Source organism: Saccostrea echinata, unplaced genomic scaffold (assembly GCF_033153115.1).
Source record: "Saccostrea echinata isolate AGI-Se365-2 ecotype Australia unplaced genomic scaffold, CSIRO_AGI_Sech_v1 ptg000010l, whole genome shotgun sequence".
Taxonomy (NCBI): Eukaryota; Metazoa; Mollusca; class Bivalvia; order Ostreida; family Ostreidae; genus Saccostrea; species Saccostrea echinata.
The window spans coordinates 8,711,213-8,855,391 of NW_026889759.1; the positions used below are offsets into that span (position 1 = coordinate 8,711,213).

Below are 144,179 nucleotides of genomic sequence, written 5' to 3' on the forward strand. Positions count from 1 at the left end.
CTCATTGAGAAGCACCAATCAAATCAGGGCTTTCATAAGTTGACATAAAATGTAAACAGAAAGTTAGCAGTTGACATCTCAATGCAAGTATTACAGGTTGTTCGTCGCCGAAAGGTTTAATGTGATTTGTCGAGAGTTAAATCAAGATTTGTATTTTTTCCCGAAAGACGCCGCTGCAAGTCAGTCCGTTAAATATCGAGTGAAATTTGTCAGGAGTCCAATGGCCACGAGTAGACGCAGGACCCCTTACGTTGGGAGGATGATTCGGGCCATAAATTCACGAGTAACACCTTTTAAACTATATGCGATACATTTCTCTTTTATTACTTCACAATAAGCCTCTCTGCGTATATGCACATTTCACTTTAATCAAATCAAAAAAAAATTCCATAATTTTAATATTTTTAATTTGTTTTACAGAATTATATATCAAGATTTTTTCTTGACTGATTTCAATATGTTTGTTTTCATTAAGGGTCTAGATTACTATTCGTTTCGCGGAATTACTGCTGCATCTTTAGTATGTCGTCAACATCCACTTTTTCAAGTTTAATTAAATATGTCCTAATAACTATCATTAACACAAACACACACACACACACACACACACACACACACATACACACACACACAAAGTTGGAATTTGGAGGGCTTTAACCGGAGACTCTAAACACAAAAAAAGTTGTTTACTATAAGGCTACGCACACTGCTAAGAAATCTTGCGTCTTTTGTATATTTATAGTCCCGTGTTAGTCTTTTGGAAAATAGGATAGCTGACGTGTATAATAGGTTTTTAATTTGAAGACCTAGTTAAACCAAAAAGATTTAAATATAGCAGAATACTATGATATCAAAAGAACATAACACATGCAAGATTTCTATGGTTTTAAGTTGGTTCAAATACACAAATGTGTCTTTTTTCAATGCTCACTCAATAGATCTGCATATATCAAGCATGCAAAATCTGTAAATTTCATTGATATTGTTTCAGATGATTATGGCATTATCTTTGCCAGTACTGGTATAATTTTGTATTTGTTTACAGCTAGATTTACTAAATATCGTAAAATATTGAAATACATTATGTTGGATGTTTATAAATGCTCTATATCGCAGGCCATGTCATATACTAAGTGCGCTATACCCCTGGTTTATGAAGCCTTATATCAACTTGTTAAAGCTGATGTGAACTCTTAAATATGCGTTATTTTCATTCTTGTACTATTTATTTCATTCCTGTACGCTATTTTCTGCCATTGTTCTTTCAGATACTCTGCCTTATTCTACCTGCAATATAAATCCTGATGCATTTATTACATTTGCATGATTTTCTGGCCTGACTGTCGACATGTACACATCCCCGATAGCAAAGTTTTTAACCCTCCATGAATAGACCAGAAACATGTTTTAAACGTAAAAATCCAACCAACAGGACCAGTAAGAAGTAAATAAATTTTGAATACTTGCTATGTAGAACACTCAAAACGGCACATGCATGTTTAATGCACATAAATATTTGAACATCACCATAAAATGGTGGCCATGCATTTTTCCCAGTTACACCGTATGCACTGTTACAATTAGAGCTCTATGCTTACTAAACGGTATACGCCCATTTTATGCATTCATGTAATATAAATTCAGAGAAAGTGCATGCCGAGAAAACGCGTCGAACGCTGTAACGCATGTCTACCTGACATACTACTATCGGCCCAAGGATATGCACATGTCGAATTACATCATTTTTCCTTTTATTGAAATATGCATCACAGAAGAAAGAACTCCGTTAAGGGGGCTCTCTACAACGTCACAACATGGCGTACTTCCTTTTGAAACGCCATTTTGGTCCGAAATGAACTGATTCTGTCCTAAACAAATTCACAGAACACCGATAAATCACCGGGTATAACACAACTTGCGAGCTGTATACTAGCTCTATTTTGAATGGAATCTAAGACTATCCCATCGAGGCGACGAGAGTGGCCAATGTACCTTTCATTAAACATGAATTGTTTGTCAATATATTCAGTTTCAACTTTTTTATTCATAAACAATATAATTTATTAAAATAAAATATGATTAGAAGTAATAAAAAGTTAATATGATAAACCAAAGCCTTGTCACCATGATATTTGATCACTGCGTGTCAAACCCACTCATATGTTTCCATAAAGTCCTAAATTGATGCTTCTCTCCAAAAGCATATGTTTCCAGCGAAATATATCCAAAAATGAAAATTTAAACAGATAAAGCATATGTATCACCTTCCCATCGCCTGGAGGAGACACCCTGTTCCCAACAAGTATACACCCCGCATGTGTGGTTATACCCGGTGAAATTGAAACTTTTCGTGAAATCACCAAAACGCTTCGATAATAAGTGGAATTATATTAACTCAAACGTTTGATCAACATCGATTATCAGCTGTTTTGTATCGAAAACGTGCACTCGGTGCAGATTTGAAACAAAGTATAAAGGAATTTCGTTATACGAATTTCTTTAACACGCTTTTGACCATTTACGTGTCATGTCATCCGTAGCACTGGATAATACATGTACATACAAGTTGGATGAAAACGGTAAGTAAATCTATCTTTCTCAATACTATGAATTCCCTTTACATGTTTTGATAGAAATTACGTGTGGGTCTTCGCTTAAATTCATTCAAAAACAATACGAACTTCTTTCGATGTCCTAGTTCGGCATGTACCTGTTAATTCTTTTTTTTTCAATACCTGTGCAAGTTTTAGAAGAATTAGATTAATATATTTGAGCTCACTCTCTAAACGGATCTTGACACCTAATTTTTTGTGATGGTTAAAATTTTCGTCAACTTTTGAATTTCATTCAATTTCTTTTTTCATCCTTTGATATTATATCTATTGTCAGATTTTGCAGGAAATCCAACCAGTTCTTCTCATGAAAATGCTGTTTTAGTTTTTCTTTTGTCTATTATTGTAAATTCAAATAAAAATTATGTAGATTTCATTTATAACTTTGTTGGTTTTCATTTCAAGATTTTATAAAATTAAACTTTGAATAGAAAATTAAAGCATAAGGCTTTTAAAAATAAAGAATCAAGGGGTTTCTACAAAATAAATTAAATATTTTAAATATTTCCAAAAAATAAAGTTGAAAACTTTGTAGCTTTATTTTATTGGATATTGAATCTATTATTAGAAACAAATGCATGAAACAAAAATCATTTACACTTCATAGGTGTAGAGATCCTCCTTAAAAATATGTCATTAGCACTTGGACACACGTGGTCCCTGCCGATCAGCTTTTTTGGTCAGGGAAAATATAAAAGAGGGAAATGACACTGGTATTTCCTGATTGGACAAACTACGCAAATAAAACGATTAACAAATTTAAATATAGGTATTGTTGGTAATGTAATAAATTATATTTATGAATGTGGCTTCATTATTTATTACATAAACTTGCACCATTGTTAGAGATCTTCGTTACAACTTTTAAAGAAAATGAAGGGGATGGCAAATGGAATGTGTAAAACATTTTCCTTTATTTCAAAGAACGTCGGAAAAAGGTCGCACTTTTCCTCGATCATATATATTTAAATACGTTCAATAAACTGTTTTGCTTCAACTGTTTATATATAAACTAATATCACAAATAAAAGTAATTTATGCACACTAAATGATTTTGATTCTTTGGTATATGTACATGAATGATAAAGATATGACTGCTTAAGTATTGTGTCTTGAAATACATGTATTATAATTAATCGTTAAGACAATTAACAAGAAGGGAAAGCGACGTGTTTCTGACAACTAAGTGTCCGTTTCCTACCCCAGAAATAGTTTGTATTCTATTCAACTGTTTTCACGTCATGTTCTAAATCATTTTCGTACACCACATTACTCATGCAGTTTAGTTTTAGATAATTACAAAAATCACCAATTAAAAATTGCCTTGATAAATGAATCCTGAAATGCATTATACACAAAGAATGTATACATGTTTAAGAACTTAGATAATTTTCTGTTATACTTCGTGAACACCAATCATCAGAATTTATTAGTGATTTCTTATTATTTTTTTTAATTCGTTTTTTTCCAGTTGCACAAATGCTAATTCTATTTCTCTTTTGATATTTTCCCTGACCAAAATCTGATCAGCACGGACTAAGTGTATCCAAGTGCTAGACTGTATGGTAAAGTGCCAATGTGTTTATTGTTGAGTTTTATGGAGTTCGTTGTTGTTTTTTTTTTCAATCTGTGATACAAACCGGTACAAGGTATGGATTTTACAGCGTTTGACGCGGTTTCTCGATAAGCATTAACTGTATATTTGAATGCATATGGACAAACATAGCAAAGAGGCTGGTTGTTTGTTCCATTCCTACGGTAGGTACATGTAATTGGAAATTGTTTTTACAAGTTTTACAGTGCATTACTTCAGGTTTATTGTGCATATATTGGTGTGCTTTAAAAAATACACGCGCAGCTGGGTTTTTTCTCCTTCCAAAGAGATGGGCGAACAAGGCTTGCAAAATACCTTTAGCTTCCAACACTGTCAAATTTATAAAATTATTCATATTCAGTTTGTGAATTTTTACCAAGTTCTTATCATTGAAAGGTATGAAATTATGACGAGCAAAACTTCTCTGCGGAAATTCTTTCGGCAAAAATCATTCTTTGACTTTAAAAAAAGTGGTATTCTTGGTGTTTGAACCCAAGCAATAAAAATCCTCAGTATCAATTTTCTCTTCGGACTAACATGCTAGCCACTACACTATACCGCTCATAATAAATAGCCACATTTAAATCGTGTTTGTGAAATGACCCTTGATTAAATGGACATTATATACATGTATAATCTTTCAATTTCAGCCTTAAAAAGTAAAAAAAATGTACAGTTTTGCTTGATCAAGTAATTATCACCCTAACAAAAATTTACTATAGTTTACTATAGGAAATACTTTGGTACTTTGATTAACTATATGGTTTTGCTCGAGAATTTTTTTTTGAGAGTTAAAGCCTTCAGTATTTCTAAAATTTTATAGAAAAATTATAGGTGTGAAGGAAAAACCTAGATGCATTTTGTTGACAAACGCCCAAAGCATATCCTGTCTTTGGGTGCATTTGTGCATCAACATTTATGCATTCATGCATGTCGAAAATAATATCTCGTACTTATATTTTTCTTTGATCCAGATATCATTAAATAAAGCATTGTGCAATTTTTAGTATTGTATTTAATGTACATGCAAACGTCAAGGTGTTTAGGTGGTATTTGGAGCAACTATTAATCATCTAAAACAATTTCAATATTTAATGTGAGGATGGAACAATATCTCTGGTATATAATCTTTCAGTTTCAGCCTTATAAAGTAAAAAAGAAGATGTACAGTTTTTCGTGACCAAGTAATTATTACCCTAACAAAAATTTACTATGGTTAACTATATTTTACCATAGTAAATACTTTAGTACATGTACTTTGATTATCTATAGAACTTTACTCGAGAACTTTTTTTTGAGAGTTAAATTCATTATTTTTTAAAAATTTCAATCCAACAAGTAATATTTTCTGTTAATATCAAAGAATCCAATTTTAGAGTAAGATACATGTAACAAACTATAACAATTCGTAATTCATAGACACTTTAATTTACTATAGTAAAAACTTTGATACTATCGTAAAAACTTTGATACTATAGTAAACCATAGTTAACTATAGTAATTTTTTGTTAGGGTATGGATTAAACCGTCCAAAACCATGTCGCTATATGGAATCGTAAACACGTAGTAGACCGTATTGTTTGCGATTCATTCAATTGATTGGAGAATGAGTTTGACGAAAACATTGTCACGTGATGAAAAATGCCTTCCTTAAAGGAAGTTTACTCAACCTGTTCAAGTAATGTCACCTAGATCTAAAATTGTGTTCATTGGCAGATCAAATTTATATCGGCTACTCGGTACGCTACTGAAAACTATACCTTTTTTTATTATTTATTTATTTTTTTATTTATTTTGGTAATTCGATGTAGTGTTTAAAATTCCAAGCATTTATATCTTCTATCAGAAAAATGAACAGCATTTGTTTGTGAACAAAAAAAATAATAATAATAAAATAAAAAAAATGCCTGTGATGTTAGAACCTCAAGCATATTCTGAGGTGAAATATTTATATTGCTTATAACCAAACAACTCTTGATAAATCACAGAATTTTTACCATAGTTTGGCTTGAACCTACAAAATTCAGATTTTAAATCCTAAACTAGAGTTAACCCACCAGTAGTAAAGCTAACAGAAGCGTGGCTTTACTATATACAACATAAGACTACTTCAAAATATAATACATATTAAGTAATTAAAGTGTGAATTTGATGCTCTGAAAAAAAACTTTACTTATTACTTTATTTATTTACACATTTAAACAGACGTATTCTTTTTTTTAAAAAAAAAAAGGGGGGGGGTCTAGACACTGTTAAGATTGCTATATAGTTTAACTTTACCGTTATTTAAACCCACTAGCGAATCTGTGTCACTCTTAAAATACCTTTCACATGCATAAACAATAGTATAAAAAATCACAAAAAATATTTTTCCTCCTTTTGAGTAATTCTTATCCTAGGATTTTCAGAATCGATGAAATGTCTGGAAAAGGACTTCTCGCTATTCTATTGAGAATACTTTTCATGGTGTGTACAAATGCGCTTATTATGCCTCCGTAATCAAAGATTCGGGGGGGCATATAGTTTTTGCCTTGTCCGCCCGTCTGTCTGTATGTCTGTTTGTCCGCAAAAACTTTAACCTTGCCCATAACTTTTGATTGGTTGAAGCTATGGCTTTCATATTTCACATGTGTATTCCCTTTGACAAGACCTTTATTTGGGTACCATCATATTTGACCTTGGAGTTTGACCCAGTTTTGCAAAATTTTACCCAACCTTATCCTTGGCCATAACTTCTGAACAGATGGTGCTTGGGCTTTCATACTTCACATATGTAATCCTTGTGACAAGACCTTTCTTTGGATACCAAAAACTTTTACCCTTTGACCTTGACCTTGGAGTTTGACCTACTTTTGAAAAACTTTAACCTTGGCCATAACTTTTGAACAGTTGGTGCTAGGGCTTTTATACTTCACATAAGTCATCTTTGTGAAGACCTTCCTTTGGATCCCAAGAACTTTTACTCTTTGACCTTGACCTTGGAGTTTGACCTACTTCTGGAAAACTTTAACCTTGGCCGTTACTTTTGAACAGTTGGTTCTAGGGCTTTCATACTTCACATATGTATTTCTTGTGACAAGACCTTACTTTGGATACCAACAACTTTGACCTTTTGATCTTAACCTTTGAGGTTGACCTACTTTTGAAAAAACTTTAACTTTGGCTATTACTTTTGAACAGTTGGTACCAGGGCTTTTACATTTCACGTATGTAAACCTTGTGACAAGACCTTACTTTGCATTCCAACAACTTTGAACTTTTGACCTTGGAGTTTGACCTACTTTTGAAAAACTTGAACCTTGACCATAACTTTTGAATGGTTGGTGCTACGGCTTTCATATTTCACATGTGTATTTCTTGTGAGAATGTCTTTCCTTGAGCACCATTAATTTTGACCATTTGACCATGACCTTAATGTTTGACTCACTTTTGAAAAACTTTAACTGTTTCCATATCTCTTCAATGGTTGCTGCTAGAGCTTTCATATTTCACAGGTTGGGTACCTACATATTTGATTTGCAATTGAGAAAGTTCAACCTTCGCTATAAGTTGCCATACGGGGGCATCAGTGTTTCAGAAACGCATTTTGTTTTTTGTTTGTTTGTTTGTTTTTTTTTTGTCTGGTTGATATCGTAATCAAATCTTTAAACGTCAAATATTTCAAACTGATTGTTCAATTGTAACTCTTGCAACATTTTTTTTTTTTGCTTCAGTGTATTTTTTTTTAAGGATTGAGACCCTTATGGAGAGAGAAATGAGGTACTTGATATAGATATTTTTTTCTATTCTTTATTTTCTTTAGCTGCAGTGATCAATTTAATATGGTTATAAATGTCTTCAGTAATATATTATGGACGTTTGCTTTAATTTACTGACGCGCAAAATACACAGAAATCAACACATATTTAGCAATGCTGCACTTGAGTTATGTCATGGCTCGGGCAGATTCCGAATGTGATCCTTAGCACCACCAAACTGTACATCCTAAGTGAGCTTTCCAGTAAGTAGCTGGAATCGCGGTAACAGGGGTGCATTTTGGGAATATATTTTAGCTTACTCAAACTGAGCTATAAACCAGATATAAATGTCACCGAAAAAACTAATACCGCGAACAAGTTTTGAGAACTCACAAAAATAAACTATTCAATTATTGTGATCATCTGATAACTCAGTCCTTACTTTAATTCTACACCTTGCTCTCATGCATATGTAAATTTCCACTGGCCATTGTTATGATTGTTCGTTTAACTTTAACCTTAAACCTACTAGCAAAAACTGAACATTCCCTGTTGAAACATATTTCACATCATAAATACTCACAAAAAGCCTATTTCTCCTCCTTATTGCATTGGTAATTCGTATCTTGCAATATTCAGAATAAGTGAAATATCTGGAAGAGGACGGCCAGCCATATTACTGAGAATACTAAATACTGCTCACGGTAATTCCGGAAGTGCGTAAAAATGTGCTTTTTATAATTTGAAAAAATTCAGTATTTTAAACTGACTAGCCAAACGTAACTAAACATAATAAAAATTCATAATTTTGTCTTTTCTTAAATGTTTTACTTTTAAAATTGATGATTCGGAGAGAGAGAGAGAGAGAGAATTGTTTTTATTGTCTATCTACCGTGTATATACATGTCATTTTTTTCTGGACTATGGTGGCATATTTCTGCCCCCTGTATGCAAGTTATTTTTCTAAAGATTATGTCAACATGCAAGATAATTATGTTAACATGCAATATAAATATGTCAACATGCAACATAACTATGTCAACATGCAAGAAAAATATAATCAATTAAGGATTTAAAAATTTTCCAAAATTAACAAATATCGCCCACATGTGACTTCCAACATGCTAGATGCAACTAATTTATGTTGACATGCGAGATAAATATGTTGACATGCAACATATTTATGTCAACATGCAACATATTTATGTCAACATGCAACTTATTTATGTTGACATGCAACTTATTTATGTTAGCATACGAGATAAATATGTTGACATGCAACTTATTTATGTTGACATGCAACTTATTTATGTCGACATGCAATTTACTTATGTTGACATGCAAGATAATCATTAACATATAACACAAACTCTAGTATATACCACTACATAAAATGTACTATATGTTTGCATGAGAGTTACTATATTAACCGCCTTTGAATATAAATTTTGTGCCAAAACATCTTACATGTTTGTTCGGGCACTAAAATTGTTTACGACAGTCATTTAAAATTCAATCCTAGAAACTTCGTTTGTTATGTATATTTTTTAATATTCTTTACAGAGAAGATCAAGTTTTTCTTTAATTGTTACTCTTTCGTAATGCTCCTGGTGCTGTAAGATATTTAATTTGAACTTATGTTATTGTTTAAGTATTTCCAATAAATCCATGAATTAATATTAACCCGGTTTAATCTCTTTGCGACAGGTAAATTGCGGAACGAAGTCCTTAAGGACATTTTGGCAATTTTTGAAAAAAAATAATCATTTTTACTTTTCTGCAAAAAGTTTTATTGCCTTTCTGCCAAAATATATAGATACGCGAACATACTTATCTTGCATGTCAACATAAATAAGTTGCATGTCAACATAAATAAGTTGCATGTCAAAATACAACAAGTTGCATGTCAACATAAATAAATTGCATGTTGACATATATATATTGCATGTTGATATATTTATCTCGCATGTCAACATAAATAATTTGCATGTCAACATAAATAAGTTGCATCTAGCATGTTGGAAGTCACATTGTGGCGATATTTGATAATTTTGGGAAAAAAAATTTAAATCCTTAATTGATTATATTTTTCTTGCATGTTGACAGAGTTATGTTGCATGTTGACATATTTATGTTGCATGTTGACATAATTATCTTGCATGTCAACATAATCTATAGAAAAATAACTTGCATAGATGGGGCAGAAATATGCCACCATACTGGACACATAGCAAACGTATCTCACAATTTGAATAAGAATAATTACGTACATCCTCACAATGTCAAGGTTTTGTGATTTCGTAACTCCACACAAACCCTAGGTTTGACATTGTGAGGATGAATTACGTAATGTTTGTTAAATTTTCATTAAAACAGACAGAACAAGCATTAATTACTATCCAGTATGTATGTGGAGATGCAAGCAATTTTAACCTAAACTGCAAGTAAAACTTCCCAGAAACCGCAAATGAATGGAATCCAAAAAAAAAAACTTGATCAGATAATTATTCATATCTCGTCCCAAATGTGCATTGTAAATGTTCCATCTTTGATTTTTTTTTTTTTTATTAAGAGGAATGATAAATCTAGTCCAAATAAGAAACATCAAATTTGTTCAAATATGCAATTCGTTATGCTGTGCAAGCAAACATTTAGGTCGTCCAAAAAATTCAGAACAAACACATTTTAATCTACTTTCTTCCAAGTTTAAGAGTATCTTTAATTCATCAAAGGAAGAACTAATATTTTTTAACTTGACTCTACACCACCTGAGAATGCTTCCATATAAATATGACCAATCATGGCTTTGCTGTTCTTGAGAAGAACAATTTTGAAGATTTTTCCTATATACTCCTATGTAAAACTTTGATCATCAATTGTGGCTTCACCCTACCCCTGGAGGTCATGATTTGAAAAAAATTGAATCTACACCACCTGAGGATGCTTTCACATAAATATGTCCAATCATTGCTTTGCTGTTTTTTAAAGATTTTTCCAAAATAGTCATATGTAAAATTCTGATGGTTCACTGTGGGTCCATCCTACCCCTGGAGGTCATGATTTGAACAAAATTGAATCTACACCACCTGAGGATGCTTTCACATAAATATGACCAATCATTGCTTTGCTGTTCTTGAGAAGAAGATTTTTAAAGATTTCTCCTATATAGTCTTATGTAAAACTCTGATCGTTCACTGTGGCCCCACCCTACCCCTACTAGGGTCAAGATTTGAATCTACACTACTTGACAATGATTCCATATGAGTTTCATCTTTCCTAGTCCATTGGTTCTTGAGAAGAAGATTTTTCAATGATGCCTTTAATTTTTCGCTATTTCGAAATTGTGTCCCCTTGGAGGAGGGGATGGCCCTTCATTTGAACAAATTTGAATCCCTTTTACCCAAGAATACTTTGTGCCAAGTTTGGTTGAAATTGGCCCAGTAGTTCTGGAGAAAAAGATGAAATTGTGAAAAGTTTACAACGCCAACAACGACAATGGACAAATTTTGATCAGAAAAGCTCACTAGAGCCTTCGGCTCAGGTGGGCAAAAAATGAAAAAATAAATTTATTTGCCATCAATCTGTGCAGAAATTTTCAAAATGCTTTGTTTGAGACTGTTGAAAGCCCCGTGACATCAACTTCTTTCTCAGTATCATGCCTGTTTAAAAGTTGACCATACTCAGAGTCTGCTCTAGCGTATCCTCAGCTAGTGCAGACTCTTGTGCATTCTAGTTATTGCTTAGGGGTAAGGTGGGCCAAAATAGGGAATCAAACTTTTACCTCGTTGCAAAAGCAGCAATGCAACAATGACTCATGTTTTAAAATATGCATCTCAATGTAGTGCAGATTCATATTTGTTCGAATTATATCCCTGGAGTCAATTAGAAATCAGATTTTACATAATACATCCACATAGAAAAAAAAATCTTCTCGAGAACAAGTTCACTTTTGTAATATTGATATTCAGCATCCCCATGTACATGTACTATGAATTTAAGTTTGGTTAAGTCATGAACCATTAGGGCTAAAGTGGGGCCACAATTTGGGGGTCAAAATTTTGCATGAGAATATATATAAAGAAAAAAAAAATCAGGTGACCCTGGTGAATGTTGTGGCCCTTTGCCCTCCTGTTTTGTTTATTCTATTGGGGTTTAAGAAAAATAAAGAAAAGGATATCTTGGAATTATATGAAGGCTGAATTCTTAAATGTTCTGGGGGTGTTTTGTGATTTTTTTTTTTTTTTGGCACTTGTTGCTTTTTAAAAGCAGTGTTTTTTGCATGTTTGACCACAATCAACTAATATGGATGCAAAACAAAATCAACTCTAGCTATTATTGTGTTCATTCACACACATTATTTATCTAGAAATATCACAGTATTTGAGGTAATTATTTATATAACAAATTTATAAAGAAACAATAACAAATAATATACAATATTGATTGGTCAATTTGAACATTCAGAACTTTCTACATTAAATGTGATGTACATCTGATCAGCAATTTTGCAAATGTTAATACAAGTACATGTACTAGGTAGGCATACTAATTTTTTTTTTTACTCAAAGGTTATGATGATTCTAAAAATTGCAAAACAAACAAAATTCAAGCAGATTTTCTGTGAATAAAAATTAAGTAAATAAAAATTAGTTTGTCAGTCCCCCATATCTGCAAAAAAAAAAAAAAAAAAAGAAAAGAAAAAAAAATTCCTGAAAATAGCAGAGCATTTACAGCTAGATTTGGGATCTATGAGGAAAATTTTGATATAAAGCAATGCAAAGGCATGCTCCAGCAAGTTTTATCTCTCTTACAGAATGTTGTCATATGTTGTTACTCAACGTCTTTCAAAAATAAATATTTTTTTATAATAGTGAACTAATATGTTTGCATCATGCATGCAACATCAACATAACGATACATTTTGAAACTGATGAGAATTTTCTCCCTAGTCATTTTTTTTTTTAAAATATGAACCATTTCTTTGACTTGAGTGACATCAAAAAGATATACAAAATTGCAGACCATAACACTGTAAGTACATAATCTGATAAGTACATAGGCTTGAATTTATAACAAGTTTGTTAACAACAATTGATTTTGTTCAATGAAACCAATTAATTCAAAATATCATCACCCTTGATCAAATCAACTACATGTATGTACTTTGATCTACAAACACATCAAAAACACAAAACAGACAGCTAAGACAAATACCTGCCCGTATTTATCACAAAACAAAAAGCCATTTAGGTTACAAGACAGCACTATTTATAACACACCTTCCTTATATAACAGCTAGTAAAATCTACACAGTAATTGGTGAACACATCCCTGAGTTTCATTCTTTTAAAATGGTAGAAATGAAAGAAAATGGGTTATGAAAGATATGTATGATAGATTCCATCAAAATTATAATATTTAAGAAATAAGGTATCATTTTAAAATTTTTATCTGGATGTAAATTTTGGTTGGTCATGTGATTAAATCCCATAAAGCCCCAAGGGATTTATGGTACCGGTATTGGGGCATTATGGTAGGTTTGATCATGTACCAATACGTCTTTACATTCTGATAAATGTTTAAAAATGATACCTTATTACTTATATTTACATTTGAGACTGATTTAAATACACCTTGTTCAAATAATGTTATATAAGGAAAAACGTGCAAATGTAAAAAATTTAGATTATATCATATAGATTGTCTTAATAATTTTCTTTCTTTTTTTTTTAACTTTAGCTTGTCAGTTTAAATAATGCATAGAAAAAAATTAAATTTGCTGAGTTTTCATTGAGAAATATTAAGATTAATGAAATGATATTTATGAATGCTATGATATCAAGAACACATTTTCATACATAATGATTTGATTAAAAAATGGAACTTAAATATAAATACATGTAATGTCATGCCCTTACTGTGGCAAGCAGTGTGCACAATAGAAATATATAGTGAATGGCAAGGCTTCAATATCATTATGGTAACCCATCTGGATACATATATCAATTAATTGAAAAAAATATTGAAGTACACAAGAGGTCTTATATATGATTACAGATTTCTTAATATATAGTTATGATAATCTACCATCTTCCAGTAAAATGAATACTACCATTTTGGTAAATTTAAGTAAGTTGAACTTCAGTATCTCAAATACTGATATGTTGATAATGGATATGTTGATGTGATTTTATGGTTCCAACCAGTTTATGAATTTCTGAACTTCAATATTTTGAACATTTGGAAATTTTTTTTGTTGGTCGATCTAGTCGACCTCAGGAAAACAAGGTTTAACTTTTCCTGATAATGGAAAGGGCAGTCATAGCATATGTACAGTTGTGTGGGTTTTTCTTTAAATGAATCCATATACATGTACAATTTTATAAAAATCAAACAATATTACATTACATTCAGGATTAATTCTAAGTATGAATGAAAATGAAAAAGCAATCATTAAAATCAAATGGATGAATCAACAACATCTGCACAACAAACAACTGAAATACATCTACATAAATAAGTTAGTAACAAATATTTGCTGAACCATAATATTAAACTGTTTATGTTAAAATTGCACTGTTTTTCTGGAGTTTTTGATTGTCATATGTCCATTGCTGGTAGTTCTGGAACAGTCTGCAAAAATAATAAATAATGTACACTTTGTAGATTTACCCCTTTATTTGAATATCTCAAAGAGATAAAAAGAAATTAATGAATTACCAGTACGAGGTTTTATAGGGAATATCAGATTTTGCATCAACTCGGATACTGTCAAATTTCCTATATTTCTGAAACCTTACCTGGAGGTCCAGTAAATGATATGGTACATCCATCACAATGTCTTTGTTTTTCACAATCAGGTGACCTCGTTTTGAGGATGGACCGACAACATCCACCTCCTCCCCCCGAGAAAGCACTGCTCCATTCACAGGTCCCTCTGACGGAAAAAGAAATAAAAAAACATGAATAAACTTTTTCCAAGAGGAATTTCCTATATACCTGCAGTTACAATTAAAGTCATGACTTCTTTGCACAAGACCCTTAGTATATTGTTTGAAACAGATTCTCAAGGTAAAAATCTTGTAATAACAGAGAGCCTACAGTTTTTGAATATTCAAAATATAAATTCTTTTTCAATACTGAGTCAGAATTTAAAATTACATGTTGTAATGATCCAAACTCTTATGTCATAAAATAAGGTATATGTCAGTGAATAATGTTTGAATTTATCCAAAATTGATTTGTTTAAAAACAAATATATAATTATAGTTTATATAAAACTCAACAATGTTATAGTGACAAAGTTTAATTATTATGTACAAAAACACATATTGGATCATGGGGACTGACAACTGACTTGCAGTGCATTAATTAAAACTGATCTATCTCCAGGACATGGGAGATAAGCAAAGTATACATGGTAACACATAAGAAGCAAAAAAATTAATAACAAATGCACGACTGATAATTAAAATATATCCAGTTGAACTTCGGTATCTCGAACACAGATATCTCGAATACCATGGATATGTCGAAGTTACTGGGAAGTCCTAACCATGCACGTATTTCTTAAGTATTTTACCCTCGATATCTCAAACCTTTGGAAGTTTTTTCTCGGTCACATTGAGTTTGAGATAACGAGGTTTGACTGTACAATACATGTGGTAAACAAACGTACAAGTAATAAATAAACATTAACCTCCTGGAGAAAATTTGGGAGTTATTGGTTAGATAATTTCAGAATGCATGCAAGTCTTTGTAAAAATATTTTGCTGCATGTTCACAATTTTCCTTTATCAAATATCAACAGTGCAAATTGATATAGGTATCAGGCTTCATTACACCCTGAGTAATTTTATATGCAATATTCTAAAACTTTTCATTTTCTATGTGACTGTACATGAAACGCAGAAAATTTGACTATGTCATCTTAAATGAAGGAAGAATAAAACCACAACTAAAAATAAATTACTGTAAACCAACTATTATTTGCGATAATTTTTATTTGTGATTTGTCAGTTTGAAATCTATCCATGGCAACTTATTTTCACGACTGAGGATATATTCTGCATAAATACACAATGAAATAAATAGTTTGAGGCAAGAAATATTCATGAGTAAAACAAGGTAATGAAACTTGCAGATATTTCTCACACACAAAGAAAAGTTGTAAAAGATCACCTTAATTATAAAAAAAAAAAATTGACAACTTACTTGGAAAATCATCCTTCATGATCCTATGATGAGGATATCCTAACCTGACATTTTTCCCGGCTACACAGTAGGATCTGTTTGGGGGAACTGAGGGAGCAGTCTCCTGTAAATTCAATATATTGATTCAAACTTTCATATAATGTGACATCCTAACCATAAAAATTCCTGTACTGATATCATCAAAACATCTCAGTCTGCATGACTTCAATTACAAACACACCTACCAAACATATATTGTAATACTTCGATGCTTGCTGTAGAAGATTCTCATCTTTTCTAATGATGCCAATTTTCTTTGATTTGTTTGATTTCCTAAAAAATGAAAATATACAAACTGTCAAATTTATTTTCTCGTAATACTTACAAATACAAAAAATGCAAGTACAGTTGAATTTTGTTATCTCGAACACCAAGTTCTCGAAAACCAGGATACATTAAAGTGAGTTTGCCATCCCAACCCCTTATTCTTTATGTTCTTTTACGCTGGTTTTCTCAAATCATCGGATATCTCAAAATATAATCTTGGTCCTGTCGAGTTCTAGATAACAAGGTTTGACTCTATGTAACTTTCTCTTCTAAAACTGCTGCATTATGAATATCTTTCTAATGACATTTACCGTGTGGAGCTGGTTTGAGAGGATTTAACTGACTCCCTATCTGACAGAAGCTGCTTTCTCCTCTTTGTCCAGTTTTTCCGGCATTGTAGACCTTTCCAGTAGGCCTGTATAATGGACGCTGCCTTGTTGATTTTCTCTGCTCTCATTGCCTCTAATTGCTGCCGTGTTCCCTCACTACAAATTAACAACATTTTTACCTCAACAAAGTACTGGTTACTATAGGATCATGACTGGTATATTTTGTCAGGGTTCATTTTTCATACATTTACAACAGAGATAAATATTAATGTACAAACTTTATCTGAAATTGTAAATTTTGAGCAATCCATGAAAACTGATATATTATGATTTATAAATTAATATAAATTGTGTATTACCAATGTCATTCATGTGAGATGAAATGTCATACATAAATACCTGAAGAAGAGGTGTTTTTTCCCAAACATCCATTGTGTGCTGACGTAGGGAAGCTTGCTTTCATCCATAGCTTTTAGAAAACTGTTGAGTATGGCCTTAAGTTAAAAAATATAAAAATTCTACAGTTCATCAGTGGCAACAATATAAGCATTTGGTTTGATTTTGAATACTTTTCAAGTATATGGAGTACATCAGAAATCATAAACATTTATCTTGTCATCTAGTCATATTATAATTTATCTTGCTTTTTCTTTTGGGTGTTTTATAGAAAATAGGGATTCATACCAAGTTATCTCCCTTTAAAACACAATAACCCAGAGATTTGATCTTTACCTTGCACTGGTCCTGCTGAGTTTCCAGTTGATAAGGCTTCATATGACCAAAGAATATCTTATATCTGTTGTTGAATGACTTGTATCTCATTCTATGGGGAATTCCTTTGAATAAATAAAAGACATTAATGCACACATCCATTGGATCAATCTTGATAAAGCAATACATGAGTCACGATTGCAAAAAGTGTACGTTTGAAGGGGGAATGATCACCGAGTTACCTCCAGCCATCAAATGGACAGTCTCTAGAACCTGTAATGACCTGAGCTGTCGGATGATGACGTCCCCATCAAACATGTCCATCTCCCCTCGGTCATTGGACTGAAATAAACACACAAAAAATTACTTCATCTTGTCATGAATCAAACAATCTCAATATCTCACTTTTCTTTCAAGGTATGTTCCAAAGAATCATGTTCGAGTTTTAATATACACATGATACCATAAAATTAACCCATACCTTTAAGCAGAGGACAAAGTGTGGTTTGGCATGCACCAGAGTCCTCAACAGATTGTCTAGCTTGGTTTGGAAATCAGAAGTGAGAGTGCCTCTTGTTCCATTCAACCTAAAATTTAGAATAAAGATAATTCAAATAAAAAAATTTGTTATATACATGTACCCTTATCTATTCATCAAAATTTTGAAGAGATGGTAAAAAAAAATGCTTAATTAATATCTTACTTGAAGTCAGAAGAATTTGGCAAGATTCTATACTTCAATCCTTGAGGCCCTGAGCTTAAATCTGTAACCATTTAGTGTTCATGTTTATGCTTAAATCATGTGACAATTTTAACAAAGAAAAATCAAGGATAATGACACCCTTACTTACCACCAGTGTTTGGTTTGTTTTCCTGAGCAAAAAGATGAGACACAAATCCAAAATTACAGTTCTGTTTAGAGAATACGGCCACCACATCATCTGGTAGAGTGTCACGATTGTTCTCCAGAAAAGTACTGGTATCATACACCACTCTGCCAGCAAAATGGCGGATACCAAAGACACCATCTGCCTTTGGTAAAGGCTCAAAGAAACTGAAATCAAGAGAGTATTCATTAATTTTTTTTTTAATTTTCTCATTATTTCTCAAACACCAAGGAACTTACTCAGTCTTTAGACTGTTTTCATTACATACACAGTTTAACCTCTATCTCTGTAGGACTTACCAAAAAATCTGGAGATATCTGAATTTGTGAGAAAATGAAGATCAACAAACTTAACCTGGTGTTAAACTGTAAAGTTGCTTTTTTTATTCCACATCTTGGCTCTTCAGATACCAAAGTTCAAGTGTAAATCTCCAATTACTTAAAAATAAAAAAAAATATTAATGCTGATGAATACTTACTAATTATTGACTCTATGGTGAGCTTTTACTTTTGTTGTAAATATCTCCACGCTACTTCTAGGTTGAGCACACTCAATATCCAGAATGCTAAGAATTCCATTCCTCTGATAAAAAAAGGAGAAAATTAACAATACTTCATCAAAGAAAAGTTTTAAAAATTATAATAAAGAGAAGAAACTAAGGATTGTACCTGTGAGGTTAAAAGCTCTAAGATTGGTTCATTGTCAAGGTAACGAACTTCAACCTCAGTCTGAATATCTTCATCCCTCAGGGCCTGCATGGTGCTCTTAAATATGTGTGTATTGTAAAAATGCTGAATGGTCTCAGCACACAAATTAACACAAAACTGCTCTAGCTGATTTTTCTGCAAGAAAAATAGTTTATTCACTCTTTGGCATGTTCATAAATCTATTCCAAGCTCTGTAAAAATATTTATCAATGAAGTAAATCATCTATAAAGATTACCTGTGCTGTTTCAAATCCAAACATATCTATGATGCTAATAAAGCCATCATATTTAGTTTTCTCATAACCAGACCTAATGGATGAACTTCTTGAAAACATCTGCTCTGAGAAAGACATCCCTCCTGGATCAACTGAAAATCAAATACAGAAATGGTATTGTAAAACATCTTCTCTTCTCCTTCTGTTGCTTCACCATTTCCATTCACAAAATAATAAGAAAAGCCTACCATGATGAAGATTTGACTCTGTGCTGCCAGATAGCGAGGAGTTGATATTAGGTCGTCTTAAACTATTAGCCCTTTTTAATATGGCTGCAAAAGTTCGACTGTACAGCGCTTTTGCAAGGGCATTTCTTGTGGCATTTGCCTGTAATGTTAAAACATTCATATTTACACTCTATCATATTTCAATAAAAGATTTTCTGAATTGTTTTAAAAATAAAGCTGTTTACTTATTTTTTGGTGACACAGTGAAAATCAAAACTAATATTCAGAATACTGAGTACTTACTGTATTGGCATCTGCCAGTGATTTACACAGCTGACCTCGTGTGTTTCGAGTCCGTGTTGTGAATCCTCTGTAAAGAGCTACCCCAGACACTCCGAGTAATGCTGCCACTGCCTTGATTTCTATTAAATATTACACATTCTCAGTGTTCAGAATGTGCTGTTATTTTTTTTAACTTTTTGGAATCTTTGGAGCAAATATAAATTTAGAAAGTCAAAAGGTTCTCTATATTGTATTTTCAAGATTTTTATGGAAATAGGGATGGAGAAACTTCACATACATGGTAAACACTTTATCCCCTTGCATTTTTTTTCCAAGTGATAATAAAGAGAATTCAAGCTTTGCTAATTGATTTATAAACTAAGAAGGTAACACTTTGTTCTTTAAAAGTACAAGATCTATATAGACTTTATAAATTTACTAACCATTGTTCCCAATAATATCTAGTTCCATTCCAGTGCCTTCCATAAATTCTATGTTACCCAGCAACAAGATGGCGGAGAAAATCCTCATGACATCAGAGAAAGGAATCCCAAGTACACCCAAAGAACTCTACAAATGTCAAGAAAACGAAAACCAATCATCATTAGTCTTAACATATGCTTTTTTTTAATATAGACATTCTTCATTATTTTTTTCCCAATACTGACCTTCCATGCATCAAATCGAGACTTTTCCTCCATTTCGTTCCAGATATGAGTGTTGCCGAGACTGAGGTAGCTAAGGTTATGCATGGAGTACCCTGTCAGGTGAAGTTTGGCTGTAAAAGATATTTACTTAATATAATGTGTGGTTTTTAGTGGGAATTCAGTAATAAACACACACAGTAATCAGTAATGGTTAGAAACAACCATTCTTTATATTATTCATATATAAATTCTTTGCACCTTTTTCTTCAGATCCTAGACCTGCTAACATCTGATAGAAAATGTGGTAGTTTCTCTCATTTTGCTGAACTGAACACACCCTGTCCTGAAAAAATAAACTTACATCTAATGCAAATAAAAATTATCTAAAAATGAAGTTTTTATTACTTCTAAAATGCTTTGAAGTATATACATGTACATGTGTGTACAAACCAAGATACAGATGGTATATATTTATGCAGGTAACTTCAACATACCCTGTCCAGCAGGTAGGAATGGATCTTTGTTCTGTAAATGGCTGAATCTGTGATGAAGTTCTCTATGAAGAAGCCCTTATTGAATGTGCATTAAAATAAAAATTATTGTCATTAAAATAATTAAAAACAAATTCTGTAGAAAAACATTCAAGGAAAAAATAAACCACATAATGGATCATTTATTCATGTATATGGAAAAATAATTATTTTTTTCAATCAAATATGACATCTTACCACTCGGCTTGACTCCGAGTTCGTGACTGTGGCAGCTGAACATAGAGATCTGAGAACTGTCAGTGTGGCAGACAGGTGCTTGAAGGCATCCGTCTCGGAGCCGCCACCAGCCAGGTCAAACAGCTGGCGTAACATATGCATGGCGCAAAATGTCTTACCACTGCCACTCTCACCACTGAAAAGATAGAGAGGTACATGGTAACCTTGGAGTTCCTTTGGAATGAGAACTTAAAACATTAACTTTTAAATAGACTTTCTTCTTGGTAGTCGGTCAAACCTTGTTATTTTTATCATGACTGGTGGAAAAGAAGTTTTCAGTTATCCAAGAATTCAATATATCAAAGTTGAGGAAAAAAGTCAGTATTAAATCATTTTGACATACCAAGATATTTGACATCTAAGTTCAATATACTGCAATTTTCAAAAGCACAAATAATGCATGAACAATTTGTGTCATGTCAGAATGGAAAAATGATGGCTACATAAGAAATGGATGATTACAACTCTCATCTTCAACTTATGTACAAAGTTCATACAAGGCCAGCATCTTAAAGGTATAGTGTCAATTTGTCTACAATTGTGAATTCACAAATTTTTTGAGGGGGTTCTTCCATTGTTTTCGTGGTGTGAAGACACCCACAAATTCATATCCATGACAAACTGTAAAATTTTTAATGTGTAACAATGCTGCACTTCTTCAATCATGAAATCAAATATCTTTGAACCAATAATTTTTCCATAAACCTTGAAATTTTCACCCCTCAAAAATATGTTATTTTACAGTATGTCAATAGAAAAAGATATTGTAGTCATCTGGTATACATGTAATAAGAAGGAATGTATGTGATCCTACATTCAAGTGGGTACCGAGTATATCCTTTAATGATGGAGAATTTGATTGTGGTAATTTGATTTTTCTAATTGTGCAGAAAAATGTTAATATATGCATATTGGATGTAATAAAACCTTAACTTGTTTGAACCCTTTCTCTTTCATAAAAAAAAACCCAATTTTTTTACCATTAATTTGACAACATCACATTCCTTAAGGCATCATTGATATCTAAAAATGACATCTCTTTTGGGTTTTTTTTTCTCATGCTGTTATTCAAGGTGTAATAACTTACATCAAAAAGGAACCTTCACACCATATCCTCTCTGTCAAATCTTCAATTTCTTTTTATCAGATTAAGATTTTTCACACTATTTATCATAAAATATTGACATCTTCCTAGTTCTACCTTTAATAAAATCTTGATGTAGTTATGGCTGTTAAATGAATTGTCTTGTAAAGTACTTATGTTTAATTTATGGTTCTTTATTGGTGTTAATGGAGCAAAACAGCCGACAGACGTTCGGAGTAAAAAATCATTTATTATTCCGCCATCATAAAAAACAGACTTGAATTCATGGGAGAAAAGCAGGTGAAAAAATGCTAAAGAATTTCTGACAAAGGCTAGCAACCTAAAAAATATAATTTTTATAAGGAACTCATCATCCATATATTGACATACATATATAAAACATATTGTCCTTATTTGTCATAGACCTTGAGAATGAAAAAATTGTTGAGTAAACGAATTACATATACATGAATATATATAACCATCTGTAAGAATGTCTATAAATATACCTGCATATGATGGCCTGAGAGTGACCAGTGTCCGTGTGCTGAGTGACCGCCTCTCTCACGAGACTGTCCAGTAATGAGGTAGGTCTACTTGACTCCACCAGACAGCGGGCTGTGGGGCGGTACCGGTAGTTGTTGAGAGAGACATTCACTGGCCCTAGCTTACACTGCAGAAAGGCAAATATTTTAATTAGTCTTAACTAAGGGTGTGACTATGGGATTACTTTGAAACTTATAGAATATGGATAAAAATTAAACTGTGAACTTTAAAGACTTTCATTGTGAATGATCTACCAAGTTTTAGTTATATTAAGCCTGATACTCCTATAAAAAATACAAAACACAAAATGTACCCAAAATGTGATGAAAACTTTGAGATACCTTTATACAGAAATATAAATGTCTTTTTTTCAATGCAATCTTTTAAGGAGAAAAGATAAATTATCTTAAGACATATTCTTTTCCACTCTTAAGGTAGAACCTATGTCTGAAAAGTCTTTGTCACAGGATTTTCAAACTTTCCAAAATCATTAATTAGCACTTGCTTATTAATTCAAATTAAAAGGAATGTTTCCTTGTTAATGAATGTACTGCAGTCTGTGCAACTTGAAACAATCACTAAACACTGCAACTACGGATTTTCATCTGTTTTAAAGGTACATTGTCAAAAGGACTGGACAGAAAATAATAAAAAAAACTTTTTCAAATATCATTGTTTACTGATTTTATTTACTGAAAATTTGTCAGCAATTTTACTCAAGTATAAATTCCTTTTTTTTAAAATAACATAAAAGTTTAAGCCCACATAACATGAAATATTTAAGCAAATGCACTCTAGCTCAATACATATTTTCCAGAGATTTTGAGTCAATCTAAGCCACAATTTTTAAATATTTTCCAAAAGTTTTTGTCACAGGGTTTCCAATCTGTAATATGTTGAAGATTATACCATAATGATTGTGAAAAGTGGGTAAAATATATACCTTTCCTTGCAAAATAATAAAAGATATAATTTTCTTAATTAGGCCATTCCAAGTTTTTTCTATGTTCAGCGTTCACTTTGCGCCTTGGTTTATGACACCCCATATCAGATAAAACAAACAAAATCAGGAGTCCTGAAATTGAATATTATGGTAGAAATCTTTGAATTCTGTCAGTTTCTCTAAGTATTTGTCTACAAGATGTCATATTAGGAATATTTTAAGCATTTGATACCTTGATTTTGCTCTAGAATATATTTTTCTTTGAGAAAAATAGATAAATAAAATAAAATCCTTTGAATGACGTCATTTTTATGACTATGATGTCTGTGTTTTATTTTTTATCTGGTGTGTTTTATGCAAATAGGTAAGTAGGTTTTTGAAAGATGAGTGGACGCTAAACAGAGAAAAAACTTGGAATGGCCTTATTACTACTTCTCTTGACCTTTTTGCATTAACTATATAGATTCAATTACATACATATTACCGGTATATGACTGTTATGGAGTTACTCTCAGATTTACTATGCATATATTTATCAATTAATGTTAATTTTGATTTACAAAATAAATAATTCTGGAAATTTTTTTACACACCAACCACCAAAGATGTTTTAACAAATATTTTGAATATTAGGGATAGAATGTGAAAACACCTACCCCTGGTAGTTTCATTATAGATATTACAGTATATAAACACAGTTTGAAACAGACCTATGACTCATGATGGTACTTTTTTGTTGGAAAATGAATTAAGATTTCTTAACAAGTTTGCATTTTTTCAATATAATTGCACCCTGTTCAAATAATTGAACTTTTGTTAGCTCAGATGAGATACATGTACGGTAGTAGCGGTTTCCTTCAGACCTTGTGAAAACTTAATTGTGACATAATACGATGGGTTCTACATTAAAGAATCTATAACCTGCTTTACACAAACATAAAAATTAAATCTATCAAAAAATAATGAATTGTTAACATTTAAGCCTTATTTAATGGAATAAATTTCTTCAGGGTACAATTTTTTTTCAAATGAAAGAGAATTATCTAATGGCATTTTTGATTCTCTTTAGATTCCCAAAAATGCTATACACAAACACGAAAATTCGGTCCATTGAAAAGAACTACATCAATATTCATTTATATACTGATACGCAAAGAAATATGCAAAAGTGAACATATATACCAGTTTTTAGTACCAGTTTTAACTTGCCTGGAACTTCTGTGAGTAGAACTTTGCCTGCAGACATCGTACCACTGTCTCTTCAGTGAGGGGTCCCACAAGGTGTGTCAGATCCTCAATCAGGGAATAGTCAGTCATTGCTGGGCACCATCCCTCCCCTGTAAAGAGATCTGAATTAGTCTAATCCCATTTATTTTCCTTTGGATTGAAATGTTGCACAGTTTAAATGTGACACATGACTGCCAGCTATATTTCTATGTCCGGCAGGTGAGAGTTAATATCTGGCAATATAGCAGATGTGTTACATTTATTTATTTATTTATTGCGGAAACCACCTTCCATCATGTTTTCTTTTTTAAATTAGAGATGCTGCCTTTTAAGAAATGATGTCAGATTTGTTGTGACTGCATCACAAGTGATAGTAGCATCAAGAATATTGCTCATACAAGAGAGGAAAAAATATATTAGAATCTAAACAAAAACAAATTACTTTAAGCAAATAAAGGTGCTTCAAAGATTTATCAAGATTTAATTGTTGGTAAAAGATAAGATTGATAATTTTGAAGAGTGTGACTGTGTGAAATTGGACAAAACATGACACTGCAGATGATAGAAAGTCAAGATGTCGAGTCACTTAAATTTTAAATTAAAATATGTTGTATTCAATCAACTTGATCACCACTTCTTGCAGGCCCATTGAACTATGGGGTTGAGGGGGGCTTCTACTGTTTTAAGAATAGTGGTTTGCAGGAGACTTTATTGTATATCATTCAAATGTCCTACCACCCTCACCTCCCAAACACACACACACACAAACCTTTTGTTAAAGTAGGGTGGAAAGTGTTCCACATTATTGCATTAAAAAATTCTCAACAATTTAGAAGAAGATTTTTAACCCTCCTAAGATTTAGCAGAGAATGATTTTTATTTCTTCTAGCTTGTCCAATTTTTTTGTCCCCCCCCCCCCCATTTTTTTGATAAATGTTGCTATGGGCCTCTCTTGTGTTTATGTCTCTCACACTATGATCCTGAAATAAATCACTTATTAAATTTGTTACCGACTTTCTACAGAAATATGCTGATCAAGCTCATAGACGGTGAGGCAGAAAAGTAATAATCAGGGAGTAGTCAGCCACTGACATCATCCCTCCCCAATTTGAATCATTCTAATCCCATATCAGCCTTTTACTCTCCTGTAACAAGATTGGAATCATTCTAATCCCATATCAGACCATTACTAGTTATCATGTTTTGTCTTTTTTTTTTTTTTGGCAAAACGACAATTATACATGTAATATGCCTTAAGAAGATCAAAGCTTGTGATGATTTGTTAGATGATGTGCCCTATTTGTTATATATAAGGAAGTTGCCTGTGGATGTCATGGAAGCAGTTTGAAAAGAAAAGCATCTACCACCAACACTTGCACTGGAAATGCAGCAAGTTGACCAAGTATTCTAATCAATAATTAGAAGAGATGTAAAGATTAATCTTTTAATTTTTAATGATGCAGTGTAATTATGTGTAGATTAGAACTATTTATCATGTGTTGATTCTTTTTGCAGTGATGTATTTAGACAAACATAAAGACTGGAAAATCTCACAACAAATTCATTCCAATTCTCACTTACTTGCACCGAGCTAGGGTTGATATTCACAAATAATCAGACCAAACTGGGTGCAGAATTAGCAATCCTTTCATAAAACCAAAATATCTTACCAATATATGACACCTAGTAGTAAGTATTCTAGCTATTGTTAATGTTACAACCAAAAAACATTTTTAGCATAATTATAATGTTACATTTTCTCTATATGAAATACAAGAATAAAGTACTTAAGTACATGATTGTAATGCAACACAACAATAAGCGTCACTTTTTTGCTCCCTACAGTGAACTTTTCATGTACAAAGTTCATATGACAAGATCACTCTTCAGATTAAGTCAAGGATTAAATAATGTAAGGATGCTGAAAGAGTTGATAAGACTTGTGTGACAACGGAAAATTTTTACTAAAAATATGGATGTCTCCAAAATTGCTCCGTTATATCTATCATAACTTATCAAATATTCCATTATTTTGTACTACATGGTAACCAAATATTAATGTGTAGGTATCCACTTATAAGTGTAATCAGCAGAAGCACATTTTCCTGTACTTTCTAGAATTCAACAATCTCACTTATAAAGCAGAAAAAAGTTTTTAAATTCAATTTTTTTATTTTATTTTTTGACAACATTTCAACGATTCTAAAAACTGCAGCAACATCCAAGATCCCTCCTTGTTTTTTCTCTGATCCTATCAACTATGAAATGACCACTTTTTTGTTACTTCTTACCTGCAAATTAATGTTAAGATCCATGCAGATTTCCTACTAAAGCTATCATTACTCCAACACTGTTAACCAAAAAACTATTATTTCATTAACAATGAAAAATTATTCATGGAATGCTCGGCGTCTCTAATTCCATCAGACATTTTACAGACTGCACTGTTGCAAGTCAAAAGCAGCAGAAAGACTTTGGTTAAATCATATACCTCACACGTAACTTAAGTCCCTGATACGTAAAGTAAACCACAGCAAAATCAGCTAATTACCACATAAGAGCCCAGGTTTATGATCTACTGTGTAAAGACTTTAGTCCTGGATTAGCTTACAATTACTACAGCTTACGCACTGACTGCAATCTACCTCAAGAGAACCTGCTAGACTTTTAAATCAGACTGTATGCAGCAAAATCAAATTATTGGCAGTCATACAGGTAGCTTTCAATTTTGAAAAAAAGAAAATATACTTTAGTGTCGAATAATATTGATATTGTACATTTCATTATTTTTGAAGAAGGGATGAACTCAATAAATTGCACATTAAAATATTAAAAACCACAATCCACAACACTTGACTCAATTAAATGATTTAGAAGAGCAGAAAGGTTAAAAGGGGGGAATTGAAAAATAATAATTAAAATGTCTTAATTTTTGTGCTTTGTAACCTTAATTGATATCCCTAATTTTTCTAAAGCCCTTTTAAGTGGATGTCAACACAATGTTAGTATCATCTAAAGAATAAAGTGACATATCTGATGAAAATTTGATCCTTTTACAAACCCAAAATATCTCTTATTCAATTCTTTAATAAATTTTGACACACCTCTATTTAATAAAAATTGGTAGCTTTAAACATCATTACTCGGGACAAAAGACACTGGCCTCTGACACAGTATCAGTCTATAGAACCTTACATAAATAACAAAACTCGAGAAAAACCCATCACAATCAACTTTCTATTTACCACTCACAAAAACACAAAGGGATCTGGCAGTCTTTGATCTCAAAAAGAAAATTTTAATTTCATTCTCACTTTTCTGAATATTGAATTCTTTTATTTGTTGCACTAGTTCTTTACATTGGTGATGTCATGTTTGGACGGTTTTTGTTGAGATCAGTGTCAATGAGGCAAGACATGGGAAACATTGGAGTGATCTGTAAAACTACACAGTCTTGTCACTTGTGGTAGGAAGTCTGACAGATTTGTCTCGTAAAAACCTCTGTTTACATGCCAGTACAGAGGAAAAAAACTTGACTGTTGACCCTAGACTTCACAAAGTATAGGGACAACCATATAAAAATGCACCTTTTCCAGTACAACAAACTATATGATCACCAAATTACCTGGAACATAAATTACATGTTTGGTTCCAGTAAATTAGACCTTAGAATTTTGATAAATATTTTGTGCAAACTAATTAAGGTAGATCTCCCCTCCAAAAATTTGCTTTATCCCAAACTTTTAAAATGTATTAGAGAGCAATTGAATCACTACAAATGCATTGAGTTCTGCCTAACAATTTGAAAATATTAACATCTACAAGTAAAGGTTCAATCTTTAAGCCCAAAACTTAAATTGATTAATCAATTGGTTTCAAGCTTGCAAATTTAATATTCAATATATATGAAGTATCAAAGCAAATTTAATATGGCATCTTTTGAGAAAAAAATTAAATATCTTCATTTTAAAACCAAATTATACGTATAAAGTATATTTGAAATTTTTTTTTTCAAGATCTTCATTTCTTATATGAATTAATTTTTTATTGGTCTTCACTAAATTAAGATTTTTCACATGTTTTTGTAAATGAAATATCTTAATATCCCAGGAAATTAAGGAATTTAGACAACAAGCTCTGATCATAAGCCTGAGATTTGTTGACATAAGAGTGTTCCACCTAATACAGAAGATTTGACAGATTATTCCAACATAAGCAACCAAATCCTGCCTAACTATGCCGTGACAGACTTGTCTCTGGGTCATCAGATCCTATCGCCAGGGGATTCAATACCCACTATATTTATAATCATCTTCTAGTGCAAGAATTTTACAAAATTATCCATGCTTAACTAGGACTAGCAGCTAGGGAACTTCAATACTTACCGTACTTTGAATTTAAACTTAAATTCTGATTGAGTTAAATCCTACAATTTTACAAAATACCCATATTCACAAAAAATCAGGATTAAATCAGAGGAATTCAGCTTTCGGAATAGCAGCAAATACATATTCATTAAAAAATGCAAAAGTTGGCCGAATTACATTTTACTTTTAAAAAAAAATACTAATCTCTGTAATCTTTATTCTTTCACAACTCTTTATTGTACATTACCGAAAAAAGGTCTTTTTTCCTAAAAATTCCAAACTTTTATGACACTGAATATTTTATCTTACCTTAATTTGGTAATGTTCCAGTAACAGTGTGAAGTATTTATATTACCCGTCACCCAGACTTACAATGACCCCCTGTCAACAGCTGTTTATTGGAGCTCTACTCCTTTAACTCTTTACATATGATAACATCTCTTTCCCTAAATTACTCACATTGTCATACCCACTCTACTTTCATCTTATATTTCATGTTAGCATCACCCTTGATTTGCTTTTTAGTATTCATATTTTTTTCACTACCCTCAATTTATCAGCCAATCATGTTTTCCATCATTTGAAAAAAAATTTTTTTTTTTTTTGGAAGTTTGTGTATATTATCTATATTCTTAAATAAAGAAACATTTCATTTCCTGTTTTGGTTTTTTTTTTACACAATTATTATTTTTATTGCAAACCTAACTCAGTTCATTCCATAGATTTTTAAAGATTGTTACACCCCATTAGTTTTTATATGTGGTTATTTGATTACTGTGAGATTCCATAAATATTTTAATACGTTTCTGATGTTTGTGCTAAGTATTAAATAGTTATTTCTTATTTGTTGAAAACACACCCATTTTAACACCATCATGGATTATGAATTTAAATACTTCTTCCAAATAACTTTTTCAAATTTGTATTGAGTAACAGAATAATGGAAAATTAAGTAAACTTTTCCTATTTCAACAACTCATTTATACATGTTTATCAAACAGTTGATATCCTTTTGGGGAGGGGGGGGGGAGGGAGTAAGAAAATCAAACATTGGTAGTGCATCAAACAAAAATTATCAATACCAATTTAATAATCTATATACACAAATTAATTCTCCAACACATTTTCTGCTGATCAGTTTTCTATCACCTATATATGTATTATAGAAATTCTCTGCTCAGTTTTCAAACTTTCAAACATGCAAAAAATTATAACAAAGATAAAATGCACTGCAAGCATACTTACAATATTAGCTAATCTTACATCCAGAAAATCCACCTGTTACAAATAAATTCCAGTTGTACTTTACAATTACATCACTATGAAATGTTTTAATCTTTTTAAAATCCACATTTATAGACAAGAGAAAAAGGCCAATCTGTCAATTTCCTAGACCCAACATTAATTGAATTTAGTTTATCTTCTACACGTAAAGCTAAGTCAAATATTTCATACAAATATTTCCTATAGTGTATCCTCGGAGGGTCTAAGAAGCAGATACTGAGTGAATAGCCACATAAGCCGGTATACGCAGGAATTGTCCTTGCTCATTTGATCGTGACCCAAGTTTATATTAAACAGGCAATCCTCCCAAACAATAGCTTATATCTGATGAATAGGTAATATATGTCACATAGACATTTACAGATTTTACCATTACTTTTCTTTTTTTATTTAATTTATGCAATATACTGATCTTTTTTAAAATAAAAAAGGTAATTTTTTTTAAAGGGGTTATAAGGCAGGAAGCAATGAATTGTATTTTTTTTTTTAACTCGATTTGCATCTTTTCCCATTTTTGCATTGTTAATTAAAATCTATACAGAAATCAGTCCATTGTATTCTTAGGCCAGTTCTGCTTTTATCAGTGCTCCATGAGGCCTGACTATCTTGATGCCGGGGATAAATAATCGTCATACACCCCAGACTCTAAATTTAATTTATCCCCTTCTTACACAAGACAAAACACAACCAGCCCTTTGACTTGCAGAGATTTTTATGAGTGAATATCAGGTACCAAGGGTCTGTTTATTTTGGCAGGTTCCAGGTGGTGACCGGTCAAGTGGTTCTGTTGGGAAACAAAGACAGTAAAACCGATTAACATGTAATATCAAGTGGAAAATAAATTCTGACCACTCAATACACAAAATAACAAGTTTTAAAGGGTATAATATAACCATGATCAGGTGGATTTCACACTTTCGCCAACAAACAAGGTTCACTTGTGAAAACTAAACCACAAATTAAGACTACACTTTCATTCAGTTTTGAGAACCCTTTCATAATTTACTGTCTAACTTTGGATCTGACTTTCACATCTCATGATATCATGCAATGAAGCCATTGTTTAGGTCAACTTCCCACAAGAAAATCAGGAAGACATACATGCATTGAAAATAACACCACTGTAATTTAGGACTTGGTCTATATTCCTGGACATAAATGCCTCATACAACAGAATTATGAATCATGTTTTGTGGTGGAAATGATAAAACAACACCTGCACTTTAATATATACAGATCAATTATTACAAATCCTAGCTGCATAAATGCATTTTTACCTGTTTTTCTATATACCTTTTCTTCAAATATCAATATTGAATTTGATCGTGCATGAATAAATTTCATTCATTCCATGTTTATAATAAAATAATCAAAATAAAGCTGAACATTGGTAAGTATTTAAGCATTCATTGAGAAGAAGGCAACAGCATGCAGCAATATCATTCTAGAGCATGGCTGCATGTGTACGTTCCCATGATAATGATCCCTGTTCTTATCAATCAGCTAACTACAGGTATATTATATGTATTGAGTACTACAATATTACTTATAGTCAGACTTAAGGTGTAATATTAGCTACACAGTCAGTTAGGGACCTAATACGGAGTCATACAGGGTGTGAAATCGCCGAGTCCCCGTACGGATTTCCATTTCACACCCTGTATGACTCTGTATTAGGTCCCTAACTGACTGTGTAACGAATTTATCCCACTGAAGACCTTTTTAAATATTTCAAAAAAATTCTATGAGCATATTATCAAAACATCAAGTTTTATGAGCATATTATCAAAATATCAAGTTTTAATCCAATAACAATCAACATAAAATATCATAACAAGTAACAAACCGTTTCTTAGCCTCCATTTTTATTTACAATAATGGCCCTTATAACAGAATTGCATACTGGATTTTAATATTACCCCCGGACGGAGACGTAATACAGAAATTTTAGGGCATCATGTGATTAGCTTTTATCCAATCATTAATCTACAAATTTGTCTGAAGCAGGATAACACTATTTATCTGTCTACTTATTTTATAATATTTAAAAATAAGTGCACCTGTATGTCACAGGCTCATTAGCTTTATTATAAATCAAAGTGATTTCTGTCTAATTACATACACATGTAATATGTTAAAATCATATTTATGCAGTGACTATGAAGTAGCTATTGCACATAATGTCTTAAAACAGAAATCTGCTAAGATAAGCACACATTCACACAGTCATATGATTATTTATACATTCTTTACACATTACATACCCTTTCTGAATGGCATATTTAGTGCTAATAATACACTCTAACATGATTTAAAATGTCAAGAGTAATCTCCCTTGAGCACAATCCAAATGCAAACAAAATATAAATTACCAGCTTTGTGATAGTTGCACTCTTGGGGGGAAATATGAAAGAAGTAGTCAATGAAACTCTTAAAGTTGATGACATAATTTATATTAATTTAAATTTGTAAGAGATAATGGCACAAAGATTATGATAATATTGTATTTTAAGGATAGAATCTCAAAAAAGAACAATTTACTGGTAAACTGACATGTATAAAATACAGTTCAGAGTCCTTGAAAAGTGTTAGTAATGTTGAATTATTTGACATATGTCATATAATGCATATGTCACAAGTTAGTTTATTGTCTATCTAAATGTCTGACAAAAACATTGGAATCTATAAGAAACATAATTGTTACTCTATATAAGGCCAAACAAAAAAATGTGTGGTTCCGGTTACACCTCCAAAAAAATTAGGGTAGGTAGGTAGGGATTTTTATTTTTTATTTCATTTTTTATTTTTTTTTTACAAAATAATTTTTCTAAATAATACCTATCACTACTTTGCAAGTGGCGTTTAGATGTGGCATGATAATATACAAGTCAACATTGGTAGGGACACCCTAGTTATGAATATGAAACAAATATTTTAAAATCAAAAATAATAAACACACTAATAATCTTATTAATTTCTTTTTTGTAAAAAAAAAAAAGTTTGAGGTGAACATCTTTTTTTTTAAATCCATGTTTATAAATGAAATTAATGACTTTTATCCAGAGTAATTTTTATTTTATTTAATAATAAATTTTGAATGATAAACTAGAAAACGGGCATAGAGTACTGATAAGAGCTGTCAGTGGAAATATATTTAATATTGTGAAAATGTTAAATTCTTACAATGAAATTTTTTTGCCTCATTGAAGACTTTATACTTACAAGCTCATTTCTCAAATATGAATTGTACGATGGCCGACAGCGGCCGCCACTTTCTGATTAAGAATATTGTCATTTTGTACAGCGTTTTTGTCAATTTTCGTTGACATATTACAACTAAACTGGTAATGCTATATGTACATGTACACTTTTTACACTGACAATTTACACCAGCGAAAAACATTAAAATTCCTTCGTGTGATATGAAATTAAGATACATAAAACAGGTGGCTTGAAAGAGATAAAGAGCATTTTAATGATTTTCACCCTAAATTAGTCTGAGATATCGTAACCCAGTTAATACTAGATTAGACGTAAATCGTCATTCTGTCATCTTGTATCATTAAAAAGATATTCTTGGGATTGTAATTAAAAAGGCGAATAAAAGTAATACGTTTGTTGTAATGGATATACATGAATATAACGGATATATCTCGATCCTCAAAGTGTATGAGACAACTCGATTCTACCTATTACGTAGAGGTAGAAAAACAGGATTTAGTAGCTCTATATGTGAGCATCCAATCAAAAGTTTATGGAATGTATCAATAACAAAACTTTAGATACGGAAATATACCCGTTTTTAAGCAAGAATAAAATGACAACCTTAAATGTGGGAGTCTGTATTTGCTCTCTAAATACATAAAATTAATAACTAAATGCTTGAAACACTTTTAAAGGCCAACGCAACCTCTCAAGACTTCCACCTGGTCGGTCAATTATTTTTCAATGTGGCACGGGAATGAAAATATAGGTACATGTAACTAATGTGATCATTTCCTCGTGCGCATTGTTTAAAAAACAAAATTCATACATCAAAGACACGTCCGATTATGAACAAAATCAAATTTCTGATAGACCTGGAAAATGTCATCCTGGTTACCTATGATGTGACCAGCAGGTACACCAACATGGAATTTTATGAATTAATTACTACAATCTGTCGAGAAAGCATATCTAGAAGACAATACTAATCTGTAATCACCCCGACCTTGCTGTTCTGCTAGAACCTTAAGCTTATCACCTTCAAGTAACCTGTTTTATGTATCTTCATTTCATATCACAAGAAAGAATTTTAATGATTTTCTCCAGTGTAAATTGTCAGTGTAAAAACTGTATATGGACATATAGCATTACCAGTTTAGTTGTAATTTGTCAACGAAAATTGACAAAAAAGCTGTACAAAATGACAATATTCAGAATCAAAAGTGGTGGCCGCTGTCGGCCATCGTAGAATTGGTACTATGTGAGTTGACTTTATACAGGTAAAATCAGCTGTCTTGTTTTTTACTTTTCCTCATTAACTGTTTTTTGTTCTACTTTTGGTTTAAAAGAAACGATCCTGATTTAAATTATTTCATAATTTACAAGTTAATCTGTCTTACACATTGGGCTATTTCTTGCGTAATCAATGCAATCAAATGATGTTTTCTCATGCCCTAACTCCCAAAGGCATATTACCTGGCCAGCTGTCTGTGAATGTATATTTATTTAATTTTGGCAAGCAAAAACAAAACGAAGCAAAAAAACATGGTGCTGGAAAAAAGGAATGCTTCTGCGCTATGCTAACTTGCTTTAGATTTAATACTATCAATTGAACACTTGCACTAAGTGTTGAACATGTTGAAACGATGTTTTGCATGGAGGCCGCCATTGCTGAAACTAAAATTAATACTGGAGCCGATGACGGAAAGCTGGGAAAATTCCGGAAATAAATGAAAATTGCCGGAAAAAAGTTTAGGGTTGGGGGTATAAAATAGGGACGGTCAGGTAACCGGAACCACACATATTTTTTTATTTGGCCTAAGTACTCTTTCTCACGCTCATCAATTTAATTAAAAAGAGCACAAATATAGCAAATAAACTGAATCAATATCTTAGTATTTTCAATGCAAAATATATTTTATTTTGTAAATGTAGAAGTTTAGTTGAAATTAAAACCATAATTTGTCAGAATGATTGAGTCGATCTGTTCTGAGATTACAAGTTTGATATCAGGAGAAAAGATAAGGCATTTCAAGATGTATACTAAAATCATACGACAAAAAATATGTTTATGCAATTTAAATAAATTAAACTACCTTTGAGTGATAATTGATTAAGTACTAACAATCAGGAGAGAGCATTGGCCATACAGCAAAGGTATAGACAGAGACAGTGATATACAGTCAAGCCTTGTTAATCAAGACACTTAATATGTTCCGGAGATTGTGCGCTCTTTTGTGAAAAAGTCGGAAAATGTACAAATCTTTGATAGCATAAAAGTATTGAATTTACCTTGAAGCTTTTGAATATCAGATTTATTCAGTAAGGTGTACTCTTCCATTTATATCTTAGGTAGTCCTTTCAAGTCAAAAAGACTCTTTCCTACTGTAGTCACCACCTTGATAATTTCTAACTCCAAACCTACTGTAAATCTAAAAAAAAAAAATTCAATTATAAGTCTGGTAATTATATCAAAGTCTTTTTTATTCTAAAGATTCTATTCTAAGTTAAATAAAATTATAAAAATTCAATATGAAAATACATGTATTTATTCATTCATGTATATAGATAAGATCATCTTGTATATTTATTGAGAAAAAGGCTCCAAAAAGATTAATAAAACACAAATAAGATAATAATTAAATATACAGTGCAAAAATACAAATACCTATCATGGATTGAAAAGTTCAACAATGAATTATATGGTATAGAACTACATGTAAGAACAATATAAATATCTACTGTTGGATACCCTGTAGTCAATATCTTAACAGAAGTAATGTAGGAAAATCTTAAATGCATTGTTTTTAAGCAGACTTTATGAGAAGCAGTTTACATCTTCTTAGTAAGCTTTATGTTCTCTGAACAGAATATTAGGTAATTACTTCTGAATATCCTACTCAGAATACTCAATACTTGAGGGCGAGTGATAGAATTGAAAGCGCTTGTTTTATGGTGTCGAGGTGACTATTTTCAGTGAGTGTGACTAAAATGGGTAGTAAAACCCGGGCCGGGCCGGGAATTTCGAAACTGAAAACCGGGTTTTTGACAATTACGGAATAAATACTTATTCTTTCTTAATGAAATTTACGGACATAATTCATAACAATAAAATTTGCCTTCGCTGAACATTTTAATTCAAAATATTGTGTTTTTCAATGACTATCAACGATCGTCCTTTTCTTGGTGACTAAAATGGTTAGCAAGGCCTGTTAACTCATTTTTGTGATTTAAAGCTTATTGCAATCAAAAAGTATGAGATATTTGCATTTGATCGTTGTATCTTAACTTGAAATACCTAAATATTACAATTATTATTAAATTAAACAGCAATTATTAGAATTCTGACCATATTTATAGACCCGGGACAGGTCAAAACCGGACGCGTTTGCCCGGGACAAACTGAAAAATTCCGAATTATTGCAAGAAACCCGGGTGCAGAGAAAAGAAGGTATATTTTTTATAGTCACTTACCTATATACATAAGAAAATAAAATAGGAAAATAAAAAAATTGAATAAAAATACGCAACAGTCAATTTACATTTTATAACATTGACAAGTTTTTCTGCACAATTACCTTGGTATTCAGGTATTAATTTGAAATTAATAAGCAGCTTAATGTCAGCACAGCTGGCTTGGAACACGGGTATTAATTAAGATTCATAAAGTTATTATCAGTAAATATGATAATATCTGCACAGCTGGCTTGGTATACATGTATTAACTGGGAATTGTAATTAAATTTAATATTCTGAGTTTGTGTTCATCGTTTAATTTCTATCAAGATGAAAGTGAATTCATTTAACAAATTATTTTTAATTGGATGAGTTATTTTAAGATTTCCTATATATAACATCAGTAGCAACTGATGTTTCAATACTTTAGTACCGGCCTTCGTGTGATGTACACACATTAGCGCACTTAGATTCTCACGAATCTCAAATGAATAGGTATGCAGGTTTATTTTTTGTTCAAATAAAATATGAAATATCAATTTATGTTGACTTTCAACTCATCGCACTGGACACATTGAATTAATATGCTGTGTACCAAACAAAACTACTAGCTGTTATTGATTAATTTTTTCAATAAAATTTAAAAAAAATAAATAAATAAATAAAAAAAAAACACACACACAGCATATTAATTTGATTCAGGTATAGTATAACATGTATGGATACCTAACGGTGACAACTAAGTACATGTCTACTTCATTTTTCAACACCACACATCTCCTTTCATATCTGTGTCTGAGTTCCTTCGGGAGCTTCTGGGAGGAGATAATGCTGGACATCGGGGATAACTGCAATACAGCTGTATATGCTATATGAAGTTTTCACCCATTGCACGTCCTAACTCCCAGCCAGGTATTACAAAGAAAGGAGATGCTATTTTTATTGAGAGGAATTACAGAAGGACAAAGTAGTTGACTACGTACAAGAGTATCAGTATATGAAAACGAATAATGTATAAGAGTGCAAAACTTGGATAAGGGGGTTATATCAAGAAAAAGGATTGCTTTTGAGATTCAGAGATTACAGACTGAATGAGGATTTGGAGTTACTCCAAATGCAACCCTACTACATTGCTGGAACCACATATATAGTGATGCCAAACACTGGATCAAACAGCATGGTGGCAATAGTGACGACCAACTTGTCTATATCAACAACTTGAAGGAATTGCTACAGACAGAAAATGAAGAAAACTACAACGAAAAGTTAGAGGAAGTATCGCAGTACTGGAGCAAACCTTTTCTGGATTATTACAATGGCAAACTACACGAGGACGTAATTCAGCATTCGTCAAAATGGGTTCTGGAAGAACACAAGGTTTATGACCCTTATTCCGGTGTGACCAACAACATGTCAGAAAGCATGAATGCAGTCATTAAGAGGATGATGCAATGGAAACAAGCTCCATTAGATGCTACAGTGTTAGCCTTTAATTATTTGCAAAAGTTTTATGTTTACGAGACAATGAGAGGACTTTGTGGTATAGGAAATTACAGACTAAAAAACATTCACTCAGGTGCTGCTGTTGATAAGTGCGATGTAGCCTTCCCAAATGATGTTTGTGCCCCAGAGAAAATTGTGGACCTTGTGAAAGGAAAGTTGGTTGAGAATGTTAAGGAAGTTGAAGAAGAGAAAGACCAAGAGAGAGATCTGCCAAATAATGCCACTATTATTGACGAGAAAGAGCAACAGAGTACGACCCAAAGGTCCTTGGCAATGGCTGCTGTGAAAGACAAAAGGGTATTCCATGTACCAGAAGCAGGATCTTTTGTGGTGAAAGGTTCTAATGGGTGAATTCAAAAAAAATGACCACCAAACTGAATTTTTTTGGCAAAATTCAACTACTTATAACATATTTTTCACTTATATCATCATATTGCAAATGCATTCTAGTTTAAAATCCTGAAGTGGCAATAGAATAGATAATTGGATTAAATAGTTTCAGAATTTTTAAGAGTAAAATTTCTTTTGAAAAAATAAAATATCATGACACCTTAAAAGACTTTCTAAAATACATAATCACAAGAAATTATAGTTTTTTATGCTTCAAAATGGTAAAAGGGGTATAAATGATTAAATCTAGACCTTGAATGAGTATCTTCTCTTGTACATGTGACAAAAAATTGGCTTTTTGATTGTTATTTTACATTATTTTTTCAATTCTGGTTTGAAAAGTTTTAATATGAAAAAAATATGAAGCAATAAAATTCCCCAAAATTCACTTTTTTGTCTGTTCAAGTCAATTCTTTAAAACTAAGCCAAAAAAGAATTGTTATATACGAGTTCTCTTACAAAAAATACTAGATTTTGAAGTGACCCTATGTTACATTATTGTGTTGCACTCCTGACATCTGATATGTATTTTATTTAACATTGTTTTAAAAATTATAACACACAATAACCCACTCTTACTTTGTAAATCAATTTGTTGTGTTGATATTTTTCATCGTTTACAGAAGGTTTTTCATATTTTGAAGACCTTAAAACATGATTATTTGCAAAGTGTAATATATATAAATTTTATTTAAAATATATGTGAAATGATGAAAACTATTCCCTGAATTGACTGTAAAATTTCTGTAATTTGTTGATAGACATAGTGTTTTGAACATCAAATAGTATCAAGCATTTTTTTTTCAACTTATTTTTTAGTAAAGATAGTTAAAAAGCATCGGTAATTATGAAGCAGTTTTGTTGCACTCCTGACTGCAGTAAAGTTTAAAATTAAAACCATAGAACACAAAAATTCATAAAGTGTTGGCAACATCAAGTGGTAATGAAATTGTGCAATACTTATAGTCCAATACTTCATAATTAAAACAGATGAAAGTATTTAAAATTCACATTTTATCTGGAATTATACCCTATTTTATGCCAAAAAACTAGCTTAAATGAATATTTAGAAGATAAAATATATTTTAAAGCATATTTTCCTTTAGAGGACAAACACAGTAACCCACCAGAAAAATTGTACTCATCATTTTTTCTTTATTTTTATTCTTGGTGGATGATTTATAATTCTAACATATTTGTTGCACTCCTGACCAAAAGCATTGGGGCCTTTAAAGTAGAATTGTGAAGTGAAAATTACATAAGAACTTATTCTGTTGTTTCAGTGAAGTTGAGGAGGAATTACTTGAATTTAATGACAATGTTTTAGTGTGTTTATTTTTAACGTTCATTAAAAAAATCACAAAAAAGAAAAAAACACATCTGAATTGATAAAATTGAAAAAGGATGGATTTTAATAATAAAACTATCAATAATTTAGCATTAAATTATACAAAAAGATCATTATTAATTAATGGATACCTCTAAGCATGAATAGAAGTCTTTTCGACACACAACTTGAATCTTTAAAAAAATGTGTTGCACTCCTGACCATAGAAATATAGATCTGAAGCACAGACAGATCCTGTAATTGATAAATCTATTTGGTAAAAATGCTCTTTGTGTCTTTATTTTCCAAAATAAAAATCAGAAAATCATATAATGATAATAGTTTTTTCATGCTTGGGAGCAAAACATCAAATGTTGCACTCCTGACATTTTTGGGTATGCACATATACTTGACTCTCATTAATGCTGCTTGTGATTTATATAACATTTTTACGTTTTAAAATGTATATCAGTTATTATTTTACACTTCCAAAATTCTTTTTTGTCTTAATTTTCTATCAGAATTTTACAATTGATGTTTTTTTGGCAACACTACATTTTTTCTGTTGCACTCCTGACATGGTATAACATTTTTTTAAACATCAGTCATGACCACAACTTGATTAAACAAAAGTTATGACAGTCCACATTTAAAGCTCAATACTTTGAATATTATCAGGAAAGTCTTTATTTTCAACATGAAGCATTGTTTTTTATTTCACAGATCTCCAAAAAATATTGAAATTTCAAAATGTCACAAAAAGGTGTTGCACTCCTGACAATTTTAGCATCATTTTTGGGCATAACTTTTTTGTTAATTGAGATATCAACGAGATATTTGGCAGGTATTTAGACACTATCTAAAGACATATGCTGAGACGTAGAAGTCTATTTTTATTGCCTGTATTTTTAGTTTGGGTTGATAAATATGCGTTTGGTCATTTTTTTTTAATTCACCCTAATGGGGATAATTATAGCGTTTCTTTGTTTCCAGAAAAATGCCAATGTCCATCCGTCGGCACTTGCTACCACATCATGGCAGTAAAAATGAGTATCGGAGAGGAAAATATCGAGGAAAAATGGATATACAATCTGACACAGCTGCGAAGGAACAACAGGAAAAGGGTAAACAAAAAAGCAGGCACCAAAAAACCAAGACCATGTGACAAAGATGTAACAATAAAATTTGAGGACGAGAATTTTTTAAACACAGAAAAGGAAGAGACAAGCACTGAAATAAGGGAAAATCCAGATGCGGAAAATTGGATAGAAAATGGCAAAAACATTCTTACCATCAAACACAAAAATGACATTCAGAATAATTCCATGCTGTGTAGTGATGTAATAAACTTTGCACAAACCATCCTGAAGCAACAGTTTCCTCAGATTAATGGATTCCAACACACTGGATATGCCCCAATTATAAAAGAAGGAAACTGGGAGTACAAATTACAGATGTCACCAGAGAAAGCTCCTGTAGCTCAAATTCACCACACTGGTTATCAGCACTGGATTGCTAGTTTGCAAATGAATGAAAGCGATAAAGTTATGATTTTGGACAGTTGCAATAAGAAGAGAGATTATATATCACAATCAACCCAGTTACAGCTTGGGAAGTTGTATGGAAGAGGAGAAAAAACTTTGAATGTGTCCATCTTGGATGTGCAACAACAAACAAATGGTATTGACTGTGGCGTCTTTGCAATTGCCAATATAACAGATTTTTGCATTGCAAAAGACATCAAGGACCAACCGATACAGTATGACATAGGGAAAATGAGGGATCATTTAATAAAATGCTTGGAAGAGAAAAAATTTGAGGAATTCCCTAAAAAGCAAAAACAGAAGAAACGCCTGAGTTTGACAAAGAAGCGAGAAAATATTCAGAAGATCAGTATGGACTGTGCAGCACGGTGTAGCCTTCCAAATGTGTATGATGACATGATTGTCTGTGAAAATCCATCTTGTGGACAATGGTATCATCTACGCTGTGTTGGAATCCAGGATCCAAAAGAGAGTCTCATCTTCATTTGCCCATCGTGTGCTAACTGAATTAATAAAAATATGAGGAATGAATTGTTTGTGTTTTTTTGTGTGTTTTTAATGGGAATATCACAAAACAGTATTCACTAGTGCTTCTTAAATTTACTTGTAAACCGAGTCTGTGCCTTGGTAGGGCGTTGTAGTAATACAATAAGAACGGTTTGCTAGTAACTATGTGAATATAGTGCTTAGAAACATGAAATGAAATAAAAATATTAAAAACCTGTCTTTGTTTTTACTCTTATTTTTTAATTAGTATAGCATAAAACATTAGTGCTTTATTTAAAGTCGGATGAAATGTAAACCGAGTCTGGACCCTGGTAGGGTGTTGTATTTATACAATAAGAACGGTTTATGTATTCTTTTTTAATGTTTGATGCATGTAGATGTTATATATATTTCAAAAGGAGGGGGGTGGGTATACATTAGGCTCAAATGAGGATACCTCCGCGTGGTTTGGGCTGGGCAATGTCACGTAAGTGATAGCTAACATCCTCTCGTCAGCATTCCGGAAATTAAAGGTTCGTCCCGGGTAAACGTGTCCGGTTTTGGCCAGTCCCAGGTATTCAAAAAATGCGTATATTTTTAATAATCAGGATATATTAATACAATAGTTAGATGTTTTTAGTAGTTTAAGTTCAATTTCAACGATCCAACAGACATAATTGCAAATAAGTTATCGAAATTAAGTATGAAACATCAAAAAGTGTAAACCGGGCTTGCTACCCATTTTAGTCACCAGGAAAAGGACGATCGGTGATTATCATTGAAAAACACAATATTTTGAATTAAAATTTTCAGCGAAGGCAAATTTTATTGTTATGAATTATGTCCTTAAATTTCATTAAGAAAGAATAAGTATTCATTCCGTAATTGTCAAAAACCCGGTTTTCAGTTTCGAAATTCCCGGCCCGGCCCGGGTTTTACTACCCATTTTAGTCACACTCATTTTCAGTATTCTGAAAACAACCTTTCAGTTCTTGACAGTTTATGTGTTAGTGTTTATCTTAAAGTCTTTTTCGTTGAAAAACAAAATAATAATTCACACTTAAAATACGATTATTCTCTTCCTGTGGCTGTGAGTTGTGTATTGCTGTATGATGTATCCATCCATGTTCCATCGCCTAAAGTAAAAGTGAAAGTAGAGATGGACCAAAACTAGCTTCAGGAATTGAAGAGCATTTTCATAATGTCAACACGAAGGCTTCTTTCTATTTTATCAAAGCCACTTTTCCAACGTAAATCACCACTATTAAGGACAGTAAGATGCTCCTCTTACTTCCCTGTCAACGATTCCCTGTTTGGATTAACATCAGAACAGAAACAGGTGAACCATTTTAAAATATTCAATCCAAGGTCAAAGTCTTCAACTGTTTTTTATTCACTTTTTCAACAACATTTTTTTTTTATTTAAGTAAAGTGATAATAAATCTAAGTTTTCTTAAAATTTCTGACTGATTTTAATTAAAAGAAAGATTCCTACCTTGGTAAACTTATCTTTTCCAAAACATTTTAAAAATTTTGAATTATAGTAACAATGTTTTGTAAAACAACAATCGCCTCTAATACAGTTTGAACGATCAGTGCCTATTTTTTTTTTTTTTTTAAAAATGGCTATGTTGTTGGGTATCTCCAGATGGGCTTATTATGGGGTGTTGATTATTGCCTTATTTACCTATTTTCTGTGTCCATTTGTCTGGTGATTTGTCTTTTTGATATGTCGATCCTAGGGCCACTGGAATTAGTAAAATTAAACACTTTAGTACATCTGTAACATTCTTACAAGAACCTATTTTCTGCTATGATACACTTAAATATTTTATTCATTAATTGATAAATTTTTCTGATATTGAGGAAAGTATATCTCCATGTGTTTTTTTCTGATAAAGATGAGCATTATAATAACATGTGAAAGTGTCCTGGTAGTTTTGAAAGAAGTTACAGAGAATTCTTTTTGCACAAAAAAAAAAAATGGATTTGAAGGCATGCATTAGGTAGCACAAATATCAAAAGAATTTTTAAAGTTGATAATATGGAAGTTGGGAATATTTATTTGAAAGTGCGCTATATGAGCAAAAGGTAGATCTACATTGCAATGTAAATAGAATTCAGAGGTCAATTGAAAAACATACAACCGTCATGTAAGGTTAATTTTAGAGGGAAAGCTTATTGGATTCACAGTATAAAAAATGTAACTTCACATCAGGTGAATGAATTAAGAAGGAAATGGCTAGGAGGTAAATGTATAAATTCCATATACAGTTGAGCTTCGATATCTCAAACAGTGATATCTCGAGCATGGATATGTCAAAGTGATTTGGAAGTCCAACTGCTTATTCTTTAAGTATTTTACTCTCGATATCTCGAATCCTCAGTTATCTCGAAGTTTTTTCTTGATCCCAACGAGTTCGAGATAAGGAGGTTTGACTGTATATACAAATTGATTGCTGAAGAAAATCTGTGCAAAGTAGTATTTTTCTATAAATTCTTGATAGTGCAGCAAAGCATTTACATCAAAGGACATTTTTTCACTAATTGAACCTCTTTTGATCACAAACACAGGTTTTCAAAAAAAAAAAAAAATGAAATATGCTGTTACAGAATTGTATTTGCCTAATCTCTTTGATAAAAAAATATATTAAATTGATTTTTTTCAGCTAAGACAGACCGTCTTCCAGTTCTGTGAAAAAGAACTCGCTCCCAAAGCTGATGAGATCGACAAAACCAATGAGTTCAAAGATATGAAAGTACGGTACTATTTACTTGATAATAAGTTTTCTTTTTTGTACACTTTATCATTATATTTTATTTAATATTCAGGTACTTAAGACAAGAAAGAATCTTTATTCCAGCACTGAAAATGTTAAGATTGCAATTTGAATAATATAATTCATAATACGTGTGCATGTATTTTGCAGGATTTTTGGCTGAAATGTGGGGAACTTGGTTTGATGGGAATCACAGCACCTTGTAAGTACCAGGCAAATGTCAAGGTCAATATGAACATGGAGTATAGTTCAGCTGGATGCACGTTTGTTACATTTAAGTCATTTTTATTTTGTAGCTGAGTATGGAGGAACAGAAGGGACGTATTTAGATCATTGTTTGGTGATGGAGGAGATGAGTCGATTTTCAGCTGCCGTAGCACTGAGTTATGGGGCTCACTCTAATTTGTGTGTGAACCAGCTGGTCAGAAATGGCAGTGAGGCACAAAAAGAAAAATATTTACCCCAGGTAAAAGACTCTTTAGTCAGTGACGAATACATGTATAAATAGGAATTTTTTTTTATACCAGCTACATGTAAATTGGTGAATCAGAGAATATTTTATGATCATCTTATTCACATACTGTAAGTGGCTTTAATTCCAGATTGCTAAACTTTCACTGTTTATTGCAAGAGTACCAATTTTAATTTCACAATATAAGAGTGTGCCTTGTGACAGATACTTTTTTGTGTGAACTAATAACCTAATTCATGATGGGTTTAATTTCATGGAAAAATGATAAATCATGAACATTGTGAAATTGAAACCATTGTGTTAATTTCCCAATCTATGGTATATAAAAGTGATCTGACTCTGAATCCCATGAGCATCTAAATGTTTTGTAAGGGTATAATATCCACATGAATTTCTTAAGTATAAGTACACAATCTCCAAGAATTTCATTTGCATGTCTCCAGGAGATATGTTAAATCAAAAAGAACCCCTTGGTTTAATGCCATTAGTACTGAAAACATGACAAGGGGCAATGATTTGAGTGCAATCAGATAATTTTTGTGTTCAGTGACTATATTTCCTGTTAGCATTTCTGTTGATATTTTATTTCTATTACAGTTGATCTCAGGGGAAAAAGTGGGAGCTCTGGCTATGAGTGAACCTGGTGCTGGCTCCGATGTTGTATCAATGAAACTGAAAGCAGAGAAAAAGGGTAAAACATCACAAGAAAGGACATTTATATTTTATTGTAATGAGTACATGTTAGATAGTTATGAGATCCATTTATTGTTTACCAAAACTTCAGAAAATTATTTAAAAAATGAAAAATAAAAAAATGATAAAACACATGTACACAATGTTGATTTTTTCAGGAGATTATTATGTGTTAAATGGGAGTAAGTTTTGGATTACCAATGGTCCAGATGCAGATACTTTAATTGTGTATGCCAAAACAGACTCAACTGCAGCTCCTCAGCATGGAATTACAGCCTTTATTATTGAAAAGGTAGTCAGATGGAATCACTGAAATTGTTCTATTTTTTTCTATAACACTTTAAAGATTATGTGATTGTTGAACTCACTCTAATCGCTGATACAAAATGTACAAGTAAATATTATACAGATAAAATTGTTAGTTTTTCGGTACTTTTTGTATTGTAGGGCATGCCAGGCTTTAGTACAGGTCTTAAGTTAGACAAGTTAGGAATGAGAGGCTCCAATACTTCAGAGCTAATCTTTGAAGACTGTAAAGTACCAGGTCAGTGCTTTCTCCATTTACAGAATTTCCTCTCTAAAAAATAGTACTGATACAAGAATTACACTATTTGAAGTCCAAACATATTCACTTATACTTATCAATTTGTCATCTCAAAATAACAACATATTTTGTTCATGTCATTTGTTTTAACATTCATTCATACATTACTGATGCACGCATATGTAGTACATGTAATGGCATTTGTAATTTACAGTTTTTGCCCCATTTTCATATTTTGACTCCGATCAGTATGTTTGCTTTTTAGGTCACCTGGGTCACTCAGGTGACCTATTGCTATCTGTTTTCGTCTGTCGTCGTGCGACGTGCGTTAACATTTGAACATTTTTAGCTTCTTCTCTGAAACCACTTAACCAATTTCAACCAAATTTGGCATAAAGCATCTATGGGTGAAGGGGAACAAAAATTGTGAATTTCATGGTCCCTGCCCCCGTGGGGCCTGAGGGGTGGGGCTAAAACCACCAAAATTAATGCAATCTTTAAAAATCTTCTTCTTTACGCCTGGGTATTAAATAAACTAACCAAATATATAGTTATGATGAGCAAGAGTGTGTCTGCCAAAATTGTGAAATTGATGGCTCCAGGGTCAGGGGTTCTGGTGTTAGGGCCGGGCTCTATTGATTATATAGTGAAAATGCATTAATTCTGTTAAATAATCCTGTCTGCTCCTTAGTATTAATCAGATAAACAAAGTGATTACTTACATGTTTGATGAGCAAACTTCTGGTCCCAGGGTGAGAGGCTCTGGTGTTTCTTGGTGGGGACAGGGGGGGGGGGGGGGCTCTATTGATAATATAGTGAATCTGTAGTGAAAAATGCATTATTTCTTTGAAAATCTTCTCTGCACCTGGGCATATCAGAGGCAAAAAGAGTAAAAGTTTTAATATAGATTTTTGAACATCTGGACCATTTTGTCAAGTGTTCTGGTCCTGGCCAGGGCTCTATTAATTTGTATTCTACTGAGAGGAGTTATTCCCCTTTGCCATTTACTTTTGATAATTAGTCAATGTAAATAATGTACTTGAAAGGTTAATAGAATAAGAGAATTATGCAAGATTTTTTATCGTATAATACAAAAAGTACTTTCATAGTTTTTTTATGATCAGGTAGACTTGTAAGTAATAGATGAATAAAAATGAGACAAAACTAACTTGTCTTATTCAATGCCTATCAAAGACCAAGAGAGTCCAATGTAAGAGATTTCAACAAGGAATTAAAATAGTACAGAAGCAGTGATACTGGTAGTTTGTTAATATACTGCATGGTGTTAGTGATAAATGGGGAACAGATCAGAACCTAATTTATGAACTGTTAATGAACACTAGACTAATTATTTTGTTGATCCTGATCACCCTATTTTTCTTGCTTTTGGGCAACAAAGCTTCACCTTTCAGTTCATTTTATACTCAATGGATCCTCTAAATTGTTGTATTATACTCAGGTGACCGTTAAGGCCCTTGGGCCTCTTGTTTAAGATAATTTTCTGTAAAAGTAATCATGAGTTGACTAGAAAGAGTCACATGGAATGTTTTCAGTGGACAATATGTTGGGGAAGAAAGGTCATGGAGTATACATATTAATGTCGGGGTTGGACATTGAAAGGACTCTGGGTTCTGCAGGCCCTATAGGGTGAGCCTCATTTTCTCTTTGAGCCCATACATGTCCAGAAGGTAGGGTGTACATACTCGGATATTTGAATTTGTATTTTATTAGTCATTTCTGGTTTCAGTGGAGAATAAACTTGGTGCAGAAAATAAAGGTGTTTACGTTCTAATGTCTGGTTTGGATATAGAATGAGCTGTTGTGGCAACAGGGCCGATCGGGTGAGGATTCAGCAACTGGAGAATATTTATCTATACTGTCATATTATGCTAATTAAAAACCTGCATAAAGTTTAGTGAAGAACAAACCACAGGCATATAATGAGTGGAAAATACCAACAGTTACATTAATGATGTTAAATGGAGTTGTTGGTTATTGAGAGTTTAGAAAGTATCAATATTAATAAGAAAGATATTAAGGTTACATCTCTGCAAGTTACATACTAGTTTTCTTCCAACTCAAGTTTCAAATTTTTTAAACCATCTTAAGTAAAGAGGCTTGCAAATTTCTGAAATATGAAGAAACAAAATGGAGGAAAATTGGTAACTTTGAATCATGTGTAATAGAATCAGTTTTTCCTTTTGCAAAAAAGTTTCTTAATTTTATCTGTCACAAACATTTATATCTCATGGCCAAGTACATTGGCTACTTTTTATCAAAATTATTCCACCTGTCTGCCATCCTCAGATATCAAACCTAATAAAAAATAAAGTATCACATGAATTTTGGAAAGATTCCCTCTAGGTTTCTGTATTTAAGCATTTCAAAGAGCCTAGAAAAAAGAAACACTGTCTACCGTATATACTCGTCTATAAGTCGTTTTTTTGGGAGTTAAACTTTGGTCCAAAACTCTTTATCCAACTTATAGGCGAGTTATAAAAAGATTGGTATTTCAGTTGGTCAATCCCTTTAATTTAAGCTTAAAAAACACCAGCGACTTATAGGCGGACCGACTTATAGGCTAGTATATACGGTAAAAATGATGATATCAAGGGAGAAAAATAAAATTCTAGTGTTATAAATTATTTCTGACTTCATTTGTAAGATATGTAAGATTTAGGGAATTCCCTCACTTTGTCTAGAACCATCTCTGTTTCTTCCTGTGCCAAAAAACCCAGAAAAAACAAAAATTAGTTTACAAATTCAAGATATCTTTTTCTTAGAACTGCTTGTCACCTGACATGGAAAACACTGGTCATGCATCTCATCATGGGCAATTAATAGCTGACACTCCTTTCCCATATTTTGTGCACTGAAATCATTCCCTGATGTTGGCTCATAACCAATTCTTGGACAATTTTTACATCTGCCTTTGAGTATGATAGAAATTGCCAAAACACTTTGACAAATTTGCAAACATTTTTTTTTTGAAAGTTCATTTATTCTGCAATTTTTTAAAAGTTTTTTTTTATCTGATGTACATGAGGCAAGTGCTATTTCCACAATAATTTCCAAAAAAATTTTACATGTACAATACCAAATTTTTGACATTTGAAAAACGGAATTTTTTTCTGATTAATTTCTCAGTACATAACAATCATTTATATGTAATGAAAAGGATATACTGTAAACCAACTTTTTTTTCGCGTGCGAGAAATATCAGCGAGTTTTGCTACCTACTTTAACTCTCAAATATTAATCACCACCAACAATTTATTTTGCTCGGAATTTGTGAAGAATGTTTCCTCAGTCACGAAAATTAAATCATTGCGGATTGATTTCAAACTGACAAATCCCAAATAAAAAGATGAGACGAATAATAGTTGGTTCACAGTAAAGAAGGCAAATTATTTTTCCAAACATCGTAAAAGAAAAGGATGCATATTGGAAAAAAGCAAATCACTGTTTTTAGAGCTATTATAGCAAGACTATTGTAAATTTCTGCAGTGCTCTATATCTTTGTATAAACCTAGCAGAAAAAGTTTGTTTTTTTTTTTTACCAAATTATTCGTGCTGTCACAACCCATATCGAAAATGAATACAAAAATAATACAAGAAAAAAATACTAAAATAATACAAAAAAAGTATATTTTTAATGACCAAATTTGGAACCCTCTAAATCTTGGTTCCAATTTAGGTCAAAAATAATAGACTTTCTAAAAGCCAAACACAGAAAAATATATTTTTAATATACTTTATTTTTTCGAAATAATACAGAAATGATACACATGACCTGTAAAAATGTATTGTTTTTGTACTTTTGTATTATTTCTCTATTTTCCTCTCCAAAGTATAAAAATAATACAGTCCATAGAAAAGTATAGAAAAAATACAGAATGTATTAATTTTGTATTAGCATATATTATTTTTGTATTTTTTCACCTTTAAGAATTAAAATACAAAAAAAATATAAAATATATTAATTTTGTATCACATATATTATTTTTGTATTTTTTCATCTGGAACAATTAAAAATACAAAAAAGATATAAAATATGAAAATAATACAGTACACAAAAAAGTATGAAAAAAATATAGAATGTATTAATTTTGTATTAATATGTATTGTTTTTGTATTTTTCTCAGCATGAAGGATTGTATTTCAAAAATATCAAAAAAGTACAAGAATGATAGACAAAAAATACATTTAAATGCTTAAAATAATACAAAACAGTTTTAAAAACTACAAAAATTATCATGGGCAAAAAATTGTTATTTGAAGAAAAGGGGTTGGTCAGATCGAGGTTCTTAACAGCATCTATTGATTGTTATTCAAAAATCTTCTATTTATTTGAAATATTTTTTAAATAATAATTTGAGTAACTCAGTCAGATTACTTTTAATGTACAAATAGCTAATTAAAAAGTAATAAATGTGGCCAGGCTACTGATTCAGCTACCAATTGTAGTCTTTCTTTTTACATATAATCTGCTCTTCAATAGTCTTGATCTTTTTCACAAGTTAAACTAATCCTGTTTTCTTTGTACTTTTACCAAATGTTTCAATCTTCTCTCTGCTTTTGTATGGAAAAAGGTAGAGGAGTGTTTACTTTGTTGCAGAAGTCCATCTTCAAATCACACAACCTGTCATCTCATCTGACTTCATCACTGTGAAATATAGAACAGAATGATATAATAATAAAATCAATAATAAAATTTAATGAACCATTACCTCAACAAAACACACATTTTCACATCCAAAATAATTCTCTATAGAATTTGTTTAGCTCACACACCTGCAATACTTTCTTGAGAGGGATCTTCTTCCTCCATGACTAATCAGCTTTTCTTCAATGTTCTGCTGACTAAAATTAACAATAATTATAAATTGAAATTCCAAAAGATCCAGCAGAGTTCACCAAATTCCATACAATTGTACCATTGAAATTACTTTTCTTTAATCTGGGGTTTCTTAGGGGACAACCATTTGATTTGACAATCTGGATAAGAAAAGGGGGGGACTGATTTATAAAATATTTTTAAAAAAATATTTGTAATAAACAATCTGTCCTTGTCAATGTTGAAAAAGTAAACAAAATGTGTGCCCCAATGTTATTTAAATAAACTGCCCCCTCCCCGAACCCAACCTACCCCCCCCCCCCCCCCCCCCCGAAAAAAATTTGAGTTTATACAAATTACAGAATTGTTTTTGAAGGGAAAATAAATAATTCGTCTCTGGTAAACTTGAAAAAATTGGAATGAATTAGAACTAGGAAGCCGAAAGCTTGAAAATTACCCCTATCTTCCACCCCTACCTCCCCAATCAGAATTTATCACAAAAACCCTTGTTCCCCACATGGCCAATAACCGTACTATTTTATCTTTCTACAATACTACAAAATGGGTAAAAAAGGGCATTCTTTGATCCTCTATCTTTGTACTAAGATATTATTTAAAAAACTGAAACTTTAATGTGCTAAAATATACATAATCTTACCGCAACTGTCGTTGTTTACACCAGAAAAGTCCTGATACGATGCCTAAAAAACGTCAGTCTCCTTATGTATTCGCTTTCCTTGGTTCATATATATGATCCTGTTTACCATGATTATGCTGAACTTCTGTTTTTCGATCCATTTTACTCGCGAGCAAATGCTAGTTTATTCAAAATCACCTCCAGCTTTCTCAACACGTCCCGGGAAGAATTTTCAAAATGGCGTGGGTGAAATATTGTTGACCAATCAGAGAACAGTACGGAAGAGTTTTAAAATCTGACCAATCATATTGTGTCATATATACGAAAATTACCGATGTTGAGATCGGAACAGTTAGAGAAAACATATTTACATGGTTTTAAATATCTTGAATCAAGTGAACAAACCTAAAATTATGTTAGAAAAAAAACGATGTTCAATCTAATCATCAGAATCATTCTTTTATTCCATACGGAATTTACCGATTACGAAACATTGTTATTTCCGGTCATCATTTCCGCTGAGAGCAGCCATTTTTATATTCAAGTTGACCTGTGAAGTAGACCATAAAGTTCAAATATAATGATCAAAACGAGCGGGAGATACATAAGATATAGCCTTTTTGACGGACAACTTAACTCATACGTACGGTACCAGAGATTGAAATAATGTTGAACAACTATCCTGTACACCAATTTCACAACATTTTCTATATTATTTCATGAAATTCTTTCGTAATAATTTCTTATTTAATTTTTTTTTTTAAAGGCGGATAATTAAATAGTTCTATTCCATGTAATTGTAATACGTACTGAATTAAATATAACGTATACTAAATTGAGTTGTATAGTCAAGAAAACATCGTAGGTACTGTAATTAGTGGAACTCCCCATGTTGTTGTTGTTTTTTTTTTTTGTTGGGATGTGTTTTCACGGGTAAATCATATTATTTCTTTGAGTAGTATAACATGTACTCGTCTATTGTTAGCCTGCAGGTGGCCACCTGTGCTGTTGGCGATAGTTGTAAACACTTGGTTGTAAACACGCTGTAAAATTTTCAACACAAAAGAGTCTGAAACTCTGAAGCTTCAAAATTTACCGCGTGTTTACAAGTATCATGTACAGCACAGGTGTCCCCTTAGACGTATCTATCCCTTTCCAAATGACAATTTCACACCTAGTAAAGACATGTTTTAAAAATGAAATTGTTTAGTTAACAAATTTAAACTACTGAAGTTTTCTGTTCTAAATAGCCATTAAATTTAATGTGAATAGTATAAAAGCAACCTTTTACAGCAGTGGTCTTAATTAATAAAATCTGAGAAAAAAAATATTAATTCCAACAGACTTATTGCAAGGACATTCTGTAAATTTTACTAAGTTCAAAGAAATACAAATTTCAGTAAAAGAAAACACTAAGTCCAAAATAAATATAAAAAAAAATACATACTGACTGTATAGTATTTTTTGAAAAATTATTAAGTCCAAATTTAATACAAAAATAATACAGACTAACTGTATGTAATTTTCTGTAAAATTACTAAGTTCAATTTTAATACAAAAATAATACAGATTAACTGTATGTAATTTTCTGTAAAATTACTAAGTTCAATTTTAATACAGAAAAAATACACTTGAAAAAAACTAAGTCCACAAAAATACAAAAATGATATACTGAAAATAATCTAAGTCCCAAAAAATACAAAAATAATACCCTGTAAAAAATCAAAGTCAGATTTTAATACAAAAATAATCTACCTATTTTTTGGTGATACAAAAAAAATATATTTTTTCTGTATTAATTTTAAACAATACGAAAATGATTGTATTAAAAATATATTAAAAATATACTTTTATGTATTATTTTTTGATATGGGAAATTGTAGCATCCTGTTTGAGAATTGGTCATGAGCCATTAGAGCTAGTTATTTAGAAGTATATCCTTATCCTTTCCTTCTTAAGCTGAGAATATGTTGGGAGAAAAGAATAAAGGAGTGTATGTCCTGATGAGTGGCTTGGATATAGAGCGATTAGTTCTAGCTGCAGGACCAGTTGGGTAGGTAACAGTCTTACAAAATCCTCAGAGTGCAGAAAATTCAGGTAAGTTTGAATTGAATACTGTCATAATAAGTCAGGTCAGAGATGAAAATAGAGCCACTGAAGGAGTAAGCAAACACCACTGAAACAAAACAATGTACAAGCATGTATGCGAAATTGCAATTAAATTGAAAACAAAACAAATTGCTGAATTTTCAAAGGCTTTTTAAGGGCTGAGCATGAAAATGTGGGAGCCCTATAGGAATCACATTGTCCATCTGTCTGTACATCTGTCCTTCTGTCTATCAGTCTGTAAACTTTTCACATTTTTGACTTCTTCTCAAGAACCACGGCCAATTATAACAAGAGTAGGCACAAAGCATCCTTGGATAAAGAAGATTTTAAATTTTTCAAATGAAGGGCCAAGTCCCTTTCCAAAGGGAGATAATCAAGAAAAGGCAAAAATAGGGTGGGATCATTAAAAAATCCTCATCTCAAAAACCAATGGGCCAGAAAAGGTGAAACATACTGTCAGTGAATCAGAAAAAATCAAATTTAATACAAGTACCAGTTTCCAGAGGTAGTGTAGATTCTAAATTGTTCAAATCATGGCGTTCAGAGGTAGGGTGGGGCCATAATAGTGGATCAAAGTTTTTCATGGGAAAAAAAATAAAATTCTTCTCAAGATTCACAAAAGAACCATTCCTTTGCAAATATTCCCAAGTTGTGTGGATTATTTTTTTTCTTCAAATTATGAACCCTGGGTTAGAGATTTTTATATTTTGTAACTTTTATATAATGCATGTATATAGGAAAAGAATTTTCTTCTCCATATCTGCAAGGCCATATTATTCATATTGATATTGAAACATCACCATGTTGACCCTTTAGAGTTAGGGTGGGTCATAATATGGGGTCACAATTTTTCATGGGAATACAAAAATCTTCCAAATAACAGCAGGGCTAAAGTTCCTCAGGTGAGCATTAAGGCCCATGGGCCTCTTATTGTTGTTGTTGTTGTTTTGTTGTTGTTGTTACAAATCCAATAAAGATGTAACTGTACAAGAGTGTTTATCTAACTATACTGCACAAAACAAAGTTAATACAAGCTTGTGTACAAAATATACCATTATCCCATAAAGTTTGTATATAAATTGGAAGTGCTTTACTCTTGTATTAATTTTAAGTTAATTGCAGGATAATGCAAGCATGCTGTGATGTTGCTTTTGCATATGCTCACCAAAGAGAAGCTTTTGGGGAAAAGATTGGAAAATTTCAGGTACATCACAATTCATTACCTTAATGTTGATAATTCGTATACTGTAAAATAAACTTTTTTCCCATGGGGTCATAATTCAGCAGAATCACAAGTTCTGTTCAATCCGTGTGTAGAAAATTATGCAGATTTCTTAGATTCTCACTATATGCCTTAAAAGTACTTAAGTACCCCAGGACAAATTTCCGTGGAAAATTGTGACCATGTATTGTACATAGCATAAATTAAAACCACATGGAAGAAAAGTATTTCTTCAGAATGTGCATCATGTAATATTGAAAATTGATAATAATTAGTCTTACATATAAGGATAATTGAATCCATTTTACTACAGATGATACAGGCAAAAATGGCAGATATGTACACTACATTGAATGTCTCACGTTCATATGTTTACAATGTGGCTCGCTCCCTGGATCGAGGAGAAAGGCAGAACAATGTAAGTTTACTCTTTAATTTGTTGTATAAAAAATTACAAAAAATACGGTATTTACTAAACAAATGATATGATTTAAATCAGATACAAAATTTGTAACTAACCTTTAAATGATAATTAAAGATTAAAGATGAAAACCAATTTACTTAACATTTTGTGAGTATAAAATGTCTATACATGTATTACATACTCTTGGAGTTACTACCAGAATATTTCCCAAGTAAATATTGCATATAAGCATTTGTTATAATCTTTATCATCTTGAACCTATCATTTATAGGATTGTGCAGCGGTAATTCTATATACAGCTGAGGCAGCTACACAAATGGCCTTGGATGCCATCCAAATACTGGGTAGGTTATAAGTGTTGCCATGGACAAGCAGAATTTCTAAATACTTCAAACAAAGGAGGTGTGTTAGTGCTAGTTTCTGTAGAAAATATCTCTTTATAAACATATAAAAACATGTTATTTCAGGTGGAAATGGCTACATTAATGACTATCCTACTGGGCGATTCCTTAGAGATGCCAAGCTTTATGAGATCGGGGCCGGAACCAGTGAAGTCCGAAGGTTAATCATTGGACGAGCTATTAATGCCTTCTACAAATAATCAGGCATGTCCTAGCAAAACAAAAGCTTAAGTCTGTGATCCTGATGATATTTTACTTGTGTGAAAACAGGCATTGTCATCAAATTCTGCATTCATAAGTATGGAGAGTTGTCTCCTCTTGTGTACAGCTATTGGAATATGAAGCATGTACTGTATACAGGGAAATTTTCACCCCCATTTTATCTTCGCCCCTTTCACCCTACTCACAAGTGGGTGAATTTAAAATGGGGCTAATTCAAAGGACATAGTATTATTTCTTAAACGGAACCATAACTGAGTGAATTTAAAACAGGGCAAAATTATTTGCAAGTGTAAAAGGGCGAAAATAACCCTGTATACAGTATTCAGTGCCTAATTAGATCAGTACAAATATTTAGGTACTGATTGATGTCTCTAACATCCATTGTAAATTATTTTCATAGCTGCATATTTGTGCACAGATATCCCAGATTGGTACAACACTGCATTTCTTATCATTTTATACATATCTCAGGTTAATGATGCTGCAATCATGTCTATAATTTTGATGTAATTGATTAAATATAATTTCACAGATTGTTGTGTGTGTCTCAGAAAAATTTGTTGATAAAATAAAAAAATCTAAAGTTAATTTTTTTATGTCTTGTGAGTCAATCATCGATTTAATGGAAGAAAAATAATTTTTTGGTACATGTACCAGCCTCTGGGGTCTCAGGACAGGGGCCAACACCATCAAATTTAATGCAGTCTTAAAATCTTTCAACTGTTGAATATATAGCTGGCAAAATTCTATTATAATGATCCCTCTTCCAAAATTTTGAAATTCACAACCCTGGATGAAGGGTTCAGGCCTAAGGATGAGGCTAAGTTAGTCATATGAAGGAAAAGCACCTAGCAGGCAAAGTAAATGAACAACGAGTCCTCTACACATCATTTTAAATTTCAGAACCTTGGTTGCAGGGTTCAGGATGGGGATAAATCAGTCATTTATTTGAAATCTTTTTAATGCCCTGCCATGAATACAGAATTTGTCCTTCATCTTCTGTCTGTCTATCCATCCATTAAACTGTTTAGCTCCATTTTCAAAGATTTTTTTATGCCCCCATAATAGAAGATTCAGGGGCATACAGTTTTTATTCTGTCCATCCCTCTGTCTGTTACTCTCTTTGTCCACAAAAACTTTAACCTTGCTCATAACTTTTGCTTGGTTGGAGCTATGGCTTTCATATTCCACATGTGTATTCCTTAAGACAAGACTTTCCCTTGGGTACCAACATATTTGACTTCTTGACCTTGACCTTGGAGTTTGACTCACTTTTGCAAAATTTTACCAAACTTAAACCTTGACCATAACTTTTGAATGGTTGGTGCTAGGGCTTTCATACGCCACATGTGTATTCCTTGTGATAAGACTTTTCCTTGAGTTTAAGTATTTTTGACCTTGGCCTTGGAGTTTGACCTACTTTTGAAAAACCTTAACCTTGGTCATAACTTTCGAATGGTTGGAGCTAGGGTTTTTATATTAAACATGTATATTCCTTGTATCAAGCACTTTTATTGGGCACCATTAATTTTGACTCTTTGACCTTTGGCTTGAAATTTGGCCTACTTTAGAAAAACTGTAACCTTGGCAATAACTTTTGGACAGTTGGTGCTAGAGCATTCAATATTTCACAGGTATATTTCTTGGGACACAGCCTTTCTTTGGGTACCAACATTTTTGATCTCTTGACCTTAATCTTGGAGTTTGACATGCATTTTAGAAACTTTAGCCTTTGCTATGAGCTGCCGTATGGGGGCATCAGTGTTTCACAAATACTCTTTGTTATATAAATTAATACACTGAGCACTACATTTTAGTGAAAGCATATTTTTCTAACCTTGACCTTCCCTATAACCTTGACCTCACTATTTTTCATTTTACTTAAGCTCAGTGTCAAAGAAATTATTCAAGATATATTTTTATTAAAACTTGTCCTTCTTTCAAATTTGTTTTAAAGATTAATACAAACTAAAGCAAGGTACATTCTTTTCAAGTTGCATGATTATAATGAGTAGTGTGCCTGGGTGCAGGGCCTAGGATTGGGCTAAATTACTCTTACATTGGAAAAGCATTACCATGTAAATCTGTTCATTTTTTTTTTATTCTGTACACCTGGTATACAAACTAAGTGAACAATGAGCCCTCTATCAAGATTGGCTCAATTCCAAAAGCATTTGTTAAAATGCTTGTGGTATTCAGATGAATCTCAAAACTCACTGGACTCTTGTTCTTCTCTGATTCTGGTATATCTCATTGAGGAGAAACAAATAGTCTAATGAAATGCAGCTTGGCTGCATCAACAATCCTCACTTTATTGAGAATCAAAATCATGTCAGCATTGACAGAACATAATGTAGAAATACAGAATATCTAGTCATTCAGCAACTTTCATCCATTTATTGGAAGGTGTTATGTATGGTCATTTGAGATCTTTCAATAATAAAGATTCATAAAATCTTTGTTTATACCAACATGCTTATACGAAAAACAACTTAGCTTGATGACACTGTCAATAATCATGAGAATTTTCATTTTCAATATATATCAACTGCAATGTTTATATTTTTATTCAATCACCAGCAATTCAAGAAGGAGGATATGGCATCCTTTCATCAGTCACCATAGAAATAACCCCAAGGTCCCATTATTTTGCAGCTCATCTCTTATTGGCTCTGATGATAAACATGTGGATTGTATGGTTCCCTGGTAGACTGGATCCACATAATGAAGGGCTGTCTGCATCAAAAGAATCCAAGCTAACTGATTCACACTCAAGTCCCCATTTCAATAGCAGTACATCTATTGTCCTGTTTGAACTACACGAAAAATTGAAAATGATTCAAATACATTTATTGATTAGATAATTACAACCATACCATGTATAGATTTCACTTTTTTTCTTTTTACTTACCTTCTCTCTTGATATGTGCACCAAAATTCTGCATTAATGTTCTTTTTGATCAAGTAACTCACGGTTACGATTATGTTTTCAAAGTCTGTAGAAAAATAAAAACAGATCAGTTTACTCCCTAACTTCGCATAGTCTTTGATAATTTCTCATATATAATATTGAATATACATGTATGAGCTTGATAAATCTGAGAGAGGAGCTAGGTATTCTCTTACCTTTGGAGTCATAAAAGCAGTCAGATCCTAGAATTATGTCAACAGGTGACAAATCAAGTAGAGCATTGTTGAATTTGCCCCAGGTTAATCCTATAACTGGAATATTCTGCAGTCCGTTGGCCTGACATGATTTTCTGCAGTTCTCCAAGCAATGTGGAATGTCTTCACTATCACTCAGTGTGACATGACCTCCACATTTTGCTGCTAAGATCCCGGGTAGTGATGTTCCTGACCCAAGCTTAACATAAAGGACAAAATAAAATGTATTAAGAGATGAATGTAAAATGTCTGAGTAATTAAAGTTTAGATATACATTTTGTATATATAACTCTACATATCCAGTATAGGTAGGCTCAAAATTTCCAATGAAAAGACAAAACTGTAAAAGCAACACTATATATAAATATCATTTGTATAATGGGTCCTAAATACAAATATACAAATTTATTATTATTGAACCTAATTACATGTACTACGCAGTAATAATAATTGAAATACCCTAAGAGATATATTTGGATCTTATATTACTTAATTACCTCTAGAATATTCCTCCCTTTGATCCTATTTCTATTGAACCATATGTACTGAGCAAGGACTGGAGCAGAGGGCCAGACATATAAACCATAGCTTGGTTGAAGCACCTGTGGTACGTAATTAACAGAAAAAGACCTGATTAAGTCACTCGGACATGTACATGTGTGATATTTCTACCTTTTTTACAGAATGACAAACATGAATGCTCCAGACCATAATACCGTTGTAAACAGAATTTTTAATTCATATAAAATCCTGGCAGGAATTTTCATAATGACCCCGCCCAAATGACCCTGAATCAGTTTCATAAAACGTGACCATCCACTCCTTTTGTGCCAAGAATGGGTTTCAATGTTTATTACATCTATGTCCTGAACAAGAATTACAACATCCTTGTGTCCTGAACATTTTTAATGACCCTGATTGATGGCCATGATATGTCCTTCATTATGTATACTGAACTTATAGTAAAAATGACTTCTAAGTTCAATAGTATAAAGAGCCAAGCAAAACATTTTCACTTTCAATCCATGTGGCCCTGACCTTGTCTAAATGATTTTGGTTCAAGGTCAAGTCATATTCTTCTACTATAAGTATGAATTAAGTACATGTATCTGTTATTTACTTCATTAAGGTATTCAATGTACAATGAAGGGATATTGAACAATTTTTAATCATTTTAAACAAGTTACATATATATGTTTTGCTAGATAATGATGATGAACTTATTAGTGAAATCAACCAAATTCACATGAGATAGGTGACCATTTTTTTAAAGAGTTATCTGCCCTTGATGAAAAGAAGAAAATTTTCATTTTGTCAAAATATCTGTAGAAAATGATTCATTTTATTTCATATTTTAATAAAGAGAGAGTTTAATATGCATATTTTCACCAAGAGATTTGTATGAAGTTCAAATTACGTTTAACAATATCTTGATAACATACAATGCACTGTCCATAGACTTCACTTCAATGTAAAATTCAAGGTGCAACTAATTGGACAACCTTCAAAATGCTACCATAATTAAAAAATATTGGACCATTCATTTATGAGTACAAATTATGGTCATTGTACATTGAATACCTTAGAATTATGACTGATTAGCCACACTGTGCCTCAAACCTACAACCCTCAGATTAAAAATCCAACGCTCTACCAACTGAGCTAAAGGGTTAACCCACTAGCTAGTGATAGTAGGAGTGTGGCCTCACTATATACAACGCATAGCCACTTTCAACTGTTACACTTCCCCCTTCTTTTTCTTGAGATTTCTTACCGGTAACCCCTGAGAAATCTCGCACACGAGACTCTATAAACACCACTCACCATGTGGGTTTTGTAGTTGGGCTCCAATATGACCGATTAGCTAGGGGTGTCCACACTGTGGCTCAAACCTACAACCCTCAGATTTAAAATCCAACCCTCTACCAACTGAGCTAAAGGGTTAACCCACTAGCTAGTGCTAGTAGGAGCTGGCCTCACTATATACAATGCATAGCCACTTTCAACTGTTACAGAATCAAGGCTATACACATGCAGTTGCAGAAAAATTTAAAGATAACTTCTGAGCTTAGGGGACAGAATTGTACTGCCTCACTAGTGAGCTAGCTTTCCTGGTGATGCGGTATAGTCTCCCTTGATTTCAGGCAAGTTAAGCAACGGTGACCGCTTGGATAGTTACAATTGCAATCACAGGCCTTATAATTCATATCCTTTAATCTGACTGACAAGCTTAGGGTAATTTTTAATGGGCATTTCAGTATACCCATAGTATGTCATGTTGGGTTAAAGCGAGACTGAAGGGAAGACTTCTGGATTTAATACACATGTAATTTCAAAAGTCTTCAACATAATTTATTGGCTTCTCAAATGAAGAAAAACACGTACTGCAGACAGCTATAATCAATTAAAAAAGGTATCCAATACTTTAAATTGGATCTGATCACATGTTTTCTAACTCTGGATGGTGTAATTCCTTGAGGAGTTGAAATTTGCCAGTAAAGTACTTTGTGTAACCAGGGACCTATATACTAAGTATAGTATATAGGTTCCTGGTGTAACATAAAAATGATTGATGCATCTGTATGTACAATAACCATGCTATCGACTACCTAAATTTAAAAAATGTTAAATAAACATATCTTAACCTCTGTAATGGTTATTATTTCACTTTCTTTACTGTTATTGTCTTCAAACATAAACTTTCTCTCAGAGCATTCCATCAATCCATGTGGTTTTGTTTACAACTAACCCGACTTTCATGGCACCGCGATTTTGATTGGTCAATGCAAAAGTGAAAGTACACTCCATCTGCAAAGGACAGTCACCACACACGTGCGAAAGATTTCGCTATTTTCGGTGACTCGCTGACAAGTGAGTTTTCTTTATCCATGTATTTATAAACAATTCGATTAGTATTTACTATTTGAAGTCTACCATTTACAATGTTATTATTACACGTATTAAACATTGAGTTGACAAAGTGTATTGTGTAATCACAAATTACATTACCTATTTCAGCTATATGTATGCAGATGAATAGACCATTATCAACTCTGAGTAGACGAATTATGTCAACACTGTCAGTAAGTATCAACGTATTTGAAAGTATACATTCTCTACCAGAGTAATCTACAGAATCTTCGCTTCCAGCATATTACTGTATTATGCACCCTAACAAAATGCATATTAATGTATTTAGTACCTTGATAACAACGTCTTATATTCTACTTAAAAACAAAAACTACATTGTGTTTTTGTCTTCATTTTATTTGCAGCAAAAGCCAGTTGAGGAATCAATAAGCAAGAAACTTGCCAGTAAATTTCAACCACAGCATTTAGAGGTTATAAATGAAAGTTCAAAACACAATGTTCCAAAGGGTAAGTTTATATTGTCCAAAATAAGAAACTCTGTTGTTAATTTTACTACTTGTTTTGGGCCTAACATTGTGTAATTTTCTGCAGGTTCAGAAACTCATTTCAAAGTGATTGTTATAAGTGATATGTTTGAAGGTGTACCACTCATTCAAGTAAGAAACCTATTTTTACATAGTTACTAACATTAAAAGCATCTTTTACTTATGATGGCAAATTATAGAATCTGTCTTTTCAACAAATAAATGAAAAAAAAAATTATATTCAAATTATAAGGAATTTAGAAAGAGCACATGCCAATTACTTGGCATGTTCTAATTACAAGGAAAAGGCAAATCATCAGCATGTTTTACTAGAAGCATTTAAAATTTTTCTTTGCACATTTATCTTCTAAATTTATGTACCAATACAACAAATTCTGACAAATGTTAATTGAAAAGTAACAAATGAAAGATAAATTATTTGTGCATATTACAACAAGAGGCCCATGGGCCACATCGCTCACCTGAGTAGCTTTGGCCATGCTGTTCTTTACCAGATTTCCTCTCTTGTAATACCTATTCTGGCCCCGCCCTACCCCCGGGGGTCATGATTTGAACAATTTAGAATCTACACTACCCCAGGATGCTTCCACATAAGTTTCAGCTCTTCTGGCCCAGTAGTTCTTGAGAAGAAAATTTTAAAAGATTTTTCCTATATATTTCAATGTAAAACTTGGATTCTTTATTGTGGCCCCGCCCTACCCCCGGGGGTCATGATTTGAACAATTTAGAATCTACACTACCCCAGGATGCTTCCACATAAGTTTCAGCTTCTCTGGTCCAGTGGTTCTTGAGAAGAAGATTTTTCCTATATATTTCAATATAAAACTTGGATTCCCTATTGTGGCCCCGCCCTACCCCCTGGGGTCATGGTTTTAACAATTTAAAATCTACAGTACCCCAGGATGTTTCCACATAAGTTTCAGCTTTTCTGGCCCAGTGGTTCTTGAGAAGAAGATTTTTAAAGATTTTTACTACATATTTCTAATGTAAAATTTGGATTCCCTAGTGTGACCCCGCCCTAGCCCCGGGGGTCATGGTTTGAACAATTTAGAATCTACACTACCCCAGGATGCTTCCACATAAGTTTCAGCTTTTCTGGCCCAGTGGTTCTTGAGAAGAAGATTTTTACTACATATTTTTAATGTAAAATTTGGATTCCCTATTGTGGCCCCGCCCTACCCCCGGGGGTCATGATTTGAACAATTTAGAATCTACACTACCTCAGGATGCTTCCACATAAGTTTCAGCTTTTCTGGCCCAGTGGTTCTTGAGAACGAGATTTTTAAAGATATTTTCTATATATTTCAATGTAAAACTTGGATTCTTTATTGTGGCCCCGCCCTACCCCCGGGGGTCATGATTTGAACAATTTAGAATCTACACTACCTCAGGATGCTTCCACATAGGTTTCAGCTTCTCTGGCCCAGTGGTTCTTGAGAACAAGATTTTTAAAGATATTTTCTGTATATTTCAATGTAAAACTTGGATTCCCTATTGTGGCCCCGCCCTATCCCCGGGGGTCATGATTTGAACAATTTAGAATCTACACTACCTCAGGATGCTTCCACATAAGTTTCAGCTTTTCTGGCCCAGTGGTTCTTGAGAAGAAGATTTTTAAAGATATTTTCTACATATTTCAATGTAAAACTTGGATTCCCTATTGTGGCCCCGCCCTACCCCCTGGGGTCATGATTTGAACAATTTAAAATTTACACTACCCCAGAATGCTTCCACATAAGTTTCAGCTTTTCTGGCCCAGTGGTTCTTGAGAAGAAGATTTTTAAAGATATTTTCTACATATTTCAATGTAAAACTTGGATTCCCTATTGTGGACCTGCCCTACCCCCTGGGGTCATGATTTGAACAATTTAGAATCTACACTACCTCAGGATGCTTCCACATAAGTTTCAGCTTTTCCGGCCCAGTGGTTCTTGAGAAGAAGATTTTTAAAGATATTTTCTACATATTTCAATGTAAAACTTGGATTCCCTATTGTGGCCCCGCCCTACCCCCTGGGGTCATGATTTGAACAATTTAAAATTTACACTACCCCAGAATGCTTCCACATAAGTTTCAGCTTTTCTGGCCCAGTGGTTCTTGAGAAGAAGATTTTTTAAAGACCCCACCCAATTTTTATCTTTTCTTGATTATCTCCCCTTTGAAGGGGGCTTGGCCCTTCATTTTAACAATTTGAAATTCCCTTCACCCAAAGATGCTTTGTACCAAGTTTGGTTAAAATTGGCCCAGTGGTTCTTGAGAAGAATTTGAAAATGTGAAAAGTTTACAGACGGACGGACGGACAGACAGACGGACGGACGGACGACGGACAACGGGTGATCAGAAAAGCTCACTTGAGCTTTCAGCTCAGGTGAGCTAAAAATATGGAATGACTGTCAGTTCTCGTTTTCAAGTAAATCATACTTTTAAAAGAAACTTTACGTCATGTTTTATTAATTTCAGAGACATCGCTTAGTAAATGAAGTTTTGAAGGAAGAGCTGGAAAATGGTGTGCACGCCTTGTCCATAATGGTAAGAAGTATGGATAAAATTTTGTGTACAAGGCCAACTTTAAAATAATGTCTCTTTGCCCTCTCCTAACTCAGGATGAAAAAATTGGATCTGTAGGCCGATGAGAAATTTTTCCCCCCAGAAAATTTCAACATCAGTGCTGAATTTTCAAAGTCTATTTTCCTGAATGCATAACAAAAATAATTGCTTGTTGGAGGTTAAAAAAATTTTTGAGTCAGGCCATTTTTAGCCAGTCAGTTGGGAGAGGGCAACCAAACAATTTTTTGAAGATGGCCTAACATCAATAATTATTTACCCTAATAAATTTACCCTCAGTCAACTTCTTTTTTGCAAATTATAGGCAAAAACACACGCCCAGTGGGAGGACTCTGGTCATCACGTGAGCAAATCTCCACCTTGTAGAGGCGGCACTGGCTTGTGATTTCATACAGTATAAACAGTTACAAATTCATCTTAAATCTCATCTAATTTCAGAGATAAACACATGTACTTGTATTCAGTACTCTGGTTATGATATCAGCAAGTCTCTACCTTGTACGGATGGCCTGGCTTGTGGTTTCTTTCAGACATATTCAGTACTGTTGTACATTGTACTATCCTACCTACTGAAAACTGTATTGAAAATCCATGTGATCAGGTTCACTTTAGGATATGCAGTGTTTCACTCTCAAAACCCACTTTCATTTGAAATTCATCGTTATGGAAAAGAATGCTGTATGACACTGACATAGGTACAATCAAACTGAGCAGAATTTAGAATCTCAGCTTCAGGGATTAATGCTTATGTACATTAGATTACCGTATTTTATATTTCTGTAACTTTTTTTGTATACCTGTATCGTGCTAAGAAAATAAATCATGAAAAGTACGCACTTCTTTATTTATCATTCATAACCTACAAAATCTTACAAAAAAATGTTCTGTAGAAGTAGCTTGTTTGTTTCTCACACACCACCAACACTTTGTTGATATAAGCATCATACATGTAGTTCAATGCTTGTTCAGTCAGACAAATGGGCTAAAGTCTGATAAACTAAGCCTAACAGTCGGTCATTGAAATATCACAGAAACCCATTGCTGATATTTTATCATTCTTCTGTTGTGATCAATTTTTCTTCTCTGAACTTGGACAAAAATGGCTCAGGAGTGGGATCTCTTCCCATGAAAGTTCTGAATACAGTTTTAGGATCAACTCCTGCTCCCATTCTTAAATAAGTGTCCCGAAATCTGAATCAGAAACAATAACATAAATCAAAATTTCATATACACAATAAAGTAAAAGTGTAGAAAGAGGTCTTTTGTTAAACCTTTATTAAAGGAAAAAAATCTTACCAAATCATATCACAGTTTTTCTTTAAGATGTTTACAAAGATTTAACAGAGGCTGATGAAATCAATATTTATATTTTATCTGTGAATAACTTGTTTTTTGTTTCTGTTTGATTGTTCTTTTTTTTTTTTTTTTGGGGGGGGGGGGGGGTTAGTTTAAATATTTAATCATTACCTTCTCCCAACAATGGCTAATTTTTCCTCATCACCAATAACATCTTTGAAAGCTGAAACTGCATCAGCTGCTACCATCTATTTAAAATAAGAGAAAGAAATAGATGGAATGGGAATCTATACATGAAAAAAATTGAAATCCTTCATATCAAGCAATTTTAGTTTTACACCTACCTTGGCCCATGTGTCAGCATAGTACAGACAGCTTTTATTTCCTATGAAGATATCATTAAATGTACAAAATCTCTCATCTTTGGGATGTAGGGGCATAGGGATGAACTCTTTGTATAGTCTTCTGTACTGATCAGGGGTAGATTCAGGGCTTTTTAAAAATTGGAGAAAAAAATTTAATTAAGAATCTAATATAGATGACCTTTATGAAAATAAACAATGACAAAATAGATATCACTTTGCTTTATCAATAGCAGAAGTCCTTAATTTCACTTACGTTTTAATGAATGTACCCCTGGTTTCTCTGAAAAGAAAAGAAATGTGTAAAGTGATCAGTTGTTATTTTATATTATTAAATAAAGACCTTAAAGATATGTGCATTTAAACATGGAAACACATTTCTTCAATTTTATTTGTCAAAAAAATCTATGAAAGGACAAACAAAGAAACAAAAAGTACGGTAGAACACTCTACACAGGAGGTTATCTGATAAAGAGGACTTACTCTAGATAAAATTCCAAATCCAGGGCACTTTTGAAAACTTCATTTAGAACATCAACTGACTGCATGTGCTGTTGTGCTGTAAATTTGATTATATACACACATTTAACTGTATAGTCAGAACATGGTTGAAAAACTAGAGGTACTGTGAGCAATGAGCTCAAAAAAAGATACCCTCCACTCCCATATGAGTATAATGGCAAAGTCCATTTTTTGTTATGGGAAGCCCCAGATATCTGTCTGATCGAAACCAAAAATAGGAGGTGCTATGTAAAAAAAATAAAAATACTAAGAAAGTCATTAAATTTATTCAGTGATACAGGAGGAGTTGCTGATAAGAGACCGGGTATCCCCTTTCTGGAAAAAAAATTATGGGGGAGAAAAGTTACATTTATATCTACCTATTAGAAAAGGTATGTATCAGTAATCTGGATGCTTCTATAACCTGGACAATTTGCTCAGGAACAGATTAATGAGGCTCAACTATATTCAATTGATTTTTTACAATTTCATACAATAAGAACTCTGAAAACTGATTTATCTTTATAATTGATGATGGGTTATCCAAGGATCCCAGAAACATCAACTCTGATTTGTTAAATTTTTAAGCTTTAACCACATTACAAAACAAATTATAATCTTACTCCTCTGTAACCTTACATGTAATCATTCTGTTTAACAGTTCTGTTGGGATCTTTTCACCAGATGAGTGGTGACTACTGAGAGAGCTGAACACTTCCGGACAGTACACCAGATTCCACAGTGTGTAGGGCACAATGTACTGTGCATCTGGCTCCATAAACCTGTCCCCAGATAACTCACTGTATGGGGCCTTAGAAAGAACACACTGGAGGACACATCCCATCTGTAATGTCAAAATCAAAAGTCAAAAAGATGGAGGACACATCCTATCTGTCATGTCAAAATCAAAAGTCAAACAAATGGAAGACGCATCCCATCTGTAATGTCAAAATCAAACATCAAAAAAATGGAGGACACATCCCATCTGTAATGTCAAATGTCAAACAGATAGAGGACACATTCAATCTGTAATGTCAATAAGTCAAACAGATGAAGTACATACATAACCAGAAGTCTCTGATGAGACTGTAGCTCTACTGGTTTGTACTTAAAAGTAGCACTTGGACTTGAAACTTTGCAACAGCAATACATAGAATAATGATCCTTGGTGTAGTCTCTTTTTGTTTTATTGAGATTGTTGTATTATTAAGATTTATTGCAATCAGACTAAATCTGTAGAAGGAGTAGCCTTTTAAAAGAATTTTACAGAAATTTCAATTTTAGTAACCATGACAACATCATTCAACAAAATCAAAAAAACAATAAAGACAATTTTGTATCATAGTGTAGTCTACTCGTGTGCCAAGTTATACTGAAATCAGATCAAAACTTTAGGAGGAGTAGCATTTTGAAAGTATTTCAAGGAAATTTCTATTTTTAGTAACAATGGCAACAATGTTCATAGAAATCAAAAACCGATATACAGAATTATGTATCTTAGAATAGTCTACTTGAGTTTCAAGTTATACTGAAATCAGATTAAAACTGTAGGAGAAGTAGGGTTTTAAAAGAGTTTCACAGAAATTTCTATTTTAGTAACCATGGCAACACCGTTCATTGAAATCAAAAATCAATACACAGAATTATGTATGATAGTCCAAGTTATAATGAAATCAGATCAAAACTGTAGGAGCCTGGAGGAGTAGCATTTTGAAAGTATTTCAAGGAAATTTCTATTTTTAGTAACCATGGCAAAATCGTTCATAGAAATCAAAAACCGATAAACAGAATTATGTATCTTAGTGTAGTCTACTTGTGTGCTAAGTTATATTGAAATCAGACCAAAACTGTAGGAGGAGTAGCATTTTGAAAGTACTTCCCAGAAATTTCTACTTTTAGTAACCATAGCAACACCATTGAAATCAAAAACCAATACACAGAATTATGTATCTTAGTGTAGTCTACTTGTGTGTTAAGTTATATTGAAATCAGACTAAAACTGTAGGAGGAGTAGCGTTTTGAAAAATTGTTTACAGACGGACAGACAGACAGACGGACAGACGACGGACACCTTACTATCACATAAGTTCTTCTGGTTTCTGACCAGTAGAGCTTAAAAAATGACTGTTTTTTAATAATTGTTAACAATAATTTTTACACACTGCAAAGAGATGAAAATAGGTCTTACTGTCATGATGAAACTGTACAGGTCTCCTATATTTAACAGACTCGGTGTGCTATGATCAAATGGAGGGGGGTTTCTTAGTGAAGCATAAACCAAAGGTGTAGTATCAACAACAGTGCTTCTGTCTGAAATGGCAAAGCAGTTCTTATTGTAATGATAACTGATACTGTTATTATAATTCAGTAACCAAGAATATATAGTTATGTAGTCGGACCAAAATATATATAAATCATCAAAAAGTCATTATCAGAATGAAATGTCAACAGTTGATTAAAGTATGGTTCATCTGCCCTTATCCCACTGAAATATAGGTGAAATACTGCCAACTTGATGTTAAACAATAATCAATCAATCAATCTGCCTATATACCTCTTCCCATCTCATAGTAAGTGTGGTCCACTTTATGATTTCTTGCAAAAGGATCTATATAAATCGTCCCTGCAACTGTGCCTAAAATGATTGACAAAAGAAAAGTTACAAACTACCGGTAAACACATGATAAATGATATCTCTCCTCTATCTTCATTTTATCCAACTGTTTATACATTTATCACATTTCTGTAAACTTATCATTTTCTTACCATCTTCCTCTATGATATCAAACACTTCTACACTCTCATGCCAAGTACTGCAATCATGTCGTTCCTGTTGATAGAATATGATATTAAAAGATTTAAATCAACTACTGCTCAAAATATTGTAAATAGCATAAATTTGTCTGCAACAAGTTCAGAAGAAACCTTTCTTAGTAGCCATGCACAATTATTCAATATATTTGTGCAAAGTAGATATACAACATAATTGCATGCACATGTATTTCTATTTTTGGGGGTCTCTTACCTGAAATTTTATACCAAACAGTTTGGTACATAGTTGGAAGAAATTGTCTCTCACTTTAGAATATGGGAAGAATTCTGAAAACTGATCCAAACTTTTAAAACTGAAATAAAACAGGAAACAGAAGATAAAAATTGTTCAGGACAATCACTTTCAACTACATTGTATATTTAATATTGGAAAAATTTGAACATTGTTTACCCAGAGTGTAATTGACAGATAGAAAGTTCAAGAGATGAGTATACACTTGAACAAGAATTCTTGTCTAGGGTTTTTGGTTAAGAGTTGACTTCTGCACTTTGTATTATAAATAGTGGGTAACTGAATCAGTAAGCTAAAAATTACTTGTAAATATCCTCCATCCTCCTTTGCCTAAAGTACTCTATGTCCCAGTGTTCTATCTCAGATTTTTTAGAATACTCCCTCAGTGTTTCAATATCATTCTTCACAATATCATACAGCTTATTCTTCATCCTAAAATAAATCATCAATAAATTCTTCTCTGAGGCAACCATTCTACTACACATGATTATTATAAATGGTTTGCAATCTTTTTATACATTGCAAATACATGTAATACTATACATACATGTACCATCCACTTTAATCCATGTTCACTTATTCAGTATTTGACAATTTTGTAAGTGACCAATTTTATGACTAAGGAAATCAATTGATACACAAATTGAAATTACATTAGCATATAAGATTAGAAACACAAAACCTTAAAAGACTGAAAACGCACTGTACAACCTACTACATGTGTACTTACATGTCCAGGACGCTGACAACATTATCCATACTCCCTGCCATTGTTCTCTCCAACACCATATCAACATAACTTTTAAATCCTAGCTTTGTGGCCAAAAGATGTCTGTAAGCAAATTAACAAAGAAAATATGAAGATTGAGCTATTTTTAAAAAAGATGACATTTTCATGAAAGGAACATTCTGTCAAGTCCACACATGTGCAATTTATGTAGGTACCTGTTTTGGACAATTCCATGAATGGCTTGTACATTACTAGAGCGTTTTTCCATCATTTCACTACCAGCCATGCTGACCATTTTAATCCACACCTCTTTCCGCAGAGAACCAAGTCGGCAGTATCTCAGGATACCATCATAGACGACTGGATGATGAACAATCCTCCATGGACCTTTTCTTGGGTCTGAGCTGTGATGAGAACAAAATATGCCGATAAATAAATACTTAACACATGCAAGGTAACCCATAATGTGTAAACTGAATAAATTAAATGCCTGATCTGAATTTTTTCTTTAAATTTGATATAAAGGATTTTTTTTCCATTTCAATAATTTAAAAAATTATGAAAATAGTCAATAACAATTTAAATGAAACCCAAAAGCACCAGAACAGACTCTTTACAAATAACAAATGCAAAAAGGAAAAGAATGTCACTGAGTCAAGAAATTATAATAATTAATTATTTTACAGATTATTCTTTTTTCACATAGCCATGCCAACATCATTTATCAAAATCACAAATCAATAATATAACTGTCTTCATTGGTATAATCTACTTGAAATGAAAACAAAAAAGAATTGTGTGTCTTAGTGTGCTCTGCTTTTGGTCATTGTACCAAGAAAACTGCAGGAGAAGTAGCATTTTGAAAAATTGTTTACGGAAAAACAGATCGACGGATGACGGACCTGATGCCATTGCTGGGACCAGTAGATTAGAGCTAAAAATCCACATAACATTTTATAAGCTTACCCTGGTGGCACCATGTACTGTAGAACATTAAGTGGAATTCCCTGGACAAAGGACTCGTCAACCTTCTGCATGGAGGTACTTAAGGCATTGTCAAGGTTCAGCCTGAAATTGACAAACAAAAAAAAAAAAAAATGCAGAATGATCTAAAATTGAATCCTGTGGTAAAGATATATACAGATAAACTCTGGTATCTCGAACACAGATATCTCGAATACCATGGATATGTCGAAGTGATTGTGAAGTCCTAACCATGTACCGGCATTTCTTAAGTATTTTACCCTTGATATCTTGAACCCTCGGATATGTTGAAGATTTTTCTCGGTCCCATCAATTTCGAGATAATGAGGTTTGATAGTATGTAGAAAGTATCACTATTTATAAGATATACACGTTTTATACATGTAGTGTTAAAAATTGAATAAGCTTGAAGATTTGTTACTTTTTCTTAAAGATACATGCATTCCATGATAGATATAAAGATAAGAGGAACAGAATTACATTGTTATGTATACACTTCACCTATACTCATGCATTTTACCTGTACTTATCTTGTTTGTGTAAGATCTTTTTTGTAATTGTAGAAAGTCCCTTCTTTTGGGAATCTTTAAGTTCTGCTCCGTTTCTAATGAATTCATGAATGTATAGGTCAAGTAACCTGGACTGGGCTTCTGTGAGATTTCCATTGTTGCGAACACTCTTAATATCAAACCAAATTTCAAAATATTGATTAGATACAAAAATAGGAAAAAAGTATACATTAATGGATTATGAAATACAATTCAGATAGCAGGTAAAGGGTATATCTTGGACTTACGAGCAATGCTTTGTACAGACTTTGCCCATACCACCTCTCTGACTCTACTCGTCCTGCAATGTCTGTTGTCTGGTAGGTAAAAAAATCTTTTACACTTTAGCTTATTTGATTAAACATTTTCCCTTCTCAGTATAATAATTTTTTTTTCTTTCTTGACAAATTTGCATGCTCTTTTTGCTCATAATAAAAAATGTAATATGCCAATCCTAAAGATATACATTTACATGTATTCATAGTCTGTCCTTTTTTGGGGGGGACATTTAGTTCCATTTCTCCTAATTTTAAAATCATTATTTTCACAGTTCTGTATACATGTAATATCCTTTCTTTCATTTCTTTTGCAGAAAACAAATCCTATATATCCTTAATTTTTTTTCATTCTTTTATGTCATCAATATAATGATAGACACAAAGTTAAATCCAATCTCTCTTGTTACACAGTAATTCAAATAATACAAATTAATACTAATTCCATCTGAAAGAAGTATCTGACCTCTGTCCTTGAAAAATTAGGGAGAAATATTGATAGTCCTAAAATAACTGGAAAGCAAAGACATAAATTTTGAAAAGTAGAAGCCTTGAATTATAAAGCAACTGATGAAAATTAATGGTATCTATTATAAACTAGACTTGCAATACCTATTAAATACTTCCTTTTAAAATTAATTTTTACCTTCAAAAATGCATCATAATATTTTCCAGTTTTTCCTACGCCCAGCTGTTTGCCGGTGTACAAACTGTAATATAATGGCACACGAGCCTTTTCTACTGGATGTAAAACAGATTCAAATGTAGGAAGTTCTGTAGATTCTACAAAGACAAAAATAAGTCAATAAATATAATTCACGGCTTGGTTCACTCATCACAGTAATAATTCATTCAAAAACTTTCAATAAGAGCATAATCTAGTGCTCTGTTATTTTCTATTTGAATACTTATTTGTCATTTGAAGTGCAAATTTGAAAAACTGACGATGTCACTGAAGCACTTGTACATGTAAATGGAAAGTACAGTATGAAATCATGTAATTGATATAAACCTGTATCTTCATAGATTGCTTAGACATTATTTATTACTTGGATACTACCAAATCAGATGCATGTATTTCATGAGTCTTTGACTGTGTCTTCTGAGATAAAATAAATCTTCAATTCTAGAAGTTCAGTAAACATAGGTAATCAAAGATTCTGAAGCTCACCTTGACAACTGTTATGATATCTGAGTTAGGCAAAGCCTCATACCAAATAAATATTCTGATACTGTGCATTCCTAGATGCATCATCCATGCAAGTTTGGTCATAGATACTTTGGAATGGACCTGCTACAAAACCTTTGAACTGGTCACTCCTCAGCAAAATATAGGTCAGATCCAGCATCCAAAGCAGAACTGTCAGTGTGCATCCCAAACATGCATCATTCATGCAAATCATCACAGGTCTTCTAGATACTTGGGAATGGACCTGCTCCAAGGACTTAACCTAGTCAATCAGTCATTTGAAAAATGGAAGTCAGATCCAGCACCTGAAGGATGTATGGTAGAGTGCATCCCTAGATGCATAATCCATGCAAGTTTGCTCACTTTCAGGCTAATAGTTACTTGGGGATGGACCAACTAAAAAACTTAAACCTGATCATTCATTTGAAAAATGTAGGTCAAATCCAGCATCTGAAGCAAGCCTGGTAGAGTGCATCTCTTATAGATGCATACTCAATGATTGCTCCTAAAATTTAAACTTAGTGCAAAAACTTTAATGTACTGCAAAAACATTAACCTGGTTATTCTTCTGGAAAATATTGGCTGAAAATGCAACAGGTACATTGAAACATACTAAATACATCTTTCATGCACCTTAATTAATGAGAGGCATAAGGTTTACTTGGAAATCTGCTTCAAAAACTTAAATGGGATGCTGATGCTGACAGTTGTGGGTATAGAATAAACTCACACTGACTTCACAGAGGTGAGCTAAAAATGTAGGCACTGATTAATATTTGTTTTCTCCTATGTGCAACTTTTTAGTACCTTGTAGATCTTTTAAATGATTTTGAAATGACATATCAAAATCCTGGGAAAGTTTAGCTGCCCCTGTGATAATTTTGTCTGGTGGTATACTAAAATCTGGCATTTCATGGTATCGTAATAATGGATTTGTCTCAGGTGTATCATCAGGGATATCAGGCAATCTGTTCAAATGAAAAACAAAATAACAAAGTTAAGTTCAAAGGAGAAGGAAAATATAATCAACAGCATACCATCACCAATATGAATGTTGTTGCTGGTATAATAATAATATGATACTTCCCTAATATGTATGACCTTGAAACTGTTAGGGTGAGAGTGGTTTCCTTTGCATGAATAAATAGTTAATTCTACACAACTAAAATTATAGGTCTGCAATTTCCTTTTTGCATACTGCATAAACAATGATAAAATTTTCAGTAACTTCTGTAGCCAGATTTTTTTGTGTTTCTTTATCAACATCATTTTTTTTCACACAATTTTTTCACTTAAATAAGGTTATAGTAAAATTTTTCCCAAACTTTGATGACTCCCAATAACTTAATGAGGCCGAGTCTAATTACTTCTACCCTAGATATTTTGATAAAACTTCTTGAATGAATATTTACTATTATACTAATTATTTTAAGATAAAATAAAGTGCCCCGCCACAGCATGATACTCCCGGCAAATATTGTTCAATTATCATAAACATGCAGTTTAGGGTGCAAGAAAATCATGTCAACCTTTTATTCAAAGATTTCCATGATTTTTCCATTCCTTATGATATTTGATGTTTATACATTTCCTGTAGTGCAAGCACTAATTATAATAAATTTCTCAACTGGTTGTGTTAGACCTTGACAAATGCCCATCTGCAGCCCCCCCCCCCTCCACCCCCACCCCATCTTTCATATTTCTTTGATATTTACAAAAAATTAAATAAAAATTTCATATTAAACAATATCAAAATAGTCTTAACAATTTAATCTATACCAAATTAATTTTGAAAATAAAAGGCTGGCCATCAAATGACATATGCTACAAACTGACAAGCAGTTTTTCTGTCTAATTCCCAAAGGATAGTATGGTGGCATATTTCTGCCCCTTGTGTGCAAGTTATTTTTCTATCAAATAAGTTGACATGCAAGATAAATATGTTGACATGCAAGATAGTTATGTCAACATGCAACATAACTATGTTGATATGCAAGAAAATTGCAATCAAATAAAAATTATAAAAAAAATCTTCAAAAATCTTAAATATCGCCCACCTGTGACATCCAACATGCTAGATGCTACTTATTTATGTCAACATGCATTTTATTTATGTTAACATGCTAGATAAGTATGTTGATATGCAACTTATTTATGTCAACATTCAACTTGGTTTTGTTGACATGCAAGATAAATATGTTGATATGCAACTTATTTATGTCGACATGCAATTTATTTATGTCGACATGCAACTTGGTTATGTTAACATGCAAGATAAATATGTTGACATGCAACATATTTATGTCGACATGCAACTTATTTATGTTTACATGCATTTTTCAGATACAGTTCTGCTATTACCTTAACCTTAGACCTTGAAATATAGTTCAAGGTCACTGCACATTCTTTAAAAGAGACCTCGGACTAACAGATGGACGGACGGACACACTAATTACTATAGGTCGCCAGCAGAGAGGGGCCCTAAAAATGTTTTATAATCTACGGTTACGTTTCTGAATCGCCAGGACATTTTATCTAAGGAAATTCAACTTATACTTTGTTGACCACCTCATATTATAGAAAATAATTTAAACTGCAACTTTTGCTTGAATAAATTTTGGATCATTAAAATCAACTTCAATTTCACCTACCAAAAAAAGAAAAAAAAAAGAAAACCAGAACCGTGCCTCATGTCTTGGGTAGTAACGAATCTGCACGCTCGCACAAATGTTCAAATTGTGTATCATATAATTTCTTTTGCATTTAAATGTAATCATTTAATTCAAAATCTTATCATTTTGAAAATCGATCATATTTAAAAAAGTATATATCCAAAATAAAATCGCAAATCGATCATATTCACTGTAAGACATTTACATCGATTTGTGATTTCATTTTTGGATATTTACTTTTTTAAAATTATATACATATCCGCTACTCAACATAACTAAGTTGCATGTCAACATATTTATCTCGCATGTCAACATAACTAAGTTGTATAACTAACATAACTAAGTTGCATGTTGACATAAACAAATTGCATGTTGACATAACTAAGTTGCATGTTGACATAAATAAGTAGCATGTTAACATACCTAAGTTGCATGTTGACATAAATAACTTGCATGCCAACATATTTATTTCGCATGTCAACATAAATAAAATGCATGTCGACATAAATACGTAGCATCTAGCATATTGGAAGTCACATGTGGGCGATATTTGAGATTTTTGAAGATTTGTTGTAATTTTTATTTGATTGCAATTTTCTTGCATGTCAACATAGTTATGTTGCATGTTGACATAACTATCTTGCATGTCAACATATTTATCTTGTATGTCAACATATTTGACAGAAAAATAACTTGCACACATGGGGCAGAAATATGCCACCATAGGATAGAGATAAGAGCTGCTTGATCAGAGATGCTCTAACAGAAATGATTGAGACAGCTAGCCTTCCTATACATTGAACTCATTAATTATAATCTTTAACTGGATGCATGTCCATTCATTACTCCCAAGGGATGAATGGATCTGCACTATCTGCTTTAATAGTCTGTATTGTAATAAAAATGCATATTTATGTCATTCTGTTGAAAACAGAGATTTTTTTTTTTGACTTGTTACAAAGATTTATAAAAAGAAACAAAAACTTGTGTAAACTTGATGCAATATTTTTAAGTTAGTTTTAATCACTTTTCACCAAATTCATTTTAAAAGTTAAAAGGCTAGCCAACTACATTCAATTAGTCCAACGTTGATTCCTTTGCCCAGGAGATATAGATACCACCTGCTTGATCTGAGATGCTCTACCAGTTAGTTCCTCACACTAAACTCATTAATTTCTCTCTAATTTGACATGTAATTTTCTGTTATCAAAATTCTCCTTGACCAGTGCTTGATGATTACACCCATGGGAGAGGTGGAATTTCACACACCTTCTACCTAAGATGCATAAATTGGCCAAGTTTGATGATTCTAAGTCTAATAGTTTTCTAGTTATGAGCCTGACAGGATTTTTCCATATTTGGCCATAGCATCTTAATTAAAGGTCAGGGCCATAGCATCTTAATTAAAGGTCAGAGCGACCTACTTTTAATGCGCGACACACCTTCTACCCAAGACGTATCAGCTGACAAAGTTTGATAATTCTATGCCTAATACATGTAGTATTAAAGTTATGAGCCGGACACGAAAAAGCTAACAGACGGACGGATGGACATGAAGGCTATAACATAATACGTCCCTTCTTAAGACGGGTGAATAAAAATCAAAGGTTTACCATCCCGATTTCTTAGGGGGCCATCTCAAAAGTTGTCAAATTTTCCTATTGGACCCTATGGGAATTTGTTGGAAAAGTGCCAAATTATCACATTTTCCCCATATTTTTTGTATTTCTGCCCTAGGGATTTCCTTTTCAGTCAAATAGATGAAAGTTCATAAAAAAGGCACCAAATTGTGAAAACTCAAAAAAGTTTACCATCTGATTTGGTCTAGGAATTATTACAAAGTTTATTTTTTTCCAATGCCCAATACCTCTAAATTTGCCATAATACGGCATACATTTGTATATATCGGCGCAGATGAATTATTTTAGTAAAAAATACATGTAACCATGTTTAGATTGCTGGTATGTTTCTTTTGATGTTCTGTCAACAGTTTTTAATAAAATGTCCATGGGCGTCTTGAATATTCAAGCGAGTTAAATGCATAATACTTCAGTGTCATGCATTGCTTCAGCGTCATGCATTGCTTACAGAACCAGAAAACAGTGACGTCGTGAAAGCCATTTCGGCGTTTATTCCTAATTATTGTCTTAAAAGCACATTTTAAGACCCATAAATGTCACAGATAATATAATGTTAATTTTGTATTAAAATTACAATACTTAGGATAGGTGTTATGTTGCACCTAAGTCTGCATGAAACTAAAAAGCTGTGCAAAGACATGCACACTCGAATTAGACTCGGCCTCGTTAAGATTGATATTCCAAACTTCTGATATTTCTTGGACAATTCAAGCTGCAGATCTGTAGCTCACTGGTCTTATAATATTGAGATCTATGACAAAAGAGCTACAGTGCAACCAACTGAAAAAAAGTGTATATTCATTGTTCACCAAAAAATGTCTGCTATTTCTCAATGTATTTCTCTATATTCAAGCTGTCATCTCAAAATATCAGTAACTGTTGTTTACAGCCCTCCTATGCCTTAAATTCAGACCATTGAAAATTTTGCCTATATATACATGTACTTCAATTTTGTGTGGCAAGACAATTTGGTCTAATTCACTTTCTGCTTGATGTATACATACAGATTTATTATCTATATAGCTCTCTATAAACCCATATATGGACAAGGTAGTGAAATTTAATCAAATTACTGCATATTTTTAATAAATTTTTTTTCAGGATAACTATATCTTTGCAGTCACACAAGTCTTTGTTATTCCTTGTTCAAAATAAAAATTTGGCATGTTTCACAACAACATAAGTTTCTTTCTTACAATACAAGGTATAACAAGTACCACAGCTGCAAAGTCAATGTGTAAATGTTATTTTGAAAAGTTTCAATAGAGTATTCATCCCCACAATGTCAGTGGTATTATGTCAACTCGTTGCCATAAGACCCCTGTCAGACCAACTTCATTCAATATCTTACAGGGCTGACTGCAGCAACGTCTTTTGGGAAAATTACAAATATTTATTGATTGTTTTTCTTATCTCTCAATCAATCACATTAAGCCTTTCGGAGATAAACTACATGTAACACATGTATTTGAGGTGTCAACTGATTCCTTTCTGTTTACATTATTGTCTACTTCAATTTGCTCAAAGAGAGAAACAAGCATAAAAAAAGAATGAAGTTAGTCAGGGGATCCCATGTCAACGAGCTGACACAGGACCCCTGACGTTTTGAGGATGTAGATTTTTATACAAAGAAATTAAACAATATTTTATTTAAAAAATTGGAATCATCTGCGAGAAAATTCGAACCAATGACCTATATGCATTATGCAACAGTGTCTCATTTTCATCGAGCAATGAATACTTTCTGTGTTATACGTCAACTTACAATAGATGAAATCCTGACATTGTGTAGTTAATGTTGATCAATCGACGTTGTACATGTGCTATACAGGGAATAAACAATCTTTTTCCGTGCCGACTGATCATGATGGAAGCAGACATCTTGGAAATCTTCAGAATAACGAGCCCGATACAATTAAATATTCAAAACGTTCTTTCTTACCTCATTATGATCATTGCGTTTCATAGTGATTATCAAGTCCAGAAAACACATTTATCAGCAAGAATTTTTTTCTTGCATTTATTAACTTTCGCAAATTAAAATACTATATATAATACTACAATAAATCTACCATTGTTACTTAATTACATTTACATGCATCTCTCAGCTTTTAATTATGCCTTTAAAAAGAATTATACCTCTAATAATTCTTATTTTTATCAAAGAATTGATTCCTTGGTTTTTATACACAGAAAATTTTCTTTGCATAATTTAAGTAGTCTAATTGGCATTCCATCCCATTCGATTGACACTGGCTTCTCACATCCTTGTTGCATTTACTTGCCATTCATTAGCTTGCGATTCATAAATAAGAAGAGGCATTTGACTGAACAAAGAACTTATTCTATTATAGCTATAGCATAGTTATATGCTCCAAATGCTTAAATAAACTACTTTCACTGAAGGTTGTCTATATATAATTAATACATTAGCTATGCATATGCCATATCCTTTACTACTTTAGTTTTCCATTAAAAAGAATTAAATTCAATATATTCACATCAATTCCAGAATTTTCTCTTCATTCTAGAGATAAAATCATAATTGTTATCACAGTATGCTTTCAAAATTATCAATTTCTGGCATTTAATATTTAGATGCACCTTAATAATGGGATTTGTGTCTTGAATTTGAATGTTTGCTGAATTATATACGTCTTCTTTATGTTGATGTCCACAAAAACATACATCAAGAAAATTGTCCTCTACGAAGTGAAATAAAGAAACATAGTGATCAAGTTTAAGAATAATGCAAATATTTGTTCATATGTCCTTCCATCCAAATAGTTATAAAAAAATGGGTTTCTGAATCTGAATCTGGAAACTCCATAGTTGCCAAATTCAGCAACCATAGCCAAAATCAGCAACGTTTCTGAATATTTGGACTTTCTGTGGCTAGCGTCCTTTAATGATCCCATGTACACTACAAATACATGTACAATTTTTTCAGACAAAAGACAAATAAACTATAACAATGTTTTTTAATTAACATAAATACAGTACAACAATCAGGATTTGTGTTTTTTCTTTTTGAATTTCTTCCGAACTCCCAGGGATTCCTCTGTATCATCTGCTTCATCATCCTCATTCTTACGTTTCTTTCTTCCTCGTTCTGTTTCATTCATTTCCTGAAAAATAATTTCTTTCTTTCTTTAATTTTCATAATAACATTTAAAGCTGAAATACTTATGACAATTCAACAATACAAGTACAGAATTCCATTATTCATTATTCTCTAAATACTTCAGTTTCTACATGTAGAAATCCTGCACCAATGTATGAACATGTTTTGCCACCCACCATTTTGGCGTATCTCTGTGCCTCTGTCACTCTCTCCATCAGCTGCATCACCTCCTCCTCCTCTGTCTTATACAGGGGCAGCTTCTTACCAATCAGGTGTTCTATTCTCTGATACAGCTCCACATCATACCTAGAGATTAGTTATAATTCATCAGTACCTCCATCACGATTTATGAGGATTTTTCAGGTGCCATGTACACATACCACAAATGGCTAATTAAAGATAATATGTTCTTGTAAAATAAACCGTAATTGACAATAATAAAGGGCTTCAGTGAAGCATCTTCTAGTAATAATGTGTTTATGTGAAACATTTAAAATCATGTACATTCATGCATTTATGGATGTTATGATAGACAGCAATAATTTGATGTCCTAGAATTGTAACAGGTACATGTACAACATGCTATAAACTTACTGTGAAACAAAGGTGATGGCTACCCCTGAACGCCCAGCTCTTGCTGTCCTGCCAACTCGATGGATGTAATCTTTAGAATGTGTTGGGATGTCAAGGTTCAAAACAACATCCACATGTGGTATATCAAGACCTCTGGGATAAATGAAAATATGTTTTCCAATAAATGACATCCAGGTTAATGCTTTTATGCATTTACAGTAATGCTCTATTTTCATCATAATTTATATATTTCATCAGATTTTTTCTCCATTTAATTATGAAACTAACCTGCTTGCTACATCAGTGGCAATAAGGATGGATCTGTTTTTACTCTTAAATTTATTCAAAGCTCCAAGTCTTTTTGACTGATAAAAATTAAAAAAAGTTGTATAATTGTTTTGTATCAAAAGAAAACATCTAACAGTATATGTGTATCTTTCTTTTAATATAATGGTGAAAAAATAAAACAGATACATGTATCACTATCAAATCATATATTATTTGCTCCTATAGAAAATCTTCATTTGACTAGCAGAGCAATTTTCACCTCACTATCATTATTTTGAAAATTATAATATAAAAAAAAATAATTAAATACCTGACTCATCTGTCCATGCAGTGGAATTGCAGTGAGTCCCAGGTTCCGTAACATTAGTGCCACTCTCTGTGTGTTAGCGCATGTACTACAGAACACCATGAAGGAGTTGCCAGCCAACTCATTCAAAATATACACCAAATAGACATCCTGAAATTATAGATTATTTGCACTATATTCCATATACATATACCTGTATGTACATTAATATTATAGATATGATCATAATAATTCAAACAAATCTGAATATTTTTAAGAGAGTTCTCACATATGTTTTGTTATTTCTGGCTTGGTGGTTCTTGAAAACAAGAGGATTTCTATATGACTCTAGTTGAAATTGACTCATTGGTTCAAGAGAAAAATTTGAAAATGGAGAAAATTTAGAGATGACACATGACAGACAATTACAGACAAAAACAGATAGCAAATACATCACCTAAGGTGACTTTTAAACAGCTACCTTGAATTTCACAGGTATAAAAAGGTAGTACTGTTGGAGTTTGTCCACTGTTTGGTATTTTGATGAAACTTCAACTCTCACTGGGTTTTGCAGGGATGCCCTTTGTAATTTTGCCACCTTGTTAACAGATGAAAAAAAGTTTAAAGATTTAGTCATTTTTGCATTCTTTTTAAATATGCATGTACATGTATACAGATAAATCTTTATTGTTACATGGAAAGCAATTGTTTTTACTTTGTGAAACTTTTTTATGCTAGAGCTTAGAGAAGACAGTAAAGGACACACAAAGAACAGAAAGTTGATACCAACATCAGCCAGGATTTATCAGAATACCTTTTTTGTCATTGTGGCAGAAAACAGCAGAGTTCTTCTCTCTCTTGGTATCACTTTCAGAATTTTATCAACCTGTGCATAAGACACATGTAAGAATTAATTCATAGTGAATTGAAAACACAATAAAAAGATTTTAATATAAAGTACATGTACATGTATTACATGTAGTGATTAACTTTACATCAGATATGAAATTTAGAGAACAATACTTGGTTCTTTCATGTTTTGTCAGCTTCTTAAGGTATGTGTTTTCTCAGGAATCATTTACCTCTTGTTCAAAATCCATATTAAGAATTCTATCTGCTTCATCCATGACCTGTTGAAAACACACAGTACATGCACATTAAAAAGGAGTTAAGAGGTATTCTTAAAACAAATTACACAAAGAAAACACTTTTGTAGAGAAAACACTTGTTGTTTAAATGCTAAGTACACCAGTACACATAACCTTTCTAAGGAAAATCTAATAATTTTTCTTACCAAATATTTGAGAGACCTTAAGTTGAATCCCTTTGTGTTTTCTAGATGGTCAACTAATCTTCCTGGAGTTGCTGTTGGGAAACAGTATAAAAAGAAATCTTTTTTTTCAACAAAATCCAGAAAATATTTACATAAAATTAAGTCATGAAATATTTATACAAAATATTCTTATGAAATTAGTACATGTATCTTTATTAATGTTCCTATTAAATTCAAGTTCATTCGGGTTGATTTACTTATGAATTCTAACCACCTCAACATCATTTGCCTCAGAAAATCTCCAAGCAAAATTAACTTGCTGCAATTATTAACTTTTGTGCCAAAGTTTAAAACAACTTTTACAATTATCCGAACATTCTTTTCTAAAATACGGTCCTCACCTATGACAACATGAGGTTTTTTAGCCAGCATCAAAGCTTGTGTCATCATATCAATCCCTCCCACAATCACAGCTAAAGAAAAACACAGTTCATGTTAATACACAAGCTAATACATCTTACCTACATCTATATCTACTTGTTAAGTAATCAGCAGTTGCATGATTTTTGATGCCTTTATTTGCCACTAAAACACCCAGTGCATTGCATGAAACTAAAAGGTATTTTATCTTTTTTGAACCCAATTTACTGAATACTTGAACAAATTTCTACTGACCACATTTGATTCCAATTGATGCCCCAAGAGCCTCGAATTGTTCAGAAATTTGGAAAGCCAGCTCTCTTGTAGGAGTTAGGACAAGAGCATAGAGTCTTTGAGGATTATCAAGAAGTGTCTGTAAAATTGGTAATGCAAATGCTCCTGTTTTTCCTGAACCAGTCTCTGCTAATCCAATCACATCTGACCCTATTATAAATACATAAACAAAATTTTACTTTTCATTCAGATGTCAAGGTTATTTTTAAGTTGAAAACTTAATGACCTTGTGATTACCAGACTATGAAAACTTTATGGGTTCATAATAAAATCCAAGGCTTAAAATGCATTAATTGTAAAAAATAAACTGATATTTAAAAATTTATATTACACAAATGTTCAGGCATGTACACAAGTAATGCTGTAGATTTAATCTCTTATTGTATGAAATGTAACATTGTAACACTTTCTTCATGTCACTGCCGAATTGCAGCCTTGATAAATACTGTATGTGTACTTAAAAAAGCAGGCTTCATATTTTAGCGGCTTTGGTGCAGACAATGATGCGCTAATTCATGAATACCGCTAAGAAATCATTTATAAATACAATATACTGCATGGAAATGTATAGCGCTAATTCATATTTTCGCCAAAAACTCCATACCCAGTGATTGCGCTATATTTTGAATATGCCAATTTATGTATACACGTACAGTATAATGCTTTAAAGAGTCCAATCTGTTGAAATTAAATGACAAAATACAAATAACTCAAGAAAATAAAAACTTTTATGGTATGGGCAAATAGTCATCTGAATTTCATTTGCCTAGCAAATATTTTACATATATTGACACATTGTTATCTGCAACTTGAGCAGTTTTTAATGCAACTGAATCATTTTTGTAACATTTAGCTTTAGGTGTACCTTGCAGAGCAACTGGAATAGCTTCTCTCTGGATCTTCGTTGGAGCTTTCCATTTTAATTGTTCACAGGCCTCACAGAGAACATCAACAATGCCCTGAAATTAAGGAAGTTAAATGAAACTTAACCTAATTCTTTTTCTTTCATTGTAAGTTGTATTGTTAAATTCATTTATCACTTGTTGACTCCTTTACATAGTGGATATCAGTCATACGATATCATTTTCATACCAACAGTCATGTTACCACAATGCTCATATACAAGAGGCCCATGGGCCACACCTCTCACCCACCATGGCTCAGGGATAGAAAGCACACAACTTGTTTGATAAAAATAATATCCAACCACAAACTATGGGGAAATTCTTTATTATTTATACGCCTTGATTCATTTTCCATCCACTGGCATTGAATTAGCAGATTATGTTGTATGAATTTGTTTTGTGTAATGACAAATCCCAAGACCAGATCTATAGTCAATCAGAACTTATCAGATGTCTCCCATCACTCAACAATCACGACTTCCTAATTGGCTACCACAGAAGAAACCTTGTGTGTATTTGCTAATTATGGGCAAATAAAACATTTTGACCAACTGTGAATAGAAAAGATTTATAGAACATCACCTCCCTGATCTGCATCTTGTATGAATTTTTACTACCAATGCAGCTGTAATAACACTGAAAACTTCCTTGAATCATGGGCAACCTTTTGTTCACAAGATTTTTTTCCTAATCTTTAGTATTTTTATATACCAGTAGAGGGACAGTTTCTAAAACTTTACAAAATGGGGAAATGATACCAGATATCACAATGTAGGTATGATATGTTAGAAATTCATGTACTTTTGATATGTATCATGACCTTTTAATATTCTTAGAAGGCACCTGGGATGGACTGATTACACCTTGATAGAATGTTCTAGCTATCATTTAAATGATATTATCCTGATAAACAGTCTACTAATGAATTATGTTCATTTTGTGTGTTGGCAATGTAGCAATTTAAGCTGGGGTAGATAATTCTCATATACATATACACTACTGAAAATTCAGGGGGTTCCTAGTGTTTATATGGCATGTAAATTGGAAGTGATAAAAAATGTTGAAAAATATGTTGATTTTTGTTCTTTAATATGTGGATTTTTTTTTTCATTTGTAATATTTTTATTATTATTATTATATAATCTAATTCTGGTTGTAACATGGCATTTGATTGGATAAAAAACTGTATAAATCAGGTTGAGCCCGCGTGGCGCAGTGGTTAGAGCGTCTGCTCTAGAGTCGCGAATTAAGGTGTTGATTCTTACGTCGCGGGTTCAAATCCCACTGTGGGACGTGGAGACCGGTCCTTCGGATGAGACCGTATAAACCGAGGTCCCGTGTCACAGTAGGTGCTGGCACGAAAAGATCCCTCACTTTTCAATGGCCGTAAGTGCAAAGTATAGGACAAAATTTGCAGCCCTCCACTGGCAAGTTGTGGCATCTCCATACGAGTGAAAAATTCTTGAGAGGGACGTTAAACAACATACAAACAAAAAAAAATAAATTGGGTTGCCTACATCACAATGACTTGCCTCAAAAACGTATCGATATGCATGATGTTACATTTAAATTTTGTACAATTTAAGTCGTTTTTTCAGAGTAATCATCTTTTTTTTCTTACATTAAACAGGTTGGGCACACACCACCAAATGGTCATTTAACCCCCGTTTGGTGGTCAATCGCCCATATCGGAGTCGGTATTTACTGACCATTTGGGAGAGAAAAATCGTTTTGTTCAATTCTGTGGAATGGGGTGAAATGGCACATAATATTAACTCGTGGGGAATAAAATATAGACATTTATCGGTAATATGAACAAAAAAAATTGGAAATTCAACGCGGAGTTTTTTGCGCAGTGTCGTTCAATTTTTTGACCAAATCGTCACCAACGTAAACAAGTACAACATTTCTGTTTTGACTATAAAAAGAAATTTTCTCTCCTTCCCGAACGTTGTTGCACCTGTTGATTGCGTTTCTTACTTTCTATTTTTATCATCCGGGCAACCAATCAAATAATTTAAACCAATAAAAAAAGATGATCTTTTCCGAACCGGGTCAAAAGTCTGATTTGACTACGGAGGCACATTAGTGTCAATTTTCAATTAGAAAATAAAAGAAAAGAGAAGAATTTGCTTTTATTCTGTTTTATTTTGCACGCGATGGCTTTATTCTTTATAAAAATAAAATATACAGTGAGATCATGATATAATAATTGCTTCAAAACGATGTTCTTGGAATTAAAACAAGAATAATTGCAACTGTCACTTTGTAAATCTTTTATTCAAAATCATTGATTAGATATAGTAGATTCATCACAAATATGCATACTAAACCACAAAAGGTCACACAGAAATCGCAACTTCATCCTAAAAGTAAATAAAGAATAAATGTTACATTCAAATGTAGAAAAAATGAATATTATAGCAATAAGTGCCCACCATACCAGTAAAGTATGAGGAGCTTGTGTTTAACATGATTCTATAGAGATTTATTTAGACGAAGATCCAAAGATCGATTGAAAGTTAACTTCTAAAGAGTTATATCACTGGTCTAAATAGAATTTTTATTAAACTAGACACAAGAAAATATTTTTTTGATTGATTAAGCAAGAAGTTCGGCCGTCACGGACAGCTGTAGTATCGTTTTTACGAAGTTCCACAGAAATTACACATGGAAAATCGACCGAACTGTATTAATTGTGCGAGGAATATGTTTACTAAAATTCCCCAAGGCCTATACGAATGCGCCTTTGCTTTATTTTTATAAAAATTGGGTTTGAATAAAAAAGACCACCATTTGGTCAGTAAATACGACTCCGATATGGGCGATTGACCACCAAACGGGGGATAAATGACCATTTGGTGGTGTGTGCCCAACCTGTTAAATGAATGAAAATTAAATTATAAGGAATGAATTCGTTTATCTCATTCAACTCAAAGGAGCCTCTAAAGAAATTGTATCCATTTTCTGTTGAATAAATGCGTGTTGACGACTGACAGACATAAAAAAGTGTCAGAATCTTTTTTGTAGCAATCCGGACAACATTTAACATTTATAACAATCCGGAAATTCACCTATGTGTCTAAGTTATCAGGGACATAATACGTCCCTGAAATTATTGAACACTAAATTACCAGTGACTTGAAAGTCACGTTCTCCGTCTCTCCAGCTTCTGTGGAATTTGTTGCTTCTGTTTTCTTCTCACTCGTGTTCATTTTCACCAGATCAATGTTAACAAACACCTTGCATCTTGTAGTGAAAAAAATCTTATTAAAATAAAACGCATTTGAGACTATCAAACTCAATATTAACTCGTACGTAGTGCAATAAAGTCTTCGTTACCTGTGCGTTTTACATGATTTTCGTTTTGCATGGAAGTTCGAAGTAAATATATTACATAGACGAAACGTTTTTCGAACATGGCAAAGCATCACCCAGATCTTATTTTTTGCAGAAAACAGCCTGGTGTAGGTATGTAAGGCGGAAAAGGTATTTTTGATGTATTAATAACTTTGTTTTCTTTTAGGTCAGCCATTTTTCAATCAGATATTCTTTCATCAGACTCGTGATAAGAACATACATTATACATATATCCACTGGTTTCACTATACAGCTATATACATGATATACACTAAAACAGGTCTGGTTAAATACGTTGCTTGATATGTCTCCTTCAGTGCATTTACAATCAAAGTTCTAAAAGTTCTGTAACAGAAGAGCAGAAAAATGCGACAGACCAGACCGGGATTCGAACCCGGGCCTCCTGAATCTCCAGTCAGGTGCTCTACCAACTAAGCTCTTAGCTGTCTGGCCACCTGCCATCAAGCCTGTCTGACCGCCACATTCCTCTCCTCTCTCCTCAGTCCCAGAAGACACCAACCCAGGCTCTTCCCTGGCCAGGTCTTGTACCTGTACCATCCTGGTCAACAGCACCAAATGTAAGGGGTGCGTCGATTTACCCAAATGGACCCAAATGGAAACAAATAGACCCAAATGGAAACTCAAATGGACCCAAATGGAAACTCAAATGGACCCAAATGGAAATCAAACGGACCCAAATGGAAATCAAATTGAAACCAAATGGAATTTTAAATATATATTATCGTATTTTAAAGATGCTACTTAAATAAATAAATTTCCAAATTTAGGAGCATTAATGAAATGCACAACATATATCATTGTTTAAAATAGCAATTTATCCAATAAAGAATAAAAAAAGATTAGCGGATTAAAAACCAAGTATCAAGTATCATAATAACTATCTACAATATAAATTTAATTATAAACCTATATCCTTTAGCGTAAATTAAGTTCATTAAGAATAAGTTATTAAATTAGAAAGTTAATACTTCTGTATATTTTCTATATAAATTTAATATTATATATTTCAATTTTCTTTTCAATGATATGCAAAAGTTAATTACAAATAGAAAAAAAATATAGAAAAGAATGATTAATATTCTCCATTTGTAAGTTCATTATTTTCATAATTTTATATAAGTAACAACTTGATAATACGATAATATATATATATTTGAAATTGCATTTGATTTCCATTTGGGTCCATTTGTGTCCATTTGGGTTGCATTTCATTTTGGGTCCATTTGGGTAAATCGACGCACCGAATGTAACAGTAGAGGAGAAAAACGTGACGGACCAGACCAGTCTCCAGTCAGGTGCTCTACCAACTGAGCTATCTGACCACCAATGATCGAACCCATCTGACTGCCACATTCCTCCCTCCTTAAAGGCCTCGGCCACCGAAGACATCAATCCAGGCCCTTCCTTGCCAGGTCTTTCACCTGTCACTTCCAGGGCATGGCTTGGCACCAAATGTAACAGGAGAGGAGAAAAATGTGGCAGACCAGACCAGTTTCCAGTCAGGTACGCTACCAACTGAGCTATCTGGCCACTGGTGATTGAACCCGCCTGATCGCCACATTATTTGTGACCACACAGTTACTTCTTGAATGAAGTAACAAAGAAGACCAGTTCTGACAAACATGATATAAATTGATTGGTAATAATTCAGCACAATGAGAAGAAATCATATTTATCCACACAAGATGGTGGACAGTTACTCAATCAGCACATATCACAGTTAGAATATGTCCCATATAGTTGAAAGTAGCAAAACGGAGTGATTTGCTCCAACAGTATTTTGGAGTATACAAAAGGAGTTGCACTGAAAATAATCACGAATTTTATCATAACAAACCTTTTTGAGCTTGTATATGCCTTCTCTCCCCTTTACCACACAAAACCAAACAAACAAACAGAAAACAAGGAAAAGGGAGAAAAAAATCACACATCATCACAATGTTCTATTTATATGCCATGTCATTTCCCTGAATGGTTTGTAGAATACACATAGATTAGAATTATCTGCCCCTGTTTATTTGACTACCCGGTACATTGAAAGTTACACATTGAACAAATTCTATCGTGATCCAGGTACCTAGGACAAATCATTTCAGTTACAGAATGTTCTGTCTGCCCGGACCCCTGCATTACTGCACATGTAGTCAGGTGCTATAATAACTGTTATCCAGTCAAATATCCATAGTATCCTTGACCTAGGAGTTTGACCTACTTTTGAAAAACTTTAACCTTGGCCATAACTTTCGAACAGTTGGTGCTTGGGGTTTCAAACTTCACACCTGTATTCCTTGTGACAAGACCTTCCTCTGGATATCAACCTCTTTGACCTTTTGACCTTGACCTAGGAGTTTGACCTACTTTTGAAAAACTTTAACCTTGGCCATAACTTTTGAATGGTTGGAGCTAGGGCTTTCATAATTCACATATGCAATCCTTGTGACAAGACCTTTTCTTGGATACCAACCACCTTGACCTTGACGTTTTACTTACTTTTATAAACTTTAACCTTCGCCATAACTTTTGAACAGTTGCAGCTATGGCTTTCAAATTTCACAGGTATATTCCTCGAGACAAAACCTTTCTTTGGGTACCAACATTTTTTTCTTTTGGCCTGGATTTTGACTTGCATTTGAGAAACTTTAACCTTCGCCATAAGCTGCCATACAGGGGCATCAGTGTTTCACAAACACATCTTGTTTTTTCTTGACTTTCATTGAAAATTAATAATTTTTCTTGAAACATTGTACAAATAAACCTATTGATTGTTATGCTTTCTTTTTCAGCTATTGGTAGACTCTGTGAAAAATGTAAGTTTTTGTTTGCATCTTAATTACTTGAAGTTGAATTTGAATGTTATAAAGATTAATACATGTACTACAAACTTCATACATATGATATGAATGTGATTGGATATTGAAACTTATATGGTATATAATAATCCTAGGAAAGTAGGAAGAAATGTTGTTTACAGTTTTCCACAAAAGCATTTTGTTTTGTAGGTGATGGTAAATGTGTAATATGTGATTCATATGTCAGGCCATGCACATTGGTGCGGATCTGTGATGAGTGTAATTATGGCTCCTACCAAGGTCGTTGTGTGATTTGTGGAGGGCCTGGGGTTTCAGATGCTTACTACTGCAAGGAGTGTACCATAATGGAGAAAGATGTGAGTACAGACACATGTACATACAGATATATGCTTTACATATTCAGTTGAACTTCAGTATCTCAAACATCAATATTGTAAATACCATAGATATGTTGAGGAGAGTTAAAAGTCCCGATGACTTTTTCTTCATATTTTAACCTTGATATCTGGAATCATCAGGGCTGCATTCAAGATCGTAGGAACTAACCTAGCAGCTAGGTGGTAGATATCTACTAGTATCTCAATTGAACAGACAGCTAGCCTACCTGCTAAGTGTTAGATTTTGAATAAAGATATGTCAGTAAACACTAATTGTTGGAACGTACATGTATGTCAAGTCTAATTAATAATATAATTAATGTACAGTTTACTTCTCTTTTAGAGAGATGGATGTCCAAAGATAGTGAATCTGGGAAGTGCAAAGACAGATCTGTTTTATGAAAGAAAGAAATATGGATTCAAGAAGAGATGAGAACTATTGATGGTGTATATGAAATTATTAGTTGACAAAAACATCAGAAAAGCATTCTTTGTGAATTGTGAGCAAATTTTATCTGTGAAAAACTTGGTGCAAGCAATGGTCTGCCAGTTGAATGTGTAAATGTTTACTCATCATCAGTTTTGTATTTCATGTGAAATATCATAGACCTCATTTTCATTTTTTATTTCAGTAGGAATATAAATATATAACATTACATACATTGTTTTTATTATTTTAATATTTTAAGAATTTTGTAAACAAGAAAAAATATCAGGATGATGTTCCAAGAATTGCCAAATATGAATTAACAATGAATGCCATTCAAGCTATGATCTAATTGCTGATATTTCTTTAGCTTGTTACTTTGATTTTGCTTTTCAAACACTGCCAGGCAAAGGAGTATTCTACTTAAGTATAGTAGTGTGGTCCCTTTTTACACCCTTGGTTTACCGGTTAAATATTAGCGTACGGTATTTTGATTGTTTTCATTGTGTATAACGAAGTATTTCTAATTAAAACATTGTGTATTTATAATGAATAATTAAACATATAAAAAAATACAAGCCTATTTTTAACACCTATCGCACTAAAAAATCCCGGAACATTTTCACCCGATCAGACTACGGTTTCTCTATTACATGGAAATGGGCGGAGACATTTAGATTAGATACTATAAAAAGAAGATCTTGGAATTATATTTTTCGTTCAAAGACGAATATTATATGTTCAAGATTCACAATTAACTACAAATACAATTTTCTATTTACAAAACTTTGGCAATAAAAGCTATAACAAGATGAACCAAACAAGTCCATGCTGATCGATATAAAACTGAGTATGTTTCAACTGAGAACTAGCACGTTTACTGGGGGCATTTACCCGTAACGATACAAATCCACGTGGCTTGCTATGATTCTAAACAGGTCATAAAGAGGTTAATCGCATGTAAATGAAGTCAACGAAGAGATTCAAAATCATAATACTTTTAATTAGAAAACATAGAGCACAAGGTTGTTCAACAAAGATATTTTCACTCAACCTTTACACATATAATATACACATTATATTTCAAACTCGACTCTGAACAAACCTGTGCTCGGTGTTTACGAAAGCTTTGAAGTGTGTACCTGTCACTGATTTCTTTTGATATTCATGAAAATCGAAGGACCCTACCTTCAACGCGCAGCTTCATATGCTGCCTATATCTATTGTTAGACATTCTTAGATGATGATTCAAATAATAAAGACATTAGTTAATAATAAAATTTAATTTTTAAAAATTTTAATAAATGTTCGAAATTTGACGAGTAACCGGGGACCACAGATAAGCCTTATTGAGACTTGTTCTTTCGTGAAATCATCTTTAAAATAAAAATCTTAAGTTTGGCTCTTTGAAGAGTTGTGTTTTCTTTAAAAAGGAGGTAAGTATTAAAAGAAAAATGTCAGTTAGGGTAAGATCACAAAATTCTTAAAACTCTGATCTAAGGGAACCCCCGTTTCTTTGAAACAAATGACAACTTACAAGAAAGCTTTCTTTTGTAATATACAATTGAACTTCAAAATCTTGGACACCAATATCTTGAATACCATGGATATGTCAAAGTGATTTGGAAGTCCCAACCACATATTCTTTAAGTATTTTACTCTTGATATCTCAAATCCTTGGATATCTGGAAGTTTTTTTTCTCTGCCCCATTGAGTTCAAGATGATGAGGTTTGACTGTAAATATAAAACTGGAAACCAACACCTCAAAGATTCAAATCAAAATTCAAATTATTTGGTTAACCAGATCCAAAATTTATCCATGACATGGATCAAAAGGCTTATTATCACCACGCACATAAAAGTGAGTAATATTGTTATTGAAAAAGTATCTTGTCCCTGATCAGGGGTTCCAGTGTTAGGACAGGACTCTATTGATAATGTAGTGAAAATGCTTAAATTATTTTTTAATCTTCTCCTCTGCCCCTGGGTAAATTCAGCAGACAAACTATTTGCTGGTTATGTGAAAAAGGGTGCTTCTTCCAAAATTGTGAAATTCATAGCCCCTGGGACAGGGATTCTAGTGATAGAGAAGGGCTCTATTCATTACACAATAAAAATTCATCATTTCTTTGAAAATCTTCTTTGCCCCTGGGTATTTAGCAAACTAAGTGCATGGTTATGATGAGCAAGAGTACCTCTTCCAAATTTTGGAAATTCATAGCCCCTGGGTCAGGGGTTCTGGTCTTTTACCCATTGTTACAATTATTTAAATCAGCATATTTAAGACATTATTTTCAGTCTTCTCATTGATTTCAAGGCAACAAAAACTTCATTGATCCAGTTCAGTTTTATATTATGTATGTTAATATTGTATGTTTATAATACCTCTATCTATCATATCCTATGATAAATTTGTGTATCTGTACATAATTGCTGTCTGTAAAAATGTTTTCAAGACCACAATGTAAACTAGTTTTGTAAACAATTGGTATATATAAAACTTATGCAAAACTGAACATGATCAATAAGTTGTTTAGCTCAATGGTGGTAGTTCATGAGAAGATGGAGATTTAAAATATTACAAACTACAAAGGAATCTTAAAGGGAAAAAAAATTAATAAATGAAATATTTATCAATGGTCTTGCACCAAACTTGAAACTTGAATGCCACATTTGGGTGTATAGCATAAACTTTCTCAAACTTTGTTGAGGTGACTGTATAAACTTAAACAAAAAAAAGGTGGTCTTTATCTTTTTAATATTTTAATACTGGTCAACTTTATATATATGTGTATCACAACAGATAATGCACCAATAATTATAAATTTAACAAAATATACATGTACAATGTAAGTACACAATTCTGGAGATTCTTTGGAATGAGAATTTCACTTGGAAAGTATATGTTTGCCAAAGCATCACTTGGATAAATTTTTATGGATATAATAATTAACAGAGCTGTAATTTATAAGAAAAAAATCCATGATATCAAATATGTGTCATATAGGCAATTATTTCAAAAGTCCTTTTTTATTTTGTCAACAAACTGTAAACTTTAATTTGGTGATAATATTTTAGTTGCTCGAGTTCTTAAGCAAAATTACAAAATAGTGTATGCTTGTTTGATCATGAGCTCCCTACAAGAAATAAAAACATTAGATGTTTTCTTTTGGCCAACATTCTTTCCTTCAACTCTTTCTTCATTTATCAACTGCGTACACTTGTAAAAAAGAAAGAAAGCAAACAAATGAACAAAAAAGAGCACAACAATAAATAATATATTTAACAATACACTGACAATACCAAATATTTCAATACAAGGTGTACATATAGTTCTATCTGGAAAAATTTCCATCTGATAACGAGAGACTTTCAACCTTTGTTGGACCTCATTTAAACAAGCACATGCAGTGCTTAAATTAATACTGAGACATAATTTGAAATAAATCTGTATATGATCCTTTTGTATATATTCAACTTCAAGAAGAATAACTTCCCTCCAATACATGTACACACAGAATTTTTTCTCTCCTTCAGATTTCATAATTTCTAAACTTTTTCAAGATGTCTGATGGAGGATCTCTCTCCCACTGAACATTCTGATCTACAAAGAACAAAATTAAACTTATTTGCTCTCAATGAAACTTTTTTGCAAGTAACTGAAACAGGAAAAATCTAAAAAATCTAAAACATTAAAGCACAACAGGCCCAGCTTTCAGCAAAAGACATTTGGATGAAAGAGACTTGTAAAGGACTGTGGAGTTTGACCTTTGACTTACACATTTACTTGTGGACTCTTTACTCTTTGGGTGAGGCATGAACCAGATGGGGCCTAGGAGAGGAAATATGCTCATGGTAAGAATATCATACAGAGATCTGTTTTGACCTTGACCAGTTATCTTAAAACTTTGTTCAAGGTCATTGCATATCCTTATTCTCTGATTTCTCTTTGGGTAAAGTTTGAGCCAGATAGGACCAAGGGGAGAGAAAATACCCTCTGAACAAGGAATTAAAACAGAGTTGTTTTTTTTTTCATTTATCTTGGACTTTGATCTAGAAAGTTCATTCAGAGTCATTGCATATTCTAAGAATGGGCCAAAGAGAGAAAAATGTGCCACTGACAAAGATTTTTACACAGAGGTATTTGATTTAACCTTTGATAAAAAAAAATTGTTTAAGGTCACTGCACACCCTCTAGCCACAAGCTCTCTGTAGGTGAGGTGTGAGTCAGATAGGGCTAAGGGGAAAGAAAATATGCTGCTGACATGGGTTCTAGAAATCTGGTTTGACCTATGACCTAAAAATTTTCTTCAAGGTCACTGCACACCCTTAGCCCAAGGCTGAAGTATGAGACAAGGGGAGAGAAAATATGCTCCAGACAAGGATTTTAAACAGAGACCTTGACCTTTGATCTAGAAATTGGTTAAATGTCGCTGCATACCCCTTACCCATGAGCAAAGTATGGGTGAAAATGAGCCAGACTGAGGGAAGGGGAGAGAAAATGTTCTCCTGACAAGCAATATTGGACAGACAGATGAAGGAACCAACAGATCACTATAGATCTAGAAACTTTAGGGAACCTGCAAATATGTTTCATCAAGACAGCATCAGCTATATGCTTATGCTAGTTACCACAAATAGGACAAATAGGTGTTCACTAGGAAAAGGAAAGAGATTATCTTTTGGTTGTGATGCAAATTGGTGGGAAAAAAATTACTACGGCTTTGGAATACATCATACTTTTTCTAAATGAAATACAAATGAAGGAAGAGTAGTATTCAATTGTGACATCATAAGACACTTCTGATGATGTCCCAGTTTCCGCATTTCTCTAATGAGAAATTCAAATGTTCGCTGTAGCAGAATAGAAATAATTCCCTCGTTGGCGGAAATTTTGGAGAATACACCCCTTAGTCTCTAGATTTTTTGGCAAATAAAAACCTCACCCTTTGGGCTCAGTTTATATTTGCCAACAAAATCTCTCGACTATCAGGGTATATTCTCAAACAATTCCTCCAACACGGGAATTATTTCTTAAATGTATATTAGTACTTAACCAACTTACAATGAAATGCATTAAAGCTTGGGGAATGCTTGTTTGTTTCGTACGGAGTGATGTTATTGATTTCTGATTTGCTTCTTTTTGGAAGTTGAAGCTCCACCTTACAATCTAGCATTGGTGACAAACAAAGTGACATATATTTCCAATTGCTTCACTCTTGAAGCTCCATCAACCCCTTATTAAAATTTGATATTTTCACACTCTTCTTATTTTCTTAAAAATTTGATCTTTCCAGGCTCCTGATACTTGTTCAGGATGATACATGTATTTGATCAAATATCGGGAATATGAAAGATTGAATTTTATTATTAAAGTTTGAAGTCTTTCCAAAATATTTGATTGCAAAGCTATAATATATACATCTACATTCCACAAAACTTGTATTATTTGTGCATCATCTTACAAATATCAAAATAAAGAAGTCAAGAAATACATATGCATGTACAGCATCAATTCTCTCTTCACCATAAATTTTAAAATTGTGCAACTATATGTGTCATACTAAAAAATCTTAACATAGTATGAAGGAAGGTGTTCAGTTTATGTGAAATGTGTTTTATTCTCTGACTGTTTGATTTTTGATTGGCTACTTGATACATTATATCTTTTTTTGGTGACTGGTAGGCAGAGCTTCAACTATCAACAAGAAGCTTAACAGAAATGTCAATATTACGTCACTCCGTAACAACACAGACTAGGAATCCCCAAGTTTCAACATGCTCCATGTAAAGCACATTAAGGTTCAATCTGATTAAAATCAGATCTGATTTTAATCAGACTGATCAAGGTTGAAATAAACAATGAGAAGTTGATACTGATACTTACTGCTGTAGACTGCAGCATGTGAGATGGGCTCTTTTACTTTGAACGGTGACGAGTCAAGATCATCAGAAGAAGAAGGGTGTACACTGGTTGTTGTCATGTGTTCCTGAGATTGTATTGTAGGCTGGGGTTTGACTGATGCCCAGTGTAATGTCTACAAACAATCCAGGTTTATGAGAAGATTTAAAAACCTGTGTTTTCTCCCTTGAAACTGTGCCAAAATTTAAAAAATATGAAGTATTTACACGACAATGATCATTATTTAGTTTAGCCTAATGGGAATGGAAAAACAGATTTTAAAATATCAATTCACTATAAAAGATGTCAAGTTCAAGTTCAAGTCAACTTTATCAAATGAATTCATATTACATACCCAAAGGAACTTTTGCTGAAAACTTACCGTCTTCGTTGCATCACGCAGTGCCTGCCATTTTTCAAATGGAACAGTGATTCCAGAGTTATTCCAAGTATCGTATGCTTGCCTTTTCTCAGGATCAGTTAAAATATCTTTTGCTTGAGCCAGGCGTGCAAACTTTTGAGCTTGAACAAAAATACCTTTTCAGTATTGATAATAAAACACTAGTGTAATTCAATAGTACTGTAGAACAACTGTGGGTTTTGTTCCTAATTATAGACTCTTACCTGCCTGTGGATCATCTGGATTCTTGTCTGGATGGAGATCTAAAACTCTTGCTTTGTATTCTGTCAAGATTTGTTCAGTCTATCAAAAAAGAGATATAATGACCTTTGATAACTCTGATTCCCTCTGGGTTCTGCATACTGTAAACTTACTTTAATTTACAATGTGCAATATTCATGGATTGCTAGAAATTCACAAACATAATTTCAATGGGTATAAACATCTCAATATGAAAAATTACTAATTAAATATCCCCTGTTGCAACAAATACAAAAACAAAAAGGGATATAGCAAATTTAGGGCTGGAATGTATAACAAAATAATTTTTACACCCCTGCTGACAATTGAAATATTAACGTGTATTTACATTTTTTTTTTCATAATATCATATATTCTCTTTAGAGAAGTGGACAGGCTTTTGCCTGTCCACTTCTCTAAAGAGAATAAATATCATAATGCTTCAAACACCATTGACTTACTTTCTAATTCATATATAATACATATTATAGGCATGTGAATTTAAATAAAATACAATTAATTTAACTAGTTTAAATACAACATTTTTCTACTTCTTCAATATTTTAGGTAACAATAATTTCAATATGATGACAAAGACAATACTTTAATTAATTCTCATAAAGAGTAACAACACTCACTGTGTAGAGAGAACCAGCATAATTTTATATGTATGATTTTATAAATCAAATGTAGGTGATATTGCTCTGGACAGAGATTAAGATTTATGTCTTTAGTTTGGGTAGGTAGTATGTCATCTATTTGTTAAAAATGTTACAAATATGAAATATTTTGTTCAAATTTTGCACAAAATTGATAGCTAGATTCAGTGTTCTAGTTTTCACTTCACGTCTCGTTTTATTTACATACTTTTAGCTGCTTTGATACCCACCGTAGAATGTTCGCTACATCCAAGAATATTATAAAGATCGTCTTCTTTATTCCTCTCATAATCAAAAACATTCTCCATCTCTACTTTCACTTTAACTTAGGAGTAGTCATTGAATGTTTAGATCAATATATTCTGCATCAAAACCTGATAAAATAGATGAAACTGAAAGATATTTCATTTTAAGATATAAAATTATAAAAAAAAGAAAATTGAGAAAATTAGTCTGGTTGGTTTTGTAGATTGTACATTTTAAAATTTAAAATACGTTACAATAAATGCTCCCCCTGCGCAGCGCATCTTTGAGAACTTTGCAATGGCGGAAGATGTGAAAGATGAAGTGGTCGAAATTCCAACAAAAAGGTTAAAACTTGACACTGAAGAAAATGATTGTGATCTTAAACAAGCATGTTCTTCCAACAATAATTGTGCTACAGCTAAATCGACAGGAAATGAGGATATGCCATCAACATCTAGTGGTAAAGTTATTCCAAAAATTATTCTCTCCCTTTGTCACGTTTCTTATGAGAAACTGAAAGTAGAAATGTAAACAATATTATAGTATTGTATTTATTTTATTTCAGAAAGTGGATCTCACAAAGTAATTGAGTCAGTGGAGGTAATGATTGCAAAATATATGCTACAAAGTAACTTGTCAATGTTATCCTTTCTGTAAATTTAAATGCTGATCTGTCTTTTATGAATTCAAGTTACCTGACTGCCTGGAGCTGGGTGATAAAACTAACGATGGGGACTCCGACAGTGATATAAGTGATATATCAGGCTTGAGTGAGAGAGCATGGAAATCATCACCAGGTAAATAAATAAAAAAAATGATAACAGCTGTCTGAAACAATTCACTGATGTTCAATAAAAACACTCAATTCAATGTTTGATTCATTGCCTAGATTTCAGTTCAGTACATTTTTAATCAGGTTTGTTAATACAATCAGGCTTGACCTTACTGTATTATTTTTACATACACAATGGAGAAATAAAAATAGTAGTTTTGTAAAAGAATTGCATCCTGACAAAAACTTGTCAAAGCCCTACAACTTTTTGAAGCATTTGGTCAATTGCTTGCATATCACAACTAGCAAAAATGTTTTGGCAGTGTTCATAGCACATGATTTTAATAGTTTGGGTTCATACATGTCGATCAAAATTTATTTTTTTTATGTAATGATCAGACCCCCTATATTCTTTATTAAATAATGTTGCTTAAGTCTTTACATACTTGATCTTGTTGTGTGTTTATATAAAGAAATCATTGAAATTATAACATTGACTTGATTAATCTTAAAATCTGCAATGTTTTATTCATTAGAACCATATTTTATATAAAAATGCAAGTAGTTTTCTGATTTAGTCCAATAAATATATTAATTAAATTGTGTATTTATAAAGACTTGCCCTCTTTATTATTATACATGTATCTTTTCTTCAACCTTATGATTTGTTTCCTCTATATTAAAATGTATCATATTGGAATTATTGAATTGTGGCTCAAGTATTGCAATATGCTCTGTATTGTGCAGGGATATATCAATACAGCCCTATTTACAATCATCTATTAAAATAAGTCACTGCAGTGTACAGGGTTGTCCCTAAGAATCAAAGTAGCAGGGGACATTTAAAAAGTAGAAGGGGATCTGGGGTTCCTCCATTAACTGACATGTAGATTTGCATGTTTAAATGTGTTAGCCAGGTTATAACCTAGTATTCAGGGGCTCTCGGTTCTGTATAATTACCATTGCAGATTCAAAAAATTAAGGTACCTTTTTTCCCAATTGAATGTATTATTTTTCTCAATTTTCACTTCCACAAAAATTAAAGAACATTTAGTAAAATATGTAATTACTAAACTTGTTATTCGTATTCCTCTATATTGCAGAAATTTAGTTGATAACAAACACCAGAAAACCAATACATGTATGTAATGATTTTAATGTAAAATGTCTATAATTAATGATTTTTCCCAAAATTCCCAGAAAGGTCGCTAATTTTCCCAATTCTTACAGTCCCAGCCCCAGTCCCAAAAAGTGGTGTGAGAGCCCTGGTATTACCTTTCTTTATATAGCATTTAGCTTTGGATTAATATTTCCATTTCTGTCTTTTGAATGCCAAATATTTATTATCTATGGAATTTTTGTGCTGGACTGCACATAAGGCCTTCATAATTAAAAGACAGTAATTTTCAGCAGTTTTGAAACAGAAACACTCATCCACATTTCTTCTCAATTTCTTTAAATAGTATAATTTTATAGATTAGATCATGTTCAGGATTAAAGATTACATTTTGCTAGAAAGTCCGTTTTTGGATAAAATGGTTATATCTGTAATATATAATTAAAATTTACAGGTTGCAATAATTTTAAAGTGGATTATTTTTGGTAGATGTAAAACATTTCCTGGAATTCTCAGTTAAAAAAAGACAGTACTTCAATATATATAATATGATAAAACATACAGATATTAAAAGTAATATCACATCTCCTCAGCAATGTGTTAGTCATTTTTGTTGCCAAGAACAAAATTTTTAAACATTTAATTTTAAGTGTGTGATTTGTAGAGCTGAAAACATTTCTCACAATAACAATCTGTAAATATTTGTAAAAATTACACATTTTTGATCAAGTTGATTTCATCAAACTTTGAATGGTTTCAATTTTATTTATAGTTTTGTTTTATTCCACATTGCACCTTAAGTTTTTATGTTTCAGGTACCATGGCCTGGATACAACGTCAGATGATGCTTGGTCAGAATCCAAGAGTTATTTTAAGGGATCTTATTTCCAGAGATGTTGAAATTGATCACATGGATGACTTCTCGTTGTGGGAGATTATAATACATCTCATGTCTGAGCCACCCAAGAGGAATCGCCTGGAGGAGTATCATACGCTAGATCATGCTATAAATCTTATTAAATCTTGTCAGAAGATTGTAGTACTCACAGGAGCAGGGGTACAAACATGTTCTTAGTTAAACTTATCAAATTATCATCTGCTGTTTCATTTTCTAGTCCTGCTTTATAGAACAAAAGCAATTTTCTTAACATTACCAAAAGTAGATCAGGAATGTTAATGCATCTACATTGTAGAAATGGTATAGAATTTGGTAATTTTTTTTTATAGTTAGCATTTATAATTATTAGTCATTTTTGAATAATAATGTTTCAGGTATCTGTATCCTGTGGTATCCCAGATTTCAGGTCGCGAGATGGTATCTATGCCAGATTAGCTGTGGATTTTCCAAACCTACCTGATCCTCAAGCAATGTTTGATATCAATTTCTTTATAAAAGACCAGAGACCATTTTTCAAATTTGCAAAGGTTTGCTTTCACAAAATCTACATGACAATAATTGCTTTTTACATTATATGGATAAGCAGGTGATTGAAAACTGTGGTAGTTATATCCGTAATTCCGTTACACGATGCTTGAAATATGTAAATTTTATTGAAGGAAATATACCCTGGTCAGTTTGAACCATCAAAGTCACACAAGTTTATTCGACTGTTAGAGAGGCATGGACAATTACTCCGAAATTACACACAGAACATCGACACATTGGAGCAGGTTGCTGGAATCCAGAATGTGATACAGTGTCATGGTGAGATTTCGAAGAAAAAATTGCTGATTTAAGTTCACTTTGCTTGACCAGTACTGCAAGGAATATAAATTTTACCTTCAAACATCAAATACTCCAATTAAAAGGAATGTCATAGACAAATAAAGCTCTGTAATTCCATATACTGAATTTTAGAATGTTCTACTTTTGAGTGCCACACACCCCCAAAAAAAGTAGTTCAAGAAAAGTGAACAAAGATAATGAAAAATAAACAGATTGGAAAGTTTTTTTATTTTTTAAAGTTTAAGCTAGAAGAAAAAAAAACAAAACAAATGATGTTGATTTTATTTCTTTAGGTTCTTTTGCAAGAGCAACTTGTATGGCTTGTAAGCACAAGGTTGAGGCAGATGACGTCAGAGAGGATATATTTAACCAGGTACAGGTCTTTGTGCAGAACAGGCAGATCAATGTTTTTTGTGCTATTTGTTCCCACAGCAGGTGCTTGACATGATATGCCCCATTACATATATATTTCTTTTGATCTTTTTTTTACCTTTTCATGCAGTATATAAATTTCTTACCAGAGTGAAAATTACACAAAAGCTGTATCAGGTTCAACAAATTTTCAGCAAAAATTTTAATTCCTTCATAATACATTTATTTATACTGTATTTCATGTTGTAATTTTGAAAGTACACCAGCATATAGGAAATTTTATCAGCTTTTTTGTCTCCCTTAAGATTACAATATTTTGCATGCAAGATAGTGGAGACATATATAATAGAATAAATATCAGAGTTATCTGTTGGCAAATTTCAAAATATGGCTTCAGAGCAGTTGGTTGTAGGAGGTTTGCCTGAATATCATATGCTCTATTTTTGGGTCCCCTGAGTCACTCAGGTAACCTATTGCTATCTGTTTTCTATCTATTGTTATCTGTTTTCGTCTGTCGTCATGTGTTAAATTTTTCAGCTTCTTTTCTGTAACCACTGAACCAATTACAACCAATTTTCCCTTGACCCATAAGTCAGGTGTTCTGTTGTTAACTTGTTAGAGCAGGGCTCTATTGATCATATAGTGAAAATGCATTATTTCTTTGAAATCTCCCTCTCCTTGGTATCAATGCATGATTATGATTAGCAAGGATGCCTCTTCCAAAATTGTGAATTTCATGGTTCCTGGGCCAGGGTTTCTGGTGCAAGGATGGGGCTCTATTGATCATAAAGAGAAAATGCATAAATTCTTTGAAAATCTTCTCTCCCAATGTATATTTGGCAAACAAACTAAGTGCATGATCTTAATGAGCAAGGGTGCCTCTTTCAAACTTAGGAAATTACTGAGTCCCTTGGTCAGGGGTTCTGTTTATTGGGTGGGCTCTATTGGTTGTATAGTGAAAGACATTAATTCTTTGGAAATATTTTGTGTTCCTGGGTATTTAGCAGATAATATGATGACCAAGGGTGCCTTTATCAAAGTTGTGAAGTTTCTGGTCCCTGGGTTCTGCCTGGTGTAAGGGCAGTTATCTATTGCTTATATTGTAAATGCAATTAATTCTTTGAAAATTTTCTCTGCTCAGGGTTGTATTCCTGTAAACATACATTTTTCCACATGGGATTAATTTACACTATGTATGCTGTCACCAATGTTCACTGGAAATTTGTCAAAGCATACTTAAAGTGCATTTGAGACATAAAAAGGTAATCCAAGAAATCTGCATAATTTTCTACAATGGATTGAACAGAAATTGAGGTACTGTGCAATTATGTCCCAGTGGAAAAAAGTATGTTCACAGTACTGTAGATCACCAAATTTTCATGACACTTTATTTTCCAAGATAGGTATTTGGTAAGAAAAGATTTTCACGAATGTGGTTTTTTGCTATATATCCTATGCTAATGAAAATACATGCAAGAATGAAATTTTTGTGAGCAGACTGTCTTGCATAATTACCATCGTCAGATACCAACGGGTGATCTCGTCTTTACTCATCACCCATGGGCAAACTCGCCGAAAAATCGTCGTATGTAATTAATATGTGTGGGTCATTTGATTGGCTGCTGAACAGAGTCGCGATGGCAAATCAATGAATTAAAGTTCAGGTTATGTATGTATGCTCGGCAATGCCAAAACTATTCCCTAGTTAACAGGCCCTAGTTAACACACCGATTGCTAATAAATCCACTCACCGGTGCATTTTGCAGTTTGAAAAAGATACTCCTTTACAATTTCTGACTGGTATTTAATGTCAGTGACCTGTGCAAATTGACTTTAATCGTTTTAAAACAAACTTCGCTCGTTTTAACAAGCGTCAAAATGTTTACCATAAATAGCAAACTAATAAACGTATTTTCAAAATTTAAGAGTTCCAACTTTTTGATTAATCAACAAATTAGCATATTTTATGGCGATATTTCAGCGAGTTTGCCCACGGGTGATGCGTAAAGACGAGATCACCCGTGGATTTCCGACGATGATACCAGGGTAATTACGCGAAAATAACGTTCTTGCAAATAAAAAGTGATTAACAGTATATTCAGGTGATCATTAAGGCCCTTAGGGCTCTTGCATAAAATCTGAAATCTTTAGGATAATAAATCCATTATGGACTGTTTAATAGGGAGACATCACAAATTATCACATCTAAGTAGGGTTGTCACCTTTGGGTGTAAGGGTCCTCAGATGACAACCCTACTCAGATCTGATGATTTGTGATGTCCCCCTACTACACAGTTTAAAATTGTACATATTTAATTTTCTTAAAGGCGATTTTTTGTTTTGTTGCAGGTCATACCAAAGTGCCCAGTCTGCCCTGAAGGAACAGAGCTTGCCATAATGAAACCAGACATTGTATTTTTTGGGGAAAGTTTACCAGAAGAGTTTCACCAGCAGATGGCAGAAGATAAGCAGAACTGTGACCTCCTCATCGTGATTGGGTCTTCTCTCAAAGTCCGACCTGTCGCTCTCATTCCTAGTAATATCTTTTCTTTAAGCCAAAATCTGAATTTATCTGAATTTTTTTTTAGTTGAGATGACTTGTTGGAATAGCTATATATAGTTCTAATTTTGATGAAGTATATATTTTCTTTTTGCAATTTCATTGGCAGAATAAGCCAATTTATTAGAAATGTATTGAAATAAATTTAAATAATGAATGAATAATATAAGGTATACCATATAGTGAATTATAAACTAAATGTAGAATTGTAGTCTGCATACAGGTTTTGTTTTAAAAAGATGGAAAAAATTTCAGGCAATGTAGAAACTTTATACAGCACTTTATTATTGTGTATGATCTGTACAGACACTTCTCTTGTGATTTTAATACTGTGTGTTAAATTTATTGTCATGTTTGACTTTTCAGATTCTCTACCTCAAAAAGTGCCTCAGATCCTTATCAACAGAGAACCGTTAAAGCATTTGAACTTTGACATTGAGCTGTTAGGTGACTGTGATGTCATTATCAGTGAGCTTTGCAAGCGACTGGAGGAAGGGTTCCAGGTGTTGGCAGATTTTTCTCCAGTTATGACTGAGATCACAAGGGATCAGTTACGCACACCTTCTCCTGTCCCCTCACCACAGAACATTGACACGGAAACTACAGCAGAGGACAAAACGGACAAGGATAGAGAAGATTCCAATGAAGCACAGAATAAGACGGAGGAAAATGATGTGCAGGGTCACATTGATACAGGTCAAGGTCAACTCCGTGATGCTCCAGGGGGTAATGAGGGCAAGCAAGAAAATGAAGCTACAGCTGGTGAAGAAAAGCCCGAAAGTTCAACTTGTGAAGATTGTCCAACTGTGACATCTGCAAATTCTGCTTTAAAATGCAATGACTCCAATCTAAAAAGTGAAGAATCTTCCTTGAAAGAAACTGCAGATAAAGCAGAAGAGGTTGTGACTTGTGATTCTACAACAGATGATTTGAGGGCTATGTGGCAGCCAAAGAAAGTTAGTCTTGCCAAGTACTTAGAAGGTAACTAATTAAAAAAAGTATTTTGTTTTGTTTTTGACAAATGAAGGTTAAAGTCTTTAGAGATCTCAAAAACCATTGTACAAAAAAAAGAAAGAAAATTTCTGTCATGTAGATTGAGATAGGGTGATACCTTGATAACCAGTAAAATTTTACCTAGGAGTATGGAGGTGCTGATATATGTATATAGGAAAAAAAAAATTTAAATATTGTCATCACAAACACAGCAGACAATTAGTCATTTATTTGAAAGTATTCTTATGTAGCCTTGATCAAAACCTTCTTATGGTGCTTGGGTAAATTTGGCTTTACATGTACTAGGAATTCAATTACAAACAAGGCCATGGCCACCATGTTAACATGTTTAGCAGAGCAAAAAATGACCTGATGTATCCATGTATCATGTAGATAGATGCTCTTGGGACTGTGAATTGATATAGGGGGGGTAGTGAAGATGACAGAGGTCAAGATATCCAAGGTTTCGCAAATCATAAAATTTTTAGGAAATATCACAGGGACCGTGGATAAACATCAGCTTGTCTCAGATTATCAACTTATCATTGTTAAGATACCAAACTTTACAGGAATGTACAAAAAGTCAACAAGGCCACAATAAGTCAATTTACATGATAATAGGCAAACATCACCAATTGCTATAGGTACATGTGTCTTGACCTTTAAGACCATGACTCCAATTCTGGACGATCAAGTGCCCTGAAGTGGGCACAAATATCTACATCAGAATAACTAACCTTCTTTAACTACAATGCTGTGATATGTAAACTTCATATTTAGTAAAAATATACTGTATTTAAAAATTTCTGAACCCTAAAGATTTAAGGATTACAGTAATGAACTTCATTTATCTACATATCCATCTCTTTAATTAGGTAGGTAGTGAACTGCAACTCAGATGAGCATTTTGGCAGGTTTCTTGTTATCCATCTTCTTAATGATAATTATATTTTTATGACATGTATCAGTACAAATTTTAATACATATTTTGCAGATGGTCAGTATTTGTACCTACCTCCAAACAGGTATGCATTCCCAGGTGCTGAGATTTACTCGGAGGAAGATAGCGAGGACGAGGATCATTTCCGGAACAGCATCAGTATTTCAAGTAGTTCTAGCTGCTCCTCCATCACCAGTCAAGATAACCTCGAACAAACTGGAGAAGAAGATGAGATCACAGAACAGAGTCAGGATTTAGAGACCTGTACAGGAGAGGACATTGATGAAACCACACAGGAGGATGGAGTCTCTAGTTCTGACCGGAACAGAAAACATGTTTCCCAGGCAGCACAGAACTGGCCTGAGAACAAGAGTTCTTGTGATTCAGTTATCGGACAAGGGGAAGGAAGTCAATCTCATGTTCCTACGACAGACGATGCAGTGGTGGATAGCCAGTCATCTATTGATAAAATGGACAGTGATGTAAAAGAAAAGGATTCTTTGCAACGTGAGCATATATTACAAAGTTCACCATCTAAGGATAGTGGTGTTTTATTACCAGATTCCTCTAATGGCAGCATGTAAATTGTCCATGACACTCAGCATGACTTGTGTAAATTTTTATTAACTGCAGATCAAAGTTGAACCCTTTTGTAGCATTATTTGTTTTCTTACTGAATAAGAAGTAGAGATAGGTCGTTAAATTCTAATTTGATTATGAATTTCAGTTTATATAGTGTAGGTATGTAAAGCACGGCATGAAAAGTTTTTGTAGCATTTAAGGGAAAACACAGATTCTGTTGGACAAAACATTTGGCATTGTCCTGCTTTAACAGAAATCTGTTATGATGCTCATTGAGGCAACATAATGCCTGCTGTATTATCTCTTATGGTTCAAAAGATAGAGTTTGTTAGGGTGACAGATGATTGGGGATAGAGGAATGACTCTGAATTTTTCTGGTTAGTAGGTGACACAGAAATGAGGATGTCTATTTTAGTAATCTGCAAATTGAAATTGTTGATATGGGGAGGAAAATTGAACCTTTTTCATACAAGGTATTCAAATGATGTGACTAGGTAGAAGGAGATTACACCACTTTGAATGGACACTTCATTAGGATTTTTTGCAAAATAGTTGAAGAGACTGAGAATATTATAATAAATCTAGTGTCAGAATGATACTGATGGGGGAAAAATAAAGCAAGCATGCAGGCTCAGATCATTTGCTTAGAGCCATTGCAAATGTTAACCTTTGTATTATGTGACCCCAACCGCAATTTTAATATATAAGATTAACAATGTATCTCATGGTTCCAAAAGAAATTTCCACGGACAAAGTGTTTTCAGGTTACTAATAGGAAAAAAGGCATACCCATACACTGTGAAGTATTCCTTATCCAAGGTGCAAAATGTGAAACACTCAAATTATTGCAGTGTACAGTAAAACTCGTTTAATACGAACACGGATATAGCGAATTCATGGATACAGCGAAGTTTAATCCCCGGCAAAATCCTTAACAATTTTTAAGAAAGAAAAAAGAGTTTACAGATATAACGAACTCAATTTAGGGAATTTACGGATATAGCGAACTGATTTTGTGTCTCCATGAGGTTAAAAAAACTAAATTTACATCTTTTATAATGAAATTTTAAAGATCTCATCCTAAAAATATTGATTTGACATTTTTTAAAGTATTTTATATTTGAAATTCATCAAAGAACTTTTGAAATCTGAGGTTACTTTTGTATTTAATACTTCCAAAAATACATTTTGTAGTCATACTCAAAGGAAAAAAATCATATTGCGAATTCCCTATCATCTTCGCTAGCCAAGGGTTTCTGATACGCTACTCTCCTCATAAGCATTTATGAGGAGAGTAGCGTATCAGAAACCCTTGGCTAGCGAAGATGATTCCCTACATAAACTTTAAGGAATTCATTATACAGATAATTAGGTATATAACGAAGTAAATTCACAGGTCCTCAGGACTTTACTTTAACCGAGTTTTACTGTATGTATTCCAGCAAGTGAACATATTAGTAACACATGTTGATACCTAAGGTTCAGCAAAGGAAATCAACTTTAATAAGGCCATGTAGCACACTTCGCTCCAAAACTTTTTCAACTCTGATCCTAATGACCCCCACCCCTTCCCACCCAATGGCATGGTAATGGCATAGCTGGATTAATTTGTTACTTTTTGAAACGGAAACTATTTTTAGGTCACCTGAGTCACTTAGGTGACCATATCTATCTGTTTTTTGTGTGTGTGTGTGTGTGTGTGTGATCTGTTGGTTGTAAACTTCTGAACTTTTTCATTGTCTTCTCTGGGACTGCTGAACTAATTTCAATTAATTTTGCTACGTAGCATCTATGGGTAATGGGGAACAAAAATAATAAATTCCAAGCCCCCCCCCCCCCCCCCCCCCCCCAGTGTCTAAGGGATGGGGCGGCTAAAACCATCAAAATTATTGCAGTTTTTATAAATCTTTTTCTTTACACTTGAACACCAAGCAGTCAAACTGTTAGCATAATTGTAATAAGCACTGAGCTCTCTACCATAGTTGTGAAATTCATGGTTCCTGGGTCAGGGGTTCTGGTGTTAAGGTGGAGCTCCATTGATCATATAGTGAAAATTTCTCTCCCCCCCCCCCCCCCCCTTATGTTTAGCAGACAAAGTAAGTGCATTGCTGTGATGAGAAAGGGTTCCTTTTCCAACATCATGAAATTCATGGTGCAAGGGCCAGAGTTCTGGTGTTAGATTACTAGTATATAGTGAAAATGCATGAATTCTTTGAAAATCATTTTTGCTCCTTGGTATAAAACAGACAAACCAAGTGCATGGTTATGATGAGTAGGGGTGCATTTTCCAAAATTGTAAAATTCATGTCCCTTGGGTCAGGTGTGGGCTCTATTGATTATATGATGAAAATGTACAATTTGTTTGAAAATCTTCTCTGGTACTCACAGACATCTAGGAGGCAATCAGAGTGCAAAGTTGTAATGAGCAAGGGTGTTTTTACCAGATGTGTGAAATTCTGGACCACTGGGTCAAGTTTTCTGGTGCTGGACAGGACTCTATTGTTCATGTTAGGAAATTTGCACTCTACTTGGAGAAAAGTTATTCCCCTTTGCTATTCACCTATGATAATTAATCATAAATGATATAATCAATAGGAAAATTGAATAAAAAAAATGATGGTCAGGTAGACTTGTAAATAATAGATAAATTAAAATGAGGCAAAAATACCCTACATTTGTAAATTAAATGTTATTCAAAAGGGGGTTTGAGGGATTGTGCTGGATTATATAGTTTGGTGGTAGTGACAAATGCAATGGCACATACAGGCAAGTATAAATACTGTAGAGCTATTTTTTGAGTTGTTGAGTACCAGACTACTTTCCTAACCCCTGGTTATCCTATCTCTTTTGCTTTTAGGGCAACATATCTTCATCTATCAGTTTATTTTCTTTCGTTATATTTATTGAATTGTCATTCTGTGGATTCTTGACAGGGTTGTATTATACCCAGGTGACCGTTAAGGCACTTTAAGCCTCTTGTTTATTTGTTAATGTAGCGAATAAGTACAGAAAACATTATTTCTGCGATACCAGGATAAAGCATCCTGTATTAATAATACGTGAGGAGTTATGTACAAATGCAATGGTACGCGGGGGAGAAAGATTTCTTATTGCGTATTTAGCGTTAATTACTCCCACGCGTAATTGCAATATGAGTTTTTTTCTAAAACCTTTCGTCTATATTCAGCGAATTGCAACTGCACAAAGTTTATCGATATTTGGTTATTTCTGGTCAACCAGAGGAGAGTATCATATAAAAATGAATCATTCCCACTCCCCTTTGAAGTATATTTTGTCCCTTTGTGTACCAGTTTTGTCATCAATCAAGGTGTTATAGCTCAGGAAAAAAATTAGTAGATGAAAAATATTGGATTCTTAAGATAATCCGTCGGTATTTTGAAATATATACAGAATATACTAGTAGCGAAAAAAGCATTTAAAATAGTAAATTCACAGAAGAAAAAATAAAATCCTTGCTTGGATCTGCAAATTACTAAGCAAATGCTTTCAACCACTGATCATCCAGGACAGACAGCAAAAGATGTGTTTGCGAAATACTGACCCCCTCCCCCCATATGGCAGCTCATGACCAATGTTAAAGTTTCAAACTTATACTCTTAGTAGGTCAAACTCCATGGTCAGAATTTTCCAAGGTCAAAAATGTGGAACCGAAAAGGAAAGGTCTTGTCACAAAGAATACACATTTGAAATATGAGAGGTCCTATAGAACCAACCGTTGAAAAGTTATGGAGAAAGTTAAAGGTCCTGCAGACAAACAGACAAGCGGACTAACCCAAAACTATATGCACCCAAATCTTCGATTAAGGGGGGGGGGGGGGGGGCATAACAATTTTATTTAAACATGACGATTTACATTCAGTATGATATAAAACTAAAAGTTGATAATTCGTTACTAAAAATTATATGATCCCACCCCTGGTGTTTCCAGGGGTCCGTGTATTTTTGTTCACGATTCTTTTTGTTTACTGGAATTATGAGATTGATCACTTTTCGTTATCTTCGCATTTTACAAACATATACAGTGTATCAGTCAGTAGGTATTTTGCATTCATTTTAATCTTTTGAAAACAAATATTCTTATTATTCAAACCAATATCATTGTGAAGTTACATTTTCCTTATTTTTTCTACACGAGAAAGAGAAGTGACCAAAATTAAAAAATAGCGCGTAGTGGATTCAACTATTCCTCATTCTATAAGTAAATCTTAAGAGTATACAGCGGTCAAAGGGCTCCTAAGATGTTTAAACAAGAATTGTACATAGTCCCCTATGATATCTACAACCTCAATCTAACCCCACCTCCTTTTTAGTTTTTGCTTGTCCGAAAATTTAGTTGAAATTTCCCGAAATGGAAATGGACCAAATAGGAAAAATTTTGATATGACTAAACATTTTATTGATAAATCATTTATTTCACAACAAAAGACCACAATATCATATAACTGTTTGAACACGGAGTCACCTGGGATAATGATTCAAAATGCACCGTTTATAACATATGTAAAACTCCATATAAAACTATAATGATCACAACCCCTAACACGAGGAACTGGATTACTCTCAGAATTGCTGTTGTTGGAGGGTGTCCATTGCGCACGTGATTCTCTTTGTTGGGGCGTTTGATCCCCTTTTTCTGTTCTTTAAGCTGGTTTAGGGCCTCCTTTATTCGGGTATAATCTTGGAATGTGATGCTGCTGCGGCGACGAGTGCTCGAGTAGGCCGTCATGTCCCTCTGTGTGTCGTCTGATGAACTTCTCAAGATTCAGTCATATCGTATCAAATTCCTGTTAACAAAAAATAAACAAAACAGTTTTTGCAACTCTCTGAGTGTCTTTAAATGAATGTGAGACTTAAGGAATCTATTCCGCAAAGGAATGAAGAAGTTAAGGACAGGTGATACAAACAAACTTTTTTTCAAAAATCATGAAAATAACAACTAAATCTATTCTGAATATGTTTAGCCGCAGAGAGTTTCATTTTTCATTCAAAATTGTAGCTATGTCCTATAATAGTTATTGCAGCCCGGAGGACCGGGCTGCTCTATACATATAAGTTTAAGTGTTGGTATATGGGGATTGAGGTGGGAGAAGTTATTCAGAATTAAAGGTTTTCTAAACATTAAAAAGATTGTTAATCAGAATGTTCTTTCCCTTTATAAATTACGAGATACACAATATATTTACTTCCATAAAGTGAATCTGTAAAAATATATATGTTTTTCATATTTAATATATAAAGTTGCTTATCATTTACTATCGAAAAAACGACAGGTCCCTTTTTTTAGAACATCGAATTTTACTTATCGCATAAAAACGTAAAAAAGTACTTTACACAGTTCGTGTTTTATATTCTTTAAGTGAAAGACATTTTTGAAAATAGGTGATGCATGTGTCTGGTTTCAAATTATATTTTATGCAGCCAACATTTACTTGAGGAATTGATAAAGTTTAAAAGGGTGTCGTTTTTGTTCGATTTTCATCTGACTTTAAGTTTTCAAAATATTCTAGACTATCGTCTCCATCATTTAGACGCATGCCTTTTTCACACATATCGAAGCGGTTTAATGATCAAGACTCATTTGTATTTAATTGATGGTTACATCAATGTTTTCTTGTTTTAAATTTGTATATATAGGTTAATGAGCTCCATGGTAAAATGGAAGAAATTTGAACATCATAGAAAGTCTGCAATTTCTTAATATTTTAGAGATTTGATATATGCATCATTTACAACCAAATTAAGTCCAAAAATATACATAATACCAATCTATGCAATTTATTTTTCGTCTGTATTAATGTGTCCCTAATCCGCTGCAAATTTGCTAATATTAGAAGTCATAGCAGCTGCATTGAAATTCTTTTAATCGTTCTGACACGTACACTACTTCAGAATTAATAAAAAAAAGTAATTTGTTAGAGTTCATTGGCCTGACTTGTTTTAAAGGTGATGTGAGAAATGCTAAAGGTTTACCTCAGGTGAACAGAATGTGACAAAATGTGACTTGAAGACTCTGTTGAGACTGTAGCTCTAATGTTTCTAATGTTTTGTATGTGACGCTTACTCACTTACAGAAATTATATACATGATCTTTGTGTTTTCTCAATTTTACATTTCAAATTGTAATTAAGAGGAGCAGCATTTTGAAATATTGTTAACAAAGAGACAACTAGACGAACGACAGACACCTTAGCAAAGCTTAGCAAAATTCTTCCGGTTTGTGGCCTGCAGAGCTAAAAATCAGCAAGACAGAGGCACACAGGGCAAATACAGAGGTTACATGAGGTGAACTTGTGTACATAGTCGTTTGTGATATATTTTGAATATTCTCAGTTTCTTCTCTTTAACGACTGAACCAATTAAAATTAATTTTGGTAAATACGTCAGAGGTGCCAAAATATGTCATATAGATATGAAACGCAGAAATCCATAAGCCTTTACTCGTGATTGTGCCAAGTAGTCCTGACCATCGACATATATACACATAGCTGTAACATCTATGGATGACATACACACACGGACATACAGACGTAAGATGCTTTATATTTCAATTTAGAAAAGAAAAGAAAAGAAAAAGCAGCCGCTTTTGGAATCGTAAACATAAGTAAAAAAAAAACAACAAAAAAACAGAGGTTCTTTGAGTATTGAGGTCACAAAATGATATCCCCCGTTCCTATATGAGTATAATGGCAATGTCCTTTACGGGAAAACCAAAATATCTGTCCGACCAGAACGTAAAATAGTAGGTACGTACACAATGACACTATGTACTAAAAATTCCGTCTTATTAAATTTCATTCAATTTCATTCAGTTATATAAGATGAAATGTGGATAAGAGATGGGTACTCTTAATATTATTAGAAAGAATGGTAGTGTCCATGTTTGCTATGGGAAACCCCAAATATTTGTTAAATTAAAACGTAGCTGCAGAACTGTAGCGTTGTGGTTTTATATTTTAGTCTTTGACCATATTGTCAAAGACTAAAACATAAAACAATAATGCTGGTCAAGGACTAAAATATAAAACCATAACGCTAAAGTTCTGCAGCTAATTAAAACGTAAAATAAAAGGTGCACAATTACAATATATGTAATAAAGATTATGTGAAAGATTCATTAAATCTTATCCACTGGTATAAGAGGAGTTGCGGATGAGAGATGGGTCCCTCCAAGTGTAACGGACGTGAGGAGGTCCCATTACTACATACCCTCTGCTTTTCAAGCGGGGGCAGGGATATAATACTAGTAAGCCACTGAAATGGACGTTATGCATTATTTCGAGAGATTCTTTAAAAAATAATTGTGAGGTAGATGAGAAGAAGGATTAAAATCACAGACTTTAATTATTACGCATCAATACATAAGATCTTGATGAGATTAGTCTAGACACAGTGCACGTATCATTGCGTCAATTCATCGACCCATGGCTGAAAACCGATTTTTTTAGGTTCATTGAAATGGGGGGAAGGGGGGGGGGGACCAGAGAACTATGTAACATTCGCAGTTTTAAATAATTAATGCATAAAAAACATAAAAAAGTTTTTTTTTTCATATTAATTCAGTAATATTGGTACATTTACACGAACTTTCCTAAGCATTCTAGGATTCCTAGCTATACCTTATTCTTTACTCATCTATAGCACTGACTACACCCCCCCCCCTTTTTTCGAAAAATCTGAGTGACAAACCCGTAGGTATGAGGAATCTATAATAAAACATGCACCGGTGAATTTAGATTTAGATACATTACTAGGAAATACTTACATTAAATTGCATATATTGTCCTTAAGTTAACAACAGCACTCCATTGTTTGACGCGTTTAATAAATTACTGAAATGCATTTACTTGCAAGTTTATGTTTCGCCATGTGCATGAAAAATAACCTAAAAAATTATAAACCGATGTTTTTGGTTACTCCACAGACCCGAAGGTTGAATCATCTTATCGCAATTTTTTTATGGAAGAATCACTTCATATAATTTCGACCTATATCACATTAAAACATCTACGTCGACCTTTCATTAAGTGTGTTTTAGTCCTTTTTAACATTTAAAAAAAATAACTCCGATACGACCACTGCGCTACAGCAGATAAATGTAAATGGTAGAGATTGGAATTATTTTGCCTGTTGACTTAGAATCGCCCCCTGGAAACTTCAATTATCGTTAGGGGATTTTGCGATTAAGAGAAAAACAGCATATCGTTATTTGTCTCCTAACTGAGGGAATGGTACTTAACAAAATTCATCTGTAATGTATTTATTGATTGCCAACCAAATCTATTGTTTCCGCATGGGTCAAGTGCTCTAGGCACCATTCTTCGAGGGCTTTCATGTCAGATTTCCATGTCGAACGCGTCAATATTCATTGTTTAATGCACTGTACTGACAGTTTTCCCAGCATTTTTTTTCCATTCGGTGTCCCTCGGTGGCTTGGCTTCCAGTGCTTAGTAATTTAATTCTTTTGTGTATGTTTTAAATTTGATCGACTCATGAAGAATCAGCGAAGTTTCTATCATATCCAGGCTTTTAAAAAGATTTTTATTCTCTTTTTAAATTGTAGGCTATTACGCACATCATTTGAATTATCCAGTAATCTTTTTTTAAGTAGATATATAGTTGATGATTATATACTAATAATGTCATTAAAAGTTGAAGAATTTGAATGTCACAGCCCTGTATTTTCAAAGCATATCGTGGTCCCTCGTCTTTTTTGTTCTTTCTTTCATCTAAAAAACTTTTATGATTAAAACGGTGTTTCACAGATAAACTAAGGATCTATTAAAGCTGAAGATGCTTATTGCAAAGTGCAGTTGGTCAAATTCACGCAATAAAACTACCGCCTAGATTCTGGGTGCATAAAACCAATATCTGCAATACTTCGTACACTTTGATGCTGGCTGTGCAAACGATCATTGCCTCCGGGTGCTGGATTTGACCTATTCCTACACGGGTCGTAATGGCGTTGAATTATTAACGCAGTCTACAGAACTTATTTACAATATAATGATTGATTACTAAAATGATATATAATGTAAAATATTATCACGAAGAGATTTTCCAATAAAAGAATCAGAGATAGATTAGAGAACAAATTGATTTGAAACATGGCACTATAATTGAATTCTATCGTTCACTACATTAGCTTGCACTCTTCGATGTTTCAAACAATGCCATTATATGGACTCAAGAATTCTGAAGGGAACAATTTCCCCCATCAGACAAATCTGACATAGTCCTCCATCATAGGGATACATTTCTAATAAATTTTTGGAGGGCGTTTATTTTTACGGAAAACAAAAGCTATACTGAAACATAAAAAATACCTACTTGTCATTACGTGAAGGTGGACAATTCCATACCTGTTGAATGTTAGACCAGTTAGGAAGAAATGCTTGTAAATCAATAAACAGTTAAATTAAACTCATCTCCTTAAATATTATCACATCTCCACCCATGACTTCATTAGATATGTAAACAAGTACATTCAACACGGCAAACGACTGGCACGTGTAAACTTATCTGACATTAACATTCACCATTCCAAGCATCCTCTTAATGTTTTACATTAAGTCTGTCAGAAGACACAAAGTTAATGTAAAATGACCAATGCAAAGCCAGTACCATAGTTCATATGCGGTCGTTTAGCAGGAAATTTTATATCTCTGAAAGGCGATAATTAACCTACACTTTTCAACCAATACATTGTTCATCAAAGTAAAAAATATACATATCCTGAAATGTACAAGCAATAGACCAATAACACCGTTTTTCAAGCTTATGCAATTTGCTGAGGGCACGATAGTCCGAAATATCTGGCGTTTTCCATGCGTTTTTCAAGATTTTGGTATTTGGCGTACCGGTTTTCCTGGCACGTCAAATGTGAAAACCGTGAAAAACGCCTACAAAACGTCAGATATTTCGGACTAAAGGCACGCTTGACAGTACACCCGGTGTAGACGATTTCTGCAATATGTGAAATGGATTTTGAAATAAATATTTGTATAAAATTAAAATTTTGATTTTTCCCCAGGAATGTTGACACTGCACGAAAAACCACATGCCCGTTTAATACGCAGGTTACAACAAAAAAAAAATCTTCAAAAATTTAGATCTATGGAAAACACCGTTTCTATCTTCTTATGTAAAGCTGATAAGATAGGGATAGGTAAGCTTTAAGCCATCAGTAAGAGCAGGGATCATAGACATTAAAAACAATCTGTGTTTTGTGTATATCTAGAAGTTTAAACACAAGTATTGTGCGCACTAGAGCTTAATTGCGGATTTAAGTATTTTTTAAGGTTCGATCTAACATTGAATACAGATTACCCTAATCTGAAGGCATACTGCTTTCTTTTACACATTTCTAAGTTTAATGTACGACTGAGCTGAAGTCCGCCATGAAATGGGATTCTTGCTGTACGATGGTCGAGGAAAACCGGGAAATGATGGTAAGGAGATTTTTATGTATACTCAATTCCTGCTGCCACATAAAGACAACATTAGTTATATTTAACAATAACCACCTGTCCGTATTTACCTGCGGATAGAATATATACATACAGTTCATTATATGTATATCATTCATATTGCATACACTGAGGCATCTTATAGGCCAAGTGCTTAATGTTACTCCCCGTGCACAGTATTGTGGATATAGAATAGACCAGAGTTCCGATACAATTGCGTTTACATATGGATATATGCCTTAATAAAGGCTTAGTAAATATACAACACTTATTGTTCTCATTATAAATTTATCACAATTTAGTAATAACACGATATTCAGTGTTTCGGTCATAAGTTATTGACACTCGATGGTCACCTACTGTATCGATCATCACTTGGTGATTGTCTAGATATTAGACAAGGTAGGGAGAATTCAGACCTTCCTTGCAATTATTGAGAAATTTGATACGCAAAATCTCTATGAAATAAAGAATTTTATGGCTTACACTGATCGAGAACCAACTGAATATGAACATACAACCTACCCCGCCCTGCATGCTACAGGAAATTTTGGCTACTTTTGACACCGATTAAGTTGACTCAAAAAGAAGAGAATTCAGAGTATGGGTCACTTCCATGAGGCATTGCTTAAACTACGGTAAAGTGCGAGAAACTCCTAACGGAAAATTGCATGTCTATAATAATCATCAATGGCCAATACATAACGATAAGAGATATTTATGTCAAATACTTATATGAAGACCTTCTACATGGAATTATCGAGGAAAAGATACTGGGAAACCTTTTTTCAGATTGTGTAAGGGTCAACTATATTTAATCAATATGTATTTATTGGAGATTTGAATGGTAAAATATAATTAAGGGATAAATTAGCTGCAGAACTGTAGCGTTATGGTCTTATACTTTAGTCTTTGACCATGGTGAAAGACTAAAATATAAAACCAAAACACTACAGCTCTGCAGCTAGGGATAAATACATCGATTTAATCACTATAAACACATTCAATTAAAGAAGGTGTAACCATATTATATAGACACATTTCCTGTGGGTTTTGGGAATTGATCACAACAAATCCTATATAGGTGCATATAAGAAGAAAATTGCAAAATCACGTAAATAAGCCTTATTTTGCTCGTTTCGGTAGACTGATGGTTTTGATCCTTCTTTATAAAAATGATCTTATTGGGTGTGACTTTCATTTATCTAGTTTCAAACCAGTATTTCTTCAGGACCATCTTTTCACTATGGTTACTGGAGAGTGACAGTAAATCTATTTATAGTTTTTTCGTCCTCGCTTCTATCTTTACATCTATATATGATATATTGCAATCCCGACTTCAGGTAAATACAATCTGTTTTTATTTCATACATTTTTTTAAATAAATTTTGTTGGTGTGTTTTTAATCATGTTTTAAAACAGTCAAAATCAATTATTTCTTAAAGATATAGTATCTCAACTAAGCAATTCATTAATTGTAAGCATAAAATATATATATGCCGTCAAATGACTGCTGTTAAACATACAGTTCTTTGCCCCAATTTAAGACCATCTTACGTATATCTTACCTCTATTTTATTTTATTTTATTTATTTATTTTAGTTATACTTGTATTCAGGTTATGATCTTGGGATCCAAACCGTGTTCTTCTAAATTACCGATTAACTTTTGAAAACAATTGTTTACATTGTTAGAAGTAAATTTAACACCAGAACCATAGGCTAATCAATGTACATTAGTGTGTGTTTTTAGTTTTTGTATGAAAAGCAAATACACTTGACCAGGAGCCAAGCTTTGGTCGTCTTAATTCAACATAGCGCCACTGTCTTTACAGATTCTATGGCCGCTGGGTTGGGGCACAAAGAACTAATCGTCATTAGTAGTGTACTTGGAATCATTGCTGTCCTCGTTTCGCTCGCAGTTGGGACATATTGTTACAGGTAAGCATCGTTTGGACCCTAGAACATAACGTTTCTATAGCGTATACTCGTAAATGGGACCACTCGCTCCTTCTATTCCTTACAGTAGTTTTGGGTCGACAGCGCAAAAAAAGCAAAGAGCAAGGCCTTCGGATAGCAAAGTAAGCTAGTGAGTTAGAAGACTCCAGACGGCGAATCTGTGAGAGCAATGTTATTAGGTAACTATGCGTGGCAAAAGGGCGACATATAAGCGTCACCTTCGCTTTGTTGCTGGAGTTGACGCATTGTCTATGATTTTGCTCCTTCGCTCTGCCCTCTCACTCTCTAACTTTGTTAGCTCCTTCTATCTTAAGGAGCAAGTGGTTCCATCAATTCACTAGCTTTAATCACTAATGGACGAGTAAGCTATGATGTACTATCAGTGCGAGATAATATAATGCGGAATATACTCTAGGTCATACAGTTGCCATCTTCGGGTTTATGCTGGACATACTCTTTGGGGTAACCTATCGGGCAAGGTTATATCCCAGTAAGGTATTGTTGAAAGCACTTTTACATAAGTACCAGTAAGTCGTAAATTATATATTAGGGCTATTGCAAAACACACTTTTAGGGTAAATCGGCCGTAAGTTATTATGGAAGGGTTATTAAAGAAATTCAATCTCAAGGTATTCGCAAGTTTTATTACAATAAAGTCAGTGCGGAAAGTTTGCTTACGATATGCAATTGGTCATATTTAATTAAAGTACGGTTGAAACAGCCTTTAGTCGGACAAGAGGCCTATGGGCCACATCGCTCACCTGAGCATTTGGCTAGGAGTTCAGTATTTTATAAGTGGTTTTAACCTACCCCTAAGGGAAGGGGGATGATTATAACAAACTTGAATCTACACTAACTGAAGATGCTTCCATATAAATATGTTTAATCATGGCTCTGCTGATCTTGAGAAGACGATTTTAAAGATTTTTCCTATGTATTCCTATGTAAAACTTTGATCATTCACTGTGGTCCCGCCCCAACCCCGGGGGTCCTGATTTGAAGAAACTTGAATCTACACTATCTGAGGATGCTTCCATATGAATATGTTTAATCATGGCTCTGCTGTTCTTGAGAAGAAGATTTATTTTTAAAGATTTTTCCTATGTATTCCTATGTAAAACTTTGATCATCCATTATGGCCCCGCCCTACCCCCAGGGGTCATGATTTGAAGAAACTTGAATCTACACTACCTGAGGATTTTTCCATGTAAGTTTCATCTTTCCTGGCCCAGTGGTTCTGGGGAAGAAGATTTTTCCTATGTAAAACTTTGATCATCCATTGTGGCCCCGCCCTACCCCCAGGGATCATGATTTGAACAAGATTGAATCTACCCTACCTGAAGATATCTCCATATAAGTTTCAACTTTCCTGGACCAGTGATTCTTGAGAAGAAGATTTTTAAAACACCCGCCAAATTTTCTTTAATTCTTAATTATCTCCCATTGAAAGAAGGTGTGGCCCTTCATTAGAACAAACTTGAATGCCCTTTACCCAAGGATGCTTTGTGGCAAGTTTGGTCAAAATTGGTCCTGTGGTTCTGAAGAAGAAGATGACATTGTGAAAAGTTAACGACGATAACGCCAACGACGAGGACAACGACGACAGACAACGGACAAATTTTGATCAGAAAAGCTCACTTGAGCCTTCGGCTTAGGTAAGCTAAAAAGCAGTTCGTCATACTTTATTACAGCAGGGTTAATGCTATAAACGTACGTGTATTCTTACGGGTAAGCGATCATATAGTTTATTGCAATAGCTAGCGTTCGATCATTTGTTGTTACAAGGTCAGTGCGATCTTAAGATCGGGTTACTGAGGAATGTATCATGTTTCAAGTGAGTGTAGGTTAGAAGTAAAATTGTTAAGCTACCGTAAAAATGCAGGCATTTGTTTCTGTACTAAAGTAACTTTTTACCCCGACAGGGTAAAAAGTTATTTCAAAAACAAGTGCCTGTGCGTAAAATGTACCATCTATCGGTAACGAAAGATGCAAGAAACAGTGTAATGCATCTTCATGTAACATTTGTCTTCATCCATGAAGAGAACCAAGGGTTATCAATCATGCCTCTTGTCTGTTTTGCGATGACTGTATCGTCTAAAGTTGGAAAACTTTTACAGTATAGATACGCAGAAATATTAAAGAAGACATCTTTTGTGAGGCACCGTGTAATTCATGGACTGGAGGCATGGAGTGGAGTTATGGAGTGGAGTTTGGAGTCAAATTTTGGAGTCTGTTTTTTTTTTAAGTTTGATTTTTGCTGTAAAGCACCAGCTTAGTGCAATGTTTAACATGACTCCTGTTGCTAAATTTAGGTAGTCTTGTTGAATTGCCTTAAAATCTGCCCCCAAAAAAGACAAATAATGTTTCTTGTTTTTTTTAGTGGGTGTCATTTATGCCCACTTCATACTCCATAATCCATTTCAAGTCATTTTTCTGCTCCTTTGGCCTGAGATTTTCCGATTGTTTAAGGAAATATATTCTTTATTTCAATACCCCAAAAAATAAGAGCTACTGAATTTGTGAGCTTTACATTGATCAATCTTAGTATCAATATTATCAAATTTAATTTGTCTTATCGAATTATAGAATTAAAGCTATATATGGCGTATCTGAGCTAAAAAAATAAAAATAAAAATAAGATATTGAGTGTAGATGAACATGAAATTTGTTATTTACGTTCAAATTAAAATTTTCACCGATTTTGAACTTGAATAACCTCACGTTTCTATAGTTAAATTGATTTACACTGTGTCTGATATTAAATGCGCATTCGGTAAATAAATCTGTTATAGTTTTAATTTTTTAATATCTATGAAACGCGATTGATTTAAAGTGTGTTATTTACAGGAAAGTCCTATCTTTATATTAAGTAATAAAACACCTAGAAAGAACATTTTAATTTAGTTAGTCTGAACCTATCAAAAATACGCCATATATGACTTAAATTTAAGATACAAAATTCATCAGTTGACAACTCTGGAGTTTTAATTTATCTCATATTGCTACAGGAAGTGACGTGTGTGCTCCTTAAAATTGGAACACTGTAGATGAACATTTTAGTTTATATTTCTGTTATTAAAATAAATTACATTTGTATTATGAAGTAAACTAATGGTATGCAGTTTATTAAATCTATATTTGAATTATTTGTTAATATCAATTTTGACATTGACATCTTTAATAAAAATTATTGATCAAAATTTTTTTGTAACATCAATTAGATTTTTTTTCACAACCAAATCTATATTATGAAAGACATTGTATCAGTCATATTTGAAAGCTTATGTTCTAGGAGTTTATTTAACAAATATTCATTTAAGATATGTTGATTGTTTTAACAAGACTGGTGAAGATCCCATTATCTGTTACCTAAATCTCAGGATTGTTCATATTATTTTTCATGTTATTCATGTTATTTTTTATTTGGACAAGTTAATCTTCTGGTCCAACTCTTCAAGTTAATCTTTTTCCACCAAAATGGATTACCCAAAATTATTGTACTGTTAATGAACAGCGTGCTGATGTGAATAAATAGGTCTGTTATAATCGCAAAACACTGCCTGCATCCTCTTGTATAAATAACTCTTGATAAAATGAATATGTGGGACATACAGTGGCTGCATCAAATTCCCGCAAATTCTTTCAGATAAGGTCATGGGTATTAATTTCACTCTCATTGTCAAAAAGTGTGTTATCTAAAACAGTGACAGTTTATTCTATGTTTTAATCAAATTTAACTGTTACATAAATAATGATCACCATTGCTTTCAACACATAATTGGAAGGTGATAAAACCCTTTGAACTAAATTTTAGCTTTCTGTCACATCTTTGTTATGTCAGCTAAAACTTTTATAGGTTTTTGACCACACAGCTGAACAATGTATAGGTTAATATATTGTTACAAGGTTGTTTGATTTTTGACATTTGTTCACATCCATATAATCCACATTAGAATATGATAGATTATTTTTTCTCTATATATAATTTAATTTAGATTTGCAACCATCATTTTAGTTACTCTTAAAATGTGACTTAAAAAAAAGATTATCAATAATTCACAAAAATTTACTTAAATAATTAAATATTATGATACTGTAATAGGAATACAATACATTGGTGACTCACAATTTTATCAATTTAGAAGTTAATGGGAAGGAATGTACTGTGATGCTAGTTAAGGATGATAACACTTATATAAACTCCCATATAATGCAATGATTTTAATACCCCGGTACATGCATGCTAATCTGTGGAGAACAAAGTTAATTCAACACTAGGTCACATACACCAAAATTAAATGGTTAACATCTCTGAAACTGGGGGGTGTGTAAAACACGAAATGAGAAACAAGGAATGAGGAACAATGGAATAAAAAAAAAAATAACAAATGACCTCAAAATGTCAACCAAGGGGACAGCTTTTGCCTTGATTGAATTTTGTTAGAAAACAAATACCGCCTGAAATTAAAACATCTAACTTAGGTCAGATTTATCAGTGATCTGACATTGCGAACCCATAAAGAATTGACAGATTTAATTAGATATCAACAGCTGAAAAGTACATGATTAACTGGTAAGAGACAAATCACCTCAAATTATTATCTGATTGTTACATAATCAGAGAAAAAACAAAACATCAAATAATATATTTATACATTTGTTTATCAATAAAATATATATAGTAAGGAAAGCTATTATACCATTGACATTACATTTCAATTGTAACATTACCAGAATTACTAAATTACAAAGATAGTTTTGAACATTGTGATAGTAAAAAGCTAAATGATCTGTAACAGTTCTTTTTTGACAGAGTTCTAACATATAGAAATTTGGACCATTATAGAGTACCCCAGCAGAAATACATTCACTTAGCTTATCACTGAAGGTATCATTTGATGACAAATTTATTATTATAAGCAAAAACTGAGTAAGCATTTCTTTCAGATGATAGTATTGTATTAATCAAATCTGTCGTGATAGTATGATTTTTCTGTGGGAGATATTGTGCGGGTCGCTGATAGATCTGACCCAAGTTAGACGTTTTCATTTCACTCTGCATCTGTCATCTAACAAAATGAAGTCAAAAGCATAAGCTGCCCCCCTTGGTTGACATTTTAAGGTCATTAGTTATTTTAAACTGAATCTCATTCCATTGTTTCTCGTTTGGCATGGGTGTGAGGATTCTGGCTTTTCTCTATGAGCCAATGTAATCTTACAGAGCTTTCACTATCAATTAGAAAATTGACAGATTATTCAATGTTTAATAAAGATAAATTGGAGTAAAAACAATTAACACATTGCTTTCTACTTGAAGTGTGATATGACCCATAGCTGATTTTGTTGTCTCTGAGGGTGAGTGAGCGACAACCCAAGGAAAAGTGAGAGAGATTAGTATGGTAATCGCTATTTCACTTATAAAACAAGGAAGTAAAGGAGTGAGAGGACCTTTTAGTACACCGTATATTAGTGGTTTAAAGTGTGGAACTTATTTTAAAACTAATTATAATTTATTTTTATAATTTTACATGGAAGGTAAGGAATAGGTGAGCATAATATTGAAAAACTGCATTCTTATAAATTGTTTTAAACTCTGAGCCTAATAGCTCTTGACAGGTTTGTTAACATGTCCAATTAACTGTATTTAAACAACCAGTTAGACCGACTATATCTGTTGATTAATTATATTCAACAGTTTCCAAACATTTTCAAAGAACAGGTAATCTTGTCAGTATCATGTCTGTCTATTCAATACTGATGTTATTTTCTCAAGTTACAAATACTTTCGTAACTTTCAGAAACTTACAAATTTTAATTAGGTCGTAGTAGCAATGAATTGTCAATCTGTTTAGCTAAAAAACTTGAAACAGCCAACAATCGTACAAAAAGAATGAAATACTTTCATACTTATGCAATTTCTTGAACGTCTTTTTCCATTCATGTTTTTTTTTTTTTTTTAAATCTTAGACTCCAAAATTTGACTCCAAACTCCACTCCAAACTCCACTCCACAACTCCACTCCATACCTCCAGTCCATGAATTACACGGTGCCCTTTTGTGAAAGGGTTTTCGTGAATTATAAACAGACCTGTGTAAAATGGATGCCTACTGACAAAAAATTCACATTAGTCTTTAGAAGTCTTTACAAATACATGTATATTAACTTCATGGCGAGTGACTTGCGGAGCCAATCAATTGCTGGTTAGGTTGACGACCTACTAATTGGCTTTAAAAGCAACCATGTTTGAATATGCTGAAAGTCTGGTAGTCGAGATGAATAAATATGAAGTGATTTTTTTTTCTTAATGCCGTATTGCAGGGACTCCTTTGTAGGCATGCTACATGTCATGTATTTCTAAAAGCCATGCATCTCGTATCCATTGGTTTAAACACACCAAAGTATGATTAACATTTTTTTTAAATTCCAACTGATCTTTATTGCAGATGGTTCATGTTCAGATGATGCACGAGCATCAGACGCACTAAATAAACGGAGATCGCTCGAGATTTAAGAGTTTTTAATTAAATTGATTAAGTTCTAACAAAGTATCTGTCAACATATTCACTTTGGTTTAATTTGCAGTAATGGACCCAACAAAAGCAGATACCAGCAGGTTTGAATGCACTACATTACTGCACCTACCGCATAATAGCTACGTAAATGTATACACAATGTACCATTAGCTTGACAATATACCTCATAATTTATATAAGTCGGGGTTTTAATGCTCGCCTTATACGCTATAAATTTAACAAATCCAGAAACAGTGAATATCATACACTAGTACAATAAATTATTTTATGCATCATTGAAGCAAATTTAGACACCGAGATCGGGTAAGGAAAGAAAAGGCATACGTATCTTTAAGTAAAGGGAATTTAAAGTTCTCTACAGATGTAAATTATTTAGTTTATTTTATTCGATAGTTGCTGTAAACTTTTTTCTTTGAATATAAATAATACAGCCATTTCAGTTAAAGTATAAATTCAGATACACACACAAGTGATAAAGTCATCGTCTAAAATTTGCACACAGGCACGTAGCATCAAGGTGGGGTCATCAAACATAACTTTTTACTACTGAAAATGTTCATTGAAAGGCCGGTTGCCCCATCCCCCTTCACTTTTTTGTTGCAGTATAGTCAAATAATGGTATATACATGTAGAGTGTATGAATAAAAGAACTGCGAAAGATAGCATTGTTCTCCCGCCTACCTTCAGGACAATTTTCAAAAGTTAACATATTTGGATGATTTTTCATATTTATATAAATATTTATATGAATTTTCATAAAACATTACTTCTTTGGAAAAACAAAGAGAGATAACGCTATAATTTGGGTAAAACGTGTTTTTCACTATAGAAATCAACGGAAAATATTTTTAAAACATCCCCCCCCCCCGTGAAACAAAAATTCCTTTTTACAGGTAATATGGACTGTCATTTCACAAATTCATACCAAAGCTTTTTGTGTTTCACGGGGGGGGGGGGGGATATGTTTACAGGCAAAAAACTACAAAATGCTTATTTTTTCACCAATTTCAAAGGGTTTTACAACTAAAATATTGTATTTAATTAATAATATATGTTTAATTTTATATGCGTAAAACATAAGAAAAGATTTTAAGAACATTTATTCATATCCAAAAATATCTCAAAAGGTAGTGATGCTTTAAAGCTCGATTTCAATGGAAAATATCATCTAACCCCCTTAATTTAAGAGCTGGAATTAGGGGTAATTAACTATTTAACACTGGCATTAAAATTATCTGTCAAAAAATTATGTTATCTGTTAAAATTATCTGGGTTGGCGCATGCGTGAGTTTGGAGAAACACCGCTTCATTTCAAAGAGAAAAAAAATTCAAGATTTCATCCAAAAAAGTGCATTAATACAGTCAGGACATACGTAAAGAAGGTATTTAAGGTGTTTACAAACAGTATAGAGCAGTTAAATGGCGAAATATTGTGTATCATTTTAGTATTTCTGATCTAAAATTGAACAATTCGGTGAACAATAAAAGGCACGAAGACACGATTACCATTCCGTCCTATAAATAGCACAGGTAAAAGTTAGGTGAATCTGTGATGCATGAGTGAACAGTATAAACAAACATGGAGTCGGACACGTCGAACATTATTGGTGAATGTAGGTCGGTACTATATGGCGATACACTACAAGAGCAATATGAAAGTGGAGAAGTCACTATAGAAAAGTTGTACAACCTAATGAAATCCATGGGGAATACTATGAACCTAAGATTCAATCAAATAAACACAAATTTTGAACAAAAAATTTCGAACATAGAAAGTAAACTACAAAGAGTTGATGAAATGTTCGAAAAATTCATGAGTTTATCGGCAAAAGTACAGTACATAGAAAGGGAACTCCATGAAATGAACAAAACATCCAATGATTTCCAAGAAAGTCTCCAAGGGTTAAGCAATATATTTGATGGCGTAAAAGAAGATGTGTCGAATTCCAGTAAACAAGTACTAGACATGAAGTCTCGCATAGAAGAAATTGAAAACGATTTCAGTAAATACAGATTTGAAAAAGAAAAAGAAGTAAGAGAAATCACAGAGAAAAACGAACTTCTTTCGGAACAAATCACAGTTTAAATTAAGTGATACCGTAAATCAAAAGACTAAGAAGATTGCTTGGATAAATAATGTCTTAAATATCTTAAACGATTGTGGACTTTCAAATATTTGGAACAGTCAAGCTTTCAATCCAAATTGGTTAAGAGCGAAAGTAAAACTAACTTTAATAGATCAATTTAAACAAAAATGGAATTCGGATGTTCAAAATTTATCAAAGACCCTAAATTATAGAATATACAAAGACGAACTAAAATTTGAAAAATATTTAGAAATTCTATCACGAAAAGAAGCCATAAATTTCTGCAAATTCCGTACTTGTAATCATTATTTGCCAATTGAAACTGGACGTTGGTTAAATGAACCAAGAGAGATTAGACTATGTAAGAAATGTCAATTAAATGAAATAGGAGATGAATTCCACTACATATTAAATTGCACGGCAATGACACGTGAAAGAAATAAATGTTTAACACAAAAACAATTACGATTCAAAATACAATTACATTTAGAGAAATGATGAATTCAGATAAACAGCCATTTTTAAGAAAACTGTGTATATTTATAAAAAAAATTACTAAAACGTGCTCCCCAAACTAGTAAAGACCTAAACCTATAATTGTACTATTTGTCTATCCTCATACTCACGCATGCCATATATGTGTTTTTATTTTTCATCATTGTAGTTTACATTTATATCTCGCTATACAATTGTAAAATTGTGAAGAGATCAATAAATTCAGTTCAGTTCAGTCAATTACCATTGAACTGTTCTTTACTCTCAACAAAGATTTCACGGTCAAATTGCCATTAGTATTGAATTAAATGGGTGTAAAATGTAGGCGGGAATCGAGAGTTAGCATGCGTAGTTCTTTGGTACTGAAAGAAGTTGTTACTGCATCTATCGCATAATATCTACGTAAATGTACAGTATATAAAATGTACAATCAGCTTGAAAATATACATGTACCTCATAATTTATATAGAGTAGAAAATAACTCTGGGTTTTAATGTTCGCCTTATTCGCTATACATTTAAGAAATCCAGAAACACTGAAAATATTATATACTAGTACTTTAAATTGTTATATGCATCATTGAAGCAAATTCAAACATCGTGATCAGGTAAGAAAAGAAAAGGCATAACTATTTTAAGGGGAATTTACTGTCCTCTACATCTGTAAACTCTTTATTTTTTTTTTATTCGATAGTTGCTGTAAACTTTTTCCTTGAATATAAATAATACAGCCATTCAGTTAAAGGTATAAATCTAGACACACACGAGTGATAGTCATCATCTGAAATATGTATACAGGCACGTATCGTCGGGAGGGGGGAGGGGACCCCCATTTTTCTAAACATAACTTTTTACTACAGTATTGAAAATGTTCATTGAAAGGCCGGCCGACACCCCTTTTTTGTTGCAGTGTAGTCAAATAAGGGTAATACAAAGTGTATGAATAAAATTTGCTACGGAAAGAAGTTGGAACCTAACACCCACACACACTCTGCTTGTTAAGTTTTTTTCAGGTTAGTTGAAAAAAAATTTTCTGGGTGGCCCCCCCACTTTCAAAAACGATGCTACTTCCCTGATATATCAGAGATCATCAAATAATCACATACTAGTATTCATATATAACTGTACATTTTAGAAGATTTTAGTGAAGAAAATTTTATCAAGTTATATCAATAACTCTTTATTAAATATCAATACAGGAGATATGATTACATCAAAAGAACAAAACGGGGATCCTCTACAGATTCAGGGAGGAGACTTTTCTTTGTGGAGGACGTGAAGCAAGGCCATAATGGAAAGGGTCCACTCCCAAATAAATTACATCGGCAAATCTTCACGTCTACACAGCCGATACCCCAACAAGTCGTACGCAAACCACAACCCAGCATGCAGACTAATAATTATATTCGAAGTAGCCATGGAAGAGCAACACGTGACGTTCATATTCACAATTCCTACCCCGGCGGTGTTCGATTAGTGCGCTTCCACCAGGACCATGCCAAACCGGTGCTCCTGTACCGACCTAGCTCTCTGAGACCCATATATACGCAACCCCACCTTCCCAACACAGTACCACATCTTCGACTGGGAGACTATAGACCCAAGGTTGTCAGTGGTTACTTCTCACCAAGCAATATTAGAAACATGACCGACGAATCGCTCAAAGATCCGGAAAGTTCATTAAACAGCAGTAAGTGCACGAGAGATTGTATAGAAAAGAGAAATAAGGATACAAATATATTACAGACTTATTTCTGGTGAAATACATTATAATTTCAGCTTAAAATTTGTCTATTTTAGGTAGGTCAAAGTTTCATTGGTAAGCGTTTTCTCCTTTGTAACACGTTCGTGCGGTAGAACTCCGTACTATGCATACAATGTATCACTAACATACAGCTTGTTTAATCCTTAGTATGAAAGCCCGTTAATTTTATTTTCCTAGCTTATATCTTAACGCTTAACTTTCGCGAATAAATGCTTAACTTTCGCGTTATTAACTTTCGCTATAAATTCTTAAGTTTTGCGATTTTGGTGTTAAAACACGTGGTAAATTTGTCTTGATATACTTATGGTAATAGTTAATACAAGCAGAGAAGTCTCTTTTTAAGATTATGTGAGAAATTCAGTACACCTTTAAATGTTACAATACAACTTCCAGGAAGCCATATAGTGTTGAAAGTCACGTTTAAAGCACTGGATTAATTTTAGCTGCAGATCTGTAGCTCGCTAGTTTGAAAAAAAAAATTGGGATGGACGACCATGTGATCTGCAGATCTGTCAAATTGATTTGGCGATTATTTGGATGAAGGATAGGTTTAAAGAAACTCCCAAGACAAGCCCATAGTCCCAAAACTAACATAATCTCTAAACATAAAACATGATCTTATTTTGTGCAAACCAAAGACTATTTACGTTCAACAGTAAAGCTTTATAACAATAAACTTAAAACAATCAGATACTTTTTATACATTTGCCAAAGGCAGGTACATGTACATATATTTGTAAATAATATATTTAGTAACTCGTCAAAATTTTACCTCATTCTCCTAAGGATTAATAACAAACTAAAGGGATTCTCATTTCAACGTTTCAACTGTCAAAAACAGAATTTCTACTTTCAGAGAGAGTTTAAGCCAGAGTGTTGGCTAAAATTGTGTCTTGGGGGGGGGGGGTCTTAACACTCCTATAAAATGTTTCAATTCTTCTTAGAAGAGTGTGAAATGTTTAGAGGACAAAAGTCAGTCTTCATTCAAATATTTTGCAATTAGATAAATGCATGAATTTTATGCTAAAATGCGAAAGTTACGTATAACTTTTGCATAACCATTAAATCCATAGTTTCGCGTTATTACACCAAACATTTTCACCTAGAAAAATGAGCACAATGGCTTTCATACCTAAACGTAATACTGGTGCACAATAAAAATACTGGTTTTATTAGAATCATTACTCACAGAACTCTATTTGTGCATTAACAATTTCCCTCAAAGAGAATACCAGGGTATGCTATAAACGAAGCAATGGAAGTGTTATTGCTGTTTTTCCATTTTCATTTTATTTTACTTTATAATATCATTAAATGCACACACTAACACAATGACAATTGTAACAAATTAAAGTTCCTCATGACATGGGTCTTGATCAGAAGTTCTATTGTAAAAGGAATCTTGTGTCTCTTACACATTCAAAGCACATCTTAGAATCATGAAAGCATAGAGAGAGAGAGAGAGAGAGAGAGAAAGAGAGAGAGTTACTGTTTGTGATACATCTGTACTTTGCTTTATAAAATGCCAACTTGAATTGATAAAATATTTAATTATAAAAAATGAAATATTTTGCAGGGTTCCAGCAGAGCCAGAAAAAGTAAGGAAAGATAAAATGCAATAGTCTAGTGATCATACTTCAATTTATTCTTCACAAGTTTAAAAACGCACAGCTAGAATTTCCTAAAAATACACTTCATTGTCTTTTAAAAGGTGAAATTCATCCATTTAGATGAGAAAGGTACACAAACAAAAGCAGTAAAGAAGAGACACAAAGCTACTAGAAATTCCTCGACCTCCACATCCGACCTCAAAACTTTACTTCCTCCAAGGACCAAAACCATAAAAAGGAACTCGGACTTTCATACTCAGTACATAGAAAGTGGTAGTAATTTTGTCATAATTGACTACCTTGATCAAAGAAACCAAACAAATGGGGAGCTACCATTATCCACCTCTACACCACGGGACGACCAAGAGGAAAAAACTGATCCCAACCACAATATCATTCCAAGGCAAAGAAAAGCACATGAGGGTTCTCTTGATAAGATTCCAGTCTTTTAAGTCTAAGGGGACTTACTTTTGTATTCCAGTTTTACATATATTGCCATTTCCAGATTTGTGTATCTTAGAAGGATTTTGCTTTCGTATGTAGTAAGATTAGCCTTTAGGGGAAACATTTTTTTTTTTTTTATGAAAACCATAGTAAGTGTGCATAATATTTGCAATACTTTTAAACTGAACATATCTCTATTTTTGAATTTATTATACTGTACTGCTTACCAGCTTTTGTTTTGTAATAAAAAAGAATATTTTGTATATATGTTTTAGAAAGTTTATTCAGTTACCTTTTCTTACCCCCTCTTTTCCCCCCTTTCCCTGATTTAAAACCCCCCTTCTTCCTGCCCCCTCCTCCTTTATTTTTTCCTCCTTTCTGTTTCCCACCTCCTTCCTCGCGCCTCCTCTTTGCTCTGAAATGTACAAAAACACGGAACTTTGTACAACTGTACATGACCTGGAGCAAGTCTATTTTAAGTTTCAATGTACTGAAGCAATGAATCTACGAGGCTTGTGGGGGAGGGATGGGGTGGGCATTGTTAGACTATTAATCCAAAGATTAGTGCTTTAAATCCCATTTATGCTATTTAATGTAAATCTGTTGATTGTGCTGTTTTTTAAAATAGACAAAGCATTCTTGTTCATCTAGATAATTCAAACTCAAAGGGAGATAACTCATGATAAGAAATAGAGGACCAGTAGTGAAATGGCGCCATCATGGAAGAAGGAAGAATATTTCACATTTAAACTCATATAATGGAGGCTTTTTATTTTTCTTATGCAGTAACAAAATAAACGTCATATTACTTTACCTTGACTGTTCCTCATTCATGATCTCACGATTGGCAGCCTTAGTAGTGTTTACAATGGGAACTCTGTTTTGGAGGTGATCTAGAATCTCTAGTTGTTTTTTACTCTCCTTGTGAACGTCACGATAGTTTGGTTCAAACTTAAAAAAAAAAGATTGATTTTAATGATATATACATATTTTTTAAACTATGAAGAGAATTTACATAAATGAATATTTCAATTAAATCCCTTCCAAAACTTGTCAACCCTAATTCAAAAAAGATTGATTTTAATGATACAGTACGAGGGCCGTTCAAAAATTACGCGGATTTGTTGCACAAAAAATATATTTGACAACATAATCAAGCAAATAGTCATAAATAATATAAAAGAATCTTTTCATATATGATCATCAAAATTTCATATCAAGAAATTGTAAATTGGTATCAATTTCAAGTGATTTAACAGGACATCTCATGAAGTCACGGCGCAGTAAAACTTTCAACGTCACGGGCATTCTAAAAAATGGGAGCTTTCATTTTCTCAATATTTTCCCTTTAGTTAGTATTTGATACTGGATAGTTTGGGTTACCTTATCCACTCAGAATAAACGTCCATATACCATTTCCGATTCAGCTTAAAAACTATAAAACTATAATTGTGTGTTTTAGTTTGTGTTAAACCCCAAAACTGCAGGTATTTCTGAGGTAAAGTTTGACGTCAGTCGATCTTGATCACATTCTTAACAGCCCAGATCAGTGTTTTGTCGATGAACGTCATCCATCCCTCCCGGATTGCCTTTTAACTAAGGTATAACAATCTAAAATTCTTTTCTACATTTTGTAGAGATGTGTCGGAAATTCCACTGGTTTACTACATATTTCATTAGGATTATTTTGGGTCTCTATTGGCGTTTTCCCAGCATGATTCATGATTTGATAAAATTGCGCTGCGCCGTCAAATCAGTAGACGTCATTTTTGCAGTTGATTTCGTAGGGGTTACATCGGAGAAAAATTACAATATTTCTGTTATATAATATTACGCCAGAAATCTAAATACTTAATATTAAAAAAAAATAAAAAGAAATTTTAAAGAAAATTGATAAATAATATGGTAAAATATGGAAAATAAATTAATAAATTTTTGGATACCGCATGTTTGTTTTTCAACATTTTTGCCGTGCTCCGTATATCACCATCAGCAGTATCAAAACTCCATTAATTTTATGACATATTAAATAAAATCAAAAAATTTTACCAAGAATTTATTGGAATTTTAAAGAAATATGTTCCTGTGAAATTTCAATTCTATATGACGTCTGTAAGAGCAAATAATAGAAGAGTCCGCGTAATTTTTGAACGGCCCTCGTATATACACATTTTTTGAAACTATGAAGAGAATTTACACAAATAAATATTTCAATGTGTTCAATTAAATCCCTTTCAAAACTTGTCAACCCTAATTCATATTATAAAAAAAATTCATTGCTAACTGCATGTGAATACACTATAAATTCAAAACAGAGTAAGCCCGGATACAAAAATTAATAGATCTGAGCTAGAAGTCTGACAGGAGTATTACCCATACATGTGAAAAGAAACAATGCTATATACTTTTCTTTTTTTGCCTGTATGTCGGGAAGGTTTTTCTGTTGGGAGCTTGTCTGTGAACTTCCCTATGGATGCTGTTGACTTTCTGGCCACTGCCAAAGCTTTCCCCAAGTAGTCTTTTGTGGGGGCCTCAGTTGGGGTAAGTCCAACTCCAGGTACTGAGACCAGAAAATAAAATGAAAACATGCTGTCACATCTAAATATCTCAATTTGTATGACCTACAGGTATCAAAGAGTTCAAGAAAATGAAGTTGGATTTTATATCAAAATTATTCAGTAAACATATTTTTGATAGCTGGCTTGCTTCAATACCTGTATGTTTCTGGTACTCAAAATACCACAGGTAACTGTACACAGCAACAGGGTTACAGAACCATTTTTTTGGGAGGGGGGGGGGGGGGTTATATAGGAGTATAAAAGAAGGAAATTGTTTGAAATGAATTTGATTTCAAGTCAGCATATAGATGTGAAGTAAACAACAATGTGCACAGGTTTAGAGGAAACTTACTTCCCATATTAATGATATGAGACAAACTAAATATCCTTAAGATTTTGTGAATATTCTTTGACAGTCAGGCTAACCTCTTATATATTAATTCAAAATATCAAGAAGGGGTCTGTCACATCTAATGCACACTCCTGTTTTGATTCAGATCTAGTCTGATTAAAAATCAAAGCTTTTCTGTGCATCTTCCATTTCTTCCTCTACATAAAAGCCCTACCCCCCCCCCCCCCCCCCCCGTTTCATTTGACATCATAATTATATAGTCTTAAAAGAGCATGGTAAATACAGCAAAACGTTTTTTTCATTCCTATATATGTATTTAAAGTAATAATGATATAGTCACAAAATTTAACTTTTTTACAAACATATTATCATAACTTGCTTATGATAAAGTTAAATTTTATACTAGTTAAGTAGTTTGTAGCAGCTGTACCTCACAATGAACAAATATTAAAAACAGGTGCTGCTAAGTTTCTGATTACACTTACAAAATGTTCTGTATTATATACATGTACCTTTTGACTTCTGTGATCTGGCAATGTTACGGAGTCTCTGTAACTCATTCTTTGCCATCCTCTCCTTCTTTTCTTGTTTTCTTTTGGCAAACAGGTCCACATTTGGATCCGCTGTAATGATAAATTACATCAAAAATGACAAGATTTTATTGTTCTAATTCCAAATATTATTTATTATCATTAAAATTCTGAAACAATTACACATTCTTTAAAAGAAGGGGCAATAATCTAGGAATACATGTGAAATTTCATTTTTTTACATAACAAAAAAAAAACCCAGCATACAGACCAGCATTATCAGGCACCTCTATGCACCACTCTTGTGTGTCATCATTAGCCCTTTTGTATCCCCAGCGTGGCCTCCACTCCTTCAAATTTCAAGAATAAGCTGTAAGCTCATTACAATTACTTAAATTTCCCAAATTAACTGAATTCATACAACAATAAAACCTGAGTTGTTTGGATATAATATTTCCTGCATTTATCAATAAGGAATAGTTGTACAGTGTCCTCTGAATGCCTTTATTTTTATGTGAGAGAAAGACATAGAGAAAACAATCAAAATGTAAGTCACAACACCTGAGTAAAACAACAATGTAGACCAATGTAGACACATCAATGCTGTTTTCATGTGAACTTCTGACAATCTCCCACTATTGACATATATACATTATTTTGTAAAAATGCTGTGTCATATATATATATATATATATGTAAGACTCCAAAGTCCGATAGTGATGCCAAAGTATGATGGTCTCGCCAAACCCCGATGGTCTGCGCCAAACCCTGATGGTTTGATGTCGGTACAGATGCCAAAGTCCAATGGCTAGTTTCCTATGAGACGCGCTGCCCTAAAGTGCGATGGTCTGACACGCCAAAGTCCGATGGTGAGGAGAAACAATCCATGTTTATGACGTCACAATATTCCGACGTCAGTCCTTGACGCCTTTGTCCTGCATTCAAAAGCCATCAGTTCAGTATTCGTCCACGCATACAATTTTACTGATTTTGCTTATTGCTTGCATCCGGCAGAGATACTAGGGTTAGTCCTCGCACACCACTTGACTGATTAGGGTTAGTCCTTGCTTGGCACTAACACGAGAGATTTAGGGTTTGTCCTCGCACACTAGTCAAGTGATTAGGGTTAGTCTCGCACCACCAGAGATATCTAGGTTATAGTTGTTACACACTTTTTGAGCGAATAGGGTTAGTTTTGCACCTATCCAAGAGATTAGGGTTAATTTTCGCATAATGATATTTATTTATACTTATTTAAGACCTTGGCATGGCGCGACATTGCAGTTTGGCGCAGTAGTACTATGACGTCACAAACGTCAATTTTTTTTCCGCACCATCGGACTTTGGCGTGTCAAACCATTGGGGTTTGGCGCAGACCATCGGACTTGGGTGTGACCATCGTACTTTGGAGTCCAATCACACTTTGGAGTCCTACATATATATATATATATATATATATATATATATATATATATATATATACACACCTTTCCTTGATCATCCCAAACCATTCTGCTTTTCTTTCGTTTCTGGATTCCCTTCAGTTGTGCATACTGTTGCCACTTTGTAAGGGGTTTATCTTTAGGTATCTGCAATGAAACAAATCACTTTCCAGTTTATTTATATACTGCATACAGATCGAGTATCACTAAAATATCATATCATATCATCTTGGATATACATGAAATATGGAATTGATAATAAAGCAACTAACAATAAAATGCAAAGTGTTCAGAATTTATGACAAATTGTTGACTAAGTAAGTCATACTGGGCAGAATGATTTATACATGTATAGTAGAGTTTTGAAAATGTGTATTAAAATAGTAAAATGTAAATGTATATGGAACTGGAATCAAAGCACAAGGAAAACTCACAGGTTTTTCTCTGGGAAGAGGAGTCTTAGGGTCTGGAAGCTGTAAAAAATTTCATATCAGTATAAAGTATTCATCTATCAAAAGTATGAAGTTATTTGCAACAGACTGAAAATGGCTTAAAACAATGTGATGAAATTAGAGGTAATATAACCATAAACATTGTCAGATTTGACAAACAAATGTTCTATCCAAGTACGTAAATTTTAAAATTAAAAAAAAAGTCTTTCTATTTTACAGTTAATAAACTTTTAAAGGAAACATAGTTTGAAATTTTACTTTACCTTTACAACTATTGCCTCATCTACTTTCTCTGTTGGAAGCTACAGAAAATTATAAATATCAGCATTTTCTTCAGAACAATTTGTCCTAGATATTTATTCAGCATGACTTTACAATGAGCTATGCTATACTGATATATTTTCAAAATAAATGTCCTACCTGCCACAGAGTGTTTATTAACAGCTGTGTATTGTCTCTTGCTAGATTTTTCAAATATTCATCTCTACTCTTTCTACAAATGATAAGGATTAATATAGTTACCTGTAATTTTAAATGATGACAAATATTACTGGTACATACTCTTTACCACTGATTTCTTAGTCTTCCTTGTAGCAAAAAATAAAGTTGATTTTTTTAATTACAGAGACAATGAGCAGGAGAACTAAAGTGATATGGACTGTATACTACTAAAATGTAGGGTAAATAATAAACACATAATAAATTGAAAAATAATTAACTTAAATTTTAATGTACAAAAACTATTAAAATTTTTCAAAATTAAAAAGAACAAAAGGTTAATTACAAAGGGAACTTTTTTGATCCCTTTTTCTAGATGACTCTTGTTATTTATAATTTCAAAATCGGAATAAATGGAGAAAAGATAGAATACAAAAAGTCACAAAATTTAATATCCAAATTTCCATTAATAAATCTATTTACTTTTAATATTCTACAGATATTTTATCCAATAACAGGGCTTAATTGCCCCTTTTTGTACAGGGTTCTGTACTCTTTTAATTGGGAATTTTAAATCAAAAAAGTGCCAAAATTTTGAAATATTGATGTTTTATATTATCTTTTACTGTTGTATAATGTTAGATTGAAGGCCATTCATCACGGTAGAACACTTACTTGCGATATCTGTGTCACCGGATTCGTTCATTCATTCAAAACTGCGTTTGAACCCGGTTGACCTCTAAGAAAGTCTAAAACTTTTTATCCGGATAAATTGTATTAAATGTTTCAGTGTAAAATAGTTATCCGGAGAAATAGTTTTAGACTTTTTTAGAGGTCAAACGCAGTTTTGAATGAATGAACGAATCCGGTGACACAGATATCGCAAGTAAGTGTTCTACCGTGATGAATGTTTTTTAAGTCAGCAGAATCGGTATTTTTAATCGCATTTCCATTGCAAAACAACATCTGTGCATCCAAAATATGCCTATGATAATGCATGAATCCTAAAACACCGATCGAAGTGGGACCCGGTTTTGGTTCTTCATTTAGTCAATTTCTGAACTGCTTTTATTAGGCCTTTCGTAGAGAAGTTGAGGGGGAGTATTAAAACGAGCCATCAACTTCTCAATAGAGAATAGCCTTACTGCCTCTCCTCAAATGAACATTTGTTCTCTTTCAACATACTGTAATTACTAAACTCCACACACTCTTACTAAGAGAATTATGATGCCATATTTTATAGAACAGACTTGGCCTAATACTTGATTTGTGGATCCTTTGGCCATCATATCATCATAAAAATTGGTGTATTGAAAACAGAATTCAATATGTTTTACACTGATTTTAATTTGTTTTTTAATTAATTTTAGTCTAAGATTTAGTAGCCATGTTATCTTCATTATCTTTCCTGCTTATCTGAACACCAATGCTACAGGCAAAAAATTGGTAGGCATATCCGACTTATAATGTTAACTGAAGCCCAAATCGATGAAGGGGGGTCAAAACAGCATTACGACGCCTTATGTTTAAATACATAGAAGGGGCACCGGGGTGGGATAGGTGTATTTGCTACTGACTGATATAAAATGACAAGTTATATGAATTATACATAGTCATATACATCTTACCTCAATTTTGTTGTGTCTAAGGGATTTGTATCGACAGTCAACAAGTTTCCTGCGTCTACTTCTAATTCAATATCCTTGTGAACTTCTATTGTTTTGTATCTAGACTCTTTTTCAGCTGCTTCTTGTAGAACTCGCTCCACGAGGTCTGCCATGTTTATCACAATTCCACGCTGCCTCTCTAAGGGTAATTTTGATTGGTCAAGCTGAGATAATTGATCAATAGGATTTCGTGTAACAATAGGGCACTTGTCTGTCTGTTCGTCTCAAGTGAACTTCATTTCCTGTGTAAACTACAGAATCCTGTGACAAGGAAAGTTGACAGACGATGACCGTGCAGTGGAATTGCATGAGATAAAACCCAGGACAACTTGTAATTCATCTCCAAGCCATGCTTAAAAAGGAGAATCTGCGAAAAAATTTCCTGAGAGTGAAACAAATTGCAGACCAAAATTTGGGAAGGTGTGGTTTGTATATATTTGTATATGATATATATTTCTATCACTGATTCTTTTTACAGAGCTAACAAAGCATATCTCTTTTATTATATTATACTGTTCGTTTACAATATGGAATATTCTGGATGTACACTGAAAATTTTCATTTGGGGTCTTAAGAATGCCAATTCATTTATGGATGATAGGAATTACATGATCAAATGTGTATGCCAGAGAGCAGATTTTATTGTATAAATATAGGATCTTCCATGGTTTGTGGTTGGATGTGATTTTTATCCATCTCATTGTGTGTTTTTATCCCTGAGCCTTGGCAAAGTAAAAAGACTATGAGTTGGATAAAAATCATATCCAACCACAAACCATGGGAGATTCTATCACTTCTCACATAAGTATTTAATGTTTTACAATGTTTCATATAGGTAAATCCACAATATTTGACTTGATCAAATTCACGCAAAAACTATTATGACATCACAACCATAGATATGAAAATGATATCCTATGAGCTATATCCACTGTATAAAGGCAAAAACATATAATAAATAGTGTTAGATACTCTGAAGGTGAAAAGCAACTAAATGATTGGATCAATATTGTTTTCTGTGTGAGAGGAAAACAACCAAGTCGCAAATCCTCTTATTGATCCAACTTTGCAAAATTTTATTGATAATTTACACTGTGTACGTTCTCTATTGTATCAGTTGTCCATGTGATTAATGAACATCGAGAGAGGTTCATATACTTTGTATTAGGTAGAAACCTCAAACTTTTCGTTCTTAATGGTACCAACAGTATGCATGTATTTATAAAACTATAATGCAATTGCAATAATAATACATAAGCCACATATTTGTTCTTATGTGAATAAAATAGGCCTGCAAGTCAAATCTTTATTTTCCAGTAAATGATGAAGAACTACCTGCTGATCCTTTG

At 33.0% G+C, this 144,179-nt stretch overlaps 11 protein-coding genes and 2 long non-coding RNA genes across 20 annotated transcripts in view; 6 read left to right on the forward strand and 7 right to left on the reverse strand.

The window, feature by feature from the left end:
* The window catches only part of LOC133184314 (uncharacterized), an 11,091-nt gene extending 2,486 nt beyond the window's left edge, over positions 1-8,605 (reverse strand). For both annotated transcript variants that reach the window (XR_009720810.1, XR_009720809.1), the window contains exon 1: positions 8,527-8,605. This is a non-coding gene — a long non-coding RNA (uncharacterized LOC133184314). The remainder of the gene's footprint in view (positions 1-8,526) is intronic.
* Positions 8,606-14,459: 5,854 nt separating this feature from the next.
* On the reverse strand, positions 14,460-36,289 carry LOC133184313 (unconventional myosin-VIIa-like). The gene is made up of 24 exons (XM_061319334.1): positions 36,183-36,289; positions 25,018-25,145; positions 22,829-22,992; positions 21,197-21,371; positions 20,963-21,037; positions 20,727-20,811; positions 20,490-20,599; positions 20,265-20,391; positions 19,843-19,961; positions 19,561-19,699; positions 19,334-19,464; positions 19,059-19,232; positions 18,869-18,972; positions 18,355-18,557; positions 18,207-18,267; positions 17,985-18,090; positions 17,746-17,845; positions 17,525-17,628; positions 17,192-17,286; positions 16,775-16,948; positions 16,382-16,469; positions 16,158-16,260; positions 14,744-14,880; positions 14,460-14,576 (listed from the first exon to the last, which is right to left on the reverse strand). Exons 1-24 carry the CDS (start codon positions 36,229-36,231, stop codon positions 14,544-14,546), a joined length of 2,784 nt encoding a protein of 927 aa, XP_061175318.1. The 5' UTR covers positions 36,232-36,289; the 3' UTR covers positions 14,460-14,543.
* Positions 36,290-43,744: 7,455 nt separating this feature from the next.
* Positions 43,745-57,525, forward strand: LOC133184315 (isovaleryl-CoA dehydrogenase, mitochondrial-like). Of its 2 annotated transcripts, none has more exons than XM_061319337.1 (12): positions 43,745-43,935; positions 45,266-45,355; positions 45,527-45,578; positions 45,673-45,842; positions 46,446-46,539; positions 46,700-46,833; positions 46,989-47,085; positions 48,639-48,732; positions 55,791-55,872; positions 56,204-56,308; positions 56,586-56,658; positions 56,782-57,525. In XM_061319337.1, exons 1-12 carry the CDS (start codon positions 43,798-43,800, stop codon positions 56,913-56,915), a joined length of 1,263 nt encoding a protein of 420 aa, XP_061175321.1. In that variant the 5' UTR covers positions 43,745-43,797; the 3' UTR covers positions 56,916-57,525. The 2 variants fall into 2 exon arrangements, with proteins under 2 accessions (XP_061175321.1, XP_061175320.1); XM_061319336.1 differs by lacking the exon at positions 48,639-48,732 and adding an exon at positions 54,519-54,612 and having other exon boundaries at positions 43,748-43,935.
* Positions 51,677-52,628, reverse strand: LOC133184695 (uncharacterized). Its single transcript, XR_009720848.1, has 3 exons — positions 52,581-52,628; positions 51,880-51,948; positions 51,677-51,751 (listed from the first exon to the last, which is right to left on the reverse strand). It is a non-coding gene; the product is annotated as an uncharacterized LOC133184695 (long non-coding RNA).
* Positions 57,526-59,208: 1,683 nt separating the features above from the next.
* On the reverse strand, positions 59,209-62,871 carry LOC133184316 (histone-arginine methyltransferase METTL23-like). Its single transcript, XM_061319338.1, has 5 exons — positions 62,748-62,871; positions 60,600-60,704; positions 60,064-60,301; positions 59,849-59,933; positions 59,209-59,753 (listed from the first exon to the last, which is right to left on the reverse strand). Exons 1-5 carry the CDS (start codon positions 62,820-62,822, stop codon positions 59,594-59,596), a joined length of 663 nt encoding a protein of 220 aa, XP_061175322.1. The 5' UTR covers positions 62,823-62,871; the 3' UTR covers positions 59,209-59,593.
* Positions 62,872-62,904: 33 nt separating this feature from the next.
* LOC133184317 (DNA-binding transcriptional regulator BolA-like) lies at positions 62,905-66,915 on the forward strand. Its single transcript, XM_061319339.1, has 6 exons — positions 62,905-62,973; positions 63,121-63,185; positions 63,378-63,480; positions 63,565-63,629; positions 65,979-66,047; positions 66,388-66,915. Exons 2-6 carry the CDS (start codon positions 63,129-63,131, stop codon positions 66,466-66,468), a joined length of 375 nt encoding a protein of 124 aa, XP_061175323.1. The 5' UTR covers positions 62,905-62,973; positions 63,121-63,128; the 3' UTR covers positions 66,469-66,915.
* LOC133184318 (uncharacterized) lies at positions 66,909-89,756 on the reverse strand. Its single transcript, XM_061319340.1, has 31 exons — positions 89,642-89,756; positions 86,468-86,561; positions 85,564-85,752; positions 85,290-85,361; positions 84,910-84,980; positions 84,698-84,745; positions 84,430-84,501; positions 84,097-84,213; positions 83,640-83,786; positions 83,330-83,406; positions 83,063-83,194; positions 82,645-82,774; positions 82,396-82,472; positions 75,840-75,994; positions 74,490-74,626; positions 73,817-73,885; positions 73,541-73,698; positions 73,003-73,104; positions 72,252-72,440; positions 72,037-72,138; positions 71,610-71,738; positions 71,268-71,367; positions 71,009-71,072; positions 70,797-70,877; positions 70,431-70,552; positions 68,882-69,086; positions 68,225-68,300; positions 67,998-68,024; positions 67,724-67,871; positions 67,551-67,627; positions 66,909-67,274 (listed from the first exon to the last, which is right to left on the reverse strand). The coding sequence occupies exons 1-31, from the start codon at positions 89,720-89,722 to the stop codon at positions 67,136-67,138; spliced, it is 3,387 nt and encodes a 1,128-aa protein (XP_061175324.1). The 5' UTR covers positions 89,723-89,756; the 3' UTR covers positions 66,909-67,135.
* A 133-nt stretch (positions 89,757-89,889) lies between these two features.
* LOC133184696 (PHD finger-like domain-containing protein 5A) lies at positions 89,890-93,907 on the forward strand. The gene is made up of 4 exons (XM_061319766.1): positions 89,890-89,978; positions 92,672-92,695; positions 92,888-93,054; positions 93,419-93,907. The coding sequence occupies exons 1-4, from the start codon at positions 89,927-89,929 to the stop codon at positions 93,506-93,508; spliced, it is 333 nt and encodes a 110-aa protein (XP_061175750.1). The 5' UTR covers positions 89,890-89,926; the 3' UTR covers positions 93,509-93,907.
* A 2,374-nt stretch (positions 93,908-96,281) lies between these two features.
* Positions 96,282-101,024, reverse strand: LOC133184697 (dnaJ homolog subfamily C member 12-like). Its single transcript, XM_061319767.1, has 5 exons — positions 100,935-101,024; positions 100,030-100,108; positions 99,788-99,927; positions 99,391-99,541; positions 96,282-97,107 (listed from the first exon to the last, which is right to left on the reverse strand). Exons 1-5 carry the CDS (start codon positions 101,010-101,012, stop codon positions 97,037-97,039), a joined length of 519 nt encoding a protein of 172 aa, XP_061175751.1. The 5' UTR covers positions 101,013-101,024; the 3' UTR covers positions 96,282-97,036.
* A 186-nt stretch (positions 101,025-101,210) lies between these two features.
* Positions 101,211-110,133, forward strand: LOC133184319 (NAD-dependent protein deacetylase sirtuin-1-like). Its single transcript, XM_061319341.1, has 10 exons — positions 101,211-101,410; positions 101,516-101,550; positions 101,642-101,747; positions 103,655-103,896; positions 104,112-104,264; positions 104,397-104,544; positions 104,859-104,938; positions 107,287-107,473; positions 107,864-108,478; positions 109,485-110,133. The coding sequence occupies exons 1-10, from the start codon at positions 101,248-101,250 to the stop codon at positions 110,012-110,014; spliced, it is 2,259 nt and encodes a 752-aa protein (XP_061175325.1). The 5' UTR covers positions 101,211-101,247; the 3' UTR covers positions 110,015-110,133.
* A 10,176-nt stretch (positions 110,134-120,309) lies between these two features.
* On the forward strand, positions 120,310-135,605 carry LOC133184322 (uncharacterized). The gene is made up of 6 exons (XM_061319350.1): positions 120,310-120,481; positions 122,334-122,439; positions 132,772-133,262; positions 133,373-133,391; positions 134,914-134,935; positions 135,049-135,605. Exons 1-6 carry the CDS (start codon positions 120,436-120,438, stop codon positions 135,397-135,399), a joined length of 1,035 nt encoding a protein of 344 aa, XP_061175334.1. The 5' UTR covers positions 120,310-120,435; the 3' UTR covers positions 135,400-135,605.
* Positions 135,606-135,679: 74 nt separating this feature from the next.
* Positions 135,680-142,966, reverse strand: LOC133184323 (ribosome biogenesis regulatory protein homolog). Its single transcript, XM_061319351.1, has 10 exons — positions 142,792-142,966; positions 141,146-141,218; positions 140,989-141,027; positions 140,708-140,746; positions 140,319-140,420; positions 139,103-139,181; positions 138,814-138,924; positions 137,797-137,951; positions 136,206-136,342; positions 135,680-135,806 (listed from the first exon to the last, which is right to left on the reverse strand). Exons 1-10 carry the CDS (start codon positions 142,941-142,943, stop codon positions 135,680-135,682), a joined length of 1,014 nt encoding a protein of 337 aa, XP_061175335.1. The 5' UTR covers positions 142,944-142,966.
* A 144-nt stretch (positions 142,967-143,110) lies between these two features.
* The window catches only part of LOC133184321 (rho GTPase-activating protein 17-like), a 22,561-nt gene continuing 21,492 nt past the window's right edge, over positions 143,111-144,179 (forward strand). For all 6 annotated transcript variants that reach the window (XM_061319345.1, XM_061319344.1, XM_061319346.1 and 3 more), the window contains exon 1: positions 143,111-143,250. In XM_061319345.1, the coding sequence (XP_061175329.1) occupies positions 143,180-143,250 (71 nt within the window). In that variant the 5' untranslated portion in view covers positions 143,111-143,179. The remainder of the gene's footprint in view (positions 143,251-144,179) is intronic.

Bases quoted from the DNA above. Each gene is read 5' to 3' on its own strand.
- LOC133184313 (XM_061319334.1), bottom strand. From the start codon at position 36,231: ATGGAAGAGTACACCTTACTGAATAAATCTGATATTCAAAAGCTTCAA. The intron at 17,629-17,745 runs GTAACTCGGTGA...ATTTATTCAAAG, and splicing joins TGTCCATTTGATGGCTGGAG to GAATTCCCCATAGAATGAGA. The intron at 14,881-16,157 runs GTAAGTTGTCAA...TTTTTCCGTCAG, and splicing joins CATGAAGGATGATTTTCCAA to AGGGACCTGTGAATGGAGCA.
- LOC133184315 (XM_061319337.1), top strand. From the start codon at position 43,798: ATGTCAACACGAAGGCTTCTTTCTATTTTATCAAAGCCACTTTTCCAA. The intron at 45,356-45,526 runs GTACGGTACTAT...TGTATTTTGCAG, and splicing joins ATGAGTTCAAAGATATGAAA to GATTTTTGGCTGAAATGTGG. The intron at 46,540-46,699 runs GTAAAACATCAC...TGATTTTTTCAG, and splicing joins ACTGAAAGCAGAGAAAAAGG to GAGATTATTATGTGTTAAAT.
- LOC133184316 (XM_061319338.1), bottom strand. From the start codon at position 62,822: ATGGAATGCTCTGAGAGAAAGTTTATGTTTGAAGACAATAACAGTAAA. The intron at 60,705-62,747 runs GTTAAGATATGT...TACGTACCACAG, and splicing joins AAATAATAACCATTACAGAG to GTGCTTCAACCAAGCTATGG. The intron at 59,934-60,063 runs GTAAGAGAATAC...ATTTTTCTACAG, and splicing joins CTGCTTTTATGACTCCAAAG to ACTTTGAAAACATAATCGTA.
- LOC133184317 (XM_061319339.1), top strand. From the start codon at position 63,129: ATGCAGATGAATAGACCATTATCAACTCTGAGTAGACGAATTATGTCA. The intron at 63,186-63,377 runs GTAAGTATCAAC...TTTTATTTGCAG, and splicing joins GAATTATGTCAACACTGTCA to CAAAAGCCAGTTGAGGAATC. The intron at 63,630-65,978 runs GTAAGAAACCTA...TATTAATTTCAG, and splicing joins AAGGTGTACCACTCATTCAA to AGACATCGCTTAGTAAATGA.
- LOC133184318 (XM_061319340.1), bottom strand. From the start codon at position 89,722: ATGAACACGAGTGAGAAGAAAACAGAAGCAACAAATTCCACAGAAGCT. The intron at 75,995-82,395 runs GGGAGTTCGGAA...GAACAGATTGCC, and splicing joins GATGATACAGAGGAATCCCT to TGATATCCCTGATGATACAC. The intron at 67,872-67,997 runs GTAAGTGAAATT...ATTTTTAAAAAG, and splicing joins AGGGGTACATTCATTAAAAC to CCCTGAATCTACCCCTGATC.
- LOC133184696 (XM_061319766.1), top strand. From the start codon at position 89,927: ATGGCAAAGCATCACCCAGATCTTATTTTTTGCAGAAAACAGCCTGGT. The intron at 89,979-92,671 runs GTATGTAAGGCG...TTTCTTTTTCAG, and splicing joins CAGAAAACAGCCTGGTGTAG to CTATTGGTAGACTCTGTGAA. The intron at 92,696-92,887 runs GTAAGTTTTTGT...TTTGTTTTGTAG, and splicing joins TGGTAGACTCTGTGAAAAAT to GTGATGGTAAATGTGTAATA.
- LOC133184697 (XM_061319767.1), bottom strand. From the start codon at position 101,012: ATGGAGAATGTTTTTGATTATGAGAGGAATAAAGAAGACGATCTTTAT. The intron at 99,928-100,029 runs GTAAGAGTCTAT...TTTTTGTTCAAG, and splicing joins TCCAGATGATCCACAGGCAG to CTCAAAAGTTTGCACGCCTG. The intron at 99,542-99,787 runs GTAAGTTTTCAG...GATTGTTTGTAG, and splicing joins TGCGTGATGCAACGAAGACG to ACATTACACTGGGCATCAGT.
- LOC133184319 (XM_061319341.1), top strand. From the start codon at position 101,248: ATGGCGGAAGATGTGAAAGATGAAGTGGTCGAAATTCCAACAAAAAGG. The intron at 101,411-101,515 runs GTAAAGTTATTC...ATTTTATTTCAG, and splicing joins TATGCCATCAACATCTAGTG to AAAGTGGATCTCACAAAGTA. The intron at 104,939-107,286 runs GTACAGGTCTTT...GTTTTGTTGCAG, and splicing joins GAGAGGATATATTTAACCAG to GTCATACCAAAGTGCCCAGT.
- LOC133184322 (XM_061319350.1), top strand. From the start codon at position 120,436: ATGGGATTCTTGCTGTACGATGGTCGAGGAAAACCGGGAAATGATG. The intron at 120,482-122,333 runs GTAAGGAGATTT...CTGTCTTTACAG, and splicing joins AGGAAAACCGGGAAATGATG to ATTCTATGGCCGCTGGGTTG. The intron at 122,440-132,771 runs GTAAGCATCGTT...ATATCAATACAG, and splicing joins GTTGGGACATATTGTTACAG to GAGATATGATTACATCAAAA.
- LOC133184323 (XM_061319351.1), bottom strand. From the start codon at position 142,943: ATGGCAGACCTCGTGGAGCGAGTTCTACAAGAAGCAGCTGAAAAAGAG. The intron at 141,028-141,145 runs GTAGGACATTTA...AATTTTCTGTAG, and splicing joins TAATAAACACTCTGTGGCAG to CTTCCAACAGAGAAAGTAGA. The intron at 140,747-140,988 runs GTAAAGTAAAAT...AATTTTTTACAG, and splicing joins ATGAGGCAATAGTTGTAAAG to CTTCCAGACCCTAAGACTCC.